The 144,179-nt window shown below is 43.0% G+C and overlaps 1 protein-coding gene and 1 long non-coding RNA gene across 2 annotated transcripts; one reads left to right on the top strand and one right to left on the bottom strand.

Annotated features, from left to right (window-relative positions):
* Positions 1 to 57,185: 57,185 nt before the first annotated feature.
* Positions 57,186 to 80,641, bottom strand: DLX4 (distal-less homeobox 4). Its single transcript, XM_089674505.1, has 3 exons — positions 80,018 to 80,641; positions 62,561 to 62,754; positions 57,186 to 58,693 (listed from the first exon to the last, which is right to left on the bottom strand). The coding sequence occupies exons 1-3, from the start codon at positions 80,328 to 80,330 to the stop codon at positions 58,451 to 58,453; spliced, it is 750 nt and encodes a 249-aa protein (XP_089530631.1). The 5' UTR covers positions 80,331 to 80,641; the 3' UTR covers positions 57,186 to 58,450.
* On the top strand, positions 66,126 to 67,424 carry LOC149464526 (uncharacterized). Its single transcript, XR_016312380.1, has 2 exons — positions 66,126 to 66,281; positions 67,092 to 67,424. It is a non-coding gene; the product is annotated as an uncharacterized LOC149464526 (long non-coding RNA).
* Positions 80,642 to 144,179: the final 63,538 nt, after the last annotated feature.

Here is a 144,179-nt window from a genome sequence, read left to right as displayed (position 1 = left end):
TAAATGTGTAAGTTGTGGTTGGATGTGTATGTTCCTGGTCCAAAGTTTGCTAATGGGTAAACCAACCCAGAGGTTGATATTAAACAATCGGTTTCCCCTATACACTGCGAATGTGTTCACCTTAGATGCCAAACTGCCACTTTCACCCTGAAAGTTCAAACAAAAAGAAAACACAATCCAAAGGTTGGACAATGATTTAGATTTTTCAATGTGCTTGGGAACTTTTGGAACTCCATTATGTATCTTTCTTCAAACTTCTCTAACTACCGTACATTCCAGGAACATGAAAACAATAGGTGTGCGATAGAAGATTTGTGCTCCAGATGTATGGCTTATTATACATTAATGATGATTTACCAATAAATATTCCATCATTACATTGATCCACCAGTTAAAGTCTAACACCACTCAAATTTTTTCTTTTAGAGTTGGATAGAGTGGGGAAGGATTAGAACCTATCGGGTTTTCCCAGCTATCTTAAGCCTAGTACACACAATCAGAAAATCGCATGAAAAAAATACTGTTTTCGAAGTGACTGTATGATAATCTGATCGTTAGTACATCCAAAAATTTCATCCAAAATTACTTGAAGGGACAAGCAAGAAAATTTTTCTCGATTTTCCTTTAATCAGTACAGTTTTCATCCGGAAATACAATACAAATACATTACATCACTTCTGAATTCATGTTCTGTCATACAAGAATTTTCATAACTTTAGTAACCTCTTCACTTTTGATATGAGACTAGCATGCAAAAAAAAAAAAAACGGACGGACATACGTCCGATATTCTCATCTTGTGTAAGCCCTTAAGTCCCTGCTAGGTAGATTTCTCGGCGATAACACAGGAATTAAAGGAAAAACTCCCAACAGTACCTAGACACCAAGGAAACCCTGACAAAAGGCTCCAACCCTTCCCCACAAGGCAAAAAAGCAAGTGCTATGATTGCTTTCTGTGTCCCTAATAAAGAAATGTATTTTATTATCTGTCTTGTTGACCAAAGGAGAGGAGAAACGAGACAACAGACAATAATTATAAAATTGAAAGGTGTAGGTGGAAGAAAATGGGGTTGACTTACTAAAGGCAAGTTTGCTGAGAATTTCCACCGGAGCTTAGTGAATGAGGAGCTCTGCTGACTTCCATTGTCCAATCATATGCAAACCCTAATTCTGTTTTTTTCCTTGCACATGAGTGGGCATTCTTTTGTCAAGGAAAACTCCACCACATTCACTAAGCTCTGGTGCAAATTCACAGGCAAACAAGCATTTAGTAAGGCAGGCCATAGACGGGGAGAAAACTGGCCAAAAAAAAAAAATCGGCCGATTTTTGGATCGTTAGTGGGGTAATCAGTTGGCCGTTTTTCATGATTTTGACACTTTTTTTTATGTCGGTCATGTTGGAAAAAAAATCAGCCACTTTTGTCGTTCTGCAGATTTTCGCGGCAATGATGGACAAATCGGCCGATCTTTTTACCGATTTTAAAAAATGAGCATGAGCATTGACCGGCAAGAAGAAGGAAAAGAATTAAAAGAAGAAATAGAATATGAATAAGAAGAAGGAAAAGAAGAAATAAATTATGAATAATAAGAAGAAATAGAATATGAATAAGGAGAAGAAAAAGAAGAAATAGAATATGAATAAGAAGTAGAAAAGAAGAAATAGAATATGAATAAGGAGAAGAAAAAGAAGAAATAGAAAATGAATAAGAAGAAGAAATAGAATATGAATAAGGAGAAGAAAAAGCAGAAATAGAAAATGAATAAGAGGAAGAAATAGAACATGAATAAGGAGAAGAAAAAGAATATGAATAATAAGAAGAAATAGAATATGAATAAGAAGAGAGAAAAAAAATTTTCAGTCTGATATTTGACATTCAAAAGTATAGCAACATTGTATCTATTTGTATCCGAATATAAACATCTGTATCCAAAATGGATACACATAGATACAATGTTGCAACTTTTTCTTCTTCATATTCTATTTCTTCTTTTTCTTCTTCTTCTTCATATTCTATTTCTTCTTATTATTTATATTCTATTTCTTCTTTTCCTTCTTCTTATTCATATTCTATTTCTTCTTTTCTTTTTTCTTCTTCTTATTCATATTCTATTTCTTCTTTTCTTATTCATATTCTATTTCTTCTGTCAAATATAATAGCGAAGCTCTCTGCAGGGACACCGCTATTGTATTTGCCGGCCATAGATGGGACAAAAAACAGCCGACTTTTTTTAACCAATGGTGGTAACATCGGGCGACTGAACAACCGATTTTTCGCTTTTCTAAAAAAAACTGGCCGGTTTTCTCCCCGTCTATGGCCTGCATAAGTCAACCCTATTTTCTTCCACCTACACCTTTCAAGTTTATTATTATTTTCTGTTGTCTCGTTTCTCCTCTCCTTTGGTCAACAAGACCAAAAAGTGAACAGATTCTTTGCGTTTAGTAAATCAACCCCATTGGTTCCAAAAACATATTTACCCATTAGAAGGTAAAATCTATGATGTAGAGTGCAATGGATTTGGTTTGGCAGCTCTCATACGTGAAAAAGCCACACAAGGCTCTTCATACGAAATCCAGAAGATAGGCAACAAACCTCACCGTTGAAGTCGAAAAGTGTAATACATGAAAAAGCCACACATGGCTCTTCAGACGAAATCCAGAAGATAGGCAACAAACCTCACCGTTGAAGTCGAAAAGTGTAACCCCATCATAAAAGTCCAAGATAAAGATCCCAACATGTTTTGGGGGCTTGTTATCCTGGACTTTTATGATGAAATGTAAACTTTTGGACTCCATACTGTTGGTGTGGCTCTTCTATTTTAACAATGACTAAGGTAAATATTTTTTTTTATCAATCCACCAACTTTATTACTTCTCAACTGTCATACAAGGCAGTCAACACGCGAAGTACAGAAAGACGCTAGAGTAGTACAAGTGGTTGCAAGAGTACAACTGTGAGAGGTCTCATGAAAAAGGGCAAAGCCAAAAGGCATCAAGACCAGAGCATTTCAAAATTTCAAGTTTTCTGCCAGCTGCTTTAAATTTATTCTCCTCAATATTAACCAATGTCAACAGCTTGAGTATGCAGATAAGGACTTCTGACTATACTCTGACTTTCCTGACATGCATACTTGTCTGGATCACAGAGTATTGAAACCACAGGAATAGCATAGCAGTCAGTCAACTGGCAATCAAGGAGGCCAGCAATGACTATTACTATATTGTATCTCTGCATGTCTGTAACAAAAGGCTCCTGGAGTTTCTTTACGTTCTCAATGATTTGATGTCCCACCATAGTGAATATGATTTTTTTCCCATTTTTACACTTATCTCAGCTGTGTGAGAAGCTTGGAGGCTTACAAACATTAGCTTCATACAGATATCATTTTTAAGAGAAATACGCATTTTTTTTATTTCTAGAGGAATGCAGATGCTATTTTTTAAATCTAGGTATGATTTTTTTTTTTGGGGGGGAAAGGTTCCAATACATCATTCAAACCTGCTATTTAAACCTGGAGTTTAATCTGGTTATATTTGTCTGCTCCGACTCCTCTTTTCTAACTTGCCTATTATTATTATTATTATACAGTATTTATATAGCGCCAAAAGGTTTGCTCAGCGCTGTACATTATAGTGGGGGGCAGTACATGAGACAATACAGTAACAATACAAAACACGAGGGGTTCGAGGGCACTGCTCCTTGGAGCTTACAATCTAGGAGGGAGGGGATAGTGGTACAGGAGGAAGTGGCTGTGGTAGGAGGAGTGGAGGAGATCGGCAGTTAGGTGAGGATGGGGTAGGCTTCCCTGAAGAGATGGGTTTTCAGGGTGCGCCTAAAGGTGAGGAGGGTAGGTGACAGTCTGATGGATTAGGGTAGTGAGTTCCAGAGGATGGGGGAAGTCCTGGAGAAGTCCTGCAGTCGGGCGTGGGAGGCGGAGACCAGGGAGCTAGAGAGCAGGAGGTCTTGTGAGGAGCGAAGATTACGGGTAGGGTGGTATTTGGATATCAGGTCGGTGAGGTAGTTTGGGGCAGCTTTATGAATGGCTTTGTATGTCAGTGTTAGTAGTTTGAATTTAATGCGTTGGACAATCGAGGGCCAGTGGAGGGAATGACAGAGGGGGGTGGCAGAAGAGGAGCGGTTGGTAAGGTGGATGAGTCTGGCCGCTGAGTTCAGGATAGACTGAAGCGGGGATAGTCGGTGATGAGGTAGGCCGGTGAGGAGGGAGTTGCAGTAGTCCAGACGTGAGATAATGAGGGAGTGATAGAGTTGTTTAGTAGTGCCTGGGGCACTGACAACTCATGGGGCCCCGGGCAATAGGGGATCATGGGGCCTCTGTGTCCTTGCCCAAACTCAAAAAAGCCTATGAAAAAGGTACCAGGGGCATCTCATGGGGCCCCCTACTGACCCTGGGCCCTCGGGCAGTGCCCGAGTTTCCAAATGATCAGTCCGCCCCTGGTCTGGGGTTAGGAACAAACCTATTCTGGAGATGTTGCGGAGGTGGAGCCTGCATGAGCTTGCTAGCGATTTGGACATGGGGTTGGAAGGACAGGTTTGAATCTAGGGTGACACCTAGGACTTTGGCTTGTGGGGTGGGACTGATGGTGGGTATGCTTAGCATGCTAATGACATTTTTGACATTTTTCATTATATACTTCATTTTAGACCTAGTGACATCATCATTGGGACTCTGTTCTTCTTTATACAAAACAGGCAAGCCTTGGCTGGTGGGAGGGGCTGGCAGGGTGCTGTACATTGCCTCCTGAAAACATCTCAGCACTCTGCCTCAGTACTCCTCGCCAGCCCTTGCAAGAAGTAGGGAAGGCTGGATTTGCATACAGACTGCCATAGATAACACCCACATTTGATGCTGAGCCTCCATGATTGAAAGAACGGAAATCCAATGAATGAAAGGGGTGGACCAGGGACAGTCAGGCTGGGGAGGAAAGGCATTCTGGATGTCAACCAGCCTGGAAATTAGGCTCTATCTGACTTTTAATGCACACTGTGAGACACAGGCAGTGTGCAGTGAAATCAGAGTAAGCAATTTTAGTACAAAAGAGGAGCCGGTACATCTCTGCTGGGCTGGAGTCCAGTTATAAAGTTACATAGGGATACAAGGAAGTGTCTTAAAGAGCCACTGTAGGGTACTGGTAGAATCCAGACCAGCAGGAGCCTTTAGTATCCCAACCCAGCTGTTCTGCGGCCTCCCTCACATTCCTATTGCCAGTGGGCAGCCCGTCATAATGACATGGGGAAGCGCCTGAAAGCGCCATGGTCATGGGTAGATTCTGGACTCCATTGTACTGGCCATGGCAGGAGGGCAGAGATGGGTAGTCTGCAGAAATATCTCCAAAGAGGTCCCTAAAGAGTATAGAAAACTAATTTATGACTGATATTTTTACATGTGATATGAATTAAATATATCTAGAATATAAATGTTTGAAATGGCTGACAGGTCCACTTTGAAGTTGAACTCCAGGCAGGAAGCTACATACAAAGTTCAATGACATATTTGAGAACTGTTGTACCCATCAAAGGATTTCTAATTCTACATAGTAAGTCTTATGATCCAGGACCAGGACCTCAACTTCCACTGAAGCAGCGGCATAGCTTGGTCACACTCCCAGCCTCTTCATTGGATGCTGAAGAAGCAGGAGCACATTGGCGAAGTCATCTCTCTGCTGATTCTGTTCTCTCCTCCAATCAGCATGTTCACAGTCACCATATATGCACTACAGCCAGGGGTGGGCAGGAGGGATGGCTGGCCTGGGCATTGTGGTATCATGTGCAGTGTAGGGGTGGATGGGACACCGCAAGGAGATTGGGAGGGGGAATTTGGAGTGTGGCAGGGGAAATTTGGTGGGTGTACTAGGCATGGTGATTTGGGATCATTTGCATTTATTTATTTTATTTCAAGAACTTATATAGCGCCGTCAATTTACACAGCGCTTTACATATATATTGTACATTCACATCAGTCCCTAACCCTCAAGGGGCGTACAATCTAAGGCCCCTAACTTACATTCATACATACACATACTAGAGACAATTTAGACAGGATCCAATTCACCTACCAGCATGTCTTTAGAGTGTGGGAGGAAACCAGAGTACCCGGAGGAAACCCACTCAGGCACAGGGAGAACATGCAAACTCCAGGCAGGTGGTCCCGTGGTTGGGATTCGAACCAACGACCCTAGTACTGCCAGGCAGAAGTGCTAACCATTTAGCCACTGTGCTGCCCTGTGTTGGAAGTTGGCATGGGGGAAGAGGATTTATACTAGGAGAGGGGATTATTTGGGGAGTTTGTGATATGGTAGAGGGTGCTTGTAGAGATGATTGGAGGTATTTGTGCTAGGAGGGAAAGTTGAGGGGCAGAGAATTTGTGATAAGAGGGGTATTTTTTTTTGGGGGGGGGGGGGTTGTGCTGGGGGATTTGGGGAGTTTGTGCTAGAAGAAGTGATATGGTAGAGGGGGGAGGGGAATTTGTGCTAGGAGGGACATTTTTTTGGGTGGGAGGGGGGTGTTACTAGGGATGATTAGAGGTATTTGTGCTAGGAGGGAAATTTGAGGGGTAGAGAATTTGTGATTGGAGGGGTGTTTTTTTTGGGAGGTGGGTTTGTGCTGAGGGATTTAGGGAGTTTGTGCTAGAAGAGGGGATATTGTAGGGGGGGAGGAAATTTGTGCTAGGAGGGATATTTGTTTTTGGGTGGGGGGGTGCTAGCAGGGATGATTGGAGGTATTTGTGCTAGGAGGGAAATTTGAGGGGTAGACAATCTGTGCTAGGATGGGTGTTTTTTTTTGGGAGGGGGGTTTGTGCTGGGGGATTTGGGGAGTTTGTGCTAGAAGAGGGGATATTGTAGAGGGGGGAGGAAATTTATGCTAGGAGGGATATTTGTTTTTGGATGGGGGGGGGTGCTAGTAGGGATGATTGGAGGTATTTGTGCTAGGAAGGAAATTTAAGGGGTAGACAATCTGTGCTAGGAGGGGTGGTTTTTTTTGTTGTGGGGGGGGGGGAGTTTGTGCTGGGGAATTTAGGTAGAGGGAGGATTTGAGCTTGGAGGAGGGTGGGGGCAAAGATTTGTGTTGGCAGGGGTGATTTCAGAGGGGGGGGGGGCAGATTTGTACTGGGAGGGGGGATTTATGCTTAGGGGGTAAGCATGTAGTCTGGTGCTTGATTGTTTGTTGGGGAAGGGGGATTTTTGCTGACCCATAATGCTCATACATCTTGGGGGGCACAGTCTGGCATGTTTGCCCTGGGCTCTAGAGGACCTTGTCTCATCATTGACTACAGCAGAGCCTTATTGATCCTTTATTTCCCACTCTCCCTATCCCAGGCTAAGTGCTATCGTAAGGAGATCTGATATTAAAACAAATTCAAGCATTTACTCGAGTTGCAAGTATGATTAAATATACTATTTTCAAAAGGCCCACAACCTCACACAACCTCATTGGTTTATTTTTTTTAATATATCTGTTTGAATAGAAGAGCAAATCTACAATCTACAATATTCTGCACTGGGAATTATGTCTGACTCCATCCAAGTTTTATGAAGGGAGACTGGTAGCCATGATTTTGGGTGTGTGCTAAAACTGAGCCGGCTGTAAATATTACAGAACAGGTTAGGTAAGACACGTTGTACTGTACTGTATAGTACAAGAGCACTGCTGGCCAACAGTAAACCATTGGAAACTAGTCATTACATTTGTCCTCCCATTGTAAATCCATGGAGGGGCTCACAGCATGTTCCTTGGATCACGTGCCTGCTACACCTATATCCCTTCCTGACTATTTTACATGCTTACAATGAGAAAGTGTTCATAGTTAGAGACCCTGTTACCAGACTATTCATTTCAACACAAATCTTCCCATATAATGAAATGTGCCTGTCATTTATTTTATGCATATTTTTTTACCTGGAAATGTCTCTTTTGTACAGACATTCAAAAGACCTGAGACTAGTGCTGGGTGTCTCCTTCTTGAATGTTATGTCAGCAGCCCCAGCACACTCAGAACTGATTCTATGGTTCTCATTCCCCGGCAGCTACATAAAAGGTTGTGTAGGAAGGGGTGGAGGAGCTGGGTCAGCATGGACAGGAATTAGACACTCCCAGAAGAGAAGAGGCCTATGATGTTCAAGGAGGGAGGAGACTGTGCTATGGAAGGTATTTTGTTGTCCAGCAGGGGAGAACTGGGCAGGGCTGACAACACAGCTTAAGATTTCATTGGAGCCATGGTGCTGTGCTGTCAACTCGATGGATTTCTGACAGGGTCAGCAGGTATTTTTCTGAACACCAAGCTGATATAAAACTCATATAAAAGACTAGCTTGTTTTCGATATGCGTTGCCTTTCCATGTGCTCCTTGCTGCAAGGGCTAGTTATAGGTTAGGGTGATAGATAGATAGATAGATAGATAGATAATAGATAGATAGTTAGATAGATAGATAGATAGATAAATAGATAGATGATAGATAGATAGATAGATTGATAGATAGATAGATGATAGATAGATGATAGATAGATAATAGATAGATAGATAGATAGATAGATAGATAGATAGATAGATAGATAGATAATAGATAGATAGATAGATAGATAGATAGATAGATAATAGATAGATAGATAGATAGATAGATAGATAGATGATAGATAGATGATAGATAGATAATAGATAGATAGATAGATAGATAGATAGATAGATAGATAGATAGATAGATGATAGATAGATAATAGATAGATAGGGAGACAGTGGCGTTCTCCCCAATGATCAGGAGGCAGTACCAGTCAGAGACAGTGGTGTTCTCCCCAATGATCAGGAGGCAGCACCAGTCAGAGACAGTGGCGTTCTCCCCAATGATCAGGAGGCAGTACCAGTCAGAGACAGTGGCGTTCTCCCCAATGATCAGGAGGCAGTACCAGTCAGAGACAGTGGCGTTCTCCCCAATGATCAGGTGGCAGCACCAGTCAGAGACAGTGGCGTTCTCCCCAATGATCAGGAGGCAGCACCAGTCAGAGACAGTGGCATTCTCCCCAATGATCAGGAGGCAGTACCAGTCAGAGACAGTGGCGTTCTCCCCAATGATCAGGAGGCAGTACCAGTCAGGTCAGAGACAGTGGCGTTCTCCCCAAAGATCAGGAGGCAGTACCAGTCAGAGACAGTGGCGTTCTCCCCAATGATCAGGAGGCAGTACCAGTCAGAGACAGTGGCGTTCTCCCCAATGATCAGGAGGCAGTACCAGTCAGAGACAGTGGCGTTCTCCCCAATGATCAAGAGGCAGTACCAGTCAGAGACAGTGGCGTTCTCCGTAATGATCAGGTGGCAGCACCAGTCAGAGACAGTGGCGTTCTCCCCAATGATCAGGAGGCAGTACCAGTCAGAGACAGTGGCATCCTCCCCAATGATCAGGAGGCAGTACCAGTCAGAGACAGTGGCCTTCTCCCCAGTGATCAGGTGGCAGTACCAGTCAGAGATAGTGGCGTTCTCCCCAATGAGCAGGTGGCAGCACCAGTCAGAGACAGTGGCGTTCTCCCCAATGATCAGGAGGCAGCACCAGTCAGAGACAATGACGTTCTCCCCAATGATCGAGGCAGTACCAGTCAGAGACAGTGGCGTTCTCCCCAATGATCAGGAGGCAGCACCAGTCAGAGACAGTGGCGTTCTCCCCAATGATCGAGGCAGTACCAGTCAGAGACAGTGGCGTTCTCCCCAATGATCATAAGGCAGCACCAGTCAGAGACAGTGGCGTTCTCCCCAGTGATCAGGTGGCAGTACCAGTCAGAGACAGTAGCGTTCTCCCCAGTGATCAGGTGGCAGCACCAGTCAGAGACAGTGGCGTTCTCCCCAATGATCAGGTGGCAGCACCAGTCAGAGACAGTGGCGTTCTCCCCAATGATCAGGTGGCAGCACCAGTCAGAGACAGTGGCGTTCTCCCCAATGATCAGGTGGCAGTACCAGTCAGAGACAGCGGCGTTCTCCCCAGTGATCAGGTGGCAGTACCAGTCAGAGATAGTGGCGTTCTCCCCAGTGATCAGGCGGCAGTACCAGTCAGAGACAGTGGCGTTCTCCCCAATGATCAGGTGGCAGCACCAGTCAGAGACAGTGGCATTCTCCCCAATGATCAGGAGGCAGTACCAGTCAGAGACAGTGGCATCCTCCCCAATGATCAGGAGGCAGTACCAGTCAGAGACAGTGGCGTTCTCCCCAATGATCAGGAGGCAGTACCAGTCAGAGATAGTGGCGTTCTCCCCAATGATCAGGTGGCAGCACCAGTCAGAGACAGTTGCGTTCTCCCCAATGATCAGGAGGCAGTACCAGTCAGAGACAGTGGCATCCTCCCCAATGATCAGGAGGCAGTACCAGTCAGAGACAGTGGCGTTCTCCCCAATGATCAGGTGGCAGTACCAGTCAGAGACAGTGGCGTTCTCCCCAATGATCAGGTGGCAGTACCAGTCAGAGACAGTGGCATCCTCCCCAATGATCAGGAGGCAGTACCAGTCAGAGACAGTGGCGTTCTCCCCAATGATCAGGTGGCAGTACCAGTCAGAGACAGTGGCGTTCTCCCCAATGATCAGGTGGCAGTACCAGTCAGAGACAGTGGCGTTCTCCCCAATGATCAGGAGGCAGCACCAGTCAGAGACAGTGGCCTTCTCCCCAGTGATCAGGTGGCAGTACCAGTCAGAGATAGTGGCGTTCTCCCCAATGATCAGGTGGCAGCACCAGTCAGAGACAGTGGCATTCTCCCCAATGATCAGGAGGCAGCACCAGTCAGAGACAATGGCGTTCTCCCCAATGATCGAGGCAGTACCAGTCAGAGACAGTGGCGTTCTCCCCAATGATCAGGAGGCAGCACCAGTCAGAGACAGTGGCGTTCTCCCCAATGATCGAGGCAGTACCAGTCAGAGACAATGGCGTTCTCCCCAATGATCATAAGGCAGCACCAGTCAGAGACAGTGGCGTTCTCCCCAGTGATCAGGTGGCAGTACCAGTCAGAGACAGTAGCGTTCTCCCCAGTGATCAGGTGGCAGCACCAGTCAGAGACAGTGGCGTTCTCCCCAGTGATCAGGCGGCAGTACCAGTCAGAGACAGTGGCGTTCTCCCCAATGATCAGGTGGCAGCACCAGTCAGAGACAGTGGCGTTCTCCCCAGTGATCAGGTGGCAGTACAAGTCAGAGACAGTGGCATTCTCATGTACCAGGTGATGTCCGCTTCTCCTTGTCTCTGTATCCCTTAGGTGGAGGCACAATGTTCTGTTATCAGCCTACTGCATGGATTTCACCTACAGTGTCCTCATCACATCTTCACCATGCTGAGGAACAGTCGTTCCTTTTCTTCTTTACAGAGTCCTGGTCATGCTGCGATGTGTAGTTCCATCGCCAACCTGACACACAAGCTCAGCCTGTCTGGGGACACAAGCCTCACTTCCTCCCCACTGGTCCTTGTTGTCCCAGGATGCTCAGCAGTCCATATTCCCTTCCTCTGTGTCCTCCTGGTGGTGGGTGGGGCTCTCTCTCACTCTCTCTCTCTCTCTCTACAGCCCAGCACCGATCAGTGTCCTCTCTTTACCTCTTTCCCCAGCTATACCTGTGCTTGACAGCTCGAGAGCAGGAGGGGAAGTGCAGGGCAGCAACAGTGATAATAGCCCAGTTCCTGTTGCCAGATAAAGCAATCTCGTGGACCAGGGTCTACAGATAGACAGGACCTAGAAAGATAGATAGATCGATCCATAGATAGATAGATAGATAGATAGATAGATAGATAGATAGATAGATAGACAGGTAGGTAGGTAAGTAGGTAGACAGACAGGTAGGTAGGTAGATAGATACATAGATAGATACAGATAATTTGATGGCTAGACCCCTCCAGACCACCCATCAGAGGTCTGATTGACAGTGATTCACAATCACGGTACAGACTGATGATGCGAGGTGGCTTGGCACTTGTTGCATCCATCTTGTAGTCCACAATGGGAACCCACATTTAGGGTGACAACTCTGTCATTGCGACCCCATAAAGTAACTTAGAGTTCCTCTCCAAGCGTCGATGGTAATGCTCTGGCGATCCACTATGATTCGGATGATGGCATTCACGGAGCCCATCCAAGCCCAATAGATAATACTGAAGCAAAAAAGACGCCACACTCCAATCAGCTGATGTGTTAGGTAAAGATCAAGAATGGCCTCAGCCGTGACTCCCAGCTCGCTCCCCCTGATGCATTTTGCCCCGCCCACAGGGCTTAGTCATAGAATCCGCTAGGATTGTAGGTGAAAAGTGCCAGGGGGGAGCTGAGGCTGAGACCATTCTTGATCTCTACCTAACTGTCATTGAATGTAGTGCACAGTGAGGCAGGGTTGTCACCCTTAAACAGGAAGTTCAGGGAGGCAGGTTTTGATACTTTTTTTTACTAGATACTATGGCTCTGGAATAAAACAAGAGATGTGAAAGACACAATCAGATAGAAATGGAAATAATATTTTTTTTTTTTTAAATTTGAGTTTAGATACGCGTGAGGATATGCGTGTATTTCCAAGCGTAGCTTTGTACCTGTATCTCTGTAACGTTGTAGCTCTCATCACAAAGGGATACATAGTATAAGGCTGACTAACAGTACTATGCAGCATCAAAGGCAGACAGGTAAGTTAGGTTTGCGTTGGTCATATATACAGCAATGTATTAAGCGCATTCCTGTGTCGTGCTGCCAGTCAGAGAGTGACACACACAGGGTCATAAAAGCAGGCGTGTGTCTGTGCCCTACACTTTCCCCACACCCATATAACAAGGTGCACTTACACCGCCCCTCCTCCTACTCATGCAGCTTCAAGCCTTTACTCATAGAGCAAGACCTATTTATCATGATTAACACAAAAAACACACAGACGAGTCATAGAGGAGGAAATGTGTGCAGAGCCGCAGCTTCACTCTTAAAGTCTCCTATTTATTCTATGACATTAGGATCAACAGATCCAGAAAAAATAGACACTGTTGACTTGGCTCAGCAGGGATTCTGTTATGGATGGAGACTGGAAAACCTACTGGATAGGCCACCCAGCAGGAGATCCCAACTTCCACTGCACCATGGAGCATCAGTCTTTGTGCAACTTCTAGTCTTGGGAAGCTTCTCTCTAACAAGCATGGTAGCCCTAAGGGTCCCTGAAATGGTCCAATTTACGAGAGAACCACAAGTCTAAAAATGGTCCAAAAAAAAAGGAATTAATCTTGAAGTCAGTAGGTACAGCCAACACGTTTCTGGGCTCACAAACCCCCTTCATCAGGGCTTGCACTGATCAATATGAACAAGGATCATGGATTATAAAGACATGGCGGGTACCAGATCAATAGCAGAACCCTGATCCTCTATCAGGTGCCCAAATCTAGTATTTGACTTAGTAGTACCAACCAGCTCACCCAGACAGACTCATCTCAAGCTCTTGTTTTCTGCTAATTTTCTTTTTTTCAAACCAACTATCCCCGACCACCAAAACCAAGTGGGAAATGATTGTGGGGTGATTGATGAGGTAAAATAGTGGAGCATCTACCTAGTATTGTTCAAAGTTACCCACCATATTAAAGTATACCTAAATCCAAAAAACAACAATGGAACATATTTTAGCTGACAAGTCCTTTGATGTGGTGTCTGCATTTGTTTTACATTTTGGTATTTCTTCAGACTAGAAACATCTCCCCCTCCCTCCTCATTCCCATTACGTAGGGGTAAGGTCAGGGGCGGACTGATAACTCATTGGGCCCCCGGGCAATAGGGGATCATGGGGACTATGTCCTTACCCACACTTAAAAAAAACGATAAAAAAGGTACCAGGGGCATTTCATGGGGCCCCCTACTGACCCCGGACCCTCGGGCAGTGCCCGAGTGCTCGAATGGCCAGACCGCCCCTGGGTAAGGTACAGAGAGGTCCATCTTGATCCTGCCAGAAATCTTTTGTGAGCTACAAAGCAACTTCCGTGGTGATTAGGAAAGGGGGGTGATGGTTGTAGTCCAAATCAGGAGTGTAGCCAAGGGTGACAACACTGCTTCTCCACAGATACAGTACAGTGGCGTTGTCATACTAAAGATCTCCAGGTGACCCTAAAGAGAAAATTAATGCAGGCACCACATCTAGGGACTAGTAAGCTGCCATATATTACATTTTTGTTCTTGGGTTTAGATACACGTTAATTATATTCATTATATAAAAAGGTCAATTTTATTTATCTTTTTAATATTTTTTTTATTATTTTTTTATTATTATAATATATATATATATACTGTATATACACTGCTCAAAAAAATTAAAGGAACACCTAATCAGAGTATAGCATCAAGTCACTGAAACTCCTGGGATATTGATCTGGTCAGTTAGGTAGCAGAGGGGGTTGTTAATCAGTTTCAGCTGCTTTGGTGTTAATGAAATTAATAACAGGTTCACTAGATAGATGGGCAACAATGAGACAACCCCCAAAACAGGAATGGGTTTACAGGTGGGGGCTACTGAAATGTTTTCATTTTTTCTGACTGTTTTTCACTAGTTTTGCATTAGGCTAGGGTCAGTGTCACTACTGTTAGCATGAGGCCATACCTGGACCCTACAGAGGTTGCACAGACAGTCCAACTCCTCCAGGATGGCACATCAATACGTGCCATTGCCAGAAGGTTTGCTGTGTCTCCCAGGACAGTCTGAAGAACATGGAGGAGATTCCAGGAGACCGGAAGTTACTCTAGGAGAGCTGGACAGGACCGTAGAGGGTCCTTAACCCATCAGCAGGAACGGTATATGCTCCTTTGTGCAAGGAGGAACAGGATGAGCACTGCCAGAGCCCTACAAAATGACCTCCAGCAGGCCACTGGTATGAATGTCTCTAACCAAACAATCAGAAACAGACTTCATGAAGGTGGTCTGAGGGCCCGACATCCTCTAGTGGGCCCTGTGCTCACTGCCTGGCACCATAGAGCTTGATTGACATTTGCCATTGAACACCAGAATTGGCAGGACCACCACTGGCTCCCTGTGCTTTTCACAGATGAGAGCAGGTTCACCCTGAGCACATGTGACAGACGTGAAAGGGTCTGGAGAAGCCATGGAGAACCTTCTGCTGCCTGTAACATTGTTCAGCATGACCGGTTTGGTGGTGGGTCAGTGATGGTCTGGGGAGGCATATCCATGGAGGGATGCACAGACCTCTACAGGCTAGACCGGGTGTCAGCAACCCGCGGCTCCAGAGCCGTATGCGGCTCTTTTTCACCTTGGCTGCGGCTCCGGAGCACACTGCCCACCAGGTGACAGGCAATAGGGCAGCAATGGGCAAACTACGGCCCGGCGGACCTTTTAATCCGGCCCGCGGAGCTAGGCTCCCGCTAGGCTTCTCTCACAGTCCGCCCTGAAGACCGGTGTAGCATGAAAATCTGTCTCCTATGAGGATCTGTCCCCCTCGACGTATCTGCGCATGTGCCGGAGATCGCCGATCGGCTGCTAATGCCTGAAACTGGCACATGCGCAGATACGTCGAGGGGGACAGATCCTCATAGGAGACAGATTTTCATGCTACACCGGAACGGCGCGGGAACACGGCGAGAGGAACGCGCGGAGCAAAGGTAAGTGAATTGACACAGGGGGACTTGGGGACTTAATATGGGGGATGAATTAATATGGGGGATGAATTACTATATGGGGGATGAATTACTATATGGGGGATTAATTACTATATGGGGGATGAATTACTATGGGGGATGAATTACTATATGGGGGATGAATTACTATATGGGGGATGAATTACTATGGGGGATGAATTACTATATGGGGGATGAATTACTATATGGGGGATGAATTACTATATGGCGGATGAATTACTATGGGGGATGAATTACTATAGGGGGGATGAATTACTATGGGGGATGAATTACTATATGGGGGATGAATTACTATGGGGGATGAATTACTATGGGGGATGAATTACTATATGGGGGATGTATTTTCAGTTTTAAAAATGTGGCTCTCAAAATAAATTTAAATTGTGGTTTTGACGAGATTTGGCTCAGTTGAAAAAAAAAGATTGCCCACCACTTGATTGTGATTATGACGATACACTGTGGCCCTGATTAACCCTTTGCTTACTGGGCCCTTAAACCCCCTTCATGACCAGAGCGCTTTTTGCAATATATGCAGTGTCGGATTTGTTTTAAATGTTGCAATGGTTTTGCGGCTCCCAGTCTTTTTTTCCCTCTCGGAAACGGGTCCAAGTGGCTCTTTATGTCTTAAAGGTTGCAGACCCCTGGGCTAGACAATGGCACCCTGACTGCCATTAGGTATCGGGATGAAATCCTTGGACCCACTGTCAGACCCTACGCTGGTGCAGTGGGTCCTGGGTTCCTCCTGGTGCACGACAATGCCCGGCCTCATGTGGCGAGAGTATGCAGGCAGTTCCTGGAGGATGAAGGAATTGATACCAATGAATGGTCCCCCACGCTCGCCTGACCTAAATCCAATAGAACACCTCTGGGATATCAGGTTTCGGTCCCTCCGACACCACCAGGTTGCACCTCAGACTGTCCAGGAGCTCAGTGATGCCCTGGTCAGGATCTGGGAGGAAATCCCCCAGGACACCATCCATCGTCTCATTAGGAGCATCCCCAATGTTGTCAAGCATGCATACAAGCACGGGGGGCCATACAAACTACTGAGGACCATTTTGAGTTGCTGCAATGAAAATTCAGCAAAATGGACTCACCTGCTGCATCCTTTTTTCACTTGTGTCGGGGTGTCTTTGAATTCAGTCCTCTGTAGGTTGATAATTATCATTTCCATTGAACGATGGGGCATCCTTACGTTCCTAACACATCACCCCGTCTATGTCAGTATAGATATCCAGCAGGAGATTTTTCCCAATTGAGATCTGATGTGTTTTCAAAGTGTTCCTTTCATTTTTTTGAGCAGTGTGTATATATATATTTTTTTTTTACTTAGTAAGCCTGTTTATACCTGGCCACTGTTCTACTGTATAACAGAATAAGGGATCAAATACCACAGGAAAGCCAAGGGAACCAGGACCAAATTCACCTATGGATGGCCGACCATACTGACAGTCAGACACCCCACCATTGTTATGGCCATCTCCACCGTTTTACTAAGCTGTACATTTATGCTATGTTTTTGAATATTTTTCATCCCTTTTTATACTATAATAAACCTTGGATAATGCACTAGGGTTGTGCGCCTCCTGTTTGCTCTTTTTTACTGTTCTACTGTATATTATGTATAATATTTACATCTATAGTTCTATACATCTAGTTCTGGGTTAAAATACACTATAAAATAAAGAAATAAGGAAAATATAGACAAAATAAATTAAATTTAAAAGAAAACTGTAAACTGTAAATATATTTGTATAAATATACTATATATACATACATATATATATATATATTTATAAAAATATATTTACAGTTTACAGTTTTCCTTTAAATTTAATTTATTTTGTCTATATTTTTGTTATATATATATACTGTGGTCAGGTTTAGGCAGATTTACTATGTCAAAAAGTTATATTGTTTTTATATATATATAAAAGATATACTGTTTTTATATATATATATATATATATATATGTCAAAAAGTTATATTGTTTTTATATATATATATAAAAGTTATACTGTCTCTATATATATATAAAAGTTATACTGTCTCTCTCTCTATATATACGGTATATATATATATATATATATATATGTCAAAAAGTTATATTGTTTTTATATATATATAAAAGTTATACTGTTTTTATATATATATATATATATATATATATATATATATATATATATACAAATATATATATATATATATATATATATATATATATATATAAAAACAGTATAACTTTTATATATATATAAAAACAATATAACTTTTTGACATAGTAAATCTGCCTAAACCTGGCCACAGTATATATAGTACATCCACAGTTCTAGAGATCTAGTTCTATAGCATGCCGTTCTATAGTACGTCCCTAGTTCCTGTGGAGTTACTGGATCACTTTCCTCCCATTCCAATTCCCTAATCATAATTTCCAGAGCCATCACTTCAGCAAATTTATTCTGACAGCAATTTATTAAGTCAACTCCTCACACAAGGAAAATCCCTAAAAAAAGATTCTCACCAATAGGGAGGCTACCTCCAATGAGAAAACATCCCTGAGAATACGATTGCTTAATAAGCTTTCCCTATTGAGTCAGATCTTATCATAGCCATTGATTTTATCGTCTGATCGATGAAACTGCCTTGGAAGTCGATGCACTTGGGAGACAACATGGTAATGAAAACCCATTTGGCAGAAACTGGCACCCGGAAAGTAAAGCTCATACAGAGTCTGCCTATCAGGGCGGGGAAGGGCAGGGAGATAAAACAAGGAATTTAAAATCCCTGGGGCCATTCTTGTGCTTGTATGAAGGGCTGGTGCTAGAATGGTGACAGGTTCTCTTTCGGCCGTTTACATAATGAACTGGAATTACTAGTCTATATCATTTATTAAGATTTACAGTTATTTTGAAACATTGGAAAAACTTTTTATTGGCGAATCATTTTTTCTGCATAAGTGGGAAGAGTTAAAAGCTCTGCCAGGTTATAACAACTGCTCCCCTTGTATTCTGTTCTGTTGTCACAGGGACAGGAAATGAAGTGTCATTTCCCCAATGGGGTCACAGGCAGCGGGTGCTAGCGAGGGGTCTGTTGTTGCTGTGGCGGATATATTGTTGTTGGGAGGAATTATATTGTTTCTGGGGGATCTATTGTTGCTGGGGGATAATTTGTTTTTGGGAAAGATCTATTGTTGTTGGCAGATCTATTGTTGCTGGGGGATCTATTGTTTTTGGGAAAGATCTAATTTTGTTGGAAGATCTATTGTTGCTGGATCTATTGTTGTTGGCAGATCTATTATTTTTGGGAAATATCTATTGTTGTTGGCAGATCTATTGTTGCTGGGGGATCTATTGTTGTTGGCAGATCTATTGTTGCTGGGGGATCTATTGTTTTTGGGAAAAATCTATTGTTGTTGGCAGATCTATTGTTGCTGGGGGATCTATTGTTGTTGGCAGATCTATTGTTGCTGGGGGATCTATTGTTTTGGGGAAATATTTATTGTTGGCAGATCTATTGTTGCTGGGGGATCTATTGTTTTTGAGAAAGATCTATTGTTGTTGGCAGATCTATTGTTGCTGGGGGATCTATTGTTTTTGGGAAAGATCTATTGTTGTTATCAGATCTACTGTTGTTGGGGGATCTATTGTTTTTGGGAAATATCTATTGTTGGCAGACCTATTGTTGCTGGGGGATTAATTGTTTTGGGGAAAGATCTATTGTTGTTGGCAGATCTATTGTTGCTGGGGAATCTATTGTTTTTGGGAAAGATATATTGTTGTCGGCAGATCTATTGTTGCTGGAGGATCTATTGTTGGCAGATCTATTGTTGCTGGGGGATTTATTGTTTTTGGGAAATATCTATTGTTGTTGGCAGATACATTGTTGCTGGGGGATCTATTGTTGCTGGCAGATCTATTATTGCTGGGGAATATATTGTTTTTGTGAAAAATCTATTGTTGTTGGCAGATCTATTGTTGCTGGGGGATCTATTGTTTTTGGAAATATCTATTGTTGCTGGCAGAACTATTGTTGCTGAGGGGGTCTATTGTTGCTGACTGCAGGGGATCTATTGTTGCTGACTGCAGGGGATCTATTTTATTGCTTTTCTTAGTATCCTTATCAAATAGCAGCCAAATTACTTAGCACCACAAAATGATACTTGCTTCTGAATTCTCTAAAAGGGGCGGTTCTGGGAGGTGGGTAGGGGGTGGTACGAAGGGATGGTGCTCGGAGGTGGGTAGGGGGTGGTACGAAGGGATGGTGCTCGGAGGTGGGTAGGGGGTGGTACGAAGGGATGGTGCTTGGAGGTGGGTAGGGGGGGGTACGAAGGGATGGTGCTTGGAGGTGGGTAGGGGGGGGTACGAAGGGATGGTGCTCGGAGGTGGGTAGGGGGTGGTACCAAGGGATGGTGCTTGGAGGTGGGTAGGGGGTGGTACGAAGGGATGGTGCTCGGAGGTGGGTAGGGGGTGGTACCAAGGGATGGTGCTTGGAGGTGGGTAGGGGGGGTACGAAGGGATGGTGCTCGGAGGTGGGTAGGGGGTGGTACCAAGGGATGGTGCTCGGAGGTGGGTAGGGGGCGGAGACAAGGAGTGAATCGGAAGGGTGAAATACCTGCACCTATTCTCTGAGAAAGAAAAGCCCTGAGTACTACAGTAAAATTGGTCTCGCTAGAAGATAAGTGCATTTTTTTTTGGTCATTAGAGAATAAACACATTTTTCAAAACCATTTAGCCAAATTATAGCCTTTTGACTTGAAAAAAATATACTTCTTTTTGTAATGACGAAATTATTGTTAGTTCCATAGATGAAATGTAAAAATTGCTAAGGTCCATGGGGCAGGGCTGATTTATTAAAAAAGCTGTGAATCTTCACTCACACAATAAATTGTAGCAGTGATCTTTTGGAATACCCAATTGGGCAGAAAAAAACTAAAAAAAAAAGAATTTGCTTTGCTACATATGATTAGATAACAAATGTATTGATTGACGATTCCTCACCTCTGTAGTAAGTCAGCCTCAAGACAGATGTGAGAGCTGAAATGGTTAACTGACTTCTACCCCAGCTTGGTTGCAGTACATTTTTGACCCTGGAAAAGGCTAGAGATGAGTGGTTTGATGTCAGCATAAATAATATTTGGAAAATTTGCGTAAAGGAAAATCTAACTTTATATATATATATATATATACAGTGCTTTATGAGAGGTGTACATAGGGTAGTTTTGTTTATTTATTTATTTTTATTATTTGTGTTGTGTTTTTTTGTTTAATTTTCGGGGTTTTTTTGTGTATTTTTTTTATTACTATATAAAAAAAAAAAATTAATGAGGTCATTTTTTTGGCACAGGAACAGGTTCAAGATACTTGAAAGTAACTTCAGTCTACATGGGAAGTCATTTAAAGCCTGTTGCATCCTAATAAACCACCACTAGACATGTGTGTTTTACTTAGTTATGATTCGTTCTTCAAATATCAATTTTGGAGATTCGGATGTATAAGAATCCCTGAACGGACATTGTCAACAAATCCAAAAATAAGTTATAACAAAAGCATTTTTTAAAAATTTGGATTACATCATATGATGCAATAGTAGTTCGGGCCCATGGGGAAATGAATTCAATTTTCAAATTTGCTCGATAATTTGGATTCAGATAACGAATGGTTCTAAATTTTGTTCCATTTGTTAATTCAGATGCACATCACACCAGTCGATATTGTCCAATCAGCTTATGCCATTTCTCTTGGTGGGTTGGACTAACGCAGGGGCGGACTCACAACTCATGGGGCCCCCAGGCAATAGGGGATCATGGGGCCCCTGTGTCCTCAACACACACTCAAACTACAACCAAAAAAGCCTATGAAAGGTACCAGGGGCATCTCATGGGGCCCCCTACTGACCCCGGGCCCTTGGGCAGTGCTCGAGTGCCCGAATGGTCAGTCGGCCCCTGGACTAACGTCCAAAAATATCAAATCCTTCTGCTTCGGAAAAGAGAATAAAAGGGGTTTCCTGACCAGTAGGCATAATTTCCAGAATTACAAGATAAATAAAGGGAAAAGACCCCCCTATAGGACTTGGGACTTTGAAGGCATAGATATATACCAAAAAAAATATACAAAAAAATCACCAGCGCCAAAAAAAGGTGAAATAATTACTAAATAAATATTGCTGCTCATTAGTGTAAACACCAAAAAATAAAATATAAAACATCAAAACAGCGCAAATACAAATAAAAATAAAATCAATGTTCAGTGAAGAATTTATACCAAAAATAACTTAAATAGTATAAAAATTCAAAAAAACTTTTTTCGGTATATAAAATATAAAACATCAAAACAGCACAAAATAAAAATAAAAAAACCCTTAAATAGTATAAAAATTAAAAAAAATATAAATTATATCAAATAAAATAGTCCCATTCCAAATCAATAAGGTGAATAAAATAGAATTGAAAAAGTCCTTCTCCAAAGAGCCTTTGACCCGTGTTGACACCGTATTAGTGCTCAAATAACATAGCGCACTCACCAGATAATGGTGAAAAAAATGCCTTTTTAGGGTTTTTTTGGGATCCTAGACCAAGTCAATAACATACCACACCCACCTGGTGATTGGAGGCTTATTGACTGGGTCTAGGATCCAAAAAAACCCTAAAAAGGCATTTTTTTCACCATTATCTGGTGAGTGCGCTATGTTATTTGAGCACTAATACGATGCCAAAACGGGCCAAAGCCTCTTTGGTGAAGGACTTTTTCAATTCTATTTTATTCACCTTATTGATTTGGAGTGGGACTATTTTATTTGATATAATTTATATTTTTTTAAATTTTTATACTATTTAAGGTTTTTTTTATTTTTATTTGCGCTGTTTTGATGTTTTATATTTTATATACCAAAAAAAGTTTTATAAAAAGCTCAAGCTTTTTATTGTGTCATATCCTTCTGATTTGAATCTGTCCGGTTCCATAGTATATTGAATATTTATTTATTATTTTATTTATTTCAGGTACTTATATAACACCATCAATTTACGCAGCACTTTACATATATATTGTACATTCACATCAGTCCCTAACCCTCAAGGGGTGTACAATCTAAGGTCCCTAACTGACATTCATACATACACATACTAGGGACAATTTAGACAGGAGCCAATTCACCTACAAGCATGTGTTTGGAGTGTAGGAGGAAACCGGAGTACCTGGAGGAAACCCATGCAGGCACAGGGAGAACATGCAAACTCCAGGCAGGAGGTGCTGAGGCTGGGATTTGAACCAACGACCCAAGTACTGCCAGATGGAAGTGCTAACCATTTAGCCACTGTGCTGCCCATATATATATAATATGTAGCAATCTTCCAGAAACACTGCAAAATATTTCGAATCCACCCTGACCAACAAATATACGAAATTAATTCTGAAGATACAAAACGAATCCCGAAAATGAATCAACGCAACGAAAATGAGAAAACTAAATTCTTCAATGAACGAATGAATTTGAAACCAAACGAAAAATCTAACCACCACCCTAATGTCACCTTCCACCATTATACCAAAACCGTAAAATTTTACCAAATCTATTTTTACCAAAATTTCAGAGCAATTAAAATTCTCAATTTCATTAGAGACCTTAGGAAGATTTTTCTATAGCAGGGTCTCCTATTAGTTGTTTGGTGATCCAGGCAGAGGTTAATAAAAATACATTGACACTATGAGCACTGTTTGGAAGAGGGCAGTGCCGTGATTTCTGAATCTTCCCTGCAGTCTCAGCATATTCTGCCAGATACGTTACAAGATCAATGGATTTGCTAAACAAATGAGCTCCTTGTTGAGAAATGCAGGTTGTTTCCTAGTGATGTCTGCGAGCTCGCCGGACTAGATGAACACGTTGGGTGATCACATGACTGCCAGCTTCATGACGTCACCAACCCGTCCAGGACATAACCTAGTTATCAGTGGGTAGGCTCTGACGCCACTGAGGCACTAACCCTCTATTATACCTGTCTGGTGGGGATAATACAGGGGTCAGCCTCTAGGAGATGGGGACATCCTATTCTACTATAGATCCTGCAATCTATGGCAGAACATCTGTTCACGGCTCTGCTTCTCCCTCCGTCTAATTATTACTTTTCTCTACAATAGTCTACTTTCCGATATTCTGCCCTTTGAACCTTTTTCACTTTTTTTTCTTTAACTTTGACTTGAGCAGGAAGCTATTTCATTGGTTATTGGAGGTTTTAGTACTCAAAAATGTGGTAGCTGAAACAGTGCAGAAATGATAAACAACCCCCTCTGCTTCAGCTGAAATAAAAAATTAATATATGGCCTACCATATAATGTTTAGTACATTAACCACTTGAGATCCTGAAGATTTGAACCCCCTTCATGACCAGGGCGTTTTTTTCCTAATTTAACACTGTGCTACTTTAACTGGTAATTGTGCTGTCATACAACACTGCCCACATGGAAGAAAAATATATTTGAAATATATTTTAAAAAATATTCTTTTCAAATATATTGACGTATATTTGAAACGTTACAATTTTGGCCATATTCAATATATTTCAAAATATTTATATATATATATGTGTATATATATATATATATATATAGGGGCGGACTGACCATTTGGAAACTCGGGCACTGCCCGAGGGCCCGGGGTCAGTAGGGGGCCCCATGAGATACCCCTGGTACCTTTTTCATAGGCTTTTTTGAGTTTGGGCAAGGACACAGGGGCCCCATGATGACCTATTGCCTGGGGGCCCCATTAGTTGTCAGTCCGCCCCTGTATATATATATATATACTGCATGTTGAAGTGCATTTTTATTATAATATATATCCTAGATTGTAAGCTCGTAAGAGTAGGGCCCTCTTACCCCTCGTACGTTGTTTGTTGTTGTTGTACTGTGCCATGTATTGTCCCCCCTATTGTACAGCGCTGAGCAAACCCTTTGGCGCTATATAAACTCGTAGTAATAATAATAATAATGAAAAATATTTTGAAAAATACACTAGAAATATAATGTGTCTTTAAAGATACAAATCTACATTTTTGGAATGCATTTACAAATATATGCAAAAATATATGTTAAAATGACTTTTTATATCTTACAAAAAAAATCTGAAGAATATATTTAAAAAAATATATTTTTAAAAATATTTTTCATATATTTTGTAATATCTAAAAAATGCATTTCAACATGCAGTGTAAATATATTAACCACTTGAGCTCCAGAAGATTTGAACCCCCTTCATGACCACGACTTTTTTTCCTATTTAACACTGTGCTACTTTAACTGCACGCGCTGCGTGCTCCCAGAGCTGTGCACGCGCGGTTAGAGTGTGATGACATCATATGATGCCCTCCCAGAATGAGAGAGCCGCCTTATATGGCGGGCGGGAGGCGGTTAAAGCTATTAGAGGTGCCACTTTCCCAAACTTCCAGTATGGACTGAATTCACAATCCCCCATTATTATTAATACAGGTACTTATACAGCGCCGTTAATTTACGCAGCGCTTTACGTATCTATTGTACATTCACATCAGTCCCTAACCCTCAAGGGGCGTACAATCTAAGGTCCCTAACTCACATTCATACATACACATACTAGGGACAATTTAGACAGGAGCCAATTAACCTCCCAGCATGTCTTTGGAGTGTGGGAGGAAACCAGAGTACATGGAGGAAACCCACGCAGGCACAGGGAGAACATGCAAACTCCAGGCAGGTGGTGCTGAGGTTGGGAAAAGACCAAACAGGTGGAGCAAACATTATCCACAGTTTCTTAAAAATGTATAAAATATTAAAACATACTCACAAATGTAGCATGTATATAATGCTTTGTATGACAATGGAGATGACCACAACAATAGGCAGGGTGTCCGACTATTAGTGCGGTTGGGTTCTGATGCACTTCAGGGATGAATCCCTTTCTGCAGAGATTGTGTTTGTCTCTGAAACCTGACCGCACAGATAGTCAGACACCCTGCCCATTGTTGTGGTCATCTCCATTGTCATACAAAGCGGTATATACATGCTACATTTGTATGTTTTAGTCTTTTATACATTTTGAATTACCCGTGGATAATGCACTAGGTGCCACCTGTTTGCTCTTTTCCAGTTGTTGATTTTCCCCATCTGAGGAGGGCTGCATCCCAGACATGTTTATCCATAGGCCACCATTTGTTCTGGTCTCCCGGCCTTCCTTTGGCAATTGATTCCTGGAGTGCTGGAGAGTATATCGTATGTACTCTCCAGCGCCTCAGGATATGCACAGCCAAAAGGGAAGGCAAGGGTACCAGGACAGCGACAACCAAAGGAAATGCTTCAGGGGTGCAGCCCTCCTCAGACGGGGAAATCAGCCACTGGATAGAGAGAAAACAGGTGGCGCACACACCTAGTGCATTATCCAAGGTTTATTGTAGGAGTGAAAGAATAATAAAAACATACTCACAGACGAAGCATGTATCTAAAAAGCATAGAAAAATGACAATGGCCACAACGGCGGGCAAGGTGTTCTCACTGTTAGTGTGGTCAAATGGCTGATGTGTTTCAGGGACAAATCCCTTTCCTCAGAGCTGATGACCAGTCTCTGATGCAGATGTATGGAAAGTAGGAGCCTTGCTGTTGAACACCTTGCCCGCCGTTGTGGCCATTGTCATTTTTCTATGCTTTTTAGATACATGCTTCGTTTGTGAGTATGTTTTTATTTCACTCCTACAATAAACCTTGGATAATGCACTAGGTGTGTGCACCAGCTGTTTTCTCTCTATCTGCTGGAGAGAATACACTGTTGTGTGCTGAGGTTGAAATTTGAACCAACAACCCTAGCACTGCCAGGTGAAAGGGCAAACCATTTAGCCACTGTGCTGCCCCATTCCTGGGACTATGTAAGTGAAAGCACCATGATGTGCCTATACATACTCTCTAGGCCAGTGGTTCTCAACCTGTGGGTCGTGACCCCTTTGGGGGTCGAACGACCCTTTCACAGGGGTCCCCTAAGACCATCAGAAAACACATATTTCTGATGTGTAAAGAGCAACTACTGTGAAGAAAGCAGCTGCTGTGTTGAAAGCAGCTACTCTGTTAAAAGCAGCTACTGTGTTGAAAGCAGCAGTATTGGAGGTAAAACGATACTCATGAATTATAATTACTGGGTAAATAATTTTATGGTTGGGGGTCACCACAACATGAGGAACTGTATTAAAGAGTCACGGCATTAGGAAGGTTGAGAACCACTGTTCTAGGCTGCCTGTGCCTGTCTGCAGTGTATTGACTCCGACTAGTAATTCTGGGAGACTGCATGAAAGGGTGGCTCTGGTGGGGCTCCATAGAACACTGGCAAGGCAAGGAGCCACGTTCAGAACGGAAATACAAACCAGCGGTTGCCAACCGGGGGATAGTAATAAAAGGAAGGACAGAAGCAAATAAAATGGAGGAGATGCAGAGGTCTTTTTATATTATTTATTAGTCAGTCTTTTACATTTGGAAAAATGGTATGGTTATTATAGGAAAAAACTGCATTGGGTAGCTGAACCAATGGTGCAAAATGGAGGGACATTGGACTTACAATGGAATGATGCTCCTGGGATCCTACATATGGATTTCCTCTGCCCGCACACAGAGATATTACGAGACGTTTGGAGCCATTTGGGATCAGCCTCTGGAATTCTTCCTGTTCCAGAGTATAAATAGAACAAACTATAGGTGTGTTAAGGAAACACCCTTCAGCAAGACACGCTATTTATCAGCGCCATCGTTTACCTTTCATCGCATTCCCTTTCAGAAGCCCTAAATTTCAACTTAATCTAAATATCTGTTTTTTAAAGAGAACCTTTTAGAACCTACTGTAGCTGGTTTGTACACGCCATGTTGGCAATACTAATATAAGTCCTATGGGCTATACTGATGAAGAGGAGTGGGGGGTCCCCTGGAAACTTTGAAACATCTTGACTGTTTTTAAATACATTTTGTGACCAGTAAACTTTTTCTGGACAGTAAAATTGGTTTGGTTCTTCATATAAGTTCTCAATTTAGTGTCCAAAGTGTCTCAATCTTTTTTCAGTCTTGGCACAATCTCGAGGCACCCCATCCTACGATGTAAAAAATGTACACGACTGCCTTGATTAAATGAATTCCCTTCACATCCTCCTTTAAATACGGTGGCAAAACGGTTAGCTCTTCCACCTGGCAGTACTCAGGTCATTGGTTCAAATCCCAACCATAGCACCACCTGCCTGGAGCTTGCATGTTCTCCCTGTGCCTGTGTGGGTTTCCTCTGGATACTCTGGTTTCCTCCCATAATCCAAAGACATGCTGGTAGGTTAATTGGCTCCTGTCTAAATTGTCCCTAGTATGTGTATGTATGAATGTGAGTTAGGGACCTTAGATTGTACCCCCCTTGAGGGTTAGGGACTGATGTGAATGTACAATATATATGTAAAGAGCTGCATAAATTGACGGAGCTATATAAGTACCTGAAATAAATAAATTAGGGGCCGCCAGCACATGAGATCCCCTCTTCAAATCACATGCAGAACATCAGTGGAACCCAGGGGCAGACTGACAACTCATGGGGCCCCCGGGCAATAGGGGATCATGGGGCCCCTGTGTCCTTGCCCAAACTCAAAAAAGCCTATGAAAAAGGTACCAGGGGCATCTTATGGGGCCCCCTACTGACCCTGGGCCCTCGGGCAGTGCCTGAGTTTCCAAATGGTCAGTCCGCCCCTGGTGGAACCCCATCACATCAGAAGTCCCCTATCACATCAGAGTCCCTACTTTATGTCAGAGGCACCCCTCACATCAGATGTCTCCCTTCAAATCAGGGCACCCCCCCATCACATCAGAGGGCCCCCCTATCACATTTGCTCTCCCCTTTATATAATAATCCCCTGATCACATCAAGGGGCCCCTCATCACATCAGATTCCTCCCTTCACATCAGAGGTCCCCCATCACATCAGTGCCCCCCTTCATGGCAGGGGCACCCTTTCATGCCAGTGGTCCCTCATCACATCAGAATTATACAACAGAGGCTCCCCTATACATGACAGCCCCTCATCACACCAGAGTCATCCTTATACATCAGAAGTTCCCAATACATGGGTCCACCTATCTCAAAAGGGTCCCCCAATGACATCAGAGTCCCCTCCATCACCACACATTTTCTCCATCACATCGGAATCCCCGCATTACAGAGCCCCTTAATCACACAGTCCCCTCTTTACATATTTTGGCTCCAACAGTGTAGCAGAGGGCAAGAAGTGGAGGAGGTCTAGAGGAGACAGATTTCCATCTACTCTTGAATGCTGGGGGTGGCTCTGCATGCCACCTGCCCTGGATCAGAGGTTTGTGTTGCTATGGTGTGGGTTAGACAGGCACCATCACCATTGCAACTAGTGATGCATCCTGGCCCTAGAACATCATTGACTGTTATGGTGCTGGTAGCTGGATCACACGCATCATGGCAAATTATGACTCCGTTCCGGGTTCCATTCTTGCGCTACTCTAGGGGAACCAGGTGGCACCCTGGTTGAGAGACAACCACTCTAGAGAGTTGCCCAATAAAACACATTTCACACCCAACTAGGACATTCAAACCAAACCAGGGCTCCACCTCCCTATCTAACTACCCAGATGTGCTTAGACAGGGCTTCCTCTCTTTAAATGGCAAGCCAAACCAAGGGCCAGGGGCGTAAGAGGAAGGCAAGTGAAAGTAGTTGATATGGCTGCCATTAAAATGAATCTGCATGAGCAAAGCAAAGGCTCACTTATAGGTGTATATAGCTAGAATTGTAAGGTTCTTACTGCTGTCTATGTCCTCTCTGGGAGAGTCACCCTCTTCATTTGACCAGAATGGTCTTTACACCATGGCTTTGTTGACCAGCCCCTAGGCTTGTAAATAGGCTCAGCATAGGTTCTACTTGTTCCAGGACACTTTAAGGAAAACTTTGTAATGCCCGGCTGATCAGTTAGGTTGAAAACTTATTTTCAATCTTTTCAAATCTGTAGCTTTCATTAAAATATTTCCTGGTTATCCTGCCATCAATGTTCTTGTTCAAGTACTTCCTGTTAAAGGCTGAAAAGGCTCTGTTGCTGTCTCTCAGTTGTGCTCCTGTGTTGTCACCTTGTCACATGCACTTTCAATTGAGACTTTTAGAGATTCTTCTGACTTATTCACTTGTTCATGGGCTGCCAACACTCCAGGATGGACAAAAGAATTGAACATACACCAATTTTTTCTTAGGCTGGTACTTCCAATTATAAAGTAACTATGTTGCCAAATGTGCTCCTGCAAGGTCACCCCATCACACAAGCTTTCAATGGAGACTAAATGTGGCAGGCATGGTCCACTGTTGTCACCATCAGGAAACCTGCCCTGAGAAATGCCATGAATCCATCTCTGGATGTATGTACTTCTTCTTCTTCTTCTTCTTCTTCTTCTTCTTCTTCTTCTTCTTCTTCTTCTTCTTCTTCTTCTTCTTCTTCCTCTTCTTCCTCTTCTTCCTCTTCTTCTTCTTCTTCTTCTTCTTCCTCTTCTTCTTCTTCTTCTTCTTCTTCTTCCTCTTCTTCCTCTTCTTCCTCTTCTTCCTCTTCTTCCTCTTCTTCTTCCTCTTCTTCCTCTTCTTCTTCCTCTTCTTCTTCTTCTTCTTCTTCTTCTTCTTCTTCTTCTTCTTCTTCTTCTTCTTCTTCGCACCACCGGGCAGCACAGTGGCAAAATGGTTAGCACTTCCACCTGGCAGTACTAGGGTCATTGGTTCAAATCCCAGCCACAGCACCACCTGCCTGGAGTTTGCATGTTCTCCCTGTGCCTGCATGGGTTTCCTCCGGGTACTCTGGTGTCCTCCCACACTCCAAAGGCATGCTGGTAGGTGAATTGGCTCCTGTCTACATTGGCCCTAGTATGTGTATGTATGAATGTAAGTTATGGACCTTAGATTGTACACCCCTTGAGGGTTAGGGACTGATGTAAATGTACAATATATATGTAAGGCACTGTGTAAATTGACAGCACTATATAAGTACCTGAAATAATAAAAATAATAAATAAAAACAGTTTGCTCAGCACTTTACATTATAACGGGAAACATGCCATTTAGTTATGGTTTACATCCACTTTAATCAGAGATGTAGATGGCTCAGTGATGAATGAAGATCTATTTTCCTGTAAACCATCAGCCCAGCTTGATGCTGTCTGATAAGGCACATTCAGTCTTTACAATGGACGGGATGGCAGTTAGGAATGCAGGTCAGAAGTTACCTAGACAACTACCAGTCAACAGCACACATTGTTCCCCCGAGGGGCTAAACGACAGAAGCCGCTTATGGCAGGTGATTTGTACCTTGCTGACGAGGAGACAAAAATCTGTCACTGGGTTAAGCTGGAAGACTTGGAATACCAGAAAACTTATTTGTATCCCAGGAGTATATGGCATACACATGCGCCATGGCTACCCTGCTATTGGTTCCAATGCATACTGAAAATGATGAAACTATTTTGGAACCAGTGCTAGTAATGTTGTAATTTTAGAAAACCAGCAATCCTTTCTGCAAAAAAATCCAAAAAACAACAACTTATGTATGCTAAGAAGAAAATGTGTGCTTCTTTTAAACTGATATTATATATTTTTTAATTAGTTCTATATATACTTTATGTTACAAATAAATATTTTATACAGACAGCCCCCCCTGACAAAAGTTTTCATGGTAATCTGGGTTTTCCAAAGAAGCAGGAGCTTTTTCCTTTCTGACTGTCTCTCTAAAAACTCTATATTGAGCTGCCAAGCAAGGAGGAGTGGGAATTAGTCACTCCTGTGACAGGTTCAACTGTTACATACCTGTATGAGGAGTTCAAGATGATGAGGGTGGCCTCTTGCACAATTCTTGTCTGAGCACCCCTGAAAGTTGAGACAGGGACTTCAAGGGCTATAGAAGGGCGAAGGTGCCAAGGAGCTGGAACTGTGGACTTAAACTTGGTAAGCAGAAGCACAGCAATGAGTGCAGTCAAACTTCACCCAGGGCAGGAAGGTACGAAATCATGAGCAGGACTAAGATCAGAGATGACCAGAGGTTGGCAACGTGTGGGAAACAAGGTAAGGAATCGAGAGGCAAAATCTTACTCAAGAGTAGAGGCCAAGGTTAGTGACACAGGTAGTGTCAGATACCTGCAAACACAAATGCTCCTGCGCTTGGGGATGGACTCGATGCAGGCTACAACCACATTAAGAATGTCCTGGAACATGCACACCTTGCTGCCCTCAAATAGACTGGGGGAATCCAAATATACTGAATGAGGAAAGAACAAACAGAGGGCGCACAGGCCTAGTGCATTACCATAAAAAAATTTTAATAAGAAATTAAGTAGGTGTTGTACTCACAAACGACAATAAAGTCAAGGCACGTCATATAAGAACAGCTTGGTAAACACCGCGCTGAGTAACACACCGCAATAGGGAGTGTAGACATCCAATAGACTGACGCGTTTCGAGGACTTACCTCTTCCTCAGAGCCAACTGACCCAATGTCTGCACCTTCTCACATACCTGGTTGAGGCCAAGCTGACAAGAGGGCTTTCCCTTACTACTCCTGTCCTGTTTCTCCTGAAGGTGGTAACAGGATTTAACAGGGCTTGGAGTGGCATGGGTGCCTTGTAGGAGATCCTGGCCAAAAGAACCTTGCAGCAGGTGCTGAACAGCAGGCAGATTGATGAGCTGATCAATGAGAGGATACAGCAGCAGGTGCAGAACCACGGGCAGCAAGCAGGCTGGCAAGCAGGCAGATACAGGATCTCGGGTAGTCAGGCAGGAATCGGTATCAGCTATACAGTGGAAGTGCAGAATTAGGAACCAAAACCGAGTCAGAGCCAGGCCGGCAACGGCAAGCAAGGGAAAGACAAGATGGATAGTACAGGATCAGGTCACAAACAGTAGAAGCTGACGCCCCACTCAGCAATCTTCTGATCTCTGTAGCCTCTTTAAACAGGCAAGTGAGCACCAAGTATTCACGCTCGTGCTAATGCACATGCGCACGTGCACAGATTCATGTGCGAGCAGGGGCGGACTGACAATTTGGAAACTCGGGCACTGCCCGAGGGCCCGGGGTCAGTAGGGGGCCCCATGAGATGCCCCTGGTACCTTTTTCATAGGTTTTTTTTTAGTTTGGGCAAGGACACAGGGGCCCCATGATCCCCTATTGCCCAGGGGCCCCATGAGTTGTCAGTCCGCCCCTGTGTGCGAGTTAGGGCACATCCAGTTGTTACTCGAAAATTATTATGAGCATGCGCACATCTTCATACACGACTGTGCCTACAATTTCCCTGACAGGTAAGCAGAAGGTATTAACAGGTGAGGGCAATCTACGGCAAAAAGGTATCAAATCAAGAGCAGGATCAAGGTCAGAGATGAGTGGAAGTTGGCAACGTGTTCAGAATTATTAGGCAAAATCTTGGTCAAGAATCCAGTCTTAGGTCGGTAACACAGGTACTATAGGCAGCAAGAATAAACAGGAAATAGTAATCCAGGGCAGGCAGGTGCCAAATAACGAGCAGGGTAAAAGTCAGAGACAAGCAGAGGTTGGCAACGCATGGTCAACAAGGTATAAAATCTATTGGTAAAATCATGGTCAAGAGTCCAGGGTGAGATCGGTAACAGGTAGGCAACAGGCAAAAATAGGCAAGGGTAATTCAGAGCAGGAAAGTACCAAGTCTTGAGTAGGATCAAGATCCTACTCAAGTAGAGGTTGGTAACATGCAATCAATAAGTTATAGAATCTACTGGCAACATCTTGGTCAGGAATCCAGGCTGAGGTCAGTAACACAGGTAAGCAGCAGGCATAAACAGGCAAGGGTAGGAAGGTACCAAATCACAAGCAGGATCAAGGTCAGAGATGAGCTGAGGGTGGTAAACAAGATATTCAATCTATAATGGACTGCCTGGCACCCCACCTGTGTTCTTCCATCAAAGAGCTGCTTCCCTGCCACTGGAACACAGGAACAAGCTATTATAGATGGGCATTGCACCCAAGAACTAGATGACACTAGTTTAGGTGCAAACATCCACTTTAAAAGGTCTGGAGTTGATTCTAAGTGTGGTATTTAAATTTGGAATCTATTGCTGTGAACCTACATCATGTGTTCAAAGGAGCTGTCCATGCAAGTGAAACAGGCCATTGTAAGGCTTAAAAAATGAAAGAAATCCATCAGAGAGATAGCAGCAACATTAGGAGTGGCCAAATCAACAGTTTGGTACATTCTGAGGAAAGAACACATTGGTGAGCTCAGCAACATAAAAGGCATGGACGTCCACGGAAGACAACAGTGGAGGATGATCATAGGATCCTCTATGGTAAAGAAAAACCCATTCACAACATCCAGACAAGTGAAGGACACTCTCCAGGTGGTGGGCGTTTCATTGTCAAAGTCTAAAATCAAGAGAAGACTTTACGAGAGCAAATACAGAGGGTTCACCACAAGGTGCAAACCATTCATAAGCCTGAAGAATGGAAAAGCCAGGTTAGACTTTGCCAAAAAACATCTAAAAAAGCCAAGTCCAAATACAGTATATATGTATATACAGTATATATGGACCTAACTGTACATCTAACAAACAGCTAGCCGCTAACAGTAACCTAAATAAACAGTGATCTAATCAACAGCCAGGCACCCAGACCAACTTTGATTTAGTCAGGGAGCCCACCCCAGAGAACCCAGCAACAAGTCCACAACCCTGGATATACAAAGTACTTTACACATGGTGCCTTTCAGGTGTTTGGCTTTCATACGTGTAATCTGTCCATTAGAAAAGTCATCATAAAATAAACCTCTTACAATGTGGAATTAATTATTTTCATAGATTTCTTGAGGGAGATTGTTGATAAATATTTCTGTCCGAAGTGGAGGAGCTTCTCCAAGCCAGTTTGTAATGTTACACCTTTCCATCCACTCCAGAAGGGAAGCTTTGTTGTTTTTATTCAGAGAATGAATCCAAGCCTCGTTCTCAGGGTTCATCATGTTGTAGACCATCATTAAAGAATGATCTGCTCTCTCCAAGGGATCAAAGGATGAACTGAGTTCTTCTCCATGCTCTGACTGGGAGAAGCAGACAAAATCCCAGGTCTCCTCCATGGGCCGTAATCAGTGGGTAGAAGGCTAGCCCCTAGTCCCCTCCAAAAGCCCCTGATGCGGTTGGCTCTGTCACAGAATCTATTGGCAAAATCTTGGTGACGAGTCCAGGTCAAGTTGGTAGCACAGGTAAGAAGCATGCATAAACAGGCAAGGGTAAGCCACGGCAGAAACATACGAAATTACAAGCAGGATCAAAATCAGAGATGAGCATAGGTTGTCAATGTGTGAATAAAAAGGTACAGAATCTATTGACAAAATCTTGGTCAAGAGTCCACACTGTGGTCAGTAACACAAGTAGGCAGCAGGCATAAACAGGCAATGGTAATCCAGAGGTATGTCAGACAAAAGCCGGGTACAAACTGAAAGACCATCCAGGCAATGATCTCATGCTTGTGGTGGACGTGCCCATGCGTCCATGAGCAGGCTGTTTTGTGCCCTTATTTAGGCCCCCAATGCCCAAAAGCATGCATGTGCACACGTCTGATGGCTGACATGATGTTGTGGACATCAGCTATGTATGTAATCTGAGCTTCATCTATCTAGTGCTTCAGTTATAGTAGTTCTGAATATATAACATTTTTTATTCATTTTACAAAAAATTACTTTATAAATGTTTGAGTCCTCAAAATATTAAACTAAAAAAAAAAAAGCCTAAAAAAAAATAATAAAGAAAAGTAGGATGGTGATTGTGGAAAATATGAATGGAAATGAAATTCTCCTTTTAAACAGATAACTCACAAAATAGAGTGCACTCCATCGATAATAGCTTGTGTAATGAGGGTCATAATTGGTATATGTACTGATGAGCATTTCCAGAGCTTGTGACACCTCTGTAAATTTCGGGTGTCACCTGATTATAATTGTCACTCAAATCTGGCTCATGCGCTTCCAAGGATCTATGGCTATGTATGGGCAGCTAAAGATCCCTGCATGTCATCCTGGGTGGTAGGCGACACACATAAGTGACTACAGGGACTACTGATGAATACATTGTACTTGACAATACACAAGCTATGTTTATGAATTGCATACACACACCTCTCTTTGTTTGCCTGGCTGGGAAAGAACCCAAAGCAACTCCCCCATAAAAATCCCCTATAAAGCTTCCAACGGCATTGTTGGCTTCTCTTCAATAAACAGGGAGCAACAGTAACGTCTACAGATCCCTGCTTAAAGGGAATGTATAGAGTTTTGGATAGCTTTTTTATTTGTTTTCAGGACAAAAAAATACATTTTTCAAAAATGTTTTCTTTTTTTTTTAATCAAGTAAATGAGCATTGCATATAAAGATCTCATATTTATGATTCCAGCCAGCAGGGGGGACCCTCAGCTTCTTTTTATGTTTTCTTGGGTGCTTTCAACTGTTTTGTTGAAAAAAAAGCCTGCTGTTTACAGATCTCAGTAGCTGAAGATCAGAATTCAGTGAAGTGGCTCATCGCCCTCTTTCCTTGGTTCTTAAAGCCTGGTACACACAATGAGAATATTGGATTAAAAATATTGCTTTCAGAGCGATCGTCCGATAATCTGATTGTTTGTGCACAGCTTTCGAAAGCCAATCACGACAGTTCATGCCAAAATATCCGAAGAGCCAAGTACTAACATTTTTCGTGTATGATAACAGAATGATCGATTTTCATTTAATCAGTACAGTATTTGTCCGTAAAAAGAGTGACCAAGACCGCACATGCTCGGAAACAAAAGAATACATCACAATACATTACATCATCGTGGGAAGTTGTATTCTGTTTTATGAGAATTTTTGTAAATGAGCATTGCATATAAAGATCTCATATTTATGATTCCAGCCAGCAGGTGGGACCCTCAGCTTCTTTTTATGTTTTCATGGGTGCTTTCAACTGTTTTGCTGAAAAAAGCCTGCTGTTTACAGATCTCAGTAGCTGAAGATCAGAATTCAGAGAAGTGGCTCATTTCTCTCTTTTCTTGGTGGTTAAAGCCTGGTACACACAATGAGAATATTGGATAAAAAATACCGCTTTCAGAGCGATCGTCCAATAATCTGATTGTTAGTGCACAGCTTTGGAAAGCCAATCACGACAGTTCATGCCAAATTATCCGAAGAGCCAAGTACTAACATTTTTCGTGTATGATAATAGAATGATCGATTTTCATTTATCAGTACAGTATTTGTCCGTAAAAAGAGTGACCAAGAAACAAAATAATACATCACAATACATTACATCATCGTGGGAAGTTGTATTCTGTCTTATGAGAATTTTTGTAAATGAGCGTTGCTTATAAAGTTCTCATATTTATGATTCCAGCCAGCAGGTGGGACCCTCAGCTTCTTTTTATGTTTTCATGGGTGCTTTCAACTGCTTTGCTTTGCTGTTTACAGATCTCAGTAGCTGAAGATCAGATTACACAGAATTCAGAGAAGTGGCTCATCCCCCTCTTTCCTTGGTTGTTAAAGCCTGGTACACACAATGAGAATATTGGATGAAAAATACCGCTTTCAGAGCAATCATCCGATAATCTGATTGTTAGTGCACAGCTTTGGAAAGCCATTCACGACAGTTCATGCCAAATTATCCAAAGAGCCAAGTGCTAACAGAATGATTGATTTTCATTTAATCAGTAAAGTATTTGTCCGTAAAAAGAGTGCCCAAGACCGCACATGCTCAGACACAAAAGAATACATCACAATACATTACATTATTGTGGGAAGTTGCATTCTGTCTTCTGAGAATTTTTGTAACTTTAGTAACCTATTCGTTTTTGATATGAGACTACAAAAACAAAACGGACGATCATTCATCTGATATTCTCATTGTGTGTATCAGGCTTTATTAACGAGAGAGAGACAGTCCAAAAGGAAACCTCTTCTGGTGCTCTTTTTTTCAGTAATTCTCTCTGCATCATGTGCCATAGGTTCAACATGAAATTACCATTTTTTTTTTAAATAAATAACTTACAATTGTATTTTTCTAAAAAAAATGTAATAGATCAAAGCAGGGTGCACAAAAATATACGTATGATCATTTATTAAAAAACCTGTTAGTGTACGACCATAAAGACCCTAAAAACCCAAAGGGGCTGATTTAATCAAAACTGCAGCAGACAGAATCTGGAGCAGCTGTGCATGGCAACTGATCAGCTTCTATCTTTCATTTTCCAAGCGTAACTTTTGAAAGTACTTCAAAAAATGTTTGCTTTTAACATTCAAGTTTGGAGTAGATGGACTTTCCCATACGAAAACCACATTCACTGTTAGAAATGAGTTCATTTGTGAAAAAAATGTCCATCCTGCTCCTTCGAATGTTCTCGTTACTGTGGTGGAAAGCACAGTCACAACCAGGGGCGGACTGACCATTTGGAAACTCGGGCAGTGCCCGAGGGCCCGGGGTCAGTAGGGGGCCCCATGAGATGCCCCTGGTACCTTTTTCATAGGCTTTTTTAAATTTGGGTAAGGACACAGGGGCCCCATGATCCCCGATTGCCCGGGGGCCCCATGAGTTGTCAGTCCGCCCCTGGTCACAACTGCTTTTCTCGATTCAGCAGGGGGCGAGTAAATCCCTGAATGGAGAGAAGTAGGGATGGATATTTGGCAAATACAGGCGTACCTCGGTTTATGAATTGAATTCGTTCTACAGGACTTTTCATATTGCGAAGAATTTGTAAACCAAAACGTGGTTTTCCATAGGAATGCATTGAAAACCAATGAATCCGTTCCGGAGGTCAGAAAAAAGTAAAAAAAAGTCTTATCTGTTCAAAACTCTTTATAAAGTGCACTTTAAAGGCATAAATACTGTACAGGGACATGATTAAAAATTAATTTGTAAATGCATTGAAAACCAGTTAAGTCGTTCCAGAGGTCAGAAAAAAGTAAAAAACAGTCTTCGCTGTTAAAAATTCTTTATAAAGTGCACTTTAAAGGCATAAATAATGTACAGGGACATGATTAAAAATTAATTTGTAATTGCATTGAAAACCAATTAATTCGTTCCGAAGGTCAGAAAAAAGTAAAAAAAAGTCTTATCTGTTAAAAACTCTTTACAAAGTGCACTTTAAAGGCATAAATACTGTACAGGGACATGATTAAAAATTAATTCGTAAATGCATTGAAAACCAAATAATCCATTCGTATTGCAAAAAAAATTTGTAAACAGAGGCATTATTTTCAATTCGTAAACCGAATATTACGTTAACCGATGTGTTCGTAAACCGAGGTACGCCTGTAGACAAATAATCCAGGGTTCACCCATGACACATGCACACAGAACATTTTATTCAAAAGAAGAGCATCTGTAGAGGTTTTCTTTCAGGTGGTCTTTTTCTGAATGAAGCTCTGTTCAAAGCCTTATGGCCATACACTAGGGGTAGGTGGGTTCTACAACACAAAGGATCCTCATGGTCTCCTTGGGTTGTAGTGTAATGTAACAAAAATGGAACCAGGTCCAGATACAACTTTATTCCAATAAAAGACAAGGAGACAATCCAAAGACTATCCAACGCATTTCGGCGTCCGAAAACGCCCTCTTCATCAGGGTCCCTCCAATGTGATTACAAGCATAGGCCTTGTCAACAGCTGATGTTCACCTGGTTCAGCAATGACACCTTCCATATTTCCTGCTCCAGGTTTCCCAGTCAATCGACAAATATGCAGAAATAGCCTTTTACCTATCTTCTTTGCTTCTGCTGTCCTCCAAGAGCTGTACTGAGATCATCAAGTGGTCTGTCCATTCGAATGAGTTTATTAGCCCACTAATAACCGTTTAAAAATAAAGCCATACTTTATTAAAAACATATAGTTAAATATAAAAAAAGAAACCTTAGCTCTTTTCTATCTATATAACTTGATTTTTTAGCCTCTAATTTTATGAGAAGTCCAGAGAAGACATATTTATTACTCTGTACAAGTTCATACGATTTCACCTAGTTCAACTAGAGTGCCATCAAGGTGTTTTACAACTGCATGTACGAGCTTGCTGGGACTTGTAGTTACTTCAAACATCTAATATTAGGAACTAGTCATAGAAACAATACAGTGAGCTATTTGCTGTAGGGCAAACTGTGGGGGCTCCTTGTATCCCTGAATCCTTTGAAGTGGTATAGCTGGGTCACCGTTGGTACTTTTGCAACCCCTAATATGACACAACTTAACCTCCTCTATACTCAAACAAATCCCTTTATTTTATTTTATGTTATTCAATTGTATTTTATTGTATTTAATTTTATTGTATTCAGTTTTATTCTAATTTATTTATTTTTTTATTATTATTATTATTATTAATAATAATAATAATAATGATTTATTATAATAATAATAATTATTATTATTATTAATAATAATAATTTATTTATTTATTGCTGAGTAGTAGATACACTTTGCTTGCGTTTGAAGACAATTTAAAAAATGTAACATCACATAATTCTCTTTTATTAATGGAGTTGAACAGTTATATAATATATAAACATGTAAAATATGTATAAAATAAATGGCTGGAAAAGAAAACTTTATGTCTTTTGCTGTGGTTGAGCTTATTTTATTTTATGACCTAAAATGTTACCACAATCTATGTCCACGCATGCATTTATTTTTAGCGGCATGTCAAGCTCTTGCATCGTGCATTGTGGTGCTGAATTTAGAGGAGATTAAGGGGGGATATGATCAACATGTATAAATACATCAGTGGTTCATATAGTGAACTCGAGGGCACTCTTTATGTCTGGAGGAAAAGAGATTTTATCTCCAAACACGGAAAGGTTTCTTCACAGTAAGAGCTGTAAAAATGTGGAATAGACTCCCTCAAGAGTTGGTTCTGGCCAGCTCCAGTGGATTGCTTTAAAAAAGTCCTGGATTCTTTCTTAGATACACAGAATATAACTGGATACTAACATTTATAGGTAAAGGTGATCCAGGGAATATCCGATTGCCTCTCGGGGGATCAGGAAGAGATTTTTTCCCCTGCAGGCAGGGGCGGACTGACAACTCATGGGGCCCCCGGGCAATAGGGTATCATGGGGCCCCTGTCTCCTTGCTCAAACTCAAAAAAGCCTATGAAAAAGGTACCAGGGGCATCTCATGGGGCCCCCTACTGACCCCGGGCCCTCGGGCAATGCCCAAGTTTCCAAATGGTCAGTCCACCCCTGCCTGCAGGAACAAATTGGATCGTGCTTTGCTGGGTTTTTTTTGCCTTCCTCTGGATCAACTGTGGGTGTAGGATTATAACTTTTTTTAAATTTTTTGGTTGAACTGGATGGACTTTTGTCTTTTTTCCAGCCAGACTAACTATGTAACTATGTAGCCGTGTGGCTAAAAATGCGGCAAACCACTATTGTCTGTTTTGGTGTATCGGGTAGCCCATTCCAATGCAACGTAGGTCAAAAGCTATCAAAACGCATGTTAATACACCACATAATTCTAAATGGGCTCCTAATGTGAGTTTTGCTAATGAGGTTAATGTTGAGGTTACAAAGAGGGTTTATGTTAGACTGTAGGCTAGAGTGAAGGTAACAGGAAGGGTTCATTTTAGCATTGCCCATGAGGGTTATTGTTGGGGTGAATTAGTGTTGGGACTCATTCACATTATACTTGGGGGTGGTAAAACCTTGTGGTTGAGCCATGCTTTTACCACCCTTACAATCGCTATCCCCCTTTAGCGGGAGAGGCATCAGCCGAGATGCTTTTCTTCATAGTAGGAACCCTACGAGTGCCAATCTCCCTCCATTGAATGTATTATGGGCAAGACCATGTGTTTTTCCATCATGTGTTATACAATTCATGGTGTTACATGAACTTTCTGCCAATATTTTCCTTGATGGACCCTCTTCTTTTTTTATGTTTCAGTTCTAAATGAACTATGATTAGCGGGAGAGGCATAGGCCAAGATGCCTTTCTTCATCATGAGAACCCTACAGGTGGCAATCTCCCTCCATTGCATGTATTATGGGCAAGACCATGTGTTTTTCCATCATGTGTATACAATTCATGGTGTTACATGAACTTTCTGCCAATGTTTTCCTTGATGGAACCTCTTCTTTTTTTTATATGTTTCATTTCTAATTGAACTATGATTAGCGGGAGAGGCATCGGCCAAAATGCTTTTCTTTATCGTAGGAACCCTACGAGTGGCAGTCTCCCTCCATTGAATGTATTATGGGCAAGACCATGTGTTTTTCCATCATGTGGTACACAATTCATGGTGTTACATTAACTTCCTGACAATGTTTTCCTTGATGGAACCTATTCTTTTTTTATATGTTTCAGTTCTAAATGAGCTATGATTAGCGGGAGAGGCATCGGCCGAGATTCCTTTCTTCATGGTAGGAACCCTACGAGTGGCAGTCTCCCTCCATTGAATGTATTATGGGCAAGACCATGTGTTTTTCCATCATGTGTATACAATTCATGGTGTTACATGAACTTTCTGCCAATGTTTTCCTTGATGGAACCTCTTCTTTTTTTATATGTTTCAGTTCTAAATGAACTATGATTAGCGGGAGAGGCATCAGCCAAGATGCTTTCTTCATCGTAGGAACCCTACAGGTGCCAATCTCCCTCCATTGAATGTTTTATGGGCAAGACCATGTGTTTTTCCATCATGTGTTACACAATTCATTGCGTTACATGAACTTTCTGCCAATGTTTTCCTTGATGGAACCTCTTCTTTTTTTTATATGTTTCAGTTCTAAATGAACTATGATGAAAAGAATAGCCCCCACCCAACACTTCCTTCCCTATGAATGGTCCTCAACATACAGACATCCCCTCCAGAGAAGAAAAGACACTTGAAAAGACCACACCTGGTCGTGAGCACTTTGTTTTATAGCATAGAAGAAATGTTCCCGCTAGACATTCCACCTCCAGATGTGAGGCAAGACGCCACTCATCTCTCCGCAGGTCCCACTGATGGGAAGCTTTTGAAGTGATGACATCTAAGGAGACGTCGCACTCTCCTCAGATCTCCTGACTTCTGCGGCCAGTTAACTGTGTACATAGCACAAGAGATTTATCACCTCGCCAGTTAAATTCCTGTCCTACTGTCACAAAGGAAACCATGAAAGTCAGATTGACAAGAGGCTCCTAAATTATGAAAGTGGGGGCTTCCATTAGGGTACCCAAAGACAAAAACTATATATCTGTCATCTAGAAAAAAATCTACAGTCACAAAGTTGTCCTATTTAGAGGTGCCGGAATCCAGATTTTTCCCTTAGTGGAGTCTGTCCCACATAAAGGTTGATATGGTAACTTGATTCCAAAGCTTGGAGAATCAAAGGAGGCCGGGCTGTCTCTGCTAGGCAGTGCGGTCCCTAATAACCGAGAGACTTGTTGGGTTACTGGAAGGTCCACAATGGGCTACACAAGAACGTTATAGAAATATCATTTCTTCCGACTTCTATATAAGTTGGATAAATAATATCTGCTTCTGGACAATAATGTACCTGGAAGCGGTCTCCGGGATTGGACGCGCTTCCTCCCGCCTACTCCCCTGTGATTTGACACAGCGGGAGTCTGTCAGCAGAACCCGGCCAATGATTCCTGGCCAGGACCTGCTAATCGGCTGCCTCCAATCACAGCCCAGAGCCTTGTGTTGGCAAAGAACAGAGGCGAACGATCGCTTTGATTTTTTTCCCCTGCAAAGCAGGGAAAAGAAACATAGTGATCTGTAGTGAAAAGCACACAAGTTAACACTTGTTAGGCACACAGTTAACCTCTTGATTATGCCAAGATGTTAACCCCTTCCCTGCCAGTGTCATTAGTACAGTGACAGTGTATATTAGTGTATACGTATGCCTCACCGCGCTACTAGGAGTATATACACTAGAACAGACACTTGGATAGATAAGCAAAGGCTTGCTGCTATACACAAATGTGCTCCCGCGGATATTATTATTATTATACAGGATTTATATAGCGCCACCAGTTTTCTCAGAGCTTTACAATATAATGCGTATGATTTCACAGAGATTAATATTTGCAGCTTAGACACACAGTTCACGAGAGGTTTATTTTTTAGATTTGATTAGAGGTTCGCACCATTATTGTGTTAATAAGTAACGCTACACTATTTCAATATTATTAACACTGATCACTGTATTAGTGTCACTGGTGATGTCAGTGGCAGTTAGCGTCAGTTTGTCCGCAGCACTGCACAGTCCCATTATAAGTCGCTGATAGCCGCCATCATTAGATTTAAATAAATACAATTTTTTGTATATAAATATATATATTTAAATAAATCTATCTATCTATCTATCTATCTATCTATCTATCTATCTATCTATCTATCTATATATATATATACACACACATACATATATACACATACATCGTTTGTATATGTTATAACATTCACACAAACCAATTACACTTAAAACCAATTACTTTGTTTGGGGAGAGAGGGGAGAGAGAGGGCAGAGAGAGAGATAGAGAGCAGAGAGGGAGGGGAGAGAGGAGAGAGAGAGGAGAGGGAGAGAGAAGAGAGAGGAGAGAGAGAGGAGAGAAAAAGGAGAGAGAGGAGAGAGATGAGAGAGAAGAGGGAGAGAGAGAGAAGAGAGAGGGGGAGAGAGAAGAGAGAGAGGAGGGAGAGAGAGAGAGGAAAGAGAAGAGAGAGGGGGAGAGGGAAGAGAGAGAGAGAGAGAGGCAGGGGGGTAGAGAGAGGAGAGACAGAGAAGAGAGAGAGGAGGGAGAGAGAAAAGAGAGAGAAGGGGGGAGAGAGAGTGGGAAGGGGTAGAGAGAGAGGAGAGGAGAGGGGGGAGAGGAAAGAGAGAGAAGGGGAGAGAGAGAGAGAGGGAAGGGGGAGAGAGAGGAGATGAGAGAGAGAGAAGAGAGAGAGGGAGGAGAGAGGAAAGAGAAAAAAAAGAAAGAAGATGGGAGAGAGAGAGGGAAGGGGGGAAGAGAGAGTAGAGAGAGAGAGAAGAGAGAGGGGAGAGGGAAGAGAGAGGGGGGAGAGGGAGGAGAGAGAAGGGGGAGAGATAGAGGGAAGGGGGGAGAGAGAGAGAGAGAAAGGGGGGGAGAGAGGGGGGAGAGAGAGAGGAGGGGGGGGAGAGGGAGAGAGAAGAGAGGAGAGGGGGAGAGAGAGAAGAGAGAGGAGAGGGGGGGGGGGAGGAGAGAGTGAGGGGGGGGAGAGAGAGAGAGAATATAAATGTATAAAACATCAGCGAATCAAGTGCAAATTAATATGTTGTGCTGGTCCTTTAAATCTCATTTCCATTACAGAGAAGCAAGTCAGAAAGACATTGCAGAGAAGAGATGTCAGCTGAGCTGAGACATAGTGGAACTATTAAAGGAATCTGCTTCAGCAAGTATCCCTCTGTGTAAAAGGAAAATGTTTGGCATCTCTCCGTGGCTTTCCAAGGGTGTGGATCTAGAGCACAGGACGGTTTTAGGGATATAATTATAGGGAGAGGACCTATAGATTGCTATGCAGAGTCACAGTGAAAGAAATCAACTGAAATGAGGTTTCTGTTTTATCCATACCCCCGCAGCCTTCTCTTTTCTTTAACTTGGACCCTGTACTTAATGTGAATGTACACGGTAGTTTTTATTTGTTACTGTTACACGCACTCAGAAGCTGGGAGACAGCATGAGCTATCCACATGCAATTGGCAGGGTGGCAACAGTCAGACCGCTGTGGGCCACTTTCCAGCTTGGAAACATATTCCTAAAGAAATGCAAGATACCTGGCAAATGTAAATGGGGGAGAAAAAAAACACAGTCCCTTTTGGGTGATCTATGTACATTGTAGACATTTTAACACATTTTGTAGCAGATTCCTACCTTTTGTTGCTGTGAATAAATAGCTGTTTGTTTCTCTAGCCTGAACGCACACACATTGTGAGGGTCTGGTTTATTATAGTCACCTGATTCACAGTCCGTGTTCTAATGAGGAAAGCTGCAGGGTCTGCATCCCTTTAGAAATGATTGGCCCTTTAAGAGTATTTCACTAAAACCTACATTTCTATTGCAGAGAATGCCTAAAATCTGACTTGTATCTTAGGACAAATTCGGGAAAATCAGTAAGACAATCATAAAAGCAGGGAATGACATTTCTAGGGGTGCCCTGTTGCTCCAGGTTGCCATATCGCATTGAATTTTACAAATAATTTTTTGTTAGTGAAATTAATACCAGATGGGCGACAATGAGACGACCCCCAAAACAGGAATGGGTTTACAGGTGGAGACCACTGACAATTTTTTATCTACTCATATTTTCTGACTGTTTTTCACTAGTTTTGCATTTGTCTAGGGTCAGTGTCACTACTGGTAGCATGAGGCGATACCTGGACCCTACAGAGGTTGCACAGGCAGTCCAACTCCTCCAGGATGGCAGATCAATATTTTCCATTGCCAGAAGGTTTTCTGTGTCTCCCAGCACAGTCTCAAGAGCATGGAGGAGATTCCAGGAGTCAGGCAGTTACTCTAGGAGAGCTGCGCAGGGCTGTAGAAGGTCCTTAACCCATCAGCAGGACTGGTATCTGCTCCTTTGTGCAAGGAGGAACAGGATGAGCACTGCCAGAGCCCTACAAAATGACCTCCAGCAGGCCACTGGTGTGAATGTCTCTGACCAAACAATCAGAAACAGACTTCATGAGGGTGGTCTGAGTGCCCGACATGCTCTAGTGGGCCCTGTGCTCACTGCCCGGCACCATAAAGCTCGATTGGCATTTGCCATTGAACACCAGAATTGGCAGGTCCACCACTGGTGCCCTGTGCTTATCACAGATGAGAGCAGGTTCACCCTGAGCACATGTGACAGACATGAAAGGGTCTGGAGAAGCCGTGGAGAATGTTCTGCTGCCTGTAACATCGTTCAGCATGACCGTTTTGGTGGTGGGTCAGTGATGGGCTGGGGAGGCATATCCATGGAGGGACGCACAGACCTCTACAGGCTGGAGAATGGCACCCTGACTGCCATTAGGTATCGGGATGAAATTCTTGGACCCGTTGTCAGACCCTACACTGGTGCAGTGGGTCCTGGGTTCCTCCTGGTGCACGACAATGCCCGGCCTCATGTGGGGAGAGTATGCAGGCAGTTCCTGGAGGATGAAGGAATTGATACCATTGAATGGCCCCCACGCTCACCTGACTTAAATCCAGTAGAACACCTCTGGAATATCATGTTTTGGTCCATCTGACACCGCCAGGTTGCACCTCAGACTGTCCAGGAGCTCAGTGATGCCCTGGCCCAGATCTGGGAGGAAATACCCCAGGATACTATCTGTCATCTCATTAGGAGCCTCCCCCGACGTTGTCAGGCATGCATACAAGCACGGGGGGGCATACAAACTACTGAGGACCATTCTGAGTTGCTGCAATGAGGTTTCAGCAAGATGGACTAGCCGCTGCATTATTTCTTCACTTTGATTTTTGGGGTATCTATGAATTTACTCCTCTGTAGGTTGAAAATTTTCATTTCCATCAAACGATGGGGCATCCTTACGTTCCTAACACATCACCCCATCCATATCAGTATAGAGATCCAGCAGGAGATTTGTCCCCATTGAGATCTGATGAGTTTTCAAAGTGCTCCTTTCATTTTTTTTGAGCAGTATATACAGTATATATATATTTTTTTTTATTAATTTATTTATAACTTGCTATTTTTTTTTCCCACTAAAGTGGAGCTACCCTTTAACTCCCTTTAAAAAAAAAAAAAAATTCTATTCAAGTTTGTATTCTTAACTTAAAAAGTACCTTCTATTGAGTGCTCTTAGCCTCCTCCAAATTTTTGATCGGACTTCCTATTACAGGTTGCTATGTTTGTTCTCCACAGTCACACCATATGTAGATATGTAGCCACCTTGTCCTGCTTGCTTCCACTATAGGACTAGGGACCATGGGATATGTATCTTGCATACAGCAGTGCACATGACTGCAACTAGCATGCACTACTCGTTCCAAAAAATGAAAATAAGAGGAGAAAAGGAGAGGTTTGGGAGCTCGCTGGAGATATTACAAACACAGTAAGAATCAGATTTCATGAAAAATAGATCACAGGACCAGGTAGTAGATGTGTATGAAATATTTTTGGAAAATAAGGATATTATATAGTGTCACTATAAAGTGACTTATGAAAACTTTTTTTATGGGAATATAAAAATGGGTGGTAAACCCTAGTGCCAATTCCAAAATTAAATTTTTTTTTAAATACATAGAGGCAAGGCTGGACTTTAATGGTACTACACAAATATTCAATAATAATGGTTAAAATGTAATATTTATAATTAAAATATCATAATTTTTATAAGTATAATATAATTTTTATATTACATTTTAACAATATTATAATTTCACAAAAATAAGCTTAAAAACTTCATTTTGCCAATAAATATAATATAGAGTATGATCATTTGTGTCAATATACACTTTTTTTGCATGTTCTTTAAAGTTATATGATGATCAATGAATTCGTTTTTTTTTTTTTTAGTTTTTTTTTAATTAAAATAATGATTTTATAATATTAAAATCCTTAGATGGTCCACGGGTATTATAATACACATTTCAAAACTGTCTGTATGTGTCACCCATAGAATAGAAAACTATCAGGAAGCTAGAGTTTTCCTTTACAGAATTAATTTTTTTTGTTGACACCCACAAAAAGAATAATTTTATTATTACAAATTTTATTAATTCATATAACCATTATCCATTTCATAGAAACCAATTCAAATAAATCAACACATAAAGCTGCAAGGCTCTTAATTTTTTTTCTTTTTTTAAAAGGTTTTTTTTTTAAAGGCCAAAGAGTGCTAGTATGTGAAACAAAAAATAAATAATAAAAAATACTAATATACGTTTAACACATATAGTATTTTACAAAGTAATAGTAATAAAATCTACAAATAAAATCATTTTGCTGGTCATTTCCCTGAATTATTTTGTAAACATGTTGAGTTTTTGCTAAAAATAAACACAAAAAAAAACCCCAAAACAAATATAATATTGATTATTCTGCATTTAATTTTAAACATGTTAAAGTGTTTCTAATCCCAAGAAAAAAAGTTTTAATATATCCACTTTAAAACCAGGACTTTTTCTGGCACCTTTTGTTTACTAGAAAATAACTCTATTAGAAAATTACTTAGAACCCCCAAACATTATGCATTTTTTTTTAAAGCAGAGACGGTTGAGAACAGAATGGCGGGTGCTGCGATTTTTATTTTATGTCTTACCATATTTTCACAGCGGCTTTTCAAAAGCAATTAAAAAAAAATACACTTTAAATTTGAATGCACAAAACAATATAATACCCAATTTTTTTGTAAAATATAAAAGATGTTATGCCGAGTAAATAGATACCTAGCATTTTTTTTAATTATTTATTTTTTACACTATTTACTTTTTGATCACTTTTATTGTGATCACAGGGAATATAAATATCCCCTTTGATAGCAATAGGCAGTGGCAGGTACTGGGGTCTATTAGACCCCAGATCTCTCCAATGCCCTTAAAAGTTTTGGATCATACCAAGATCAGCATGATCCAATGCTTTTTCAAACCCCTAATGGCCTGATTCACAACTACACCGTCTGCTTTTGATCCATTATTGCAATGCTTTTTTGCATTTCTCTGCGTTTTTACACACGCATTTTACGTTTCTTTCCAGATTTTTTTTGTTAACGGGGAAATGTTTTTGATTCTGGGCAGAATAAAAAACCGCAAAACATGGCACAAACGCACTATATGCGTTTCAACAACATCCCCATTAAACTCTATTGTAGAAAAAAAAAAAAATCATTGACCCTCTTCAAAAACGCAGCTGAAAAACAGATAGGTGTGAACATGTCCCATAGGAAACCATGTTAAATGGACTGTAGTGCGTTTCAACAAAAAGCAATAAAAAGGTATTGGGTGAGAACCAGGCCTAAGGGTTTGTTTAGAACCGTGATAAAATGCTCATCGTTTCTGGTTTCTTAGACCATATAGATCGGAGCCGGGAGGTGGGTGACATCCCCTCCTACTGATTGTGAAAGCAATCCAGCGGCTAATTAGTCTCTAGGATTGCTATTACAAGAAAGCTGAGAGCCGGCTGAAAAAACAAAAATTGGGATGATGCCTTCAGATGCAGACACCATCCCGATAGAACTGGTATGTCGCTGGTCCGCAAGTGGATATTGACGCTTACTGGCCCTTAAATTTGGGGGCTGTATTTTTTTTATTTTTTTAGCCAAGTATGTTTTCTGCAAGTAATATTCCTGTTGATCTTGCCAGAAATGTTTTATCCTTGTAACTTCCTGTCCGGAGAATGGAAATCTCCATGCTATCAGTCTTCTTAGCCATCTTCTGTGAACTACTAAACACAGACCAGGGGCGGACTGACAACTCATGGGGCCCCCGGGCAATAGGGGATCATGGGGCCCCTGTGTCCTCGCCCACACTCAAACCACACCCAAAAAAGCCTATGAAAGGTACCAGGGACATCTCATGGGGCCCCCTACTGACCCTGGGCCCTCGGGCAGTGCCCGAGTTCCCCAATGGTCAGTCCGCCCCTGACACAGACTCACTTTGTCATTGAGATAGGGGGGTGTTTGTAGTCCAAATCAGGAAAGCAACTTTGGGTGACAACACTCCTACATAGATATAATTTGTTGAGTGAATCTTGTCACCCTAGAAAAGAACGTATGTAACTGACAGGATCAACAGGTGAAAATAAGGAAAAAAAAAGCCTGGGAAAAAAAAAGCAAAACTAATGCAGCCAAATCTGGTCTAATCCTTAGATGTGGTGGCTGCATTAGTGTTTGGTTGCTTTGTGGGGAACCCACCACCTTGTTGTGAAGCTGCAGGGAGTCCAGAGCCTTACATCTACAGTACCTTCTCTTGAAGCAGGGGTGGACTGACCATTTGGAAACTTGGGCACTGCCCGAGGGCCCGGGGTCAGTAGGGGGCCCCATGAGATGCCCCTGGTACCTTTTTCATAGGCTTTTTTGAGTTTGGGCAAGGACACAGGGGCCCCATTACTCCCTATTGCCCGGGGGCCCCATGAGTTTTCAGTCCACCCCTGTCTTGAAGTACATTATGGCCTGTGATGCCCTCAAAAAAAAAGGGATTTTACCTGTGCCAGTAGGGCAAGAAATGAGCATTGGAAGAGACAGACACCAACCCTTCCCCATTTTGCTTAAAACACCTTTTATTGCAGTTCGCATCCATGCTGAGAGTTTCCCCATAATTTCATGTCTCAATAGGAAAGGGAAGGGAAACGGCCCAAATGGGAACATACATTTGAGAAACTGAAAGCATCATTGACCCATGGTAACGTGCCTCTAAAAGAGGTCACTGCCATGGTAGAATGGAAAGTAGCCTTAATATCTAAACCCCCAAACATGTAATATACTGAGTTTACCAGTCCTTAGATATGGTGGGGGCATTCCTTTTCTTTCTGATCATCAGTGGGGACAAAAGTCAGCATTCATTTTTAATCACAGCGATGAGAACATTCAAATGGATGAGAAACTTCTCAAAAACGAACAAATTTAGAATGGTGAAGGAGGTGGGTGGTAAAGCCTATTAATTCCAAAACAGAATGTTTGATGCAAACACAGTTTTGAACGACTTACGAACAAACAGTCATTAAGCGGTTGAAAGTACGAACAGTTTTCATACGAATTTTCGCATAGACGTTTGCTTGAGCTGTGGTTGACCAACCTTCCATTTCATGATGCCTACATTGGGCCGGGGCCAACACCACTTGACAGAGCCCACTGACCAACGATGTAAAGTGTACTTAACCTCCTATGGAACCCTAGTGTTCCTCTAGAGCAGGGGTCTCCAAACTTCCTAAGCAAAGGGCCAGTTTAAGGTCCTTCAGACTTTGGGGGCTGGACTGTAGCCAGTGGGAGTAGAAAATGCCCCAGCATCAGTGCCTCATCATTGGTTTTAAAGGGAGGAATAGTGCCCCATTGATGGTGTCAGTAGGGTGAACGTTGCTCCATCAATGGTGACAGTTGGTGGAACAGTGCCCCAAGGGCCAGATAAAGGCAAGCAAAGGGCCACATCCAGCCACAGTTTTGAGACCACTGCTCTAGAGGTTGGTAGAAGATCCTTGAGCAATTTTTGCCTCTCAGACAAGTTGCCACAGACACCATTGTTTTTTTGTTTTTTTTTATAAAGGGGGTAATCCCTCCTAATGATCACAAGTGTATGGAACATTCTTCCCACTGACCATCACACTAATGTATCAGGCGTTGTAGATATAGTCATTTTTAGCAGGAGTTCCCAGAGACCGGAAAGTTATTTCAAGTGTTCCTCTGTGTTGAAAGGGTTGAGAAAGGCTGATTTAAAACGTTGATACCAAAAGGAAGCTTCTCCACTCTATATATCCAGCAGGTGTGTATCAAAGCTTCTCTAGGCCTAATGCCAAATGAACCCGGGCCACCAAGCATCTCACACATTATAATCAGTTAGAATAAAAAGTCATTTCAAGTCAATGAATGCCTTGTGATATTGAAATCAAGTGCTCAAGTTTAAAATTTTAAAAAAGAGGTGCAAATACCAAGCACAATGAGGTACAGGGGGTATGTAGATAACTACAGTAAGGGCAGCTCCAACAACTCATCTGACCAGCCAGGAGACATGAGAATAACAACAAATAGAGGAGCACTCCCGAGCGAAGTCAATAGAGTCACAAGCCCAGGAACAGTTAATTTCATAATTCACTTTAATGTTGGGTTAAAAAGCATGACCTGATCTGAGGAAGGGGCAAGTCCCTGAAACAGGTAATGATGGCTTCTTTCCTTTGGTTTCCCATGGTTTGAGTGCTCCCCAGGCTTCCAGTTTGCCCTCATCAGACCTTGTTCAGGTGGTCTCTTGCCAGGTGTATGACAACCAGATTTGGGACAAGGGACTTCCGGTGGACGCGCCATCGCAGTGATCCCAGCGGCTGCCATCCACACACCATTCCTACTGTCCTGAGGCTCTTGGGCTGAGCAACCTACTGTTGGGTCCAAGATCATGTGTCATGTTCCAGCTTCTGGGAATATGTTTCTCTTCTGCACTGGCTTGGTGATGTATCAATCTGGCCACTCCTACAGGCCATGTTTTTTTAACCCAACATTAAAGTGAATTTTGATTGTAACTGTTCCTGGGTTTGTGGACCATGGACTTCCACAGGGATGGGAACACTCTTCTATTTGTTGTTTTCCTCTTCTGGCCCGGCTAAGACCCTATACAACTACCAACCATGCCTATTGGTCAATATCTGCCTGCCACTAGGCATGCCTCACACACCATGCAACAAAAGCTAGAGTCTGATGGCTGGCCAATCAGTCAACAAATGCTACACATTGTGGGAGGGTAGGGGAATCATTAAAGTGTTACTAAACCCTGGACCCTGCATTCACTATATCTGGTCTCCCAGGACCCTGCATTCACTATATCCGGTCTCCCCGGACCCTGCATTCACTATATCCGGTCTCCCCGGACCCTGCATTCACTATATCTGGTCTCCCCGGACCCTGCATTCACTATATGCGGTCTCCCTGGACCCTGCATTCACTATATCTGATCTCCAAGGACCCTGCATTCACTATATCCGATCTCCCCGGACCCTGCATTCACTATATCCAATCTCCCCGGACCCTGCATTCACTATATCCGGTCTCCCCGGACCCTGCATTCACTATATCCGGTCTCCCCGGACCCTGCATTCACTATATCCGCTCTCCCCGGACCCTGCATTCACTATATCTGATCTCCAAGGACCCTGCATTCACTATATCTGATCTCCCCGGACCCTGCATTCACTATATCTGGTCTCCCTGGACCCTGCATTCACTATATCTAGTCTCCCCCCGGACCCTGCATTCACTATATCTGGTCTCCCCGGACCCTGCATTCACTATATCCGGTCTCCCCGGACCCTGCATTCACTATATCCGGTCTCCCCGGACCCTACATTCACTATATCCGGTCTCCCAGGACCCTGCATTCACTATATCTGGTCTCCCAGGACCCTGCATTCACTATATCTGATCTCCCCGGACCCTACATTCACTATATCTGGTCTCCCCGAACCCTGCATTCACTATATCCGGTCTCCCTGGACCCTGCATTCACTATATCTGGTCTCCCCGGACCCTGCATTCACTATATCTGATCTCCCTGGACAATACATTCACTATATCTGGTCTCCCCAGACCCTGCATTCACTATATCTGATCTCCCCGGACCCTGCATTCACTATATCTGGTCTCCCATAGTACACAGAACATGGAAATGCAATTATTTTAGTAAATATAAACCGCTAAATACCTTATCAGCAGTATATAGCAGTCGTGACTTCTATCAGTGTCCAGCAGAGCACTGGTTAAAGCTTGTAGGATAACTTAATTCTGCTCTAGGAGGATGCAGAACCCCTGACCTCTGTCTGGACAGTGCTGATCACATGCTCTCTCCCCCAAGAAGAAAAAAAAGCCTCTCTAGCAATACACACCATCTGAGCATGTGCAGAGTGACTCCACACAAAATGTCCCATCAGGAGTTAAAAGTGAGAAGGGGAGGATCAGAGAAGACAGGATCAAACAGCGTTTTCACACAAAATGCAGAGGATTAACCTCTTAGCTTGCACAGTGAGTATAACAAGCATGTTTTACTAGTATGCAGCAGTCTTGTAACTTCTATCAGTGTCCAGCAGAGCACTGGTTAAAGCTTGTAGGAGGAGCGTCTTTTCTACTGTAGGAGGATGCAGAACCCCTGACCCTCTGTCTGGACAGTGCTGATCACATGCACTCTCAAGAAAAATAAAAACCTCTGCACATGCTCAGTTTGGTGTGTATTGCGAGATTGTCTCCATATCATATGTCTTAGCAGATAAGAGGGGGACACTGGAAGGAGGATCAAAGAAGACAGGATCAAACAGCCTTTTTACACAATGCGGAGGATTAACCCCTTAGGTTCCACAGTGAGTGAGGCACCAGAAATTGGCACTCTTTAAATTCGAGGTCTGAGCTCTCCTACCCACCAGATCACAGACCCGGTCCAAGAGTCTTCTACTGCTCATGCAATACTAGTACACCAAATGAAAAAAAGTCTCTCCAAAAAAGTCGAATTTCAAACATAGAACCGCATTTAATAAAAATGATGGGATAAAATATATAAAAGCTTATCAAAACAGAAGATATTAAAACAAAAAGGCAGCGTAGTGATGAATGGCTTCTGTTCAAGTAATCCGGTCAAAGAAAACTGCAAGATTTATGCGTCTGTTAGTCCAACATGGCCGCTCACATAAAACAGGCGGCACTGGAAAGCTGCGCGCCCTAAAAGTTCAATATCTGTAAAAGTGGAGGGACATTTTTTGCGCACAGTGTGCAAAGTTATTACTTGGCATTTCAGATACTCTATTATTTGTTTTATTAGGATTGAATTCCTTTTAAAAAATGGGAAGCTGCTGTATTTTCACCAAGCACACTTTTTGAGCTCTGTTGCATTTACTTTTTGTTATAGCTTTCACATTTTGCATGCTTGTTTTTCCATTACTATATTACATACAGATTTGCAGATTCTCACTTGTATGCACACAGCTTACCCTGATTGTTCTGCCCTACTTTTAGGTCATGTTTTGCATTGTATTGAACCTCAGATTATTATGGTTCTGTGGTATGCTGACACCTAGTAGCCATTTTGAGCCATTACAACTTGTTTACTTATGTGGTTTGGTATCTCCCCCTGTCCTCCCCTCTGTTTCAGCCATTTCTTCCAGGTCTTCTCAGTCAGTGTTGGTGACTTTTCCAATCCCGCTCTCTGAAGTATTATTTTCACACACTTCGACAGACTATAAAATCATTCTCTGTGTTGCAATTAGCTGAAGTAAAATTCTGTTTGATTCTACTTCTGTGTCTTAACGAAGAGCTAAGCTGCCTATGGAAAGTGCCAAGTCAGCAGGTGATCATACTGCCTGGACAGACTAAGGAGGTATGGCAATGCAGTGTGGCAAAGTGTCATTTAAAACAGAACACTGACCAAAACTAATTGAGATTATATCCCAGTTACAGAGGATCTATTTTTTTTTGGTCTGTCGGCCCTGACAGGTAGGCTGCACTATGAGATATATATATATATATATATATATATATATGTATATATATATCTCTTACAGGGGCAGACTGACCATTTGGAAACTCGGGCACTGCCCGAGGGCCCAGGGTCAGTAGGGGGCCCCATGAGATGCCCCTGGTACCTTTTTCATAGGATTTTTTGAGTTTGGGCAAGGACACAGGGGCCCCATGATCCCCTATTGCCCGGGGGCCCCATGAGTTGTCAGTCTGCCCCTGATCTCTTAGTATATATATCTTAGTGGTTAGCACTTCTGCTTTGCCGTAATTGGGTCATGGGTTCAGTTCCCAACCATGGCACCTCCTGCATGGAGTTTGCATGTTCTCCCTGTGTTTGCATGGGTCTCCTCTGGTTTCCTCCCACGTTCCAAAGACATGCTGGTAGGTTAATTGGCTCCTGTCTAAATTGTCTTAGTTTCTTCCCCGGCCATGCGGGATCTCCTGCATGGTAGGGGTTGGGGAAAGACCTGGAAACCTACCCTGTAAAAACAATTTCTAAGAGAATTCATGGAAAAAGTCGCTTACGAGAGACACTCCATGCAATCGCCAAGGGTCGGATACCACTGAATGGATATATATATATTAGAATTGGGCTTCCTAAAAGCAGAGCTGCAGGCAGACCGCTAGCTACAGCAATAAAACACCTAATCTGTATTTCTACCTATCCAGCACAAAAAGACAGGAGAAGCAGCAGACTGATGGGCTTGTCTGTCACTCTGTTCTCTTCTCCTGTCAGCATTCCCCTTGTTAGCACCTGTGGAGCAGACTGCTTTTCTCCATCTCTCAAGCTCTGCTGTACAGGGACTGCAAGATGCAGATATCAGGTCAGATTCAGGTTCTTTCATTGCTAGTATAAAAAAAAAAAAGAAGTGTAATGATTAATTAAATCATTACAGAGCAGTGTACATTTGTGTTCATTATATCTGTCTATGCTGAGACAGATTGTGGGGAAGCACCATCATAGAACTCAAAAATCCTATAGCAGCATAAAGGAGGTTAACATGTTATATGATGAACCTGTCCACTTAAAATCCAACTTCCAGAGTCGTCCGATTGTTATTTCTGTGACACTATTGGGGAGATTTTTCCTACTTCCTCTCCCTGTGACAGCCATGCAAGAAATGGGAGAGATCACGCCCCCAGGACAGGAAGGTATAGCTATAATCACGTTCAGGGATGGACTGACAATTCATGGGGCCCCCAGGAAATAGGGGATCATGGAGCCCCTGTGTCCTTGCCCAAACTCAAAAAAGCCTATGAAAAAGGTACCAGGGGCATCTCATGGGGCCCCCTACTGACCCCGGGCCCTCGGGCAGTGCCTGAGTTTCCAAATGGTCAGTCCGCCCCTGATCACGTCCTGTCCTGACAGAAGGGCCCAGATGAACCAATAAATACCCGCCAGTGACGCTAACCCTTCCTTGCTTTATCCAAAACAAAATAAAAATGTTTTGACTGGAGCAGATCTTTAATATCTCTCTGTACCATTTGCCCAATGCATTTATATATTTAATGCTTTACATATTGTATGTTTTTACATTTTTTAACATATTGGCGGTTCAGCTAAGGTCCTCTGGTTTTAACCTGTCAGTGCAGTCAGACTCCAGCCAAAAAAACATTCCCCCACAAAAAACAAACACAAAAACAGAAAAAAAAAAAAAGAAAAAAAAAACACACACGCACAAACAAAAAAAAAACACCCCACACAAAAACACTCAAAATAAAAATGCAATCAAAGACAAAAATAACAAAACCAGCTTTTGCTGCATGATTCAGCGTCAGTCTCAATATTTCCCTGCAGTACTCTTTTCTGCAGCTAGACGTCCTCAGTCTGATGACCAGCATCATTCAACCCATTTCCTCTGAACCCAGGTCCTCCTGGACTGTGTAGCTACATCGGGGCCTTCTGGGATTTAGGGGTCCATTTGCACGAGATGGTGTGTCAGAAAGGTGCTAGGACTCCCTCCAATAAAGGGGGGAGGGGTGAGAAGTAGGAATGTTTCATGACACCCCACACTGTTCTCCCAGGCTACTGAGACCAGCAGAAGGCTTCTCCACTTGGTCACTTGGGAAGAAAGGAATAGAATGGTGACTGTTTAAAACTGGGATATCCTGAAGGCTTATATTGATCTACTTTTAACTAAATACATTGAATAGGCAGTAAAGGAATGTGAGAAGGGGGAGGGAGGCAAAATTATGCCCTCATGGGGTCTTCTGCTGACTAGGTCCACCATTGACCAACCTAATGATTTTTTTTGCAATTTTAAGTCCCTAGTCCTCTTAAGCCTGCTAGAAAATTAAAGCTTGCTTCTAATTCACAACATAGTGTTTGCTGACCACATGCCTCTCCTCTATTACAACTGATCTCAGGTAAGGGCTCAGGTTTTACACAGCCATCTGCTATTCTGTAGTAGTCAATAAGCTGTAGGGTGTATATTTTTGACCGGACTACATTTTTGCTTTATAAGGATTAGGGTATTGTTAGAGCCATTTGTCTCTTCTGAAATATGAAAAACTATAGGATGTCCATTCAGATCACCTACTAGTGATTGATAAGTATAGATGGTGTGGGGTCATCAGCATCAGTCATTACTAGATGGAAGACAGGACTTGAATTGGAATCACTTCTGTAATCCATAAACAGGGCTTCCATATTGGCTCATTTATCCTCGTGGTACAAAATAAGGTCAAAAGGCTTGATCGTTCTTTTCTTGTTATAACATTGGCGGTCTGGGCAAACCATCTGGATTCTGGTACCAAGAATTGAAATTGTTCAAGTAATCAGAGGACATGGGGGCAGTTCTTCCAGCAGTAGGAAAGTCCCACATTGGAGGACCATTAGGGGAGCATGGAGAAACCGAGGATGAATTCTGAGACTGCTCTCCGTCTTGGGTACTAGGACCTTGCTTGATTATTTTTTTGTACTTGGATCTCTTGTTCTGAAACCATATCTTCACCTATTAGGGAACAAAGAATATGTTTGGTTTTTTTTACATTGAATAATATGTTGAGTAATATACAAAGCACAACATTAATTACAAATCAAGACCCATTTTAGGACTCCCATCATGGTCTAGCAAGAAGAATCCAGAGTTTGAGGTCTTACATTGGCAGTTTGAGGCTTTCAAAAATAGAAAAAGCCACCATAATGTGTGTAGACGTCCAAATCTAAAGCATAATTATTTTTTTCCCTTCCAACCAATCCCTAAAGCCAAACTGCGGGCACAAGGAAACAAAATTACTCTTGCAGCTCCCCTACTGCAAGGGTTAAATGTTCCTCAAGTTTAGGTGTGGAGTAATAAAAAGGTAATAAAGGTGCAATACCTTGGCTCTCGCCACCTGTGTGACCAGTTTCCCTGAGGCCTCCTCCTCAGGGACATACCTCCTTTTATACAACATAGTATCAAGAGCCCTGTGTTGTACATATTGACACTGCAAAGTTTTTTTGTTCCTTGCACTTTAAATAGCATCTAAACTCAAACACATTTTTGTTTTGGATGGAGCGGTGAAGAATTACAACATATGTAAGTTTTTTATTGCAGTCCCCACAGGGAAGATTCAGCCTAATTGGAATGCCTTGGCTAAAGTGGATTGGCCCTGTACTGACAGCTTCCTTTCGAGTTTGGCCGAACACTAGTTTGGACTGGAACCAAGCTCATCCCTTGTCCCAACGATCATTGTCACCAAGAGGGGACATCTTCAGTTGGGGACCCATGTTCCTACAATTTCCCTCACTTCTTGTGTCTACAGGACGGGATGTAGAGGGAAGCCTACCCAATGGGATACAGATGGCAAAAAAAAAACAAACTGTTAGAGCACCCCTTGCTCCTTCCAAAATAGGAAACAAAAACAAACAAGTAACCCCCCCCCCTAAAAAAAAAACCCTTAAGTCCAAGTTTGTTTTTGGAATTTTTGGAAGTTAGCTTTGACAAGAAAAGGGAGGGGACAACTAGGGAAACCTTCCCTCGCCAATTGTCTCAATAACACTCCTGTGAGATAAGAACAAGGTAACCAATATAGGAAGTCACACAAATTATTAAAATGCTGACCAAGTGGGGAAAAGTTTTTGCCTATCCCCCCTCCATTTATAAACATGTTTTTGATGCCAGATTGGAGTTCTTCCATCATTTCCGGTCTTTTTTTCTCCTTCTGACTGGGAAAGGAAGTCAAAAAGGAAACCTTCCAAATGGTGACAGCAATAAAAACCCAACTGAGGTTCTAACTGCTCTCCTACACAACTAAACAAAAGCCAAAATCAAATGTTGAGTTGAGCTCTGGGATAAGCAGGAGCCATGTGTATTCAAAGTGTATTTACATATATCCTTGTAGGGCTAATTAATATTTAATTTTTTGTTCCTGAGGTTCAGCTTTGGAACAATGCTTTGATTTCTGGACAAAAGGTGCAAAACCTTTGTGTCCTGTTCCCTCCTTGGTGATTAGCAGGGATTGCCTTCTTGTAAGCTCCACCAACCAGATTTTTTCACAGCACTGCCTAGCTATAGTTTCTAGTACAAGCCCGGCTTCCTATTCAGTCATCTTGCAGAAGAAAAAACAAAAAACAAAAACTACCAACTAGCCCTGTACTGCCTCGGATTGCCTAAGATAACTGCTAACACTGAGCAATAGGCTGAATAGAAAGTTACAGCTATATTCTGATAATTTAGAATATTAATGAAATAAATATAAAATAGGTTAACATTAAGAATATTAACAATAATATAAGTTATCAATATTAACTTTTACATAATGTATACAATATCACCTTCATTTAGGATATAGCACACTCTTAAAGTGTTACTAAACCCCGGACCCTGCATTCACTATATTTGGTCTCCCCAGACCCTGCATTCACTATATCTGGTCTCCCCAGACCCTACATTCACTATATCTGGTCTCACTGGACCCTGCATTCACTATATCTGGTCTCGCTGGACCCTGAATTCACTATATCTGGTCTCCCCGGACCCTGCATTCACTATATCTGGTCTCCCCAGACCCTGCATTCACTATATCTGGTCTCCCTAGACCCTGCATTCACTATATCCGGTCTCCCCTGACCCTGCATTCACTATATCCGGTCTCCCCAGACCCTACATTCACTATATCTGGTCTCCCCGGACCCTACATTCACTATATCTGGTCTTCCCGGACCCTGCATTCACTATATCTGGTCTCCCCGGACCCTGCATTCACTATTTTTGGTCTCCCCGGACCCTGCATTCACTATATCTGGTCTTTCCGGACCCTGCATTCACTATATCCGGTCTCCCCGGACCCTGCACTCACTATATTTGGTCTCTCCGGACCCTGCATTCACTATATCCGGTCTCCCCGGACCCTGCATTCACTATATCCGGTCTCCCCAGACCCTGCATTCACTATATCTGGTCTCCCCAGACCCTGCATTCATTATATCTGGTCTCCCCGGACCCTGCATTCACTATATCCGGTCTCCCCGGACCCTGCACTCACTATATTTGGTCTCTCCGGACCCTGCATTCACTATATCCGGTCTCCCCGGACCCTGCATTCACTATATCCGGTCTCCCCAGACCCTGCATTCACTATATCTGGTCTCCCCAGACCCTGCATTCATTATATCTGGTCTCCCCGGACCCTGCATTCACTATATCTGGTCTCCCCGGACCCTGCATTCACTATATCTGGTCTCCCCATACCCTGCATTCACTAAATCCGGTCTCCCCGGACCCTGCATTCTCTATATCTGGTCTCCCCGGACCCTGCATTCACTATATCTGATCTCCCACAGTACACACATGAAATGCAATTATTTTAGTAAATCAGCAGTTAGAGCAGTCTTGTGACTTCTACCAGTGTCCAGCAGAGCACTAGTTAAAGCTTGTAGGAGTTCTTCTTTTCCTCCTCCGTTTTATGAGGTTGCAGGACCCCCAACTGTCTGAAGAAAAAAAAACAACACCACACAAAAACAAAAAAACAAAAACAAAAAAACAAAACAAACCTCCTATAGACACCAAACAGAGCATGTACAGCTTGCCCACAAGGCTCTTATATCAGCAGAAGGATTGGGGACAGTAAAAGAGGGGGGAGAAGACAGGATCAAAACATCCTTTTTACAAAATGAGGAGGAAACAGGACATCTACCCCCTAGCCCACAGGTGTCAAACTGGTGACCCTCCAGCTGTTGCCAAACTACAAGTCCCATGAGGCATAGCAAGACTAGTAGTTACAAGCATGACTCCCAAAGGCAGAGGAATGATGGGACTTGTAATTTTACAACAGCTGGAGGGCCTCCAGTTTGACACCCCTGCCCTAGCCCCTTGGTTCTCACCTGGGTCTGAATCAGGCCAAGTTGTGCGGCAAGCTCTGCTCTTTACAGAAGGGCCAAATACTGCATTTGCTGGAACCTCTGGTTGAGGGCCTGTAGCCCTTTAGGATCCACACTTTAGTAACACTTTAAATTGGCTTGTGCTAGTTTCAAAAGATTTATCATCTTCTTTTAAAAACAGTTAAAAAAAAAGAAAAACTCCTCATTTATTTAGGTTAACTAGGTGTGGTTATAAAATCTCCCAGATATATTAAGCGAGCTTGGCCTATAACAGCCATTATTATCGCAAAAGACTTTGCAGCTTGCTGGAAGATCTTCTGGAGATCAGACCAAATTTTGGTGGGTCCTGGTGCTCAGCACACCAACTCATGGACAAGCACACACACATCTCTCTATGGATCCTGTGGTCTGCCCTTAGGTGGAATCAGTTCCTCAAGCTTGGCAAAAGAGGTTGCCCTTAAACCGAGATCCTTCAACATGAAACAGGACATCCACCCCCTAGCCCCTTGGTTCTCACCTGGGTCTGAGTCAGGCCAAGTTGTGCGGCAAGCTCTGCTCTTTCCGGAAGGGCTAAATACTGTGTTTGCTGGAACCTCTGGTTGAGGGCCTGTAGCTGTAAACTGGAGTAGATTGTTCGAGGTTTCCTGACTTTCTTTCCTTTTCCATTAATTCGGATTTCGCCATTTTCTATCACCGTGGATTTCTCTAGCTCTGGAAAATAATGGTAAGGACGCTGAATTACGACAAAAGGAATGAGAAAATGATAAGCTATTCCTATTTTTTTTAAAGAATTGTGGATTTGTTGATGCAAACATGGTGTCATCACAGGATGAAAAAAAGGGACTCTAGCAAGATGGTACAATGTTCCCTGCCCTTTTAGGTGACCAGATTGTTCGGTTTTAAATACCATTCTATGCAATCACAGTCCTCAAACTCACCCTGTATGGACAGTATGATCACTTGCTGACTTTGCAGAATCCAAAAGAGCAGCTTAACTCTTCCCTAAGACATATAAATTGAACCCAACAAAAAATTGACTTCAGAGAAGTTCAGTACACAAGGTTTTTTTCAGTCTTTTACAGTGTAAACCCAGTCTTTGCAATGAAGCTTTAAAATTAACTGGAGGGACATGGGAAACATAGGGAGGGCTTAGCTAGGGCTAAAGTAACTAGCATTAGAACAGACAGCATGGATTCATGTAAGATGGAAGTTGTCAAACAAATCTGATTTATTTTTATGAGGAGGGGAGCATAACCTTGGACATGGGTGGCTATGGACATGATATACTTGGACAGAGGGGTAGCAGTGGTCTATGTGGTATTCTTGGACACAGGGCTGGCGGTGGATGTGGTCTACATGGACAGAGGGTTGGCGGCGGACGTGGTCTACATGGACAGAGGGGTGGCGGTGGACATGGTCTACATGGACAGAGGGCTGGCGGCGGGTGTGGTCTACATGGGCAGAGGGCTGTCGGCGGGTGTGGTCTACATGGACAGGAGGCTGGCGGTGGACGTGGTCTACATGGACAGAGGGCTGGCAGTGGACGTGGTCTACATGGACAGAGGGCTGGCGGCGGACATGGTCTACATGGACAGAGGGCTGGCGGCGGACGTGGTCTACATGGACAGAGGGCTGGCGGCGGACGTGGTCTACATGGACAGAGGGCTGGCGGCGGATGTGGTCTACTTGGATTTTGCAAAAGCATTTGACACAGTACTCCACATATGGCTAATGTGTAAGGTAGAGTCTACAGGCTTGGAAAAATCTGTATATAAATGAATAGAAAACTGGCTAAAAGATCGTATTCAGAGAGTAGTGATTAATGATTCATACTCTGAATGGTCTAGGGGTGTCAGTGGTGTACCCCAAGGTTCAGTGTTGGGACCCTTACTTTTTAATATATTTATAAACAATATAGGGTCTGGGATTATAAATTCCATTTCAGTCTTTGCAGATGACACCAAACTGTGCCGTGGAATAACGTCCTTACAGGATGTCTCCAACTTACAAGCCGACCTCAATGCTCTGTGTAATTGGGGAACTATGTAGCAAATGAGGTTTAATATTGATAAATGTAAGGTTCTGCACTTGGGGGCTAAGAATATGCATGCATCATACATACTAGGGGGGGTACAACTGGGGGAATCAATGGTGGAGAAGGATCTGGGGGTTCTGGTAGATCACAAGCTTAATAATAGCATGCAATGCCAAGCTGCGGGTTCTAAAGCGAGCAAAATCCTCTCTTGTATTAAAAGAGGTATAGACTCCAGAGAGAGAGAGATATCATTCCCCCCCCCCCCCCCCCCCGGTACAAATCTTTAGTAAGACCTCATCTGGAATATGCAGTTCAGTTTTGGGCACCAATTCACAAAAAGAACATTGGGGAACTGGAGAAAGTACAGAGAAGGGCAACCAAACTGATAAGAGGCATGGAGGAGTTCAGCTATGAGGAAAGATTAGAGGAACTGAATGTATTCTCTCTGGAGATGAAGATTAAGGGGGGATATGATCTCCATGTATAATACATAAGGGGGGATATGATCTCCATGTATAATACATAAGGGGGGATATGATCTCCATGTATAATACATAAGGGGGGATATGATCTCCATGTATAATACATAAGGGGGGATATGATCACCATGTATAAATACATAAGGGGGGATATGATCTCCATATATAATACATAAGGGGGGATATGATCTCCATGTATAATACATAAGGGGGGGATATGATCACCATGTATAATACATAAGGGGGATATGATCTCAATGTATAATACATAAGGGGGGATATGATCTCCATGTATAATACATAAGGGGGGATATGATCTCCATGTATAATACATAAGGGGGGATATGATCTCCATGTATAATACATAAGGGGGGATATGATCTCCATGTATAATACATAAGGGGGGATATGATCTCCATGTATAATACATAAGGGGGGATATGATCTTCATGTATAATACAAAAGGGGGGATATGATCTCCATGTATAATACATAAGGGGGGATATGATCTCCATGTATAATACAAAAGGGGGGATATGATCTCCATGTATAATACAAAAGGGGGGATATGATCTCCATGTATAATACATAAGGGGGGGATATGATCTCCATGTATAATACATAAGGGGGGATATGATCTCCATGTATAATACATAAGGGGGGATATGATCTCCATGTATAATACATAAGGGGGGATATGATCTCCATGTAAAATACATAAGGGGGGATATGATCACCATGTATAATACATAAGGGGGGATATGATCTCCATGTATAAATACATCAGTGGTTCATATAGTGAACTCGGTGTAGAGTTATTCACCCTGAGGTCATCACAGAGGACAAGGGGGCACTCTTTACGTCTGGAGGAAAAGAAATTTAATCTCCAAACACGGAAAGGTTTCTTCACAGTGAGAGCTGTGAAAATGTGGAATAGACTCCCTCAAGAGTTGGTTCTGGCCAGCTCAGTGGATTGCTTCATAAAAGTCCTGGATTCTTTCTTAGATACACAGAATATAACTGGATACTAACATTTACAGGTAAAGTTGATCCAGGGAATATCCGATTGCCTCTCGGGGGATCAGGAAGGAATTTTTTTCCCCAGCAGGAGCAAATTGGGTCATGCTTTGGTGGTTTTTTTTGCCTTCCTCTGGATCAACTGTGGGTGTAGGATTATAACTTTTTTTTTTTTTTAATGGTTGAGCTGGATGGACTTTTGTCTTTTTTCAGCCAGACTAACTATGTAAATAGGGGGGGGGGAGGAAACAGACAGACACAGTATGAAATGCACAAGAGCTGTTGTAAGCATCCCTGAACATCAATACAATAAAATACAACAATGGCATGAACACACAAAAATTCAAACAAATATTTCATATTAATTTTTTTTTTCCAGCCAGCAGATGGAGCCTTAAGCTATTTTCAGGTTTCCGGCTAATATCAAGAAGGACACGTCTCCTTTTGAGGTAAGGGGAGGGGGGGGGGGAGAAACCCAACCAAAAAAAAAAAAACACAACAAACACACACAATTCTAAGCCTGAGAACTGAGCGATTGGGTGATCGCTGCTCACTCAGAGCTGAGAACGATAGCCATGCCAGTTGCCTATTGGGCATCTGGGTGGATCCTGACAATATAGCAAGGATCCTTCCAGAGCCAGGAATGGCTCTGACATCAGCCAATAGCGAGCTTTTGTCGGCTGATTCTGGGTCACAGGAAAGCAAAGGTAAGTGCATTCCCGTGCCCCAGAAATATTTATTTTATTACTACTTATTTCAGGTACTTCTATAGCGCTGTCAATTTACATAGCGCTTTACATATATATATATTGTACATTCACATCAGTCCCTAACCCTCAAGGGGCGTACAATCTAAGGTCCTTAACTTACATTCATACATACACATACTAGGGACAATTTAGACAGGAGCCAATTAACCTACCAGCATGTCTTTGGTGTGGGAGGAAACCCACGCAGGCACAGGGAGAACATGCAAACTCCAGGCAGGAGGTGCCATAGTTGGGATTTGAACCAACGACCCTAGTACTGCCAGGTGGAAGTACTAACCGTTTAGCCACTGTGCTGCCCCCATACTTTCTACAGCTTAGATTGCAATAAGTTAGTTGAATATTTCATCCACACTTACTCCCTCTCTGTACTTTTCCGTATGGCTTTCTACAAGCTGTTAATGAAAGACAGTCTGAATGTAAAACAGCTTCAGCAAACCCATAATGTTCTGCAAAATCTGTGTGCATCTTTAAAATGCTTAGGAGGTAAAAAACAAAAACCCCCCAAACAAACAAAAACAAAGAAAAAAGGTACAAAAAACGATATAAAACACATCAATTTAATCCACAAAAACACCCAAAGCCATTATGGTTTCCTTGAACTGTAATCCTAAGGAATAAACACATACAGCTTGTGCAACTGGTTGACACAATATAAAAGAAAAAAAAAATCTGGTCAGGATACATAATAAAAATACTTTAGTTAATGCAGCTCCTTTTTTTCTCCCTTCTTTTTATTTTTCCAAGCAGTGCAAGTACCTGAATTTGACCAGATATCAGCCTTTTGCAACCCCAGTACAAAGAAGCTCAGAGTGAGGGATGGAGATGAGGCACAAGGAACTAATCTGTTCATGTGCTGACAGGAGGACGCATGCTGATAGAAGGAGAAAACAGAGTGACTGAATCCAGTCACAAGCTGAGGTTGTGTACAAGACCAGCTTGGGCTCAGAAAAAGTGGGTTGAATATACCGCCCATTCAACACAGAAGATGGACATCTTGTGGCTGCAAAAAAAAAAGTACTGGGGGTGGACAGCTCCGGATTGGAGGTTAGCATTGCAGTAAAGGCTTTTTTATAGACAAAAGTCTTTAGTTTCGATACATTTTCCAAACACTCCAACCTTTTGGTGAAGTTTTGGGCTGCAAAACCTTAAAGGATTTAAGGGGGAAAAAAAAACAAAAAAAAAAAACAAAAGTCACCCGACAGCCTAAAATCCATTGTGAATACACTTAAAATAAAAAAAAAAAACAAAAACACTGCAAGAAATTACTATTTGAAATCTATGGAATTTCCAGTTCCGTCACTATAGAATTCCTTCATTTGATTGCTGATGGGGTAAATAAGGTATACAAATCCTGAAAAGAGTTAAAATAGATATGGGGGGGGGGGGGATGGATTTGGATGCAAAGGCAGTTGACAAGGTCAGTGTGAGATACCAGGAATGTGGAAAAACTGCATAGCACAGAGAAGGTTGGAGTGACAGTTAGGGACCCACCATGACCTGAACTGACTCAAGGGTGCAAGTGAGGGACAGGCAAGACATAGGTCACTTATGTGCGAAAAACAATAGTGTGAGCGCCTAAAAACTCCAGCCAAAAAGTACTATAGAAAGCACGCTGACAATAATACGGTGTTCTGAAATTCGGTCCCATGTTCACAAAAAGGTGCTTGGAAAAAAAAAAACACACACACACAAAAAACATCAAATAAAGAAAAAAATAATAAATAAACCTCCACAAAATCCAAAATCCATCCAATGAGAGACATGCTCTGTTAACTGGATACCTAAAGTGTCCAACTTCTTTAGCAACCCAGTCGCTTCTTCGAGTGTGAATCCTGGCAGATGTGTCACACAATGCTGAACCTGAGTTCTGAGGAAGACCGTTCACCCTTGAAACGCGTAATCAAGCGAGCACGTGTGAGGAAGTCATCGTCAGGGGGTTCAATAAAGCATTAGTACCATTTTTATGGTGGTATGGACCTTTAACCCTATTACTGCCACAGTTGCAGATTCAGCGTTGTTGGAAGCAGGGGGTTTTATGCACGCTCCCTGGAAGATGTGCGAGTCAACAAGCGGCCAGATGGAAGTGATACAACAACTGTGCAGCTGCTGGATCTTTTCCACGCACCCCAACAACTGCCACCCCACAAGTGTGCATAAAACCCCCTAGCGTTAAAGGTCCATACCACCATAAAAATGGTACTAATGCTTTATTGAACCCCCTGATGATGACCTCCTCACACGTGCTCACTTGTTTACGCGTTTCAAGGGTGAACAGTCTTCCTCAGAACTCAGGTTCAGCATTGTGTGACACATCTGCCAGGATTCACACTAGAAGAAGCGACTGGGTTGCTAAAGGAGTTGGACACTTTAGGTATCCAGTTAACAGAGCATGTCTCTCATTGGATGGATTTTGGATTTTGTGGAGGTTTATTTATTTTTTTTTTTTTTTATTTGATGTTTTTTGTGTGTGTGTGTTTTTTTTTTTCCAAGCACCTTTTTGTGAACATGGGACCGAATTTCAGAAGACCGTATTATTGTCAGCGTGCTTTCTATAGTACTTTTTGGCTGGAGGTTTTCAGCATTGTGTGACACATAAGTCAGGATTCACACTTGAAGAAGAGACTGGGTTGCTAAAGGAGTTGGACACTTTAGGTATCCAGTTAACACAGCATGTGTACACACACAACCAGAGGCGGACTGACCATTTGGAAACTCGGGCACTGCCCGAGGGCCCGGGGTCAGTAGGGGGCCCCATGAGATGCCCCTGGTACCTTTTTCATAGGCTTTTTTGAATTTGGGCAAGGTCACAGAGGCCCCATGATCCCCTATTGCCCGGGGGCCTCATGAGTTATCAGTCCGCCCCTGCACACACCCCTTTACCAAGTTTCCCTGCTCTGTGGACACAGTACCAGTATGGAGAGTCCAACTGGGTAGAGGGAAGGAAGATCCGACAACATCTACCCGATTCCCCCTTCCAGTTAATGACCTAGTGACATATACATCACTTCCAGGTCCTGATTTCTTTCCCCAGCTGGGGAAGAAACCAATAGAATGTGATCTGCACTGCGTTAGTTTATTGGGAGACGGACGGGAAAAAATTTAAATATTGAGCTCCCCCTCCATCTTACCTCCTTACAAAATGTAAATGCACGTGTTGGGGGGCGTCTACAGCTGGAAAATGTCATACAGTGAGTAGATTTTAGACCCATTATTCAAGGTAAACTTTAAACGGATGGCCTCTTTAAAGATAACAATGATTTTGTTATCTTTAAAAATATCTAACATACCTCTATATAAATTTAAAAAAAATTATAATAAATATATATTTAAATATATTAAAAAAAAAATAAAAAAAAAAAAAATAAATATATATATATATATATATATATATATATATATTTATTTATTTATTTTTTCTTCACATACATACCTCCTATATAAAAAAAAACAAATAAAAAAACAACAAAGCCCCCCCAAAAAAGTACAGTGTGTATGTAGACATTTGTGTTTAAATTAACCAAAAAAACAAACACACACCTTTGTTTTTTTAAATAAAAACCCCAATATCTACACACTGTACATATACACACACACACACATATATATATATATATATATATATATATATATATATATATTCGTACACTGTGTAGATATTGGGGTTTATTATTAAAAAAAGAAACTCTGTACTTTTTTTGGGCCTTCGCTGTGTTTTTTTTTTATATATAGGAGGTATGTATGTGAATACACACACAAAAAAAAAAAAAGTACAGTGTGTGTAGATAGATGTTTGTGGTTTAATTTAAACACAAACAACTTTTTTTTTATTTTTATATAGGTATGCAAAATTAAAAATAAATAAATAAATAAATAAATAAATATATATATATCATACCTCTATAAATAAAAGAAAAAGTACAGTGTGTGTAGATAGATATTGTTTGTGTTTAAATTAAACCACAAACATCTATCTACACACATTGTACAATATCTATCTAGCTATCTATCTATCATACATACCTCTATATAAAAAAAAAAAAAAAGTACAATGTGTGTAGATGGATGTTTGTGGTTTAATTTAAACACAAACAATATCTATCTACACACACTGTACTTTTTCTTTTATTTATAGAGGTATGATATATATATATATATATATATATATATATATATATGTTTTTTTTATTATTTTGCATACCTATATAAAAATAAAAAAAAGTTGTTTGTGTTTAAATTAAACCACAAACATCTATCTACACACACTGTACTTTATTTATATATAGATATACAATATTATATATATATATATATATATATATATATATATATATATATCATACTTCTATATAAATTTAAAAAAAAGTACAATGTGTTGTTTAGATAGATATGGTTTGTGTTTAAATTAAACCACAAACATCCATCTACACACATTGTACGATATCTATCTAGCTATTATTATTATTATACAGGATTTATATAGCACTTTACAGTTTGCTCAGCGCTTTACAATATAACGGGAGACAATACAGCAACAATACATTTCAGTACAAGTGGGATAGGAGGGCCCTGATCCTTGGATCTATCATACATACCTCTATATAAAAAAAAACACACACCACTTTTTTTTTAATGCCACTTTAGCTATTAAAAGGAAAGTTGTAAACGCATAGGTAAAACAAACAACCCTTCCTAGGAAGACTTCTCTCCAGGAGAATGCACAGTTTCACTTGAATTGTCCCAATTGTTATAAGTAGAACAGGTAGAGGACTGTCATTAGACAAGGCTGGTGACACATCCAGAACCATGTCTGCTAGTGATGCAGAAAAGCAGTCAGACTCCATTTACTTCCCACTTCTGTTGTTATAACTGGGGAGCATTACAGGACAAGGATGAATGGTGGGTGGCTTGCTGATCTGTATCACATGATGCTGGAGGTCCTGGATCAGGGTCGGACTGACCATTTGGGAACTCGGGCACTGCCCGAGGGCCCGGGGTCAGTAGGGGGCCCCATGAGATGCCCCTGGTACCTTTTCATAGGCTTTTATTTTAGAGTGGGCAAGGACACAGGGGCCCCATGATCCCCTATTGCCCAGGGGCCCCATGAGTTGTCAGTCCGCCCCTGTCCTGGACCATGCAACCACACGGTGATATGGCTCCGTCACCCGACTCATTTCTGTTTCTTTGGATTTGGGAATAGGTTTTCCTTTATGTGCATGTACTGCCCCTTTAAATATTTTGACACCCCCCCACACACAAAACAACGAAGTTTTGCAATATATACTTTTATACTTTTTTTGCTGCCGTATATGACCACAACGTATATGCATTGCTCATTCCGATAAAAACAGAAGGGAGGGGAAAGAGGAGAGGCTCGGGAGCTCAACAATCAGGCTGAAAAATACAGTAAAGGCATAGCTACACTTGTGTTGGCCCTCTGAAGAGCAATCCATGGTTGATCACATTTCAGAGGACAGACAGCCAATGAGGAAATGTTATGTTGCCTACTTGCCCGTTTTTACCTCTCACTACCAAAGCAGCAACAATGTGCAGTTGCACTATGGCCCCATTCCCTTACAGTGGCTGGGGAATGTGCTCACTCCGTATGGCGGCTTTGGGGCTTTGCTGTAAAAAAAAAAAAGGCTCAACCTTGTATTTTTACCACCCCCCCAACTGCAAGTGTAAACCAAGCCTTCTGAAACAATTTCATGAAAGCATAGATCACAGGACCATTATGTAGTGGATGTGTATGGTCCGCTATTGCAGATAAAGATGTTTAATGTCACTTTAATTTCATCCTCCCCCTTGAGGCCAATGCATTTCACCAAAATGTAGTTAAAATGGAAATTAAAAGCAAAAAAAAGGTAAAAACAAAAATAAATAAATATCAGATTTCATTTCATTGGTATGAGAACAATGAAAGAAGTCAGCTAATTGGTTGTACTGGTAGTTTGCACTCTTCAGATTGTTCTTTTGCCATGAAAAGAGAATATCTGTTGTCGTCTGTTGTATTGCAGCTGCACAGACTTTGATTGGTGTGAGTGATCCCATTGAGGAGAATTCCATCACTTCCTGTCCTGGTGACACGTGGACAAGAAATGAGAACAGGTGTTCCAGATAATGGAAGATGGAGACAAAAAACTGACAGAGGTTCTAACACCCATGCTGGGTTTTAATTAATCATACATAGATTAAAAGTGTTACTAAACCCACAACAGTAAAATCAGTCTGTAGATGCAGTGAAGTGTGCTTGTTATACTCACTGTAGAACCTAAGTGGTTAATCGTCTGCATTGTGAAAAATGGCTGTTTGATCCTGTCTTCTCTGATCCTCCCCTTCTCCCCTCCTGGTTCTGCTTACCCTGGCACTGTAAGTGTTAAATGCTCCTGTAGTCCAGGGGTGCAGGAGTAAGGTGTATTACTTTCCTGGTTCTGCCCACCCTTGCAATGTAAGGGTTAAATGCTCGTTTAGTCCAGGGGTGCAGGGGTAAGGTGCATTACTTTCCCCGATTCCTGGCTCTGCCCACCCTTGCAATGTAAGGGTTAAATGCTCGTTTAGCCCAGGGGTGCAGGGGTAAGGTGCATTACTTTCCCCGATTCCTGGCTCTGCCCACCCTTGCAATGTAAGGGTTAAATGCTCGTTTAGCCCAGGGGTGCAGGGGTAAGGTGCATTACTTTCCCCAATTCCTGGTTCTGCTTACCCTTGCACTGGAAGGATTACATGCTGATGTAGCCCATGGGTGCAAGGGTAAGGTGCATTACTTTACTTATTCCGGGCTCTGACAGACCCCTCTTCATCCATGCTGCCGCTGCTCACCCCTCCACGATTCAGGGCCAATAGCCAGCGATGCGGAGGGACTGCCCATAGCCCCAGGCAGAACAGTGCAGGGGACTGGAGGAACCCGTAGACTATACAAGCATTTAACCCTTACATGGTGGAAGGAATCCCACTCCAAGGGGAGATTTTGTGTCTAGCCGCAGCAAAATGCGCTATGCTAAATTGCTTACTTTAGACTCCGTTCACATCTAGCGATATGGAATCGCAGGCAGAATATGCGCAATTCTGCCCGCAATTCCAAACTGTGCTACCATCTTGGAAAAACACGTGAGGCACAATTGAGTGCCATTACTTTTTAATGACACCCCAAAATGTAGTAAAAACACAAAAAAACAAAAAGCAAACAAAAAAGAAAAAACACAGACAAACCACAAAAAAACAAAATAAAAAAAATAACCCCACCACGAAAACATGCGTTCCTGCCACATGAAATGTGAATGGGGCCTCACAGTTATGCCAACGCATTTGATAGGATGGATCAGGGGTGGACTGACCATTTGGAAACTCGGGCACTGCCCGAGGGCCCGGGGTCAGTAGGGGGCCCCATGAGATGCCCCTGGTACCTTTTTCATAGGCTTTTTTTAAGTTTGGGGAAGAACACAGGGGCCCCATGATCCCCTATTGCCCGGGGGCCCCATGAGTTGTCAGTTTGCCCCTGGGATGGATGAATAAAGACCAACAGTGAGGCTAGGATACTTACCTTTCCCAGAGAAAATATTTTACTTACCTTTCCCAGAGAAAATATTTTCCTAGGCATGTGCTCAATGATCTCCACTGAAGGAGATGAGCCAATCAGAACTTTTATTTTCATTCCAACAGGGATCACATGGCCAATTACCTTGGCTATTGGTCACATGCCCTGCGCTAGCGGGATGCATGAAACCGTGCGATTTCTAGGAACGCAGTTCCTCCCTGCCAATGCTGGCCATATGCCATAGGTTGATTTTCAACCTGTCAGCGGAGTCATACTGATGGTCGATTTTTCAAAAAATGACGAAGGATCAGGACAGAATTTTTTTTTTGTTTCAACAAAATTCTATGAAAAGGGATTTTCAACAAAAAGAAAAAATGGTCCAGGTAATGTGCATGCTAGATATTTCATCCGGAAAAATTCAAGGCATTGGTATTTCTTGACGAATGAATGGATCTTTCGTGGATCATGATGCTCGATTGTTAAAAAAAATGTTTGCAAGAAAATTAAACAAAAAAAAACTAAATCTAATTGTGTGCAGCCAGCCTAAGTTTACACTTTCCTTCCCTCTGAAAAGCGATATGCAGTGGATCCCTTTTCAGGGGCATTTGACAGCGATAGGTCGCCTCCTCCTCATAGCCTGTTTTAACCCTGTAAAGCCCAAAACGCTACAACCGTAGCTGCTCCAGTCACCTAAATGGGTCAGTTTTGGATGGCAGTACTGATGCAACAGGTCTTTTGGCTGCTGTACTGCCCAGGGGCGGACTGACCATTTGGAAAGTTGGGCGCTGCCCGAGGGCCCGGGGTCAGTAGGGGGCCCCATGAGATGCCCCTGGTACCTTTTTCATAGACTTTTTTGAGTTTGGGCAAGGACACAGGGGCCCCATGATCCCCTATTGCCCGGGGGCCCCATGAGTTGTCAGTCCGTCCCTGGTACTGCCACAGCATGCGTACAACTCAATACAGTTCTCCAGTGTTAGAATCCCTGTTGTGTTTTTATTGCTTTCTGGAGAGATTCACTCTCTCCATTTTTCCTATCGTCCGTGATCGAAAAAGGGAAGAAAGAAAAATCCCAATTTTTTTTAACTTTATTTTTACAGCCTTTGTCGGAACAAAAAAAAAAAACCAAAAACACACCCACAACACAAGTGAGAAACAGAAAAAAACTAACAAAAACAAACCCATGAAAATAAACCCCCAAAAACCAGGAGAAAAAACAAACAAACAAAAACAAACAATAACCAAAACAAACAAAGAAAGAAACAAAAACATCAAAAACCACGAGAAAAAAAAAAAAGAAAATAACCCCCACAAAACACAACAAAAATAATTCTAACAAACAAAAAAAACAACCCCCCCCAAAAAAAAACCCCCCACAAAGAAATAACAAAAAAAAACCCCACAAAACAAAACAAAAATAATTCTAACAAAAAAAAAAAAAAACAACCCCCCCCTAAAAAAACCCACAAAGAAAGAACAAAAAAAAAAAAAAAAGGGTCCATCCACTGCTTGATAATACAGCGTCTGGCGTGCAGTGCGGCGGCAATCACTGCTCTGTACCGCATCATTCCCCCCCTTTTTTCAACAATCTTTATTGAAGTATCACACGTCACCAAGTTCAAATGGCCGCCATGCCACTGAAAGAAGTAGTGTATGCTCTTTCAGCGCACCATTGCAATGCAGTGATGTGAATCGGGCACAGGGGCGGACTGACCATTTGGAAACTCGGGCAATGCCCGAGGGCCCGGGGTCAGTAGGGGGCCACATGAGATGCCCCTGGTACCTTTTTCATAGGCTTTTTTGAGTTTGGGCAAGGACACAGGGGCCTCATGATCCCCTATTGCCCGGGGCCCTATGAGTTGTCAGTCCGCCCCTGATCGGGTACACAGGCATTTTGCCTTGTCATGCGGTGGGACCGCGCTGGAATAACCGCTCAGCGCAGTCCTACCACATCTGGTGTGAATGGACCCTAAGGAGGCATCAGACACCACATCCCTCTGTAAGCACTCACTGGACATAGCCATCCCATACCAGCCTATTTCTGCAGCAGATACAACCAAGTATCTGATCAGCTATGGCCGATGGACCTGTACAAGTTAATGACAGGCTGACCCCCTTTGTGGCTGTCACATGTAGTTGCATCTGCATAGTGTTCAGCCCCAGACCTACCATGCAGATTTCTGCTAAGGCATCAGTCATAAAAAAAAAAAAAGTCAGACTGGAGGAATGTCCACTGCTACCTACTCAGCAACGAAAGCGTGAATGAAAAAGTAAAAAAATGAAGTGATGATGAAGGAAGCTGCAGAACACAACTATTCCAGTTACAGTATTTAAGAATGATAAATATCCTGAACAAAGCAGTAATAAGCAGAGGACTATGTCCAAAATGAAGAAATGAAATAGATCATAAAAACTGAGATGTTATACGTGGCACAGGAAACAGGACAAACCACCAGGACACTAGAAGTACAACTACATAGATAAAAGGGGACAGAAAAACAACAACAACAACAAAAAAACAACAAAAAACACAACAAAAACAAAAAGTTGAAAAAAACAAACAAAAAAAAAAACACACTTTACCCAATGAATGATAAAAATCTATAGATGATGAATATCCAACATACATAGAAGTAGAGCAGTCAGAGGATATCAACCCTTTATAGACTTTATAATGAAATGGAAGAAACGTTAGCAACCAAACTGAACTGTTAAAACGGATTTCACTGCTGGACACTGACATCTAACTGGATGGACAGTCACAGTTTAAATGACCTTACCAGATGCACAGCCAGCCAATCCGTCTATCTGAACAGATCAATATAGAAACAGACTTCATTTTTAATTTTGTGTCACCAAAAATGAATTGGAATCTTTTTTTTATTCATCTATAGCTATCCATCTATACAGATCTCAAAACATGGATATTGTAATACATCCATTTATCTCTCCATCTATTGAGATCTGTTTGGATGGATGGATACAAATAAGTCATTTTAGGATTGATAGATACATCAACATCACAACAGATATTGTAATAGAATGATAGATTGAGATATAGAGTGATAGATAGAGAGATCACCGAGATATTGTGATAGAATGATAGATGGAGATATAGAACGATAGAATGATAGACGGAGCTATAGAATGATCGATCCATAGAGATCATCGAGATAATGTGATAGATAGAGATATAGAGCATTAGATACATAGTGATCACTGAGATATTGTGATAGATTGAGATATAGAGCAATAGATACATAGTGATTACCGAGATATTGTGATAGATTGAGATATAGAGTGATAGATAGAGAGATCACCAAGGTATTGTGATAGATTGAGATATAGAGCAATAGATAGAGAGATCACCAAGGTATTGTGATAGATTGAGATATAGAGCAATAGATAGAGAGATCACTGAGATATTGTGATAGATAGAGATATAGAGCGATCGATCCACAGAGATCACCGAGATATTGTGATAGAATCATAGATAGAGATATAGAGCATTGGATACATAGTGATCACCAAGATATTGTGATAGAATGATAGAGATATAGAGCGATAGAGAGATCACAGAGATATTGTGATAGATAGAGATATAGAGCATTACATACATAGATTCACCAAGATATTGTGATAGATAGAGAAATAGAGCATTAGATACATAGTGATCACCGAGATATTGTGATAGATAGAGAGATCACCGAGATATTGTGATAGATAGAGATATAGAGCATTACATACATAGATTCACCAAGATATTGTGATAGATAGAGAAATAGAGCATTAGATACATAGTGATCACGGAGATATTGTGATAGATAGAGAGATCACCGAGATATTGTGATGGATAGAGAGATCACCGAGATATTGTGATAGATAGAGAGATCACCGAGATATTGTGATAGATAGAGATATAGAGCATTAGATACATAGTGATTACCAAGATATTGTGATAGATAGACATATAGAGCATTAGATACATAGTGATCACAGAGATATTGTGATAGATAGAGAGATCACAGAGATATTGTGATAGATAGAGAGATCACCGAGATATTGTGATAGAGATATAGAGCATTAGATACATAGTGATCACCAAGATATTTTGATATATAGACATATAGAGCATTAGATACATAGTAATCACAGAGATATTGTGATAGACAAAGATATAGAGCATTACATACATAGTGATCACCGAGATATTGTGATAGAATGATAGAGATATAGAACAATAGAATGATAGATGGAGCTATAGAGCGATCGATCCATAGAGATCACCGAGATATTGTGATAGAATGATAGATGGAGATATAGAGCAATCAGTCCATAGAGATCACCATGATATTGTGATAGGACGATAGATACAAATAATGCATTAGGTTTTATCACAATATCTGCCCATCATTCTATAGGTCTATCACAATATCTATGTATCCATCCATCTACCAGCATTATCCTATCTGTGGCAAAATGAATTTGCATCTGTCTACCTACCTATCTATCCGGATCTCAAAACAGGGATAGATAAATACATCCATTTGATCGATGGAAACAGAGCGATAGATCCAAAGAGATCACCAAGATATTGTGATAGAACGATAGATACAAATAATGCATTAGGTTTTCTATCCAGATCTCAAAACATGGATAGATAAATACATCCATTTGATCTATGGAAACAGAGCAATAGATCCAAAGAGATCACCATTATTGTGATAGAGCGATAGATACAAATAATGCATTAGGTTTTCTATCCAGATCTCAAAAACATGGATAGATAAATATAGATACATACATCCACTTATCCATCGAGATAATGATCGATAAAAATTAATCATTTGAATGTATCGATCGATCTATAAATATAGATACATACATACATCTATCCATGTTTTGAGATCTGTATAGATAGATGCATATAATTTTCATCTATCCATCCAAAAACAGATCAATAGATGGATAGAAAAAGAAAAAAAAAAACGAGAGATCTTATTGGATGCAATATTTTTTTTTTTTAATCACATGAATGATCCATAGAAATAATTAATTTTCATTTATCTCAAAGTGCTGACAAAATAAATGATTTGAAGGTATATCTTTACTATACAACTGATGTAGAATAGAACACAAATGAATTATTATGTATTGTGTAGACATGCATTGTAGATGCCTTTTTGACTGATCCAAGGGTCAAAAATGCACACACAGCACCCCCAGTGTAAGTTAACACATTGTACAGACGCACAGCTTCTACATACCACAACATTTGGGGTTTCTAAATGCACTGGCTAGACAGGAAAAAAAAAAAAAAGGCCAGGTAAGGGTACCTTTGAACTGACCACCGTACAGACTAACTAAACATCACAAGTCTAGTGGTCGTTTAGAATAAATCAGTTACTTACTAATAACAACTTTAGCAAGCCTTATAGCTATGGAAACATTTTTATGCAGTTATACTGAACATGTGTGCTATACAAATACAAAAAAATATAAAAATGTAATATAAAAATCAGCAAAAACAAAGCAGTAAAATATGCTTTGAGTAGTAAATAGAATTAAAAAAAGAAAAATGAAAAATTAGAGCATCTATCAGCATATAACAAAAATATAGATATTATGCAGGATTTATATAGTGCTAACAGTTTGCTCAGCATGTTACAATATATAATAAATATAGATATAATATTGTGACAAATAAAATAAAATGATATAACAACTTCAGTATAAAACATTATAATAGGCATTGTTCAATTAGGAAAGTTTTGTGGATAACTTGTAATAAGTTGTAATTAGCAGTGTGTATTACAGTGCCCCATAGCATCTAACCATAAATCAATTTTCCCACCCTAGGGTGCTCAGAGTCAATGTCTTATTGGCTACTCTATGACGTTACCCTAGCAACACATTTACTGTCCCTTGTAAAGTAATAAATGCATACCACAACTCAAAGACCAATGTGCAAAGGGCAGTAAACCATAGCAACCAATCCAATTAGTCTGTAGATTATAGGACTGCCGTTAACTGAAATCTGATTGGTTACTATGGGTTACTGCATTGTTCATTGTTCTTTCCTTTATTAAATTAGATTAAAGCTTTATGAAAGTTGGAAGATGCCATTTGGCAATATGGTATAACCTACCAGGATCTTCATGTAGTCTCCCACTGTGGTTAAGTGTATTATTGTAATGCTGGTAGCTCAGGTATGGGTTCCCGTTATGATGCTGGTTGGCTGCGGAGGTAGAATAGGGGTATGGGAAGGACCGTCCTCCATAGGCCGAAGCCCCTGGAGAAAACAGGCCATCATGGCCAGCCGGGTGGAAGCCATGCAAGGAATAAGGTCCATGTGCCAAAACCGGCGAGTGTTGGCTTTGTGAAGAAGATGGTGGTCCATGGCCAAACTCAAGGAATGAAGACTTTGATGGGTCCAAAAAAGCATCAGCAATAGAGGTCATCTCAGCTTTGGAGGTCAACCTGTCCTCGAAGTCAAACCTGGTGCTGAGCCATCATCTCGCTCCATTTCATACCTTTTCCAGCCACCAGAAACTTTAGTCAAACATTACTAGTCTGTCATTTGGCAAGTGTTCCTACAAGTCAGTTCTACCGAAGTCTTGGAGCCGCCCCCCAGCCCTGTAATTGGTAAGCACCTCTCCTGATGTCACAGATTCTTCCCCAGGGAAACCCTCATTAATATAATTACTTCTTTTTTTGCAGGCAGCTGGTTGAATGAAGACTGTTCACAGACCCGAGCTGGTCTGCAGGTTACAACTTGCTTCAGCAGTCTGATCAACAAGTGAGGATGATAGGGAGGAGGGAGGGACATCATCTGCAAAACAAAAAAAACGACATACAGTATATGTTTATTGTCAAGGAGCTTGCATGAGTTTAGATACATCGAGGATGATGTGGAATCCCCTGCAAGGCATATGAACTTACAACTATATCATTTACAGAGTAGATTTCATTTTGTTTCGTGTACATATATTATAGCACACTGCATCTAAAAGGAAACAAAAGATTGTAAAATATGAAAGAGGGAAAGAGTGTTCATGATAACTGCTATAGTCTTCACAGCCATTGATCTGTTAATGAAAGACATGGTCACATTGTTACTTTTCCGTAATGGTCAATGTAAGGTCCTCTGATCTCCTGGACCACTTTATACTCACCTCCCCAAGGATTCCTCCCTAGATCCTTTCTCCGTGATCACTGTGATCCAGTGCTTCTGGGTATGGAGAAACATTGGATCGCCTGTGTGGGCCAATATCTAGCTCATGATGGATGGAGGTCCAACAATGAATATTTTGGTGGTGATTATGATTGGTAGGGAGCAATGGAGATGTAGTGGTCCAAGGTGTGTAGGTGTGTGTCCCTTTACATTGACACTATTGTATGCATGCCGTCACAGTGATTTAAGTGCCAGTATTGGGTGGCACTATGGGAGCTGGGAGGCAGTGCAGGAGGTTGAGGGGGCATGGTGGGTCACTATGGAAGTTTGGGGAACTATGGGAGCTGGGGGGCACTGTGGGACGTTGAGGTACATGGTGGGCCATTATGGGAGGTTGGGGCACTATGGGAGCTGAGGGGCACTGTGGGACGTTGAGGGGCATGGTGGGCCATTATGGGAGGTTGGGGCATTTTGGTAGCTCGGGGCACTGCGGGAGCTTAGGAGATCTGCAGCTGGCTGGAGTCTTGGGAGCTGAGAGGCTATGGCCTGACAGTAGGCCATGGCCTGACAGTAGGCCATGGCCCAGTGGTTAAGAACCACTGGTGTAAGGAATATCAAGTCAAATTCATGTACGTACACTAATTGCATTAGTTATTTAATACAAAAGGTGCTTCAATTTATACATCTGCCCCAATTCCAGCTTTGATCAGTTCAAGTGGGTTTTCCTTTTAAGTTAAAATATTTGAAAAACATCTCCATATGTTAACCCAAACAGCCATGGTCAGGCTGTCAATTTCGATCCCTGACAAAATGACATCTACAATTGGATGTGTTGCTATAAGCAACACAGACAGTTCTTTTTACAGGCACTTTCATATTCTATGCCTTGAGCCAGCGAAGCAAGCTGTGACCCCCTAAACTACCATGAGGTCACTTGGCCGTCAGGAGGGATGACCTCTGTGTCCGGTGTGGACAAACAAGGTAATAAATTGTGCCATGGTGCAGCTGTTTGCTTCGGAAAGAGAGCATGATCCACCCCAATGTCAAACACCATTCCAGTCCTCCCTCGCATGGAAAATACAGCTGATGAAACTCATTAAACGATGTTTAAAAATAGCTTAGAAAATGTCTGATGTGACTTTTTATCGCACATTATATATTTTACTGACAGCCAGCATCGGGTATAAATAGAACCTGGAATGAGCGCTGTGTACAATAGAAAAAAATAAATAAAAAAGTTAAAAGAATGGAGGCCCCGAAAACTGGAGAATCAAATATATGTAGGGTTAACGCAAGCCATTTCACACGCTAACATGTGTTGCATTAAGAGAATCCATAGTAGACCTCTTTGTAGACTACAGTTAGCTGGTTTACAGGCATACAGGAGACCATACTTTATTTTTTTTTCTATCCTAATAGGGACTTTATATTGAACTACCATGGCACAATTGCCATAGCCACATTTGGTTATGGTGTGGTCCATTGATTTCAATGGCCATGTTTGACAGGCAGTGCCACCCATTGACTCGGCATGTAAGTTGAAATTCCTGCACTGCGAAGCATGGCAGACTCAACAATGTTGACTCATCCCTCTGGTCGCCGTGTAATTTAGAAGTGGGCAGTCGAGGGGCAGTAAAAGAAAGAAAATGCAGATCAACTACTTGTTTTTACTGCCCCCGGCCATTCATATGACTTTATCCATAAGTAGCCCATTGAAGCCAATGGGCTTCCAACGCACAAAAACCTGCCAATTATTAGACCTGTTACAAAATTTTGGCCACAACACACTATAGCGTTTTGTCCATCATTGGTGTTCTGCATCAACTCACATCACATGTTGTAGTTACATACACATTAACACAAGCATTGGTACATCACTGTAAATCAGACAAAGTCCTATTATTGGCCAAGGTTAGAATATGTGTCAATACTCACCATTCCTGGAGTTGTCCTGTGTTTCCCTGGCCCTATCATACATAGTTCTTAACAGTGAATTTACTAAAAATAAGCAAACTTGCTCTGTTCAACAGCTTAAAAATTAGCACTAATGCCTTGCAGACCTAGGTACATAGATGTTCAGCCTCCACCATGCATCTACATGGAGTTTGTATCATCACTCCATGTTTTGTGGGTTTCTGCCCACAAGCCATTATTATTATACAGGATTTATATAGCGCCAACAGTTTGCTCAGCGCTTTTCAATATAACGGGAGACAATACAGCAACAATACAGTTCAATGTAAGAGGGTTAGGAGGGCCCTGCTCCTTGGAGCTTACAATCTAAGAGGGAGGGGCTAGTGATACAAAAAGGAAATAACTGTGCGGGATGGACTGGTAGAAGTAGAAGATTCCATCAATAGCTGACGGCAGGATAGGCTTCCTTGAAGAGATAGGTTTTCAGAGATCGCCTAAAAGTGAGCAGAGTAGGCGATAGTCTGATAAATTGGGGTAGAGAGTTCCAGAGGATGGAGGAAGCTCTGGAGAAGTTCTGGAGACGAGCATGGGAGGAGGAGACAAGAAAGCAGGAGGTCATGCGAGGAGCAGAGAGTACGGTTTGGGTGACATTTGGAGACAAGATTGGTGATGTAATTTGGGGCAGAGTTATAAATGGCTTTATAGGTTATTGTTTTGAATTTTATCCATTGGGCAATGGGAAGCCAGTGGAGGGATTGGCAGAGAGGGATGGAGGACACTGAGTGGAGGTCAGTGGAGGGATTGGCAGAGAGGGTTGGAGGACACTGAGTGGAGGTCAGTGGAGGTATTGGCAGAGAGGGGTGGCAGATACAGAACGGTTAGTAAGGTGGATGAGTCTGGCGGCAGCAGCATTCATGATAGACTGAAGAGGGGATAGCCTGCGATGAAGTAGGCCATAAAAATACTAGTAGGAAAAACATGTTCTAGGGAACACCAACAACCCAGGCCAACCCTAGAATGTGCTCTAGCAGGCAGCAAGGGGTCTGCTTAAGGGTTCCTGTTGATGGGCATTCTTGTCAAATTCTACCTTTCTGAAAACAGGTGGATGTTAAAGGTTCATGTTTTATTAAAAAGGTTCTATTGTTTTCAATTGAGTTCTATGGGCAGATTTACATGTTAGAATATTGAACAGTTTAGTTACATTTGCCCTGCCAAGGTGGTGCTCCATGGAAGGTAAGGGTCAACTCTGCTGGCCAGGTTATTCCAGGCTTTTTGGGGAAATACTGCCATCTGCTGGAGTAAACACATAAAAAAGGGAGGGAACCACATCTAGGGGGCACCATGGTTAGCAAGACAGCCAGAGGTACAGTTCCAGCTCTTCCGATTCAAGGGACAGAGTGCTGCCAAGGATGTGAACCGCCACTTAAGGACCCTCTATGGGAGCCCAGGTGGGGTTCCAGGGATATGGACTAATGTCACTGCTTAATGGACTCACTTATTGAAAGGTATGACTTCCTCGGGGGGCATTCACAGGCACCGGTGGACTAAGGGGCACTTAGAAGAATATGTACTGAAGATATATCTTTGTTGAACAGCTCATTTATCGCTCCTAACAGTCGGACAATAATAAAGAAGGTATATTGTAATTTAACTTCACCATTTCTGAAGTTACTGTGGAGGACAATCTTCAAGGCAGTGCATTCATGTATGGCATATCACAAAAACAGGTCTTAAGTGGAAAAGACAAGTTATGGAAAATGCAGCACCAATGTCACATGCGGTTAATCTATCTGGAAGAGTCTATATTGCGGTTGTCAAGGACTAGAGTACTAGTGTCAAGTGCATAAGCAGCCAGCCAGTCAGGAAGTGGTGTGCTTGAGCTCCTTTTCTAGCAATGGGAACCACACTAATGGGTCTGACATCACAGCATAGGGCCCCAGTCTGGAATTCACGGAAGATGGAGTGAGGCCTTGGGAGAAGAATAAGCATGGGTTAGGTACTGGATCACAGCTTCCTAGTATTTAAGTGAAACATATGAGCCGATGTTGCTGAGAGTGAGGCGACGACTTACCAGACTGGTGGAGTCTGGTGCAGGCTCAGCCGTACCGGCAAAGAAATGCTGCACAATAGAGAGAGAAGAGTTATGAAGCGTGTTGGTGAACTGTTATCCATAGTGTAATGAGGAACTGATGTCCAATGCGAAGGGTTACAAAATTTGGGCCAAAGAGGACAAGAAGTTAATTGTGTTCATTTAGAGAAGCATCACTTTAAAAGTTGGCGTGCTACCTTAAAACCAATCTTGCAACAGCAGCCTCAGCCCACCTTTTGGAGGCACTAGTGAGGGCCATCTCTGGGCTCCCACTTGGGCGCAGTAAGCCCAGACCACACCTTTTCCATTCAACCTCATGCGAAAAGAAAATTCTACGGTTACTTGCAGTTCATACATACAGTACCTCAATAGGACATACCACATCCAAGAGTAAAACACTGCAGGTCCAATGCAGCCTTGATGAGGCAGGGATCAGAATAGTAGCAATGCTGGTGCCAGTCTGACAATCAAGATCCCCGAAGATCTTAACCCCGAAGAAGCTGGCAAGAAGATTGGTGCCAGTGAGGAAGGGTGTGGATGTCACATTGCTGAAGGGGAGGTGGGTAGAGCACTTAGGAACTGGGGGAGCACACACCAACAGGAATGATTTTTGGCCAGCCCAAGTCAAACACATAGCTAAAGAACACGTTTTTATTATAAATGAAAACCTAAATAGTCTAGACATTTCATTCATTCTGCAGGCATGTAACGACAGCCATCTGATGACCTATCTACAGTGGCATTTGATGTGTGTATTTCCCTATGCAGAGTAGATATGGTTTACGTGATGGTTCTAGAACTGGGCGTCTTATAGATGCAGCACAGTTGTATCTTACATACATCTCAATATACATTCCACAACCCCAACAAACACACCACTTCACACTCATAAAGCCCACGCCAAAGTGATTGCATGTTATTTTTTTTTTTCCACTTTCCACTACAAATTTTCCATCCTTCTACAGGGAATGAAGAGATTGCAGTGAGGCGAGGGAGACTGGAATATGAATGTAAGCTGGAAAAACCAAGAGATTTTTCCACGGGTTGTCATCTTCTGTAAATGAAGATACAACGTGGTAAAGTCTGAAGGCTCATGGAATCCTTTTGCTGGGCAATTGTGTATTTTGAATTTAAAGATCGAAAGCGCTACACCGAAGTATTTGGGTCCACAGTAAGCTTTTATTCTAAAACATGTAATAGGTACACCATCAAATGCGTTTCAGGGGTTGCACATTAACTCCTTCATCAGAGCTTAAGGACATATAAAGTCATTTAGTATGTATGGACCAGGGGCGGACTGACCATTTGGAAACTCAGGCACTGCCCGAGGGCCCGGGGTCAGTGGGGGCTCCATGAGATGCCCCTGGTACCTTTTTCATAGGCTTTCTTGAGTTTGAGCAAGTACATAGGGGCCCCATGATCCCCTATTGCCCGGGGGCCCCATGAGTTGTCAGTCCGCCCCTGGTATGGACTGTAATTTTAAATCTGAAAGAACTGAATAGCCCAAACCAGCCGTTGAATGTTACCAAGTTCTTTCATATATCCAAATTATAAATTACAGTCCGAGTCCTTGCTGTCTGATTTCACACTTCCTTAGCCATGATGAAGGAGTGATGTGTGGCCCCTGAAATGAGTTTGATGTTGCACCTATTACATGTTTGGAATAAAACCTTACCCAATACTTCAGTGTGGCACTTTGATCTTTAACTGAAATACCTTCACATTTCTTATGGCACTTCCTCAGTGGACAGAAGAAGACCAAGCCCACATATCACCTGAATTTCCCACTAAGACACCATCAGTATAGTTTGGATAAAACGAACAAAAATGAAGGATCAATTTACTACTCCGGACTATTGTATTCTGTGATAATGGCTGCCAGAATACCCAAACAGTAGCTACATCTGATTGGCTGTAGCCCCTCTTCGGCTGAAAAAGTTCCAGCAGGCTCTATTAAAATATTTAGGAAATCTTTTTGAACCAACATTTATTGGAATATGGCCTACGTGAGTAGGTGAAAAGTCATGAACTGGAACTTTTCTATTATGACCACGTGACCCTCATGTAGCTCTACCTGTGGGCAGGGCTAACTGGATGGCAGTAATTTAAAGGGACCAGATGAAACATCTACGAACGTACTTGTTTATTGTAATGAATAATAGGTTAATAATGTGGTAGAAATCCCAAAGTATCCATATAACAGTATGGTACTTTTCCAGTTCCTCTCAATATGCAGAACTTGTGTACCTAGTGCGTTCAAGGATTGGTCCTTTACATAGGCCCTGTAGGGTGTCAGTGGTCCTCCCAGACAGGGTGCTATGCTGGAAACATAGTGAGATCCAATCTACTTGCAGGCCTGTGAAAGGGTCCTTCCTGAAGCCACGTAGTTCAAGAATACGCCCCTACAGAAACCTTGCCCTATGCAGAGTTCCTAGCCAGTAGGTCTCTGTTCCTATCTCACACTGCAGGGAATGCCAGAATGACCCAGTAGGGTTGAGGGCTTGTTTGGGTCCAATATGGCTGCCCAAGCCTATTGAGAACTAGGCGTCCAGTTATACAGAGGCTCCTCAAGATGACCACTGGGAGCCCAGTGCAGAGGACAAATCAGTCCTCTGCAGGTTTCCACCAGCACCAGAGGTAAGCTGCGATCATGTAATTGCTGTGTTTTACAGTCAGATAACCAGGAAGCTAGTGGACGATCTATGGATCAGCACCTCACCCTCCAAGCGGAAACCTGCTCAGTGGTAACAGCACTCAGCGGGGCAGAAGTGGCTGCCAACAACAGCCTCTTACACACTTCTGCCCCAATTGGTCCCATATCATCTGGAGCTCCAGTTAATTAACAAGTAAAATATAGTATATGAAACATGTTATTTGAGCAACAGAGAGTCTTGTGATCAGCCTATGTAATTTTATTTATTTATTTCAGGTACTTATATAGCGCCATCAATTTACGCAGCACTTTACATATATATTGTACATTCACATTAGTCCCTAACCCTCAAGGGGCGTACAATCTAAGGTCCCTAATTCACATTCATACATACACATGCTAGTGCCAATTTTGACAGGATCCAATTAACCTACCAGCATGTCTTTGGAGTGTGGAAGGAAACCGGAGTACCCGGAGGAAACCCACGCAGGCACAGGGAGAACATGCAAACTCCAGGCAGGTGGTGCCGTGGTTGGGATTTGAACCGACGACCCTAGTACTGCCAGGCGGAAGTGCTAACCATTTAGCCACTGTGCTGCCAACATTATCTATACAATTCCATCACACGGAGTTCTGCGACAAAATTTATTGACTAAAGATTATATAACAAGGGTCAGATAAGGCAAAAAGAGAAAGCTGAATGTAAATCACAAATACTTTGATGCCTTGTATCCTGCTGCCCTAGATACCAGGCCATGAATGCCTTACAATGAATACAGCCTTGGGTTGAAGGGGTTAGCTATTTGCACGGCTGTAAAACTGCTCGCAGTTATAAATCAGGTTACGTTAGCACTCCCACACGCTTTCAAAGCCTTCCCTATATTGCAAGGTATTTTACTTGGCAAGTGCTGAAGGGCCTCGGAACTCAGAACCCTCCCTTGCCGATTTCCAAATCTCTATATCATAATATTTACCATGGAAGTAAACCTTGTTTCCTAGGTAGACCTATTGAAATGGAATATTGCTTGTTGGGGAAGGGAACCACAAGAATCACATACTAACATAGCTACACAAATAAATAGAATTGTATATTAATAATCAAAAAAACTAAACAAAATGCCTGATTAGATGAAGGATTGGATGGCAAGACTATTGGGGATTCTAGTTTCAGAAATGGCAGCCTATCCAATTACTCAAAAGTCACAAAATCACAATTGCGCTATGATAGACCAACTCATTTGTCCATATTTCTCCCCACTTGCTTTAATTAAAGCCCAGTTTGATTTTTGCTTTAAAAAAGTAGAGAAGGGTCAGAACGTCTCTCGGAATGTGGGGCATGGCCATCATTGAGACAGAAAGGATGCCATTGCTCAGTGTCTAACCGACTTTTGCCTTTTTTTTTTTAATTGTAGAAAAATGGTAAATTGGGCGCCATCTCTGTCTTCATTGGAAAGCTTTCCCATCACTTCTTGCCCCTATGATGTCAAGTCATCATAAAAAGGAAGAGAGGAGAAACTTTTCTAAAGGACACAGACAGCACAATGACAAAGCCCCACTGGGATGATCAGGTTGGGTTTTCTGATGGCATTGTACATATTCCCATTGTACATTGACAAAGTTATTTAGGTCCAAACCCAGAGGTTGACTGTTGCTGGGCCAATAAGCTGGGGTGGGCAATTCTCCACCCCACAGTGGAACATATACAAAGGGGCCAGGATGCTCAGGAAATCATTGACCAAATAACCACCATGGTCATATTAGGTCAATGTTTTTGGTGTACGCGAATTGTGGAGAATTTCCCACCCATAGCTCATTGAACCAGCAATGGCAGGTAACGTCTGGGTTTAGCTGAATTAGCTCACTAGTTACAACCCATTTACATGCCCACGATCAGGTTGTATTTTCTGATGATGCCAAGAGCCATCTGTCTGTACATTGTGCATTGACATAGTCCATAACCTCAACTCAGGAGGTTGGCTGCCATTGCTGGACTAAGGCTGCAGATGGAAGATTCCCCACCCCGCAGCTGCACATATACAAAAAGGATTGGAGATGCTCATGACATGATTGACCTAATATGACCACACGGTCATAATAGGTCTGTAAGTGGGTGCAATGACAGTAATCACACGGAGTCCAGTAGCAATTAACAAAACTTGTATAGATGTAATGGCTCAAGTCACATACAGCCCAAGAAGAAGGCACCAGGCTGGGAGCTCACAGTTCTGTGTGGCACTGTAAAGCAGGGAGCATTATAATGTTTTGACAGAGTCTGTCTCAGAGGGTGGAAAGTGGCCTGACGAGTCCATACCCAACTTGGAGGATTCCTGGAGAGGATAGCAAGTCCCTGTCCTATCCCTACTTGTCCGGAACCTTTCCCTGCCTCTACTCACTTTCCCTGCCAGACAGGTAACCTGTCCCTACTTTGTCCACTCGCAAAATGCGTGCCAAACTCAGGAGCCTGGGTCCTAAATAGATTCTGTCTGACCCAAGATGGCAGCCAGAGTCACATGGGACAGCGACATCCAACCAGATTGCTCCCAAGTGACCCAGGAAACGATAGAGGATTAAGTTCCTCCTGACTTCCTCTCCCTCTGCAATGCTTGCAGTCGAGAAAAGAGATTGCACCTGCCAACAGGTCAATGACACTGACCTAATTTGGCCATATGCCTATATTAGGTGAACGGTCTCAAATATTCCCAATGGTTCCACCCCATAGTGCATTGGCAGCCAACTTCCAGCTTCAGCTGAGCTTGGGTTTCTGACCAAACCCAAGCTCACCACTTTTTTCTGACTCCTTCACATCGGTCAGCTGTCCTGTTGCAGGTTATGCGGGCTACATGTGTTAACATGTTGGGTTAACATTCATTTTTAATGACGCACTAGGGCAGTGCAACTTCAAAGCACCACAACAGAAGGTAACACTACTGTGGGTTGTGGAGCAACGCAGAAGAAAAATGGTGCATGCCCCATTAGTTGTCTATCCTGCTGCTGCCAATTATTTCACTAGGCTGTCTTGTTGCAACACGTTAATACATCACACAGCACCTTAAGGCCAGAGTGGACAAGTTTGAAGGAGCCATAAGAACTTGTTCACAAAATGTCCAATAAGCTGCATTTTTCTGCATACCATCTCCTGTGCAGAATATGAACAGGACAGATAGAAAACAATGATACATGTGCGGTGGTGCGCAGAAATACTCAGCTCAACAGACATGGTGTGAACAAGTCCTAAAGTCTCCACTGAAAATGCATGGGATAAGGTGACAACGCAGAAGTGCAAATGACAGTGCGTTGTCACCCTATAACAGGAAGTTCTAGTTCTGGTGATCTTCTTGGCAGTATCATTTCAACGAAAGCGGAAAAGGATTTTAAAATACTACAAATTAATTTTGAAACAGATCTTAACATGCATGCTAACCCTTGCATGAAATGGTAGTGGTTGTGTTTAGATCTACTTGAAAAACTTTGCAATTTGAGCTCATTTGCTTTACATGACAATACCTTTAGCAGACTTTTTGTGTCAAATTGAGTTTATCTCTCTCGTTTCCAAACAACAATCCCAGTTTCTTGTATTTGACTACTGCTTTTCTTTTCCCTGCATAATCTTCAACACTCCCTAGTGAAAAGAGGAGTTAAATGAATTTTCCAGGCATTAGGTGATGCTACCTGTGCTGTGCTAATCTCCCCCTCTGGCTTAGTGTGGAATGGTATAATCTGCAGACAGGTGTTGTACCAGAGACAATTGGCAGCAGACAGAATGGCTCCTATACCTCCCACTCGCTTATAAAGCCCAGACTGCTGTATAAAGAGAAAAATCAAAAACAAGGAATGGATGTTCAATGCAAAGCCAACATGGCACCATTCCTGTGCGACAGAGGATAATCGTATAGCTCATTCTAGGAATTGCATAGGTAGATACAATATTATTAGAAAAAGCACAATGTACATGTAGGCACTTTATAAATCATTTTACGACTAATTAAAAAAACAAAAAAAACAAAAACACTCTCTATTATTATTAATATACAGTATTTATAAAGCGCCAATGGTTCGCTCAGCGCTGTACATTACAAAGGGGGACAGAACATGTGACAGAACAATAACAATACAATGCAAAACATGAGGGGATCGAGGGCCCTGCTCTTTCGAGTTTACAATCTAGGAGGGAGGGGATGGTGGTACAGGAGGAGATAGCTGCGGGGGACGGAGTGGTAGGAAGAGTGGAGGAGGTCGGCAAGTTAGCAGGGGGTGGGGTAGGCTTCCCTGAAGAGATGGGTTTTCAGGGTGCGCCTAAAGGACAGGAGAGTAGGTGATAATCTGATGGGTTGGGGCAGGGAGTTCCAGAGGATGGGTGACACCCTGGAGAAGTCCTGGAGGCGGGCATGGGAGAAGGAGACCAGGGAACTAGAGAGAAGGAGGTCTTGTGAGGAGCGGAGTGTGCGTGTTGGGCAGTACTTGGATATTAGGTCAGTGATGTAGTTCGGGGCAGTATGGTGGACGGCTTTGTACGTCAGTGTTAGGATTTTGAATTTGATCCGTTGTGCAATCGGAAGCCAGTGGAGGGATTGGCAGAGGGGGGTGACGGAGATGGAGCAGTTGGAAAGGTGAATGAGTCTGGCAGCCGTATTCAGGATCGACTGAAGCGGGGATAGCCAGCGGCGAGGCAGGCCAGTGAGGAGGGAGTTGCAGTAGTCGAGTCGTGATATGATGAGGGAGTGGATGAGCTGTTTAGTGGTTTCTGGGGTTAGGAACGTGCGGATTTTGGCGATGTTGCGGAGGTGGAGTCTGCACGAGTTTGTTAAAGATTGGACTTGGGGCTGGAAGGATAGGTTGGAGTCCAGAATGACACCAAGTACTCTGGCCTGCGGGGCGGGTTTGATGGTGGTGTTGTTGGATGTGACGGAGAAGTCAATGGGGGGTGGTGTCCGGGCTGGGGGGAAGACAAGAAGCTCGGTTTTGGAGAGGTTCAATTTAAGGAAGTGGAGCGACATCCAGTCTGATATGTCGCTCAGTAGGTGTGTGATTCGGGCTCTCTAGGGGTAGTATACAGTATACTGTAGGTTGCATTTCCTTCTGAACAGGTCTTAATGCCTAATTTGGTCTAGATTGGTGATTCAACAAGTATTAAAGTCTATGTCCTCATAGAGGAAATTTCTTTCTGAACGGTCTGATAACTATCATGTGGATATGAAGTGTGGGGAAATTTTATGGGAATATAATATTGTAGTGCCCCCCTGGCCGTGGGTTAAGCCAGTTCCTGACTTAGGGCCTACAGTGAAGTTTGCAGCAAAGAATGTTTGAAACCTCTTCCATGGCTCTAGCTCATTCTTTTTGGCCTCCAGGTCTTATGATTCCATGATTGCAGGCCAGGTCTGTTGGGAGACATGGCAAATACCTGGTCAGCTACGCAAAAGTCACATGGTTTAAGGCGTGTAGTCCAGAGAAGAATCTCATCACCAATGCCTAACCTTCCTTCAGTGGCCACCAGTTTTCACAACCAAGCCAGTCTAAGTACCTACTCACCTTGCGATCCACATCCTTCTAGAACTCCTCTTTACTGACTTTAGGTTTGAAACATAGCAGTCTATTCTCAGTATAGTTGTTTTTTTCTATGGTTGGTCAAGTTCAGCGTTGTTGTCCACTAAAAGGGGTGCCCTTTCAATAGTTTTCCTGGCAGAACCAATAATGGAAAGGGCAGGTGGCATTCCATGGATGGGAATGGCCAATTCACAGAAAGATGAATTGTTCTCCCAAGGTGACCTAACTGATACTCTCATTCCACACACTACTTTTTATTGCAAACTCTTCTTCTCCCTTATTCCACCATCCTTGCCCATTTATACCCTCAGACAAGGGAAGTTAGGACCTCTAAAGGGAACCTTGTAGATTACACCCTTACCACAATATGGGACTGACATCAACAACATAACAGAGGTCTATATGCATAGACCAATGATCTCAATCAAGATGAATCTCAGTAGTACATAAAGCAAGGACTCCTTTCCATGGCAAGCACACCCAGGCGTAGCTCAGATATCCTTAATAAGGGTATGACCATAGATCTCTAGGGATATCTGAGTTACTCCTGAGCAGGGGCGGACTGACAACTCATGGGGCCCCCGGGCAATAGGGGATCATGGGGTCCCTGTGTCCTTGCCCAAACTCAAAAAAGCCTATGAAAAAGGTACCAGGGGCATCTCATGTGGCCTCCTACTGACCCCCTGCCCTCGGGCAGTGCCCAAGTTTCCAAATGGTCAGTCCGCCTCTGCTCCTAAGTTTGCTTGCCATGGAGAGGAGTCCTTGCTTTATGTACTACTGAGATTCATCTTGATTGAGATCATCGGTCTATGCATATGCCTTTTGGCCCCTTGTGGGCCTTAGTTGGAAGGTGAGTGCTCACGCTAGCTCAGGGGTAGGCAACCTGAGAGCCGCAGGACTACAAGTCCCATCATGCCTCTGCAAGTCATAGCTGTAACTGTCAGTTTTGTAATGTTGCAATGCCTCATGGGAAATGTAGTTCCACAACAGCTAGAGAGCCACAGGTTGCCCACCCCTGCGCTAGCTGATTAAGGATTGCCCGTTTTCAGTGATCACAGATGTTTCACAGCTTGTATTGAAGATTCACTGTTTTTGATGTTTTTTGGGACTATTTATTCATTTGTATCTATTATTTATACATATTTTTATGTATCTATTGACTGCATATTCACTTGGTGGTTCACATCTTATTGTGTATTTACTGTTTTTGGCCACATTTTTTCCCGTTGCTCTCTGTTACGCTCATCATAGTTTTCACACTTGTTGCTTTTTTAGAATATATTGTTTTACCCGGGGTATATTTTTCACTCTGCATATTATTTATTTCTATGTTTATTGCTTATTAAGTAGCGCACACCTATTATTGTGTGCATTTGCCATTTTTTGGCCACATTTTTTTACCCCTGCTATTTGTTACACTCATCATTGTTTCCCCAACCTGTTAATAATTTACCTGGGGTATATTTCCACTCTGCACACTATTCTATTTTTATTTACTTTTTCATTAAGTAGCGCAACACCAATTCACATTCAAGATATTAGCGGACCTTCTGGCCTGCAAACACATACTAGGGCCAATTTAGACGGGAACCAGTTAACCTACCAACATGTCTTTGGAATGTGGGAGAAAACCCAGGCAAGCACAGAAAGAAGAACCACCAACAACATGCGAACTCCATGCATTACTGGCCATGAATCAAACCAAGGACCCCAGTGCTGCCAGGCCTACATGCTAATTACTAAGACACTGTACTGCCTATGGTGCTTCTTTCTGGTAAATTTGAAGCTTTTTATAGCATTTTTGCTAATTTCAAAAATGTAATGTAGGCATTGCTTGCCTTTACTAGACTGCTACCGGACTGCCTATTCATGCAAAGATAGACAATCCACTATCCCTTGAAACTACTACCGATTCACCAACACGTGCACCAACTGAGCATACAGTAGTGACTACCAATATAAGTTCGCTGCTAGCTTAACATTGTGGTTTCTGGGGCAATATAGAAGTTAGCTGAGTGTATAAATAGTTATCTCTGACCGTGCTCCCCCCACTCGCTAACCCCTCATATGCCTCACACTCTGTAATTATGTTTTCCATCTGACATTGGTTGGGGGAGGGCGACCGGCAGCACATACTGAACCAATTATACCCTATAGGTTCCCTAACCTCATCACAAGCCTATAATAACATTTATCCCAGCTCCTAGTCAGAATGCTACAAAAGGGATTGTGATAGGAGACGTGAAGTATAGAACTGAATGGGTATACTGTAGATATTTCATCATTTTTATTGAAAAAGTAGTAGATACCCAGGACAAGCCTCAGCAGATATGGACAAAAAGAACTGTATACATATTCTAAGGTTCATAGATGCTATGTGTGTCATATATACCAGCCGTTCTCAACATATTTGAGACCAGGGCCTGGTACATTTTTTTCAAAACCTCAATAAAGAATGAAAAGTTCATACGCACGCAATAAAAAGTATGGGAATGCAAAATGTGTATTAAAATGCCGAAAGTCTCTGGATGGGGCTGGGTGTCACTGGAGGGATGAGGATTGTAGGGAGGGTTAGGTGACTCTGCATCTGAATTGGTGGCCCTATAGAGAAGGGAGTTTCTAGAGGCAGCTGGGGGCACAATGGAGGGCTGGAGGCTCTGCAACTTTCTAGGGTGCACTGTGGGAGGTTGGGGGCGCTGAAGGCTCTGCAACATTCTGGGGTGCACTGTGGGAGGTTGGGGGCGCTGAAGGCTCTGCAACATTCTGGGGTGCACTGTGGGAGGTTGGGGGCGCTGAAGGCTCTGCAACATTCTGGGATGCACTGTGCAAGGTTGGGGGCACTAAGGAGGGCTGGAAACTTTGTAACATTCTGGGGTGCACTGTGGGAGGTTGTGGGCACTATGGAGGGCTGGGGGCTCTGCAACATTCTGGGGTGCACTGTGGGACATTGGGGGCTCTATGGAGGGCTGGAGACTCTGCAACATTCTGGGGTGCACTGTAGGAGGTTGGGGGTACTATGGAGGGCTGGAGGCTCTGCAACATTCTGGGGTACACTGTGGGAGGTTGCAGGCACTATGTAGGGCTGGAGACTCTGCAACATTCTGGGGTGCACTGTGGGAAGTTGGAGGTACTATGGAGGCCTGGAGAATCTGCCACATTCTGGGGTGCACAGTTTAGGGCTGGAGACTCTGCAACATTCTGGGGTACACTGTGGGAGGTTGCAGGCACTATGGAGGGCTGGAGACTCTGCAACATTCTGGGGTGCACTGTGGGAGGTTGGAGGTACTATGGAGGCCTGGAGAATCTGCCACATTCTGGGGTGCACAGTTTAGGGCTGGAGACTCTGCAACATTCTGGGGTGAACTGTGGGAGGTTGGGGGCAAAATGGAGGCTCTGCAACATTCTGGGGTACACTGTGGGAAGTTGCAGGCACTATGGAGGGCTGGAGACTCTGCAACATTCTGGGGTGCACTGTGGGAGGTTGGGGGTACTATGGAGGGCTGGAGAATCTGCCACATTCTGGGGTGCACAGTTTAGGGCTGGAGACTCTGCAACATTCTGGGGTGCACCGTGGGAGGTTGGGGGCACTATGGAGGCTCTGCAACATTCTGGAGTGCACTGTGGGAGGTTGGGGGCACTATGGAAGGCTGAAGGTTCTGTAACATTCTGGGGTGCACTGTGGAAGGTTGAGGACACTGGAGGGCTGGAGGCTCTGCAACATTCTGGAGCGCACTGTGGGAGGTTGGGGACACTATGGAGGGCTGGAGATTCAGCAACATTTTGGGGTGCACTTAGGGTTGCCACCTCATCCCTTTAAATCCGAACACATTAATGACACAGGTTCTGTGGCTGATGAAAGTAGTAAATAAACTCGCTTTGTGCCTTTCCTGCATTAAATTAGCCTCAGAACCTGTATAATTAATATGTGTTCAGTTTTAAAGGGATGAGGTGGCAACCCTAGGTGCACGATGGTAAGTTGGGGACACTATGGAAGGCTGGAGGTGGTGTGTGAGGCTGGGCAGCACTGTGGGATGTTGAAGAGCACTGTGGAGGCTAAAGGCTCCCAAGGGCACTGTGGCCTTGTATGGGAGGTTGGGGGGCACTATGGGAGCCAAGAAGCACTGGGAGGAGTTAGGGTATCTGCAACTGGCTGGAGGCCCTGGAGACAAGAGGCCCTGGAGACAAGAGGCCATGGCTCAATAGTTGAGAACCACTGATATATACAACATTATGAGGAATAGCTAGACCAAGAAAGCTTTTATATATATATATACACACAAAGTCTAGGAGGGTAAACAGCAGCACCATCAATCACCTATGCATGCAGTCAGGTGTATTCCCAAACAAAACACCCAAATAAATAAAATACAAGGGTTACAGTCAGATCGTGGAGCAAGGAAACAATTTAATTTTCGGCACTCCTGCCCTTTTTTTTTTTTTTTAATTACTAACCTGCCCTATGCAGTAGAAATGGAGATGTGTGCTCAGCCCCTAAATAGCTTCCATGTATACAGCACATGAAATCCCAAAGAGGCATAGCCACTTATTAACCCATTCATAGCAAACTCTTTTTTTTTCAGTGGCGGCACGACGGTGGGCTCTAACATTGTGCTGCCCTATAGGCATCCAGCTGGCATCCTTGATTTTTCCATGTTCCCAGCACTGTGATCACTCTGTCACTGACAGCTCACTGTTTAGGATGGGCTTCTGATCATGTGACCACAATAACCGTCAATCATGTGGATCACAAGGCTTACCAACTCTACTCCTGCTAGCAGAAAGGAATTAAAATACTGTTTCCATCCTTTGTTGCTTCTCAGAGCTGCTGATCTCCCACAGCCTCTTTGCAGCCACTTCCTGTCTACATGGATTCCAGTGTTGGTGTGTGCCATTCCTCAGGGTGGCATTCCATATGGTGACCACAGTGGACCTTCATGGTAGGACCATCAGGTAGTATTTAATGAAAGCTGCAGATGTAAAATAGTTGTAAATGACTTTTGAAATCGCTCGGACATATTAGAGTCTCTAGGAGACTTTAGTGATTGGGTTTACATTGACTGGACGTGAATGCTGAACTCTAGCTAAACACCCCTGCCTGCGTGGGTTTCCTCCAGGGTACTCCGGTTTCCTCCCACACTCCAAAGACATGCTGGTAGGCAGGGGCAGACTGACCATTTGAGCACTCGGGCACTGCCCGAGGGCCCGAGGTCAGTAGGGGGCCCCATGAAATGCCCCTGGTACCTTTTTTATAGGATTTTTTGAGTGTGGGCAAGGACACAGGGGCCCCATGATCCCCTATTGCCCGGGGGCCCCATCAGTTGTCAGTCCGCCCCTGCTGGTAGGTTATTATTATTATTATTCAGGATTTATATAGCGCCAACAGTTTGCTCAGCGCTTTACAATATAGCAGGAGACAATACAGCAACAATACAGTTCAATACAAGAGGGTTAGGAGGGCCTGATCCTTGGAGCTTACAATCTAAGAGGGAGGGGCTAGTGGTACAAAAGGGGGATGGACTGGTAGGAGGAATAGAAGATTCCATTATTAGCTGTGGGCAGGATAGGTTTCCCTGAAGAGATAGGTTTTCAGAGATCACCTAAAAGTGAGCAGAGTAGGCGATAGTCTGATAAATTGGGGTAGAGAGTTCCAGAGGATGGAGGAAGCTCTGGAGAAGTCCTGGAGATGAGAATGGGAGGTTAACTGGGTCGTCGGTTCAAATCCCAACCACGGCACCACCTGCCTGGAGTTTGCATGTTCTTCCTGTGCCTGAGTGGGTTTCCTCCGGGTACTCCGGTTTCCTCCCACACTCCAAAGACATGCTGGTAGGTAATTGGCTCCTGTCTAAATTGTCCCTAGTATGTGTATGTATGAATGTAAGTTAGGGACCTTAGATTGTACGCCCCTTGAGGGTTAGGGACTGATGTGAATGTACTATACATATGTAAAGTGCTGCATAAATTGACGGCGCTATATAAGTAACTGAAATAAACAAATAAAATAAATATCCCGCTATAATCACATATAAAATACACACATATTTACCTATCAAAGGATTTGTAATTGTATTCAGTCCATACTATGATCAAGACACCCCTGCCAGACAGCATGCGTTTGCAAAATGCGTTTTTTAGTGCTTTTTGCAGAAATGCACTACAGCCCATTTAACATGGTTTCCTATGGAACATGTTCACATTGATGCTTTTATGAGCTGCTGCATCTTTGCAAAGTGTCAGGGACGTTTGTGAAAGCAAAATGCAGCTTTTTTGCTACAATAGAGTGGAGATCTGGAGAAGCTGCTGAAATGCATTGTAGTACGTTTTTGCTGTGTGTTTGGTGCATTTTTATTCTGCCCAGCAACAGGAAAAATTCCAATTTAACATAAAAAAAAAAAAAGAGCTGAACAAAATGCAACATGCAGTAAAAACGCGTGTAGAAAAACGCAAAACGAACTGCAAAAAGCACTGCAAAATGGACAAAAAGCAAACTGCATAGGTGAACGGAGCCTAACATCACTTGACTCCAATTAAAGTGACTGATGGCAGTGATAGAGTCAGTTGAAGGGATAGAGTTTGGTCATCAACGTGCCCTAGTCTGTGATTGCACACTAAAGGAGCAGAAGAACCCTGATAGTGTCATCTTTCTGGTCTTTCTGCTGTTGACTGATAGCTATGTGCATAGCAGTAGAGCTGGGACTGGCACCCTCCCTCTTCCAGTCTGACTTCTGCTGCGTATTGGATTACCTGATTCTGGTTTTTGTACTTGCCATGTGTAAAAACCCAATCCATGATTTTAAAGGAGCACATCACCAGAATATGTGGTGTCTGAAAGGCCCCCTTTGCTGGCTCCATGACAATAAGGTAAGTGTCGCTAATGCACAGTGAAGGCATGCCCTGGACTATTACAAACTGTGAGTTACGGTGGTGAGGGCTGTAAAGGAAACTGCACTAAAAATGAAATTGCCCTGTAACCGTGAAGTGGTGGACAGACACTACTTTCTGCAATGCCCTTTATAAACGACACTGCAGATATCAGTGTGTAGGTAGGTGCAGTTAGCCATTCTGCCACTAGGTGGCTCTGTACCAGAATAGTGTCAGGTTACAGCAGACTGTGTCATCAGGTGTTAGGCCCCTTTTAGTTAGAGCCCTTGTGCAGTGGTGTCATGGGTGAGTCAATCATAAGCCAAGTTGGGAGGAGCCCTACAGCACTTGGGGCAGGAGAGCCAAGAATTCCACACTGGCACAGATGTAACCAGCAATTGGAGGCCCTTGGCAGGGCAGGAGGCGGGAGGAATAGACCTGCACCCATGAGAGTAAGTTGTAGACTTTTCTGACCCTTATGTAACCAGCAATTGGAGGCCCTTTACAGGGCAGGAGGAGGGAGCAGGGGCAGACTGACAACTCATGGGGCCCCCAGGCAATAGGGTATCATGGGGCCCCTGTGTCCTTGTCCAAACTCAAAAAAGCCTATGAAAAAGGTACTAGGGACATCTCATAGGGCCCCCTACTGACCCCGGGCCCTCGGGCAGTGCCCGAGTTTCCAGATGGTCAGTCCGCCCCTAGGCGGGAGGAGTAGACCTGCACCCATGAAAGTAAGCTGTAGACTTTCTGACCCTTATGGAGGTGGGGCTAGGGCAGATTGCAAAAGGCCCTTTAGGCCTGGCCAAGCGTTCCTTGAGCGAGGCTATTTCCCTGAAGGGTCTTGAGAGAGGCGTACCTAAGGAGGAGGTGACTACAGAGAGCACAGTCCTGTAAGTAGAAATAAAGGAGGAAAGAGAGACTGCAAAGAGAGATGGCTGCTTAAAGTGCTGCATATGCTTTCACATGTGACTACTACAGACCGTCCACTGAATGTGGTATATATGTGAAGCGCTGTGAAAATTTACAGAACTATATAAGTGCCTATAATAAATAATGTGATTGACTATGTATTGTTAAGTGACTCAAGAATGTATGTCATTGTGATGTGGCTGTTATCGCTGAAGTCCATTAGTAAAGTTCAGCAAATTCTACTCCTGTGTGTGGATGTTCCTTCCAAGGGATATAATGGTCAATGGCCTGGAATGTCAAGTGGAAGCCTCCGGAATGGAGTGGGGCACGACATGGCGGAGGGTTCGGCCTCAGTAGGAGGGGCTATGTTCTAGCAGGACAAGAATGGGGGTAGGGCCTTGTGCTCTTGGCACCAATTTTAGCAAACCACATAACCCAACTTACAATTGTGCCAATTAACCACTCGCCTTCCAGAGGATTTACCCCCCTTCCTGACCAGGCCATTTTTTGCGTTTCTTTAACTGACAATTGCTCGGTCATGCAATGCTGCACCCAAATTAAATTTATGTCCTTTTTTTCCCATGAATAGAGCTTTCTTTCAGTGGTATTTGATCGCCTGTGCATTTTTATTTTTTGCGCTATACAAAAAAAAGGCTGACAATTTTGAGAAAAAAAACAATATTTTTGACTTTTTGCTATTAACATGTCCCGTAAAAAAAAAAAAAAATCAAATTTCATCATAAATTTAGGCCAATATGTATTCTGCAACATGTCTTTGCTAAAATAAAATCCCAATGCACGGAAATTAATTGGTTTACGTGAAATTATAGCATTTACAAATGGCGGTATATATACTGGAATTATTTTTTTAATTTTTACTAGTAAAGGTGGCGATCAGCAACTTATAGCAGGACTGCGGCGGGCATTCTCACACTGAGGGGAACTGACTTGGTGTCACTGACATACCCAGTGACATCAATACAGTGATCAGTGCTAATAAAAAGCACTGACACTGTACTAATGGCACTGGGCAGGAATGGGTTAACATGTGGGGTGATCTAAGGGTTAACTGTGTGTTGTACTGTGGGGCTGTGTGTGTGTGCTTCACTGTAAGCACACTGCTTTGCATGGCTCTGCTATGCAAAGCCATGTATAGCAGCGTGCAGGAGCTTCCAGGGGAGAAAACTGTATTGCTTATGTACAGTTGTCTCCCTCCGTCGGCAATGCTCCTTGATCACTAGGTGCTGGTGAGTAATCACCGGCCAGGACCTGGTGATTGACAGCCAAAGCCGCGAATAGTGGAGTGGGTAGGACGTGTGCGAGCCCCCTACCTGGAAATGCAAAATCATGTATATATACTCTACATGATTTTGCACACCCGTGCTGCCCTGTAGCAGTATTACTGCTATAAGGTGGACAGGAAGCGGTTAATGTCTGTGGACCGGGACCTCACAGTTCATGGACACACTGTACAGAGCAGATCTGAAAGACTCTGTACCATGTGTTCACTGTGATACCCAATTCCATTGATCACAAATGTAAACAGTGTAGTGTTTACATTGCAAAGTCCACCCCTTTCTATTACAATGAAGGAGGGGGAGGGAGGAGGAACTAACAAATCTATGAATAATTCATTCCATAGGTGTAGATTAGAGTATCAGCAGATCCCAAGGTCCTGGGATCACTTTGAACCCTTTCACACACCCCCCCCCCCCCTCCATCTTCCAGTATAGCTCAGCTCTGTAGGTCACCTGTATATTTACACCTTCACCTCCATCCTCCCTCTGTGTGTAACCTGTACATTTAATGTATCTACTGCATCATTATGAAGTTCCATGTTTTTACCCCCTTCCCCCAATACCTGCATATTTCTTCCTTTCCAAAAATTGTGACACCATGGGTGTCTACTTTCCAAAAAGGGGTAATTTTTGGTCGTTTTGTACTATCCTGGCATTTTTATTTGATTTCTTTTATAACAATAGGTACGGGAGCAGTTTTTTTTTTGTAATCAGGCTTTGGTCTTTTGGTTTTTAAATACCACCATAAGAAAGCTCCAAAAGATATAAAATTCACTTGGGTACGTGTTATTGCATTTAAACTCCAAGGCCACTTATTTTCATTCCACCTTTCAAGTATTATTCATTTGTGTTCTATAACAAATATTCCAGGTCTTTAGAATTCCCCACAAGGTACTACATCAGCATTTGAGTTAGGGGTCATTGATCATCATGTTCCGTAATCCCACAGTGACCCGTGAAGAACCTTTTCACCAAGAGAATACGGACATTTGACACCAACTGTCAAGGTTTTAGGGGTTAGCTTTGTTCTACAGTGCTGAATGGTGTTCCAAGAAGGACAGAAAGTGAAAGAAGAAATATGACAGGGTAACAATAAACGCTTTAATAGGAACTCCGGAGGCTGCCGTACATTGCAGTGGTTTGCAGGGTGACAATGCTTAGAGTATTGAATAGTTCCAAAACACCTAGGAACACCTCCCATACATTCTGTTACCCTCCAGGTGCTGTCTGTGTTGGACGTAGTAACACTATGGACTGTACACGGTTATCCAATCATGGGGACCAAATACAAAGTTTGACACTAAAGATTGAACCCATCTTGCCAAGTTAAACACGGGACCAACTTGCAGTTAGCCATGACTATATATATATATATATATATATATATGTATATATATATTGCTGAAGGTTTAAACCACCTCTTTACATTTTCTTTTGGAGATTCTATTGGTGAGGTCTCTGCACTGACTCTTGGGTCTACAAACTCACTGTGGCCTTAAGGAAGGGTCTCCACTTTATTGATGAGATATCTCCACTGAGTTCTTGGGTCTGCATGCTCACTGTAGCCTTAATGAGGGGTCTTCCCTCTATTGGAGAAATCTCTGCACTGAGTTCCTGGGTTTGCACAGGCACTGTGGCCATAATGACAGGTCTCCACTCTACTGGTGAGATCTTTGCACTGAGTTCTTGGAGCTGCACTCTTACTGTGGCTATAAAGAGTTGTCTCCACTCTGTTGTTGAGATCACTGACCTGAGTTCCTGGGTCTGCACACTCACTGTAGCCATATCAAGGGATCTCCACTTTATTGGGGAGATCTACACACTGATATCCTAGGGTCTGCACACTCACTGCAGCCATATTGAGGGATCTGAAATTTATGGGTGAGATCTCCACACTGAGTTCCTGGTTCTGCAGACTCACTGTGGTCGTAATGAGGGGCCTCCACTCCAGTGGTGAGATCTCTGCATCTAGTTCATAGGTATTCACACTCACTGTGGTCATAATGAGGAGTCTCCACTCTATTGGTGATTTCTCTGAACTGAGTGCATGGGCCTGCTCACTCACTGTGGCCATAGTGAAGGGTCTCCACTCTATTGGTGAGATCTCTACGCTGAGTTGCTGGTTCTGCACACTCACTGTAGCCATATTGAGGGATCTCCAATTTATGGGTCAGATCTCCACACTGAGTTCCTGGGTCTGCAAACTTGCTGTGGTCATATTGAGGTGCCTCCACTCTAGTGGTGAGATCTCTGCATCTAGTTAATTGGTATTCACACTCGATGTGGTCATAATAAGGAGTCTCCACTCCAGGGGCGGACTGACCATTTGGAAACTCGGGCACTGCCTGAGGGCCTGGGGTCAGTAGGGGGCCCCATGACATGCCCCTGGTACCTTTTTCATAGGCTTTTTTGAGTTTGGGTAAGGACACAGGGGCCCCATGATCCCCTATTGCCCGGGGGCCCCATGAGTTGTCAGTCCGCCCCTGCTCCACTCTATTGGTGATTTCTCTGAACCGAGTTGCTGGATGTGCTCACTCTATGTAGCTATAATTAGGGGTCTCCACATAATTGGTAAAATCTCCGCACTAAGTGCCTGGGTCTGCACACTCACTGTGGCCAGAGTGAAGGGTCTCCACTCTATGGATGAGATCACACTGAGTTCCTGGGTCTGCACACTCACTGTAGCCATATTGAGGGATCTCCAATTTATGGGTGAGATCTCCACACTGAGTTCCTAGGTCTGCAACCTCGCTGTGATCATAATTAGGGGTCTCCACTCTAGTGGTGAGATCTCTGCATCTAGTTCATGGGTATTCACACTCGCTGTGGTCATAATAAGGAGTCTCCACTCTATTGGTGATTTCTCTGAACCGAGTTGCTGGATGTGCTCACTCTATGTAGCTATAATGAGGGTTCTCCACTCTATTGGTAAGATCTCCACACTAAGTTCCTGGGCCTGCGCACTCACTGTGGCCATAGTGAAGGGTCTCCACTCTATTGGTAAGATCTCCACACTATGTTCCTGGGCCTGCACACTCACTGTGGCCATAGTGAAGGGTCTCCACTCTATTGATGAGATCTCTACGCTGAGTTGCTGGTTCTGCACACTCGCTGTGGCCATAGTGAAGGTTCCCCAAGCTCAATGTTATTCCAACGGGAGCTTGAACGCCCAAAGGTGGACAGGGACACCCAAAACTCCCATGTGTACAGCAACAGGGTCAATAATTATTGCAGGAGGATCTTACTGTTGAAGAATCCAACAGATCAAACTCCAAAATGCTCCACCAAAACCTAAAATATCTGGTGCTTCAATCAGTGAACAATGTATCTACATACTGATACTGTGTTGTATTAATATTTTTGTTAAGCTCACATTAGTATTTATGACCATATATGTGTATCTACCCCCATACCTTTTCAGAAATCAAGATATTTGAAAGATTGTGCTTACACGTCTAACTGTCAACTAATGGTTGTGGTCAGCTTTAGGATGGCTATACACATTACAATTTGATTGTAAAATCTCTGTATAAACTTCTTTAGATTTACCAAAATTATGAAATGTGGGGGCCTAGCTAAACAGTTCATCTAATCATCCAGGCAGGCGCTTGAACTATGTAGCTGTTGGTAGATGTAGAGTAGATTGTGGATCTGTGAACCCTAAGTTGTTGGTGCGCTATGCATCGTTACATCAGCTTGAACTCTATGAAAGCACAAAGGTAAGATTATTTGTATCAATTTTTATTTTAAATATTGCCTACACTTGTGCAAACGTATTTATTCCATTGGTGGTGATTAGATGCAGAGAATCATTCACGAGGACCTTAAAATGTCTCAAGGGTCTCAGCTCTCATTTTTCAGTCCCTCCTGTAGATGGGAAACACTGGAACTGGGTGTGAAAGGAGTAAATGTATGCCTTAGACCTTGGAATCACCAGAGATTGGAGGAACAATGATGTAACAGATGGAGGAACAGAGACAAGAGACTCTACAGCGAAAGAAGGAAGACTCCCAGGTACAGAATTCTTTCTGTAGAACCTGTGCATTCTGTCATTCGACTATTGTTTGACAAGATGTTACCTCTTATCACTAAGGAGACAGGTCACCTCTGATCCCCACACACATGCTATCCCAACTGTCAATAGGTGTAATTGACTTGTTTCTGCTCTGCTGCCCTTCAAAAGACCTGCAGACAAAGCTTTAGGGATGTCCCTCATCAATTGTTTGAAGGACACACCTGGGTGACAAAAACCATCACCCATACAGCTCCCACTGCTACATCAAAGCAGAAACCGCGGTAGAAGTCACTGTACCTTTAACAGGTTTTCCATCATTTGTGTTGTATGATCAGCTGGGAGAGGTTCCACCATCTAGCGGGCATCATGGCTACTTGCTAGTTACACATCAGTAATCTGGGGAGGGGTACGATTAAGGGTGTGCAATGGCTTTTTCTTTGAAGTACTAAGGAAAGATGGAATGATGCTATGGGTTCGTAAAAGAACCAGTAAACCTTAGCTAAAGAGAATTAGAGATACTAATAGTACACACAAATTTATGTAAAAAAAAATCTCCGTATGCACCAACAAATATTTACCTTTTTTTTTGAGCAACCCACTATTCTGTGTTAGATGCCATTTTAGGCTAAATTATTATTATTATTATACAGGATTTATATAGCGCCAACAGTTTGCGCAGCGCTTTACAATATAAGGGAGACAGTACAATTACAATACATTTCAGTACAGAAGGAATAGTAGGGCCCGGCTCGTGGAGCTTACAATCTAAAGGAAGGGGGAGGTGATACAAAAGGTGATACTAAATCTGTGTTTGCTCAAACTACGTTTTATTTATTTCAGGTACTTATATGGTGCTGTCAATTTATGCAGCATTTTACATATATATATTGCACATTCATCAGTCCCTAACAGGGGCGGACTGACAACTCAAGGGGCCCCCGTGTCCTCGCTCACACTCAACCACACCCAAAAAAAGCCTATTAAAGGTACCAAGGGCATCTCATGGGGCCCCTTACTGACCCTGGTACCACACCCAAAAAAAGCCTATTAAAAGGTACCAAGGGCATCTCATGGGGCCCCAATCTAAAGGAAGGGGGAGGTGATACAAAAGGTGATACTAAATCTGTGTTTGCTCCAACTACATATTATTTATTTCAGGTACTTATATGGTGCTGTCAATTTATGCAGCATTTTACATATATATATTGCACATTCATCAGTCCCTAACAGGGGCGGACTGACAACTCAAGGGGCCCCCGTGTCCTCGCTCACACTCAAACCACACCCAAAAAAAGCCTATTAAAGGTACCAAGGGCATCTCATGGGGCCCCTTACTGACCCTGGTCCCTCGGGCAGTGCCCAAGTTCCTGAATGGTTAGTCCGCCCTTGGTCCCTAACCCTCAAGGGGTGTACAATCTAAGGTCCCTAACTTACATTCATATACTAGGGCCAATTTAGACAGGATCTAATTAACCTACCAGCATGTCTTTAGAGTGTGGGAGAAAACTGGAGTACCTAGAGGTAACCCACACAGGCACAGGGAGAACATGCAAACGCCAGGCAGGTGGTGGTATGGGTGGGATTTGATCCGTCGACCCTAGTACTGCCAGGTGGAAGTGCTAACCATTTAGACACTTTAAGGCAGGCCAGTCAAGACAGCAGATTCTCTTTAATGCCCTCCTTTCCAGCAGCCCACCATACTCGCCTTCTGGCAATCGCAGCAAGACAACGGTTTCCCTTTAATGCTCCCCTTTCTAGCAGCCTATACTCCCCTTTCTGCAATCGATGCAAGAAAACAGGTTCTCTTTAACTCTCTCCTTTTCATCAGCCCATAGTCACCTTCCAGCAATCAGGTGCGAGGAAGCTCTATGTAAGCCCACTAGTTACTGTAGTAGGATCTTACTTAAGCAGGTCATATTCCACTAAAATTTGGCATAAAAAAATGTGTTTTTATAAAAAATTTTTGATTTCCAAATAGCATTGGGGCCAAGTCAACAATCATTTTCTACCAGAGAGACTAGGAAAACCAAAGCAGAAAGATAGATACATTTTGTATCGAATGAATGAAATTCTAAATGTGAATATGGTTTTTGTTTGGGAAAAATCTTATTTATTGTAATGGGCATGTGCATCCCAAAATCGAATAAGATTCCATAATGGCATTATCAGATGCTCCTGATCAGTGGTCTCCAAACTGCGTCCCGGGGGCCAGATGTGGCCCTTTGCTTACCTTTATCTGGCCCCTGGGGCACTCTTTCCCCCACTGATTTGAGACACTATCCCTCCCCCAACAATGAGGCATAATTTCTGCCACTGACACCAACGGCGGGGCACTATTCCTCTCACTGACACCAATAATAGGGCAATATTCCTCTCACTGAAACCTAACGATGGGGCATTATTCCACCCACTGACACCAACGATGGGGCACTATTCCTCCCACCAACACCAACGATGGGGCACTATTCCTCCCACCAACACCAATGATGGAACACTATTCCTTCCACTGACACCAATAATGGGGCACTATTCCTTCTACTGATACCAATGATGGGGCACTATTCCTCTCACCAACACCAACGATGGAGCACTATTCCTTCCACTTACACCAATGATGGGGCACTATTCCTCCCACTGACACTTAACAATGAGGCACTATTCCTCTCACTGACACCAACGATGGAGCACTATTCCTCTCACTGACACCAATGATGGGGCACTATTCCTCCCACTGACACCAATGATGGGGCGCTATTCCTGCCACTAACACCAATGATGGGGCACTATTCCTCCCACTACCACCAGTGATGGGGCACTATTCCTGCCACTAACACCAATGATGGGGCACTATTCCTCCCACTAACACCAGTGATGAGGCACTATTCCTGCCACTAACACCAATGATGGGGCACTATTCCTCCCACTGACACCAGTGAAAAAGGTACCAGGGGCATCTCATGGGGCCCCCTACTGACCCCGGGCCCTCGGGCAGTGCCCGAGTTTCCAAATGGTCAGTCCGCCCCTGGACGGATGGGACTCTAATGGGGACACTGATGTAAGGGAGGACTCTGATAGGGACCCTGATATAAGGGGGAGGGTACTCCGAAGGGGACCCTGATGTTACAAAGGACTCTTTTAATGACCCTGATGTAAGGGAGGACTCTGATAAGGACCCTGATGTAAGGGGCTCTGATGGGGACCCTAAGGGATGAAATAATGCCTCCTTACAGCCTGTCAAATGCCCTCTAAAACTTATTTTTAAAAATACATTTCAAATATACTGGATGTCTACAAATCTACATTTTTAGAATGAAGTTACAAATCTATGTTAACCATTAGCCGCCCGGCCAATGGCCGTTTGGTGGCTTCAGAAGTGTCTCTCCGTTCCGGGTACACGCCATTTGGCGTGCTCCCGCACATGCGCCGTTTGCGCTAATGCAGAGCGGCGCAGCAGTGCGATCTGTCATCGGCCGTGCACCTCGGACAGATCCGAGTACCGGCTCCCTTTGCTGGTACCATGTGACCTGCTGTGACCAATCACAGCAGGTCACATGACAGTTGTATACAATGGATGGCTTCATTCATGATGCCATCCATTGTATACTAGTGCCTAGCTGTGAATGGTCACAGCTAATCACATGCACATGTCATGTGATTAGCTGTGACCAAATCACAGCTAATCACATGCACATGTCATGTGATTAGCTGTGACCAAATCACAGCTAAGCACAAAAAAAAAAAAGCTGAATGAATCGATTTCATTCAGGTAAATGCTTGCTTATAGCAAAGTAATTCTTTGCTATAAGCAAATTGTGTAAAAAAAAAAAAAATACTGATCACTTCCCCAAAATAGTACAATGTTACTATGGTAACATTGTACTACTTTGGTCATAGTACAATATGAAAAAAAATCTTAAAAAAAATAAAAAAAAATGTAATAAAAAATTAAATATAATAAAAAAAAAAATATATATATATATATATTTTTTTTTTTCATACTGTCACCAGTCAGTGTCCCTGATCACCGCCATGCCAGTTATATGATGACGCTGTACTGCACTGGTGACAGTATGTAAAAAAAAAAATAGTGAAAATAATTTTTTTAATTTTTTAATTTTCCGAAAAATCATGACAAAAAAATACAACTTCAAAAAACTCGCCATTCCTCTTATGAAGTACGTCGGACTGTCTACTCTGCAAAAAGGGGTCATTTGGGGGATATCTGTACTGTTCTGACATTCTTGGACCTCAAGAAATTAGATTGGCTGTCAGTACTTCAGGAATGATCAATATTCAGATCTATCCCATAGTCTGTGAACTCTATAACTTTCCTCCAAACTAAAAAATACATCCTAATTTGGGTTATTTTCACCAAAGACATGTAGCAGAATACATCTCGGCCTAAATTTATGAAGAACAATTATTTATTTGTAAACTTTTATAACAGAAACAAAGAAAAATGTGTTTTTTTTTCAAAATGTTTGGTCTTTTTTTGTTAATTTAGCAAAAAATAAAAACCCCAGTGGTGATTAAATACCACCAAAAGAAAGCTCTAGTTGTGTGAAGAAAATGATAAAATTTTAGTTTGGGTACAGTGTTGTATGACCGCGCAATTGTCATTCAAAGTGTGAGAGCGCTGAAACCTGAAAAATGGCCTGGGCAGTCAGGTGTAAAATTGCACGGTATTGAAACGGTTAAAATTACTTTTTTTATATGTTGAAAAAATCTGAAGAATATATTAAAAAAACATATTTTTAAAAATGTATTTTTTTCAAATATATGCTTCAGATTTTATTTTAACTTATAAAAAAGTCATTTTAACATAGATTTGTAAACTCATTCCAAAAATGTAGATTTGGAGTTTTAAAGGCATACAGTATATTTGAAATGTATTTTAAAAAATATTTTTCATATATTTTGTAATAAAAACGCATTTCAACATACAGTGTGTTTGTGTATATAATATTTATTGAAATATAATTTTAAATATATTGAATATGGACAAAATTGTAGCATTTCAAATATATGGCAATAGATTTGGGAAGAATATGTTAAAAATATATTTCAAATATATTTTTCTTCCATGTGGGCTGCTGCACTTGCAGCCTCTCTGCATACCCGGTCTCCAGGTTCTCTCTGCTTCCAGCGATCTAGTGGGTGCAGATAGGCTTTACCCTGTAGCTGATTTTCTCACAGCAGCAGAGTCAGCCTGGATACCGTCTGAACTGACATATATATGGACACTAGGGGAGCAACTACAAATCTAAACATGACACACGATTGAGAAATTAGGGCACAGAAAGTAAGTAAAAAGTGAATCATGCAAAAATGATTTTCTAATGATGAGCTGTGAGCAATTAAATGTGCACTAAAAATACGGGACTGATTGGCTTGAACGCTAAAGACATATCTGTTGTAATCTATCCATAGACAAAAGAGCGTGTGACAATCTTATTTCTGTGTATTTATTTATTACAGGTACTAGCACTATCAATTTACGCAGCGCTTTCCATATATATTGTACATTCACATCAGTCCCTAACCCTCAAGGGGTGTACAATCTAAGGTCCCTAACTCACATTCATACATACACATACTAGGGACAATTTAGACAGGAGCCAATTCACCTACCAGCATGTCTTTGGCTTGTGGGAGGAAACTGGAGTACCCACATGGAAGAAAAATATATTTGAAATAAGGGGCGGACTGACGATTTGGAAACTCTGCACTGCCCAAGGGCCCAGGGTCAGTAGGGGGCCCCATGAGATGCCCCTGGTACCTTTTTCATAGGCTTTTTTGAGTTTGGGCAAGGACACAGGGGCCCAGGGGTGGACTGACAAAATATGGGGCCCCCGGGCAATAGGCGATCATGGGGCCCCTGTGTCCTTGCCCAAACTCAAAAAAGTCTATGAAAAAGGTACCAGGGGCATCTCATGGGGCCCCCTACTGACCCCGGGCCCTCGGGCAGTGCCCGAGTTTCCAAATGGTCAGTCCGCCCCTGCAGCTGCTTGCCTATTGCAGATTCAGTCTTCCCAGCCTGGTGCAGGTCTACAATTGTGTTTCTGGTGTCCTTCGACAGCTCTTTGGTCTTCACCATAGTGGAGTTTGGAGTGTGACTGTTTGAGGTTGTGGACAGGTGTCTTTTATACTGATAACAAGTTCAAACAGGTGCCATTGATACAGGTAATGAGTGCAGGACAGAGGAGCCTCTTAAAGAAGAAGGTACAGGTCTGTGAGAGCCAGAAATCTTGCTTGTTTGTAGGTGACCAAATACTTATTTCCATCATAATTTGCAAATAAATTCTTTCCAAATCAGCCAATGTGATTGTCTGGATTTTTTTTCTCATTTTGTCTCTCATAGTTGAGGTCTACCTATGATGCCAATTACAGGCCTCTCTCATCTTTTTAAGTGGGAGAACTTGCACAATTGGTGGCTGACTAAATACTTTTTTGCCCCACTGTATATATATATATATACTGTATGCTGAAATACATTTTTATTACAAAATATATGAAAAATATTTTTAAAAATACATTTTCAAATATACTGTATGTCTTTAAAAATACATTTAATCTACATTTTTGGAATACATTTACAAATATATGTAAACATATATGTTAACCCCTTGGCACCGGCGCCTCCCGGCCCTTTAAGGGTTCCAGAAGCCGAGAGGCAGGGCAGGGTTTTTAGTGTCATGTGACCGCCGTGATTCGCTGTCACAGCGGTGACATGATCGGGAAAGGTCCCAATCGAAAGAGGAGATCGGGACTTTTCCGTGAGTATCGAACGTGTGTGCTGGGAGCGCGCAGGGCGTGCGCTTTCAGCACATATGTGTTTTTTTTTTAATAGAACGCAAATGTGCGGCCGCTCGCGTCTAGGCCCAGACGCCGGGAGGCCACACATTTGTGTTCGACCAGCGCCAAGAGGTTGAAATGAGTTTTTATTACGTTAAAAAAAAATCTGAAGAATATATTTAAAAAAAATATATTTTTAAAAATAATAGAAAAATAGGTGCAGCGCTAAAATAAAACAATATGCATATTAAAGTGCAGAATGATCATCAGTAGCACAATCATCTAAATGCAAGCATAAATATATCAATCTTAAATATATATAAAGTGCAAAGAATATCACTCCAAGGTGATAATAGTAGTGACGAAATGTCCCAAGATAACCGTGAGGATCCTTTCCAGGTCTCAATCAGCGTGCATGGGCCACTGATCCAGGGGTGACAGATGAAGTGACTAAATGAACAAAATGCGCACTCACCAGAAGTGCGTTTAAAGCACGCATTTGAGATTATTTCTGTCTCATCAGGTAAAATCTGGTCATCTGCTCCCAGGTTCAGCCAGGTTTCTATACACCATCAGGTCCTTATGTAGGTGTCAGGTTTTTCGTGGTCACTTAATGTGTATCACCGTGTGGGGTCATCACTCAGATGGGCTCTGCGAATGACGGCGCTCACAAGGAGAGCCCAGTGAAGGACACCACATAGTGTGATACTGCATACAGGGATTTTACTTCCACAAAAAGACAGGTGTATAAAATGTAATAAATGTAACAAAAACCACTGACCATGTAAATCAGGATGGCCACCAGCGGTGACGTGACGTCTCAATGTATATATATATTTTTAAAAATATTTTTCAGATATTTAGTAATATATAAAAAATGCATTTCAACATGAGATATATATATATATATATATATATATATATATATATTGAATACGGCCAAATTTGTAGTATTTCAAATATATGTCAATATATTTGGGAAGGATATTTTTAAAATATATTTCAAATATATTTTTTGGGGGGCCTCTCATGTGAACAGGGGGGGGGCCCTCTGATGTGATGGGATGACATTTGATGTGATAAAGGAACATCTGATGTAATGGGGGACCTTTGATGTAACTGGGGACCTCTAATATTATGAGGGGACCTCTGATGTGATGGGATTGCATCTGATGTGGTGGAGGAACATGTGAAGTGATGGGAGGACCTCTGCTGTGATGGAAGAACATCTGAAGTGATGGGGGGTCTCTAATGTGATGGGGGGCCTCTGATGTGATGGGATGACCTCTGATGTGATAAAGGGACATCTGATGTGATGGGGGACTTCTAACGTGAAGGGTTTTTTTGTGATGTGATGGGAAGATTTCTGATGTGATGGAAAAACACCTGATGTGATGAGGGACATCCGATGTGAAGGGGAGTTTCTGATATTATGGGGGACCTCTGATGTGAAGGGGGGCTTCTGATGATATGAGCAAACCTCTGATATGATGGGGGGCCTCTAATGTGATGAGGGGCCTCTCATGTGATGGGGGGGCCTCACATGTGACTGGGGGGGCCTCTCATGTGATGGGATGACCTGTAATGTGATAAAGGAACATCTGATGTGATGGGGGACCTCTGATGTGAAGAGGGGATTTTGATGTAATAGGAGGACCTCTGATGTCATTGGGGACCTCTAATGTAATGAGGGAACCTCTGATGTGATGGGGGCCTCTGATGTGATGGGATGTCCTCTGATGTGGTGGAGGAACATCTGATGTGATGGGAGGACATTTGATGCGCTGGAAAAACATCTGATGTGATGGGGGGGCCTCTCATGTGACAAGGGGCCTCTCATGTGATGGGATGACCTCTGATGTGATGAGGGGACCTCTGATGGGATGGAATGGGATGTGGTGGAGGAACATCTGATGTGATGGGAGGACCTTTGATGCGCTGGAAAAACATCTGATGTGATGGGGGGGCCTCTCATATGATGGGATGACCTCTGATGTGATGAGGGGACCTCTGATGGGATGGGATGGGATGTGGTGGAGTAACATCTAATGTGATGTGGGGACCTCTGATGTGATGAGTGGACCTCTGATGTGATGGAGGAACATCTGATGTGATGTGGGGACCTCTGATGTGATGTGGGGACCTCTGATGTGATGAGTGGATCTCCGATGTGATGGAGGAACATCTGATGTGGTGGAGGAACATCTGATGTGATGTGGGGACTTCTAATGTGATGGCATGACCTCTGATGCGATGGTGGAACATCGGAAGTGATGGGGGACATCCGATGTAAAGGGGGGCTTTTGCTGTGAAGTTAATTTTATCAAGGCAGTTGTGTGCATGGTCCCAGGTTCAAGTTTCCCATTGATGGTTAGTAACATTTACGTCAGGGGTGCCTCAAGATTTTTTGTACTTTTAAAGACTGGAAAATGGTCAAGAAGTGCTGATTTACAGACAACTTTATTAACTTCAGCATTATACTATTATCTTACCACCATGCATACAAGCGATCCAATATATTCACATAAACATTGCCAACAATAGAACAGAAAACAATTACTCAATACCTGTGCCGATGAGTCAGTAGACAGGAGCATGGAATAAACCACATCAAAGGCACACGTTTTCAAACAGCAACAGGAAAAGTTGCAGATATCAATGAACCTATTGCAACATATGCGAAAGTAGCTTCCCATCCCATACAAAGTGATTGAAAGAAAACTGACTACTTTATTTTTGGGGAATTTAAAAAAAAAAAAACTTTGCCACCCATCAGTTTGGCCAGATGACCACCAATTGTCACCACTGATCTAACCAATGTGATTGTGAAAAGCTGGGAATCAGGAGAAAGGTTTTTGAATTAATTCCCCTCTGATTTTCATTGGCCACGTGAACTCCAGTAAGACAGGAGAGGGCAAAAGGAGACACATCAAAGGGCTGAGCATTTAATCCTAAATCGGTGAGTGACAGGTGCCTCCAGCAAAATGAGGATGACATATTACAATTTGGAGGCTTTGATGGCTCCCGTCACAGCAATCCAGAAATGACTGTACTTTCCCCAGACGCAGCCATAGAGACAGGATAAGAGCAGCGTCAGGGCTTTAAAGTTATCTGTGTGCCGGCGGCATTTAAATCTTTTTGGCTTCATGTTGTGCCACATGCCATCATCCACTACCACTTTCCCCAGCTGTGCTTCCATAGGTATCTCCAGTAGTATCATTGCTCATGCCTAAATCTAAGCCTATGCGTATTTTCAACCAAATATGGCTTAGTGGTTAGCACCCCTGCTTTGCAGCACTAGGGTCCTCAGTTCGAACCTAAACCAGGACACTATCTGCATGGAGTTTGCATGTTCCCTTTGTGCTTGTGTGGGTTTCCTCCAATGCTCCAAGCACACACTGGTAGGTAAATTGGACTTAGTATGCATGCAAGATAGGGAACTCAGATTGTAGGCTCCTTAAAAGCAGGGCCTGATGTGAATATACACTTTATAAGGTATAAACCTGAAATAATCATTATAACTGAGATCCTGAGGCCCAGCTTTTTGAATCACATGCTTTTTTTGTCTGGGATACCAGAATTTCCAGCTGCCATGACAAAGCCAAAGGATGGCGTCCAACTCTCATGATGAATATACATGTAGCACCCTCCTACTTAAGGTTTCAGATGTTAAGTAAATTTAGTTTAGCTCCCCTATAGATATTATATTACTGTAGCCTGCTCAGTATTTCACAGGCTTCTGATCTGATCATTTCCCCCTGTATTCTAGAGTGTTTTAGAATCCCAATGGGCGGAAAGATAGAACGGCAGCTGTAATATTTATGTCTCAGCCAATCCCTGTGGAGGTGTGCCCAGTAGGCTGCTGGAGAGCCCATAAATAGTTGGAGGCCTGGAGCAGGACAGTAGCATACCTCCCTACTTTCTGAGATGGGAATGAGGGACGCTTATTAGCAAAAGTATATAGACATAGGACACACACCCCAGCCACACCCCCTTAAAGGAGAATTATAAAAACAAAAATGATTGGGTAAACCTACAAGTGCTTTTTTAACCAATATTATTCCTTTATATTGGCTTTGAAATTTACAAATGCAGCAATTTAGAAATTGGCTGAAAGATTTAACACTGTAAAACACATTTTGATAGATAAATAGTGCACTTATATACAACTATGTAGATCAGACCAAAATAAGGGACAAATGAGGAGGAAAAAGGGACAGAGAGACTTTGTTCTAAATGAGGACTAGTCCCTCGAAATCAGGGACAGTTGAGAGCTATGGAGTAGTAGGTCCTGGATCCAGTCCTGCAAGAGGAGTCCCAAGCCTAAAGGGGCCCTGCCCCTAAGGGCAGTCTACCGGAATGCCATTTGAGGGTCATCAAGGTCCCAGCTGTAGCATAGCTGGGGGGGGGGGGGGGCTACTTCTAAGTCTGGTCTGAGAATTTAGTCTGCAGACCTCGCTGAAGAGTACTTGGTGGAGGTTGGAGGAGGGTGTCCAGCTCTTGTGGTATTGTGAGTTTTGTTTCTCTGTCACTAAGGAGTGCCTGGTGGATTGTGGCATTGTGAGTACTGACCTGAACTCAGAGCCCTAGTGACTGTGTGTTGTTCTCTGTTTTCCAAACAAAAGGCACAAGTCATTACTCAGTCAGTAGTGATCTTCTGGGGAATTCTATCTCATCTACTTGTTCTGCTTATGACTCAGTGATAGGTCAGTGGGAAGAGAAGTGTCCTCCACGAGTTCAGTATTTTAGGGTATCCCATGTTTCCTTCACCCCATCCAAGTTTAATCTGTAATAAAGCATAAAAAGACACTCCCTAGACTGTTATTGAGCCATAGAGAAAGAAAATGCTGTGTGCCTGGTTGTGTTCTCTCTGAATTTTGGGAAAGAATTATCTTATTACCGCCGGCTCCTTCAGGGATGCACTACATATACTATTCCAGAAATAAATAACTGGGAAGTCCTGTAGCCTTGGGAGTTGAGGACAGAAAAAACAACACGGGAGGGTTAGCACCAGAGACTCCACGAGGTATAAAGAAGCTAGTAGATGATTCAAACCAGTAGTACCAACCCCTAACTCATATCTAATTTGGTATTCACAACACATGCACTTGTTCTTTTCACTCCTACTTGACCTAAAATTACCTGTCCCAAATGCACACATACCCTCATCTCATGACTATAGCCTGCTGCAATGTTTATACCTTCAGTAGATATCCATAGACTTCTAAGGGGCCATCTCCCAACACAGGAGATACTAAGGAGACAGTTGCATAGATGTCTATGGTTGAAGCAGGTTGATGCAGCTGGTGTGAAGATAATTCAGGATGATAACCGTGTGTAGGCCAAGGCTGAACAATTTAGTTAAAATGGAATTCCAAATTATTGCCCAACTATGCTTAAACCTGTTCCCACTCCCCTTCTAACTCCTATTCTAACTAACCTGTACTCAACCTTTTCAACACAGAGGAACCCTTGATATAACTTTCTGGTCTTTGGGAACCCCTTCTATATCTACAACTCAGGATACATTAGTGTGATGGTTAGTGTGAAGAATGTTCCTTACACTTGTGGTCATTGAGAAGAATTACCCCCTTAAGATAGCTAAAAATATCAACGCTGTCAGTAATGTAGCACCCTCTTAGTTAGTTAGGGGGAGCTCTAGCTTCAGTTGTTATACAGGGGCTGACTAGCAACCCAGCTGCAAGTCAGAGGGAGGTTAAATTTGGGTCAGAGTTGACAGGCTCTGAAGAGCAGCCCTCTGGAATTTCCTCCTGCTCTAGAACTTTGGAGAAAGATCTAGAGAAAGATCTAGAAACAGTGGGTGGATCTGAGAAGTGGCTGATTTGCACTTTTCAGGGATCCTGGCCAATCCCAAACAGGAGGCTTAAAAGTGACAGAGCCTGGTCAGCTGCAGAAGAGTTGGAGAGGAGTTCGGGTGGAAGAGGAGGATGTGAGGCTGAGGAGCAGAAGCCTGGGAGGGTGCCCAGATAGGAGAGGGTCTCGCCTCCAGGCAGGGACCTTGGAAGGAGAAAAACTCAAGACTTCAGTTCAGCTGGAAGAGGAGGATGTGAGGCTGAGGAGCAGGAGCCTGGGAGGGAGCCCAGATGGGAGAGGGGCTCACCACCAAGTAGGGACACTGGAAGGAGGAAAACTTAAGACTTCACCGGCCCCCTGAGAGAGGACCACCTGTGCAGCAGGCAAGGAGCAGCCCCCCTAGAAAGCCTAATAGCAGCCACCAACCCACAAGCAGTACAGGAGAAGGACTGAGGGAGTAGACCTGTTCCCCCTGGGCCAGATAGGGGGAGGAGGCACTCTAGTGGGAAACTGGATTAGCCTGCCACCCAGGACTGTTTCCCCATTGATGTGGCAGACACTGGATCCCCTGCTCAGGGATTCACCCAGAACAGCCGGAGTATCTGGGGTCTGGGGTGGTACTATAGGAGATGATGGCTAGCTCTCCAAAAGAGACTGTTGCTGTGACCACTTGTACATAGTTCAGGAAGTTGTCCTAGTTTCTCAGTTCCATTGGGCATCCCATACACCCCTTACCCTATCCAAGTTCAAAATCCCCTAATAAAACTTCAAAAACAACCTCAAGGGCTGGTTACTGTCTCCTGGATGCAAGTGGATATGAAAATGCGTGTTGCCTGACTGTACAGGACTATAGGGGGACCCAAAACTATTGCAACTCCTAAGGGGGTAGTGCTGTCAGAACTTATCTGACAGACAGAAATTTCTCATGCTTCAAAGTTATCCCTTTTGGACAGTCCTCCTGTGGACACAATGCCAACATGGGGCCAACAGACACAAAGTGGGGGGGAGCTATTAGATTTAGGTCTGGTTACTACCTGCAATGCAACAGAAACAAGATATACCTGTGCATTGGCAGAACAGAGTAGGACTGGCCAAAAGGGATTACTTTGACGCAGTTGGCCAGCTTGCTGGAAAGGGTATATAACAGTGTGAAGAGGGTTCTTCAAGAATTTGTAGTGTTAACATGTGGTTACACCCCTTTAGCACCGGATAAATACATATACAAGCTATTGGGATCTGGGCACAGGTATTTCGTGTTTCTGTATATTACAGCATAAGCTGCTTTTTTATGTTCTACTTTTGTTGGGGTATTTATTTATTCTACCTAGATTTCTGGTATAAGCTAACTAGAACTTGAGATCATCACTCCAACCCAATTTTCCTTCCTAAAAAGTCCACATTGAACCACTGCTTTGGATTATCAAAGATCTGGACCCTCTCCGTGCTATGGGCACTGTTCTATGTCCCATATTATCCTTTTATAGTCTGTTCTGCGTTCTTTCCTTGTTCTAATCCAGCACAGCTGTAGGACGCCCATGAAGTGTTAAACGAAGTCTGATGCTCGTGGGATTGACCATAATCATATCTCTTCAAGCAGTTTTGATGTGTGAGTGAATTCATTTGAAAATGCGCTCAGATGGTAATTGTTTCTCTCCTGTGTCACGGCCCTGATGATGACAAACAGCGGAGTAAGTGGATCTCGCCTCCCTTGGTTGCCTTTCATCCTCCTGGGTAATAGTACGGCACTAGGTGCCTGCCCTGTGAGGAACAGAGGTTTTCCATGCATGTTATTTCTCCTGCAGTATCTTTTTATCAACGCATTGCCAGAAAAAGGCTAAGCCATCATGTTGTGGGACCACCAACTGTATTTCAAGTGGATTTTTATGTAACCAATAGGAAGGTGACCGGGAGGTTAAAGGGGAATTTAGTATATTTTTGGTAAGTGTATATATCAAATTATTGTTGCATAGTTGTTCTTCACCCATGTAGAGCAAATCAACAGGTTCCTATAACTACCCTGATGCTCCATTTGGCACAATTAAAGAAATAACCACGTAGAGCACACCAACAGGTTCCTATACCTACCTCCTCCCCAACAGCACCTTCCTATAACTACCCTGATGCTCCATTCAGCACAATCAAAGAGAGAACCATGTAGAGCACACCAACAGGTTCCTATACCTACCTCCTCCCCAACAACACCTTCCTATAACTAACCTGATGGTCCATTTGGCATAGTCAAAGAGATAACCACATAGAGCAAACCAACAGGTTCCTATACCTACCTCCTCCCCAACAGCACCTTCCTATAGCTACCCTGATGCTCCATTAGGCACAATCAAAGAAATAACCATGTAGAGCACACCAACAGGTTCCTATACCTACCTCCTCCCCAACAGCACCTTCCTATAGCTACCCTGATGCTCCATTTGGCACAATCAAAGAAATAACCATGTAGAGCACACCAACAGGTTCCTATACCTACCTCCTCCCCAACAGCACCTTCCTATAACTAATCTGATGGTCCATTCGGCACAATCAAAGAGAGAACCATGTAGAGCACACCAACAGGTTCCTATACCTTCCTCCTCCCCAACAGCACCTTCCTATAACAAACCTGATGGTCCATTCAGCATAGTCAAAGAGATAACCACGTAGAGCAAACCAACAGGTTCCTATACCTACCTCCTCCTCAACAGCACCTTCCTATAACTAATCTGATGGTCCATTCGGCACAATCAAAGAGAGAACCATGTAGAGCACACCAACAGGTTCCTATACCTACCTCCTCCCCAACAGCACCTTCCTATAACTACCATGATGCTCCATTTGGCACAATAAATGAGATAACCATATAGAGCAAACCAACAGGTTCCTATACCTACCTCCTCTCCAAGAGCACCTTCCTATAACTACCATAATGCTCCATTCGGCACAATCAAAGAGATAACCATATAGAGCAAACCAACAGGTTCCTATACCTACCTCCTTCCCAACAGCACCTTCCTATAACTACCCTGATGCTCCATTCGGCACAATCAAAGAGATAACCATTTAGCCATTTTAGCAGCACAGTGGCTAGATGGTTAGCACCTCCGCTTGGCAGTACTAGAGTCGTTCAAATCCCAACCACAGCATCACTGGATTTTTTACTTTTTGCACCATAAATGAAAAAAGATTGAAATTTAAAGGATAAGTTCACCTTTGGAACATGTTCCACTTTCCACCTGTTTTTAAGGTGGAACATGTAACATGTTCCCATAGCCAAGGCTGAGCCCACCGTTCCCCCCCCCTTCCTCTGACAGATAGTACGGGTAGAAGTTTCCCCGTACTATCTGTCAGATTTGCAAACAGCGCAGCTGTGCGGGGTCCGCCTATACGGCTGCGTCATTCATTCACAGTGTTCTGTGAATGAGTGCCTACAAGTCCCGCCAGCCTTAGCGGCTGTGGGCCTGTAGTTTTCACTGAACTACCACAGTGTTGTGGAGCGCCGTGGTAGTTCATTGAAGCTTCCTGTCAGAATATCTGCTTGCTCATACATCCCGTACGGCAAGCAGATATTCTGACAGGTCTGCAGGAGACCTGCATGGCACCAGCGATCTACTGATCACTGGTACAATGCTTTACAGGCTCCTTTGGACAAAAATAATAAATGCACATTTTACATGAAAAAAATGTGCATTTATTATTTTTGTCCAAAAGGTGAACTTATCCTTTAAAAAAGGAAAAACAAAAAAATATTTTCTTACTTTGCTAAAAACATATAAAAAAAAAAACAAAATTTTTTTTTGTAAATTTAGACCAAAATGTATACTGCTACATTTCTTTGGTAAAAACAAAAATCCCATTAAGTGTATATTAATTGGTGTGTGTGAAAGTTATAGCATCTACAAATGGTGTATATACCGGAACTTTTATTTGTGGCTATCAGTGACTTATAGCGGGACTGCTATAGTACAACGAGCACTAACCGACACTGGGAGGGAACTGACTAACTGCCACTGACATCTCCAGTGACACTAATACAGTGATCAGTGCTATTAAAACTCTGTACTAATGACACTGGGCAGGAAGGGGTTACCATCTGGGGCGATCAAAGGGTTAACTGTGTGTTAGGGAGTGATTTAACTGTGTACTGTGTGATGTTTTCCTGGGGGATGTGCTGGTTTTATTCCCTGCTGTGCAGAGAGATAAAAACCAGCAGGTCCCTACTGACAGGAGAGAGATCTGTGTTGTTTATACTCACAGATCTCTCTCCTGTCAGCAGCTCCACTGATCGCTGAGTCCCGGCCATGATTTGCTGGCTGGGACCCGGTGATTGACACCTACAGAAGCCAATGACAGTGCGGGTAGGCAGCACACGCATTCACGCATCCCCTACCGGGAAATACAGAATCACTTGTGTATATATATATATATATATATATATATATATATATATATGATTCTGCACAAAGGGAAACTGCTACAGGGTGGTCGGCAAATGGTTAATTTTCTACTACTGTGAACTATAACACTGAAGACCCTTCAGAGCCCTCATTGCTCTACCAGAGACCCTGAGAGCAGTGCCGGGACAAGGTCAGCTAGTGCCCAGGGAAAAGATGCCAAACGCCCCCCCCCAAAAAAAAAAAAAAAGTATGAACATTATGTGTTAGCAAAAATTCCTTCCTGCCGCCCAAAATTTAAACAGTAATCTTCACCTAAGCATGCATTTCCTTTGCAACCCAAAATTCTCCCCAAACAAAAATTCCCCCTCTTTCAGTACAAATCCCCCCTCCCAGCTCAAAACTTGTTTCTCCTCAAATCCCCCCTCCTAGCACAAATCCTCTACCCCAAATTTCCCCTCTGAGGATTAAGCCTCTCCCCCTCCAAATCCCCCTCTGGCAGCACAAATCCCTACCAAATTCCCTCTCCTAGCACTAACTCCCATTCCCCCCCCAAATTTCCCCCCCCCCTTAGCACAAATCCCCCCAATCATCCCTACTAGCATAAATCCTCCCCGCTCCCAAATCCCCCTTCCTAAAACAAATCCACACTTCTATCACAAATCCCCCCTCCAAATCCGCCTTTCTAGCACAATCCCCCAAATAACCACTGTGCCCAGGGCAGCCGTCCCTTCTGCCCACCCCTTGTTCAGGCCCTGCCCATGAGACACACACAGCCATTCAAGTGTTTCATCATATTTGCTGTTTTGAGAGGTTGAGAGACTTTCTTCATTTTAAGAATGCTCATTCTTTTTTTTTTTCATTTTAAGAATGCTCATTCTTTTTTTTTTTCATTTTAAGAATGCTCATTCTTTTTCTAATTTTTAATGGGGTTAAACCGACAGTCATTTTTGACCACAGCGAAGAAAATTCGAAGGAGCAAGAAGGAACATTTTTCCGGAACCAAGTTTTAACGGTTAATGTGGTTTTCATTCTGGAAACTACATTCATTCCAAAATTGAATGTTAAAAGCAAATGAAACTTTGAAGTACCTATGAACGACATTCGTCCTATCACAAATTTTCCATGAGAAGGAATATATCAAGGATATCAAGTGATTGCTGACCTGTTTAAAGGAAAGGGCTCCCGGACCTCCATCTTCAGCCTTACTTAACATCATGATACAGAGCCAATACCAGGGGCGGACTGACCATTTGGAAACTCGGGCACTGCCCGAGGGCCCGGGGTCAGTAGGGGGCCCCATAAGATGCCCCTGGTACCTTTTTCATAGGCTTTTTTGAGTTTGGGCAAGGACACAGGGGCCCCATGATCCCCTATTGCCCGGGGGCTCCATGAGTTGTCAGTCCACCCCGGCCAATACATTCACAAGAGCATACCTATCTGTACACCCGTGTAAAGGGCCATCATCGTCTGCATGGAATGCACTGGTGGCCCAAGCATCAGACGTGCAGTCATTTCCATTGGGATACAGCAGTTACATGGGCACAGCTACTGGTCCCAATTTGACAGCCATGTGGGTGCCTGTGGATTCACACTATCCGCGTTTGGGTACATGCCCCTGCACCCCCACGGCTGACAAATTGGGATCAGCGGATGTGTCAGTGTACAGCTACTGCATCCCAATAGCCACGAGACTGTCCACGAGTGGAACCCTTTAGACGTGATTTCCCTTTGGGGGAATATCTCACCGAAAATGACATTTCTGTTGCAGGGGATTCCCAAAATCAGACGTGTCTTTTAGTGCAGACCTCTGGGAAAATCAGTAGGCCAATCACACAAGCAGGGAATGACATTTCTGGGGGGATGTTCTGTATACCATCTGTGCACAGAATGCCTCCAGGTTGCCAAATCGCATTGCAATTGATGGAAAATTGTAGCGCTGCAAATTGAAAAGGTAAAGAAAAGGTAATTTTTAATAACATTCAGTTAGAATGACTTTGTGGTTTGCAGTTGTATATGCTGTATTATTTTTTTTTCCCATGAAATTGGAGATAAACTGTATAAATGAAGATTAAATTACTACACAGCAGAAGTAAATACCTTCTAAATTCTCTAAAGCTCCTAAAATGACCGTGCCTGGATTTCAGCTTCAATCAAAACCGGTTCAGATTTGGCACAATGCCAGCAAAGCGAATCCCAGCAGATACACTTGCCACTTATGAAATTTCTCACTGCAAGAATCAGATTCAAACCTGCTTAGGTGGAAGCTGATGGGGATACAGAGAGAAGCAGATCTTTCCATTCCATGAGTAAGGAGCTCCATGAAATCAGGATTTTAGCTTCCCGACCTTTGCACAGTTGCGCTGAACATCTACAGCTTACTGAATCATTTCACTTGTTGCCTGGATTTGCCATTTGCTGGGTGTGAGGGTCTACAATTTAGGCAAATCGGTGGTGTAGCAGATAAGTTGGCCATACACTAGAAGATTTTCAAATGAATATTTTTATGAATGCTCTGAGTATATTCGATGGTTTAAATAATTTAGTTGGAAAGTGCTTCAATATTTGTTTGCTTTTAACTACTTGCCGAACGCAGATAGCCGAATGACGGCTGCACTGCGGCCGGCCAATTCTCGGTGGACGTCATATGACGTCCTCCTAGAACGCGCTCTCCTGCGCGCACCCGGCGATCTCCGTGATCGCTGTGTCCTACGGAAACAGCTGATCACGTGACGTGGTAAAAGGCCAATCACAGCGGCCTTTTACCACGTAATCAGCCGTGTCCAATGACACGCTGATCACCGGGAAATACAAATGCCGGTTCTCGGCTGCACTTTCCTCACGCTGTCAGATCGTGAGGAAAGTACTGCTGAAAACCGGCAGTTGTCAGAGCGGGGATCGGCACCGATCATCAGGGTCACTGATCATCAGTGCCCTGATGATCGGTGCCCAGCAGTGCCACACACAAGTTCTGCCCACCTGTGCCCAGCAGCGCGCCCACCTGTGCCACCCAGCAGTGTCACCACCTGTGCCCAGAAGTGCCACCTACCTGTGCCAAGTAGTGCCACCCACCTGTGCCCACCAGTGCCACCCACCTGTGCCCACCAGTGCCACCCACCAGTGCCCATCAGTGCAGCCCAGCAGTGCTGCCAGTCAGTACCACCAGTCAGTGTCCAGCGGTTGTGACAGTCAGTCCCCAGCAGTGCCACCAGTCAGTGCCCAGCGGTGATGTCAGTCAGTGCCACCTATCAGTGCTGTCTATCAGTACCCATTATCAGTGTCGCCTATCAGTGGCACCAATCAGTGCCGCATATCTGTGCCACCTATCCGTGACACCTCATTAGTGCTGCCTATCAGTGCCGCCTATCAGTGCCCATCAGTGCCGCCTATCAGTGCCCATCAGTGCTGCCTCATCAACACACATCAGTGAAGGAGAAAAATTACCTGTTTGAAAAACTTTATAATAGAAACAAAGAAACTTTTTTTTTTTTTTTGCACTTTTTTTGCTTATAGCACAAAAAATAAAGTGCCCAGCAGCGATTAAATACCACCAACAGAAAGCTCTATTTGTGAGAAAAAAATGATAAAAATTTCATATGGGTACAATATTGCATGACCGCGCAATTGTCAATCAAAGTGCGACAGCACTGAAAGCTGAAAATTGGCCTGGTAAATAAGGGGGTATAAGTGCCCGGTAGGCAAGTGGTTAACATTCAATTTTGGGACGAATGGATTTTCCAGAACAAAAACCACACATACACTCATAGGCCACTTTATTAGGTACATCTGTTCAATTGCTTGGTAACACAAATTGCTAATCAGCCAATCACATGGCAGCAACTCACACAGATGTGGTGAAGACGACTTGCTGAAGTTCAAACGGAGCATCAGAATGGGGAAGAAAGGGGATTTAAGTGACTTTGAAAGTGGCGTGGTTGTTGGTGCCAGATAGGCTGGTCTGAGTATTTTAAAAACTGCTGATCTACTGGGATTTTCAAGCACAACCATCTCTAGGTTTCCAGAGAATGGTCTGAAAAAGAACAAATATCCAGTGAGTGGCAGTTGTGTGGACAAAAATGCCTTATTGATGTGAGAATTCAGAGGAGAATGGGCAGACTGGTTGCTGCGACATTCAGATGGTAGGGTCAGAATTTGGCGTAAACAACAAGAAAGCATGGATCCATCCTGCACAGGGGCGGACTGACCATTTGGAAACTCGGCACCACCCGAGGGCCCGGGGTCAGTAGGGGGCCCCATGAGATGGTACCTTTTTCATAGGCTTTTTTGAGCTTGGGCAAGGACACAGAGGCCCCATGAACCCCTATTGCCCGGGGGCCCCATGAGTTGTCAGTCCGCCCCTGATCCTGCGTTGTATCAATGGTTTCTTGGCACTAGCAAGGTGTACCTAATAAAGTGACCGGTGAGTGTATGGTTAGAAATTTGTTCATCTGAGAAAAATTTTCCATCCTGCTCCTTAGAATTTTTTCAGCACAAGAACATCTATTTGACCCCATGAACAATTATAAGAATTGAACGAACTTCTTAAAATGAAAACTTTTGAAGGCAATTCTACTAGTGTATGGTCAACTTTAGATGACATGCTTTGGACAGAGGATAAGACTCCTGGAAGGCAAGCGTAGTTGCATTGGCCTCCAGCATACACAACCCCTCACCCTCAAGAACATTTTCCCGGAGGTTAAGTCACTTGCCATAAAGCAGTGTCCTTGTCACGGTGCTGATCAGATGACACAGCAAGTTTAAGCCTTCCGCAGTGGACGTCTCACACCCCAGGTGGAGCTGGTCCTTGGCAGAGGTCAGGTTATGACACATGGTGATGGCTTGGTAGAGAATGTCATCGGGTCCCACCCGTCATGATCCCAGTGGAAATTGAAGGGCTGGGCCTGACCTCCGTGGGTGTTGCTGGTGCCGGTTGAGCAATATCTAACAGGCTCTTCCCTGTGGCTAAATTTAGCAATTTGAGTTTTTCTGGATGGGCTAGTTTTTGGATAAGAAATATTTGGTGCCAAAATAAAGTATTGGGCTGTGAAGAATGGAACATTCCAAAAATGCTAAGCTGACCTCAGTAGGAGATATATTGGCAAGCAATGACCCATGATGCATTTTATTAACTGGCATAAACACCTTTAACTTGGCTCATTTAAAGGCAAAGTCCGGTCAGATCAGAAACTGCCAGTAAACGTGTAATATATGGTTTGTTTGTGACATTTCTTTTCTTTAACTGTAAGCAGTTGGCACTATTATCCAATTCCTGAACATATATACACAGCTAGGAAGGAACAAACTGGACCAACTTTGGTTTGATGGAGGATAGTGAACCTGGTGGGTTTTTGGCCTTGTTGAAGGATAATTTGCAAACTTCTGTTAAAAAACGACATTGGGTATCTGGGTACTGCCGTGGGAAACATGAAACAATTCAAATAATTATGAAAAATGTATCAATCAGCAAAGTGAGGGGCTTTTAATTCTGTTTAAATGGCAACTTTCAAAATACACAAATCCTTTAAAAGACACTTTTGGGGGATGTCTTATAGTTGTACATGAAGTTATGGAACAGTATGATTTAATGATCCCTGGCCAGTATGTAATGTTCCCCAGCCTGGGGTCTTGGTGGATGTTATTGACCAAGTATGGTCAAACGTATATTTTTATATATGTTTACAAACAGTAGGCGGCCGGGGATCTGTCATTGATTGCTGGAGCACATCTCTGGATGACGTGTTTGATGATGGATTTCCATTAGGGGACGTTATTTTGTGCAATAAAGGATGTTATCTTGGCACTGGAGTCTTTATTTGTTTTGTTTTGGGGGGGTGGGAAATGGATAACAAGGGGTATGATGTTCTGTAGATTTCAATAATTCCACCTTGCAAACTCCCCAATCCCTTTTGGGTGACAGGATGTAGGAATGGGGCCTTTATCCTCCCAAGAACCAAACCTTTCAACAATGAGATAAAGGGGGCAGTCATGCCTTGATGATTCGCTGTCTGATGATGTTGCCTAGCCAAACTACTGTCACTAAATGACAGATACCTGATCTGGTTTGTTTTTTAAACAAGCCATCTGGGAATGCTGGATGATGTCATTGACCAAATATGGTCAATACCATATTTAGTCAATGATGTCACCCAGCATCCCGGCTAGTTAGTTTACAAACAATAGCAGGCCAGGATCTGTCATTTAGCGGAGACAGTGCCAAACTGTGATCAAGTTGAGTTTGGGTCGAACTCAAGTTCAATCTGAATAGAATAGGGCCTCAATAGTGGGGAGGGGTGGGGAAGAAATGTCAAGATGAGCATTAGCAGGTAGGATGTGAACCTGCCCTAAATGGGCGAAGTGACAGATTCTCAAATGTTTCCGGGCCTAAACTTGGGGCAGAGGGTGTGTGTGGGTGGGGACACTGTGCCTGTGCATATGTGGGGTACCTTTGTCCTGTGTGCACGCTCATCAATGCCTAAGTTCAGGCAGGGTCGCGATGATGTGACATCAACATGATGGTGGCGCTCCAACTACAGACAAGCCGTACATTGTATGGAGTAGTTAAATGTACATAGTCCCTCTGTGAAGCATACTGTTCCATGTTCAGGGGCGGACTGACCATTCGAGCACCTGGGCACTGCCCGAGGGCCCGGGGTCAGTAAGGGGCCCCATGAAAAGCCCCTGGTACCTTTTTTATAGGCTTTTTTGAGTGTGGGCAAGGACACAGGTGCCCCATGATCCCCTATTGCCCGGGGGAGTTGTCAGTCCACCCCTGCCCATGTTATTACACACCTTGTCTCCTTGACTGTTGCATTTAGAAGGAACACCGCTGAGCCTATGCCCTCTCCACCTGTCCAGCGTACCTCTGCCACCTCTCTCCTAGTGACAGAATGAAGTCCCACTGTGCACTAGTGCGTACCTCATGCATTAACTCCTACTGCTCTCCTGTACCCAGGCCATGGGTCTCTGTAATGCGGGTTCAATCCCAGTACTTTTGGAGAATCGACCGCTGCAGAGGGAATTAGAGCACCATCCCCCTCGAGGAACCATCGCCACTCTAGCCATCACCATTCATGACAGGCTGCTATTGACTTTACACCAGTCCTTGGTTACCCACAGCAACTACTCTTCCACTCCAGCAAACCCATTATAAAGGCTTCATACCCCATATGTCCCTTACTGGCCCTGTTCTTTCAGTGACCATTATGCTCCCCTTTAGTGTAACTTCAGACCAGGCCTTTGGTTACAGTTTAACAAACTTTACTTAACTTTTTGCGGTATGTACATAACAAAACAACATAGTCCAGGCCCTGCTTAACTATTGGAGGTGGCTGCCCAGGCATACCTTAACAGGTGTGACTCCATAAGTAGCCATCCCCAATAGCTGGTACTGTCCTCAGAACTCTCTGGTAACTCATGAGACTACATGCTGGCTCTCAATGCGCTTTCTCAAATTCCTTGGGGGGCTCCTAGGCTGGGATTCTTTCGGGGACTGAACCTTTCCCCCACTTATATGAACCACAGGGTGGAGGGCAGGCCCTAGAAATAAAAGAAAAAAGCCCGGGAAAAGAGGTTCTAGAAGTTAACTCCTTCCCCAGCCTGGGCAGACCAGCTAACTAAACAACACATGTAGGCATCTGCCTACTTCAGGTCAGATTCTACAAAGGGAAAAAAAAAAGCTTGACCCAACAAAGGCAAGGATTGATTTGGTCAAATGCATTCGGATTTTCCATCAGGCTCGTCCTGGATGAAAATGATCACTTATTGATCAGCTGGCAATTCATTGCAATTTTTAAAACCTATTTTTTTTTAAACAGTTGTTTTATCGAACGGCATTGTAATTTACGCAACCAATCCCAGAGAAGTTTGTCGCAATGCTGACAACTGTTGAGTTGTTTTTTAAGGTCCCTGTTATCCCCTTCAGTGTTGTCATATGGATTTGAAGAAAAAAGTTAAAAAAACCACATAGATTGGTCTATAAAGTTCTGCTGTGTTATGCTTTATGGATGTGAGCTCCCTAGCACCATGTCTTAGTGGAGTACCAGGTATAGGGGATTTCTCAGGGTGAGAACGCAGCTGCTCTGAGATTAAGTTACCTTTCTCCACGCCTTCCAATACACAGGGAGGACATGCACTGTGTTTCAGCATCTGTCATAACAAATATTGACTACTTTCCCCAAGGAGGCAGCATGAATACTGCCGGGGGGAACAGGAGGGAAATAGAGGTAAATATGGAGGGACCATGGAGGGATTACAGATCAGACAGAACATCAACTGACAGATCTCCTAAATCCTGACACTTTATAAGACCAAATAGGAATGGAGTCCAACATTTGGTAATTCCTTTAAAATTATTATACATTTTTTCTATCTTTGTTTATTATGGTTAGAAACAAAAAATTACATTTGAAAAAAGTTTGTTTCTGTTTTGCAATAAAAAACGCTATAAATTGGACCCCCCAAAAATTATAGTTTCCCTTTAAATGTATACCAATCAGTCATAACATTATGATGACTCATCCAACATTGAGTAGGTCCCTCTTTGGACAGCACTAGACCTCTGAAGGTATGCTGTGACACCGAACCATCAGCAGCAAATCCTTTATGTCCTGTAAGTTGCAAAGTGAGGCCTTCATGGATTGGACTTCTTTCTCCAGCACATCCCACAGGTGCTCAATTGGATTGAGATCTGGAGAATTCGGAAGCCTCAAAAAATCTTTGTCCCTCAAACCATTCTTGAATCATTTTTGCACTACCATCAGGGAAAATCATTTCCATGAAAGGGTGTACCTGGTCACCAACAAGGTTTAGGTGGGTGGTATGTGTCATGTAACATCCACATGAATGGCAGTACCCAAAGTGGGGCCTTCATAGGTTGGACTTCTTTTTCCAGTACATCCCACGGGTGGTCGATTGGATTGAGATCTGGAGAATTTGGAAGCCTCAAACTTTTTGAACTATTTTTGCAGTGTAGCAGGTTATTCTGCTGAAAGAGGTCACGGCCATCAGGGAATACCATTTCAATGAAGGGATGTACTTGGTCACCAACAAGATTTAGGCAAGGTAAGTGCAGGGGCAGACTGACAACTCATGGGGCCCCCGGGCAATAGGGGATCATGGGGCCCCTGTGTCCTTGCCCACACTCAAACTGCACTCAAAAAAACCTAAGAAAGGTACCAGGGGCATCTCATGGGGCCCCCTACTGACCCCGGGCCCTCGGGCAGTGCCCAAGTTCCCAAATGGTCAGTCCACCCCTGGGTAAGTGTTAAGTAACATCGACATGAATGGCAAGGTTTCACAGCAGCACATTGCCCAAAGCATCACATTGCCTCTGTTGGCTTGTTTTCTTCCCATAGTGCATCCTAATGACATTTCTCTTCCCCAGGTAAGTGACGTATATTCACATGAAGTAAAAGAGACCATGATTCATCAGACTAGGCCATCTTCTTTGACTGCTCTGTGGTCCAGCTCTGATGTTCAAGTGCCCATTGTAGGCGCTTTTACCTGTAGACACGGATCAGCATGGACACTCTGACCAGTCTGCGGCTATGCAACCCCATATACAACAAACTGTAATGCCCATTTTCTGCATTCAACTCATCAACTTCAGGGACAACATCTCTACTTCTATTTTATTCTTCTAATCTTCCATTTCTCCCATCAGTTCATCCCCCACAGTTATTACCTTTTGTTCAACCAGGGCCTACCTATTAGATTGTAAGCTCCCAGGAGCAGGGCCCTCCTATCCCTCTTGTATTGAACTGTATTGTTGCTGTATTGTCTCCTGTTATATTGTATAGCGCTGAGCAAACTGTTGGCGCTATATAAATCCTGAATACTAATAAAATTACTTGCTGCTTAATATCCCACCGACGTTCAGATGCCATGGTAATGAGATAATCAATGTCAGTGGTCAAAAAGTTATGGCTGATCAGTGTACTCTTGCCTCAGGGCAGCAAATTCAATATAATGGCAATGGATAGATGTCATGTGCCACTCACTGGGGAGGCAATACGCCACTGTCAATCATCACTGTCCCTCTCTGTAGGATGGGATTAACCAACAAATTTCAGATGGGTGCATTCTGCTGAAATGCTAAATGCTGGTAAGGAGGGATCAGGGCACTGGCACCACAACACCTGAACTACCTAACTGCCCTGTGTGCTAAAGTTAGGTTCAGCATAGCCGAAAGCACAACCAGAAAAATGTATTGTGTCAAATGGCAATTGTTGGTGAGTAATATTTTAGAAAATCCAACTGATCACCAGCAGTATTGTCCTTTGGAAACTGCATCCTACACAAGACAGCGTCCCAATCACTAAAAAGTGATAAAAATGTGAGTAGATTCCTAGCAGTTCGGAAACTGATGGCATGGAATTGCTAAGGTGACATGGGCCTAAGTTTCTTCCCATAGAATTCTATTGTGCAGACCTATAGGATGGAGAACTTGTGGTTCCTCGCTGCAGGTCAAGGATGAACTTTAAAGCAATATGAAACACTTTCAGCAGCTCATTTAATTAACTACTGACTATACAGGTTCTTTATTAATCCTTGCTGGGGCTCAGATTTTAACTGGTTACTGCCACCAACCACCCAAGCAACAGTCCATTCTAGTTCAGTCTAGGGGTTGCTTGTAAAACTAATACTAGGAGGAGGAGGAGGAGGAGGGGGGGGGGTCTTGGCATGGTATGCTCCAAAACGCTCATTAATAGTTAGTGATCAGAGGACAGTAGTTCTACTAGTAGTAGTAGTGACAAGTCCAAGGCCCCACAGCTGAAGGCCACGGTGCAAATTTTTGGCCATCTGGTTTCTCTGCCCCAGTGCACTGCTATCGGTAACCAGTACAGTGTCCAGCACACAGTCACAGGGATCAACTTAAGGTTAAAACTCATAAGTCTTCAGGACAGCTGCCATCTTCCAGCTTCCTCCAGACCTAACCCAGTAAGTGAGGTGGTGCCTCAGTGGACCAGATCCCATGAGATGCGGTTCCTGCAATCGGCTCTGAGCATTTGAGCCTTTGATCCTGGAACCTCTGAGGCCTCCTAGAGTGGTTGTTCAGTCCATAAGCTGCCTGGCAGCAACAGCCCCTGTTCTTCTGGAACCCCCCTGGGGAGAAGGAGCCCTACTCTCCAGTGTCTCAGACTATTTATCCATATTCTAGCCCGCTGCTGGAAACTTCATCTCCAGGGATAATGTCACATTCCTGACTGCAGAGCCCAAAATGACGAGGATGGTCTCTTGCGCAATTCCCATCCAAACACCCCTGGTAGTGGAGACAGGGACTGCTAGGGCAGTGGAAGGGCACAGGTGCCAGGAAGCTGTTGTAGTGGACTGAAGCTTGGCAGCACAGGAGACCTTCCAGTAGTGGTATGGAGGCTTGTCACAAGCCTTGTTCAGCAGCAGCCAGGCAGACAGGTGCAGGATCAGGCTCAAGTTCAAGGTCAGAAACAGGCAGAAATCGGTAACGTGCTGGCGGCGAGGTACAAGTCAGGAGGCATAGACGTAGTCATAATCCAAGCCGAGGTCAGCAACACAAACGAGTAGCAGATGTAACAGGTAGGGTGATCCACGAGAGGTGACAGATGCAGCCGGTTCAGGAACCAAATTTAGTAGACTTTCAAGAACCAGGGAAAGCAATTGTTGGTCCATGTCAGGCTCCCTCTGGGGGAGGACGAATTTTGTGTTGCCTAGTGCCATGGTAGTTCACTGAGGGCTACAAGCCGACAGCCGCTAAGGCTGCCAGGACTTGTAGTCTCCCATTTACAGATGACTGTGAATGAGTGACGAGGACATGTGGGTGGCCATGTCTTTCAAAAATTTGACAGCGAGTGAGGGTTGAAGATCCACCGCTAGCTGTCAAAGCAGGGATGGTCGGGGAGTGGGCGCTGGTCTAATCATAACATGTTACATGTTACACCCTGAATATGTTACGAAAGGTGAACTTATCCTTTAAGCCGATGCCATGACCGCTGCCTCTGGTTTTCTATTTCAAGGTGGCTCCTTTCTCTTGCAGCATTCTATAAAGACACCCTTGCATGTAGGGATTGAGTTGTGTCTTCCTACACTTTGTGCATCAATAGAAACACACAGCCCCACAGCCTAGGATGGCAATGCACTCCCCTGCTCCCACCTCCCATCTCCAAGCTAACTGACTGGCTCTAAACTGCCCACTTTTAACTCTTTCGTTTTAAGACCAGGAGTTCAGAGAAGCAGCACTGGGAGAGTAGGAGCCAGCAGTATTGAAAGTTGTAAACTGGGGGATGTTAGTTTTATTGTGTTTATTGTGTTGAACTAGAAATGCTAAGGGTTTAATACTACTTTATGTATACTGGATGCTTCAAATGGACTTATCCTTTTAAGCAAATATGAAATAATAAACTAAATAAAAATATACTAACTGACTGCTAACAGGTGAGTAGGATATACATTTGTGGAGCCTTTACTCTATAAGTCCTCATGCACACTTGACGTTTTTTTTTGCGTCTGCTTTTGTCTTTTGACGTTTTTTTCTACAGCTAGTAAAACCCCCCAGCATGTTATCCTATGTGTCCATTCACACATAGAATGGAATCAATGTTTTTTGGCTGTAAAAAAAAAAAAACAGAACTAATGGGTTTCTGGAGTTTTTTTAGGGCTCATGTACACGGGGCATTTGGAAAACTCTTCTGAAGGATAGAAACTGACTGCTGGAAAACGTAGGTTAAAAAATGTCTGTTTAGCTGCGTTTGCATACTGCATTTATGCGTGTTTATGAGCATTTGCGTTTAGAAGCGTTTTTTAAAGATAACCTCAGGAGACCTTCCCAAATGCCCAGAATGCACTGAAAAATAGTACAAAATTAACTCTTTCAGACATTTTGAGAGAAATAGAGAGAGCAGAAGCAGAGAGAGCAGTATGTGTTGAGATGACCTGTCTTTTCTGGTTGTATTCACTATGGATCCCATCATGAGCATAATGCGGCACGTTCTACCATTTTTTCCTTCACGCGAAACCTGGAACTGACTGCGCTGGTGTGCCGGGTCCATTTGAATACATGGAAAATGCTTTGCCTGCATTTCTGATGAGGATAAAAGGCTCTGGACAGCATCTGGATATGGAACAGTTAAAAAACGCTTCTAAACGCAAATGCTTCTAAACGAGGTTAACCGCATATAGAAGCGTTTACACGCATTTACAAGCATTTGTCGTTTGAAACTCCGGTAAAATCTACTCCTGAACGCAAGTTTGGTGCTTTCAAATAAAAGACTGTAAACTCAACTGCCTGTAAACGACGATGTGTACATGGACACATAGGAAAACAAAAGGGAGAGTTCAGGGGCTGCTGAAATAAACGCTGAACAGCTCCTGAACGTCAGTTTAGCAGCTGCAGTGTACATGAGCCCTTAGCTGTAAAAATGCTCAACGCTGAAAAACACAGTAAAATGCCATAAACCACAATAAAACACCACAAACAAGCGTTTTTGGACTTTTTTTGACCCCCAAATTTTTTTTTTCTAAAAATGCTAAAAGGCCATTAAACGTGGCAAAACGCCGCTAAAAGCTAATGGAAAATTGTAAAAAAGGCTAACGTGACTTTACACAGCTAACGATACCAACGTTACCAAAACGTCCAGTGTGCATGAGGACTTAGAAGTAATAAACTTCATTTCAGGTCTTGGTGTGAACATGGGCTGCATAGGGACTAAATCTTTCCAGGTACCTTCACTTTCTTCTCTGACCTGTTAAAATAATGAACGCTCTGTTCTGTCTTGGTTATCAATTTGCAGTTGACTCTGTAACCGGGCTTTTCTGTGCTGCCTTTATCCCTGGCCTGGTTGGTGCTTGGGGCTATCAATCTTTAACCTTTAGCTTAACTTCTGCCACCATTTGTCATCTCCTTCATTGAGATCTCCATATAGCCAACAAGGTGGATGTGCAATATCGAAGGTGTTGATGGAGCTTTCCTAAGTGCACCAAGTATTATGTTCTTGTTGTGTGCAGCCTTGGAGCCCATACACAAAAGGCCATGATTATTCATGTACATGATACAGATGCTATGCGTACCATATATTTATTCTGAAACTATAAATTAGTGTCACCTATGCTGTGTGGGTCCAGTGTGATGATGGTGTGAAGGACAACACGAAGGAGACTCAGATCAAGGTCTGGCCTTTCTTTACTTCACTTACACTTGCTTCCCTCTCCATAGCTACCCTTAATTTTTCTTCTTAAAGTATAAGTAAACTCAATCATTAAAATCTCAAATAAGATTTAACACGTAATGTAATTTTAAAAATGTTTTTCAATATTTTTAAATCTGAAGCTTTCATTAAAGTAATACCTGACCAGGCTGTTGTTTGCCGATAGACACCAGGACATCCAAAGCTGTTTGGAGGAGACTACAGTCTTCATCCACCGTCAGCTGGAAAGGGAGACCTTTAGCTAGTTTATGAGGGACCATTTGAGACCAAGGACCAACCTCATCATTGGTGAAAAGTTCTCTTGGCCACCATCTTACTCAGTTGAGTTTTCCGCTGTACAATAAAGGACCTGATGCTGACAGGACAAGGCTATTGATATTGTCCTACTGGCCAGTGAAGTAGCCAGGTCCTTTGCTCATAGATAGGGCATCTTTATTCCATCTGTGCTGTTGCACTGTAGACTGACCCTGCATGGTATTTGTTGTCTAACCAATTTATTTCACAAAGTTTTGCCTTTAATAAAGCCCATTCTTGACTGTTTCTAGGTGTGTCAGTGTCATGTGGGTTTAGGTTCAGGACTGGTGCAGGGCAGGAGGACCCAAACAGTCCAGTGGCTCCCCTAGGGGGTAGCGATAAATTTACTTATAGCATATTTTAACCGCTTGCCCTCCAGAGGATTTACCCCCCTTCCTGACTGGGCTATTTTTTGTGTTATGGCGCTGCGTTATTTTAACTGACAATTGTGCAGTCATGCAACGCTGTACATAAACGAAATTTATGTCCTTTTTTCCCATAAATGCAGTTTTCTTCTGGTGGAATGTGATCACCTGAGCGTTTTTTATTGTTTTGCGCTATAAGCAAAAAAGCCAGACATTTCTGGAAAAAAAAACAATATTTTTGACTTTTTACTATAAAACATATCCAAAAAAAATTTTAAAAATCAAATTTTGTCATAAATGTAGGCCAAAATGTATTCTGCTACACTTCGTTGCTAAAAAAAGTCCCAATACATGTAAATGAATGGGTTTACGTGAAATTTATAGCATCTACAAATGGCGGTATGCAGTATATACTGGAATTTTTATAAATTTTTTTATAATACTAGTAATGGCAGCGATCAGCGACTTATTACGGGATTGTGGCGGTCATTCTGACACTGGGTGGAAACTGACTAACTGCCACTGACATCCCCAGTGACACTATAACAGTCAGGGCTGCTGTTGGCAACCACAGGGCCCCATACAGCCAACCTGAAAAGCCCCCCCCAAATAAGTTTACTATGCTTCAGTTATGAATGAACACAGTGAGTTGTTGGTTCCAATCTCTCATTGTGTTCATTCAGGTAAAGAACGGGCTGTAAATGTGATATATTTACAGGACCCTTCCCTCACTCTCCATCCTGAAGGATCCTATTGGGTGCTTGCAGCTGCTGGTGGGAAGAAGGGCAGGGAAGCCGGAAGCACTGCAGTAGTAGGGGACACACACAGGGGGAAACGTATGGTGCACAGCGAGGTGATCAGTGCAGCAGGGGGGCAATTAATGGAACCAATCCCCTATATTGTTCTGTGCAGCAGCTGAAAGTTGATGGGAAGGAGAGGAGAAGAAGCCAGCTTTCAGCTGCTGCAGAGAGAGCCATACAGGGGATTGGCGCCAGTAATACCCCCCTGCTGTGCCGATCACCCTCCCTGCCCACATCCGATTCACTCAGCTGCCTGGGCCCCCCTGCTGACTTGGGCCCTGTACAGGAGGACCAGTGGTACCCCCATATTCACGGCCCTGAATACAGTGATCAGTGCTAAAAAGCACTGACACTGTATTAATGACACTGTGCAGGAAGGGGTTAACTTTTGGGCGATCAAAGGGTTAACTGTTTGCTGTGTTGTGTTTTACTAGTGAGGCATGCTGTTTTGTATCTCCCTGCTGTGCAGAGCAGGGGCGGACTGACCATTCGGAAACTCTGGCACTGCCCGAGGGACCGGGGTCAGTAGGGGGCCCCATGAGATGCCCCTGGTACCTTTGTCATAGGCTTTTTTGAGTTTGGGCAAGGACACAGGGGCCCCATGATCCCCTATTGCCCAGGGGCTCCATGAGTTGTCAGTCCACCCCCGGTGCAGAGACATACAAAACAGCATGTCCATGCTGACAGGGGAGAGACCCGTGTTGTTTATGCACAGGTCTCTCCCATCAGATTTACACGGCGAGTGCCAGCCGGGAATCGGCAGCCAGGACCCAGTGATAGACATCCCAGGCGGCGCGGGTAGAGCTGCACATGCACCCCCTACCCAAAAATCCAAATTAACATATATACTGTATATGTCAATTTGATCAGCCCTACCACCCTACTATAGGGCAGCAGGTAGGCGGTTAGCAGACATATAGAGCCAATATGGGGCATGCTGAGAGCTATACAGCTTCAGGTGTGGTCACTGACCTGCACTATGCAATAGAACTGGAAATGTCTGAGACCTAAGTGCATGTGTTCTATTTCTATAATTCTAGTTCTATAAGTGTCAGTATACTGGGAAAATCTTACGTGGTCAGTCTAGATGTAATATTCCTGGTAGAGTTGTCCCAAAACCTGCCATGGTAATTGGGTCACTACATTATGGAAGATTCATTAACTGATTATGCAGGGCACAGTCAACCTCGGCACCAATTTAATGCTTCTCAGCACAACAGGCAGGTTATATAGTTGGCACCTATCTGAGAGATGCATACCTGACTCAGTACTCGACTGGTAAAGCCTGAGGGAAGGTACACACGTTTTTGTTTTTTTTTATTCTGTGGTGGAGCTCCATGTTGAGCAAGCACTGGCATGAAACCAGAGGACATTCCAGTTTATTTAAATGCAGAAGGAGGGTGGCCTACATACTTCACTTGGTACATTAGACAGTACAGCCTCCCAGACCAGAGGCACATGTATGATTACTCAGTACAGACATCTTGTCTACATCAGTATCATATGACATACTTACTCACCAGATACATAGGAAAGTGGATCTAAAGGCAAAACCTTTTTTAAGTTTTGGATAGAATGTGGAGGGGATAGAAACCCCCATCAAGATTTTATTGCTGGAGATTCATCCTCTCTCTTTGTCCTGGTGACCATTGACACAGGGAAAGAACGTGCAAGAAAATCCCAAATTTTACTCTACCAATGGTAACACCTGTTCCAGTGACAACTATATTCTTACTTCTTGTTTTCTCTCTGGAGTAGGAAGTGAATAGAATTTTCTCAATGGGACAAAGAAAACATTGACAGGAGTTTTAAAGCTGAACTCCACTATGGTTTGAACCCCCACAGGGGCGGACTGACCATTTGGAAAGTCGGGCACTGCCCGAGGGCCCGGGGTCAGTAGGGGGCCCCATGAGATGCCCCTGGTACCTTTTTCATAGGCTTTTTTGAGTTTGGGCAAGGACACAGGGGCCCCATGATCCCATATTGCCCGGGGGCCCCATGAGTTGTCAGTCCGCCCCTGAACCCCCATCAAGATTTTATTGCTGGAGATTCATCCTCTCTCTTTGACTTGGTGACAATTGTCACTGGGAAAGAACGTGCAAAAAAATCCCAAATTTTACTCTACCAATGGTAACACCTGTTCCAGTGACAACTGTAATCTTACTTCTTGTTTTGTCTCTGGAGTAGGAAGTGAATAGAATTTTCTCAATGGGACAAAGAAAACATTGACAGGAGTTTTAAAGCTGAACTCCACTTCGGTTTGAACCCCCACCAAGATTTTATTGCTGGAGATTCACCCTCTCTCTTTGTCCTGGTGACCATTGTCACTGGGAAAGAACATGCAAGAAAATCCCAAATTTTACTCTACCAATGGTAACACCTGTTCCAGTAACAACTGTATTCTTACTTCTTGTTTTGTCTCTGGAGTAGGAAGTGAATAGAATTTTCTCAATGGGACAAAGAAAACATTGACAGGAGTTTTAAAGCTGAAATCCACTTCGGTTTGAACCCCTATCAAGCTTTTATTGCTGGAGATTAACCCTCTCTCTTTGTCCTGGTGACCATTGTCACTGGGAAAGAACGTGTAAGAAAATCCCAAATTTTACTCTACCAATGGTAACACCTGTTTCAGTGACAACTGTCCTCTTACTTTTTGTTTTGTCTCTGGAGCAGGAAGTGAATAGAATTTTCTCAATGGGACAAGGAAAACATTGACAGGAGTTTTAAAGCTGAACTCCATGGAAGAAAATTCTTTACCCCCGTAGTAGGTTCTCCTCCTCTCTGCTCTTTTTGCCTATGGGATGATGAAAAAGGTGATATACATATGTTGTATGTTGGCTCTCTCCCCTGATGTCCAATGCTCCAGAACATGGTCCTTGATGTCCTCATGTACAATGCATGGCTACTGGTCCTGGATTGTACTGGATAACGACAGGGCACTATGACCTGGAGGCCAGTGGCCTTTCCATGTAAGGGAAGCTGCTTTGGGGGACTGTAGAAAAGTAAAGCTGGCTACACACTACTAGAATTTTGTTAGAAATAGTTTGTTTTAAGAATTATTATTCAATTTTCTAATAATCAGTGGGGTCCAATCAACATTCAACTGCAGGGATTAGAAAATTCAAAGGCCTAGGATGGAAACTTTTTCTCAAAAGAATAAATTTCTAACCATGAACTAATCTATAAGACTTTAACCATTCCCTACAAACATCATGCACAGAGAAGACCTGCACCAGAATGCTTTAGAAATCATTTGACAAGGCCAATTTCAATCCCATCTCTCCTACCGCCAATAGAAACTGCCATTTTATGTCTTTGATTGCATTGCGATTTCATGAAAAAATCCAAAGTTTAATCTCTATCAAATTTTCATGATGTTATTAACAGGATATAATGACCCTAATATTATGTCAGAATTCCTACCACAACGCATTGTAAATGTTGCTCATTAAACACACACATGACAAGAAGACCCATTTGTTTCTGTCAGACCTTGACTAATCAGGATTTCAGGAGAGGTTTAGCTCAAAGGCACTGAATCTAAACTGTCAGCTATTAGAGCCACTTTATTAATTATTAATTAATTAGTAGATATGTTTTTTTTTTTTTTAGAAAACTAAATTCATATAAAGCCCTTTCCTTCCAACTTATACCTAATTTTTACCATTGAAGAAGGAGGTACAGCCTGCTTCTGAAATATGTTGGTTTATTTTTTTGGCTACAACATTAAATCTTATGTAGGGTTGAGTCTTTTCTGGGCAAGGAGATTGATTTGGAGCTTATACAGGACTTCCGCTTTTCACTCCAGGATGATGAAAGAGTGGAGGGAGGGAAATATATACACAGTGGGTGGGTGGTGTTGCAGACAATTAAGGGAACTTGCTGTGCTACCTTTCATGGGCCAATCAAAGGTTTGCTCTAAAGCTTTACTCCATTCACAGGTCCCACTAACCCCTTGCAACCTCCAACCCCCCCCCCCCAAGTAATCACTGGGCTATTTTGAAGTCAAAACAAAATACCTAAAACTCTTACATTAATTTGTGGTCATGCCAGGTATCAAATCTTCTTTGAGTAGAAGAGTTCTTCTTCCACCTCGCTCCAAGGGAGACATGAACACTTTTGCTGTCCAGTGTGGGAGTCATCTCAGCATAAAGAAGACTGCTGGCGGGAGATGACATCTCAGGGGCGGCCAGTCTACTACAGTCCTTGATGCACCGGCCATGACTCCTATGAGGAACATGGATGGTGGACTTAGGTGAGAAAGAAAGAGCTTCTTAAGTGTTAGGAAATCAAGGTTGTGGTTCTGCCCAAAGAACTGCACATGCACACATAGCAGCCCACAGAAGTAGGGCCATGTGCACATCAGTGCATTTACACTAAGGCGTATGAGAGTGCTCATACGCATGCACGTTGATAGGCCACTTGGTGCCCAATGGTCTATTTAAAGCACTGCAAGCCTCAAGATCATTGCTGAGTGGTTGGCACCTCCTTTGACCGGTGACCAGATCCTGCTCGTTCTTGTGTTATACCCGATTTGCCTACACCTGATCTTGATCCCTCCAATATCTGACCTTTGGCTTGTTTCTCGATTTTAGGTCTGCTTATGGCTTTGGCTCATCTTCTTGTGTGACACTTACCTTGTAACACTTAACCTTGACCTGGCTTTAAGCTCTTCCGAATCTGTACCTTTGCTGCCCGCCTGTTGCCAGCTACTACCTGTTTGACCATGTTCTTGCCTCCTGCTTCTTCACAAGATCCAGTTCTTCTGCTGGTGAGGACTTACAACAGGCACCCATGCTAGTCTGTATCCTGTCCTACCCTATCATCAATCTTAGGGGACAAACAGGACAGGAGGTGTAAGGAAGAGCCCTCTCATCCATTTGGTCTCTGCCAGTTACGTAACACATGACGTGGTATTTAAAAAGAAAAAATACTGAATTGGTGAGAGGTGCTTGTGGGGGGTGGAGGACAGAGAGGATTAGGCAACTACCCCTAAAGATGCAGACAGTCATCAAAAGTCATTATTTATTAATGCAGTTGCATCACAGTCCTCCAGCTTATGGCCATCAAATAAAACATCCCTTTAATGCACTCTTTTCCATGAGAGCCATAAATCATTTCCTTATCAACATGATATCACAAACATGATTACATTTAATTAGCATCCTTTGTATATTAGTTTTGTATGCACAGTTTGCACAAGTTAATACCCATGTAATTTATGTCATA

This window comes from Staurois parvus, unplaced genomic scaffold, assembly GCF_062004578.1.
Source record: "Staurois parvus isolate SC_StPar_1 unplaced genomic scaffold, SC_StPar_1.0 ptg000151l, whole genome shotgun sequence".
NCBI lineage: Eukaryota > Metazoa > Chordata > Amphibia > Anura > Ranidae > Staurois > Staurois parvus.
Note: the sequence above shows the minus strand (reverse complement) of the source record. Positions and strands in the feature narration are given on the sequence as shown.

Bases quoted from the DNA above. Each gene is read 5' to 3' on its own strand.
- DLX4 (XM_089674505.1), bottom strand. From the start codon at position 80,330: ATGACCTCTATTGCTGATGCTTTTTTGGACCCATCAAAGTCTTCATTC. The intron at 62,755-80,017 runs GTAGGTTATACC...ATTATTTTCCAG, and splicing joins GAGACTACATGAAGATCCTG to AGCTAGAGAAATCCACGGTG. The intron at 58,694-62,560 runs GTGAGAACCAAG...GTTCCCTAATAG, and splicing joins TTGGCCTGACTCAGACCCAG to GTGAAGATATGGTTTCAGAA.